This window comes from Vanellus vanellus, assembly GCF_965231255.1.
Source record: "Vanellus vanellus genome assembly, chromosome: 21".
Taxonomy (NCBI): Eukaryota; Metazoa; Chordata; class Aves; order Charadriiformes; family Charadriidae; genus Vanellus; species Vanellus vanellus.
The window spans coordinates 2,963,647-3,091,479 of NC_138926.1; the positions used below are offsets into that span (position 1 = coordinate 2,963,647).

The following is a 127,833-nucleotide window of genomic DNA, read 5'->3' on the forward strand; positions in this document are numbered from 1 at the left end:
TAAAGATTTTGTGAACTGCCTGTGGCCAAGGAAAGAAGTGCAGGAGGAATTCTGTATGATCTTTCAGTGCAATTGTAGCAATGGTTGGCTTGTTTCCTCCTTAATAGAACATGGAAAGTATTATACAGCAGAATTTGAGCATGGTAAATTGGAAAGCACATGTTCATAAGTCCAAGCCTGCTTTACTCTGGCAGTGTGTTCCTGTAGTGTAGTAGCTAGTGACAATACCTCACACCTCTGTTGTGTGTGTCACACTTGTTTTAATACCTCTGTCTCTATTGTTTGTTTTTTTTTATAGCCATGTTACTGGAGATCACCTTTTCTTCTGGAAGTAGAAACACAGTGAAGAGATGAATCTATTCAGCCAGACATTCCTCCAGTAGATCTGTCTCATCATGGAGCACCACGGCAGGGAGGAGATGGACTCAAAAGGGGAAAGTCCTCAGGTGTGGGCTGACTCTGCTGAGCAGGAACAGAATACTGCTCAGGTGACTAGTGCCTTCCAGAGCTCTCAGTTTGTGCTCAGACTGAATTAGGCTCGGTGTGGTGGCTTAGCAAGCGGGCGTTCTTGTTCGACCCTTTCTTAGAGCCTGGAAGCTCAGCTTTCATTTCAGGACGAATACAAACACGTCTGCGGTAATTTCGAATTAAAGCTTCAGAAAGGGAGCTGTGCAAACTGCAGCAGTGAATACACAGACATCTGAAATGAGCCAAACGAAACCAGCCAGTGGCTATAGAAGTTTCAGTGTCCAAATATATATATATATATATAACCGTGTGGGAAAGTAAAAGGGTATTCGGATTAATGAATATTAACAAAATCTGTGGTCTGTGGCAGCCCATTTTGATGACATCAGTCGAATCAGTTGGAGCTGTGGGTGGACCTTGGGGAAAGTAATATGAATAATTTTTTCCAGTCAGACATCTGGTAGTGGGGAAGGCAGAAATGTTAATTGTTAGTGACTAATACAATCAGATTCTGATGTATGCAGCTAGTCCCTCTGTCTCTGAGACAATACAGCTGAGAATTTTTAGAAGACTGTAAATTGATTTATTCTTTTGAATATGTTATTAAGAGGGTGCTGTGTGTCATTTGACTCACAAGCTGAGAAATTCTGACTCTCCTGGTAAATTCCAGCTTTGAAATTTGCAAAGAAAAGCACATTTCAATGGCCCGTGTCCCCTTATCTGTACAATGGGATAACCATACTGTTGTTTGCACATGGCAGTTATAAGGCTTAATTAGTATTTGCAGAGTGCTCTCCAAATGTGAAAAGCTGCATGCATCCTCACTGTAGTGCTTGCATGAGGATTTATTGTACCGAATCAGCACTCAGCATCTGCGGGGGAGTACCAGGTGTCTTCTAAAGCATAAGCTAAAAGGTGAAACAAAGTAAATGAAATATGTAACTGTGGCATCGTGTTATGTGAAAACATTTTATGTGACTATAAATATGGATACTAAATCTAAGTTTCCTGTTAACTGTCCTATTTTTCTCATACACTGAAAATGGTTTTCAGCATGTAAAGGGTGTCAGAAGACAAACATGTTCCTGTTGCCACTGGAATTAAGTATTCTAGCTTGTTTAATGTAGGCCACAGATCATCATTTATGATCATAATGTTCTGTCAAAATCAACTTGTTTGGATTTAAACTGCTGCCGTAGACATAACTTGTTCCAGTAGTCCTTGGAATTGTTGCTTAATGCATTCAGTTATACATTTCTCTGTTTAAATAGTTGAATTTTCTACTGATACTGCATGTCCATACCACAGAGAAGCAATCTAACATATGCTATTGCTGCCTCATGATAGGTGCAATACTATTACTTGAAGCAGTGTCAAAGTTAATAGGTTCTGTTAGCCATTCATCAAACAAAAAAATTACGTGCAACTACAGAACTAGCTGAATGATGTAATTATCATAAATCCTGAAAGGAACATGAGAATAAAGGGGAAACAAAATACCAATAAATTCCATAGATACACCAGGTCAAATCTGAACTTTCTTCCTCAAGAATTTTCAAAGCGTCATGCAAGAGCTAAGCGTGGGTAGGTGCCCTTTTTACCAGCTAGGTGTTGATTTAAAATGCAGAGTAGGACCAGAAACCAATGGTAGCTTACGTCCAGATTTCTATGTTGCTAGCGTAAGTCTAGGAGATTTTAAATGCATGTTGTACAGTGAGTTTTTTCAAAACAATTGACTAGGTAGTTGCAACGCAGGGTTATGTTTCAGTACAGGATCTTTTTTTATTTTTTCTCCAGGTGCACTTTGTCCCCGAGGGGGGAGCAGTGGCTCAGATTGTGTACAGTGATGAGCAGGACCGTCCCTCGCAGCAGGTGGTCTACACAGCGGATGGCACCTCCTATACCTCTGTGGACACCTCGGAGCACACGCTCGTTTACATCCATCCCGTGGAAGCTACACAGGCATGTGTGGTTCTGACCCCACCCCATTTTGGCACCTTGGAAACAAAACAATCTTGTTTGAGATGAAAGCCAGTTACCAGCCAAGTGATATGACTGCAAAATAGCAAGCAGTTGCTCTTAATGCTTTTATCTGCCCGTTGCTGAGCAGGGACTTCATGCTGTTAGTTTGTCTGATGTGCAAATGTGGTAATCAAAGGATGTCGAGGCTATGAATTATGGAATGCTGGTTATTTCACTGAAGGTGGATGAGATTATAATTAAATCAAAACACAGATAATCTCTTCAGAAATTCTGCCTCTGTTGTATTCTGTAAAAAGCTAAGAGCGATCTACGTATCTTCTGGAAGAGTCCTTGTTTTGCGTAGTACAGTTTTCATAATTGATAGTTACAATAGCAGTCGTGTCTCTTTGCAGAGGATCTCTGTGTATTCAGTCTAATTTTGTAGTCTCTCTTTGGAGAAGTTGTTGATTTTATAGACCGAGGTTCTTCATAATTATATCGAGTAGCTTTTATTCTCTGACAACATGTGTTTATATGGGGTTAATGTAGTATGCATCTGTACCTCTGTGTGGACAGATAAAAAAAGAGGAACAGGCACGTTTTGTCAAGAATGTTTTGTATTGTCTTTGCTGACAGGACAGATTAGCAATGCTACAAAGTGCATGTACTTGGCACCCGCAGCAACGTTGGCATAGCCTTGCGTGGCGTGGTCTCTCTCTTATGTGGTTCTTAGCTGTCACGTAAAAACAATTCCTATGTGGTACGATGCTCTCAGAGGATAAGATGCTTTAAGAGGATATCTCACAGGAAGTTACTGACCAAGTAACTCCAAAACTCTGAATACTATCATTTGTCAAAAGAGGTGTAGTATTAAGACAGTCTTATGTAACTGAGATGAAATTTTCAGAGCGCTAATGGAATTTGTATTATGCCATGATTTCTTTTGTTGGAGCCAGGCTGCTACAAGCTTGGGTATTTTGAGTTTTGGCAAAGCGAGCAGGGCTGACCTCAGTCAATACTTAGTTTTCATCTGAGTCGTGCTTTTCCTAGGGGGAAGCCCTCCCATCAGGGCTATTCTTGCAGGCTGCTGTAAGAATATTGGAGTTGGCATGTCTTCTATGCAATTAAAAAAGCAACATCCTGGCCATAGCAAATTCAGAAGTAGGGTATGCCTGATATTTGCACGCTTTCTTTTGAGGATCTTTCTTGTGAATTTGCAGAAAGATTAGGTTAATAGTAGTCTTCTCTCCTGCCCTCAAGTATTACTTAAATTCTACGGAACGTATGAAAGCTATCAAATCATCAACTGATGAAGTGATGTCTGTATTTAAAAAAAAAAAATATATTGTGAAGCACTTTAAGTCTATAGATGAAAAGTGCCAAATAAATGTTGTTAGCTTTTTATGGAGCACTACCTAATTTTAGTTGAATCTCTATGCATGTGGGTTCATGTGAGTAAGTTGAATTAGTCTGCTGTGGTGATAGGCACATTAGAAGACTGCAAAGGATCAAATGTGGATCACTTCTTGGTAGCAGGGGAATTTTTGTGTGAGTTGGGAGTAAACAACCCCAAGGCCGGTTTGATAAGCCTTTTTCACTTTGTCTAGACTCTGTTTACAGATCCGTCCCAAGTGGCTTACGTCCAACAGGATGCCACCACCCAGCAGGTAAGAAAGAGACATTATTTTCCTTGGGCCTCCAATTGTAAGGAAACTGTTACCGAAGGTAAAGGGACATTGTTGTGGTGCTAGAGCATAATAAGCTATCTATGAATTTGTCAGATGGCAGTCTTCAATTATTTACTATCATCCCAGGGATCACGGGCAAAAAAGCTTAGGATAACAAACCACTATTATCTTAGCTAGTTTGTGCATGAATGACAATAAAATGTTAAGGGAGTTTGGGGTTGTTTTTTTTTTTTTTAATTATTATTAAAGTTCAACAAAAATATTAATTTACTGCCCCAGATATAATGAGAAATCTTCTAACGGTGTCCCTTTAAGTCAGCAAGCTGATGTGGCTGACTTTATTTTAATATCTTTCTGGAAAGACTGGGTTCTTGTATAGATTCTGATCCAAACACCTTTAAATTCATACATGACTCTCAAGGGATAGATATTTTGGATCAAATTCTAGATTTAGCAGAAACTTCACAGGAAATTAATTGTAAAACCTGAAGAAGTTCAGTTACTGGCTCCCTTACCTAACCAGGGCTTCCCAGGTCCGCGCTTGCCAGTGTGAAGTAGGCTAGGAACAGAATAAAATTGGAGTCCATGTTTATAAAGTTTTGATTATTTTTCTGTTTTTATCCATCCTTATGGATGTGAATGTTTTGTTGTTACTAGTATCTTTAGGGACTGTGTTGTGGTAATCGGGTATAGGTGCTTTGAGATCTAGATCTCTAGTTCAAGTTCTCCGCTTGTCATAGAGACTTAAAATCATTACTGCTTGGTGAGTCTTTAATGGCGTGTGTGAATTGACATGTTAGATCTGAATCGTTAGTAACGCCATCATTAAAATGCATACTTATTGACAGTCTTGGGGCAGAGTAAAGGGTTGAATGTGCACTGAAAATAAATTTTCTTCTTGCTAAAGGGAGACCTTCTAAACTGTTGAGGCACAGGCAGGAGATGATATGACTGACACACTAAAGGTGTTACCTGTTTCCTTCCAGTTCTCTGGAGGTATTTGGAGGGTCATTCTGGAATTTTTTGCCACATCAGTTTCCTTCCAATGAGAATCCAAAAAAATCTCATTTGGTTGTCTTAAATTTCATTTACCAAATAAACATACGATATAATTAAAAGGAGAAATTACTTACATGTGCAGTGCAAATGACAATGTGACAGCAGAGGTGGTGTGCTGTTACTATCCTGTGTTGAGTATCAAGGGCACGAGCACTTGTCTGTGTGTCCTCAGCCCGTCCTCCCTTCCAACACTGCCTGTGACAGCAATCCCAGCAGAGAAGGTCATGTGCTTATGAATGGCAAGTCCCTCATTGTGGCAGCTTCTGCCTTTGCAGGTGTTTTTACATCAGCATTTCACATGGGACATCCCTGAACTGGCAACAAATGTTAAAATAATAATCATAGCTCCTCTTGCTTTTCAAAAGAAATTTTATTTTAAAAAGAAATTGAAAGTTGTTGTGTTGTTTTTTTTTTTTAAAGCCTATACTCCTTGTAGTGTCTGACATAGCAGTGAAAGTAAGGATATGTTTGAAGTGTGATTGGTAGTAGGAAATGCTAATATGAGGTACAAATAGACACAAGCTTGTGTGAACCTCTCACTGCTGGCAGACCTGGAGGTGTGCCATTGAATAATGATGCCTTTTCTGTTACCACTTGGCATCAGAAATGTCAATACCAGACAGCTTGGTTCAGCTGTCGTCTTGGCGGTTTCCTGCGCACTGTCACATGGTTCCCTGAAGTCTTTTTGCTGTAGTTTTTAAGCAGTTTCATAAATTACTCTCAATACCTCTTTAAACAAAACAACTAGACTTGAAGTTTTAAGACTATCTGCTTATGTTATGGATTTTCTTGTCTGCTCCTTCCCTCTTGTCACAACTCGCTGTTCTCAAATTTATCTGGTATTTATTAAGCACTTTGTAGAGGGGCAGGCGATTTAATTTTAGCATAAAAGCTGTTTAACAGTCAGAGGCACAAACTAGAAGCCGCATGATGTCACCTACAGAGAAGGATGAAAAAGCATGCGGGATAACAGTGCAAATTCTTTATAGATAAGTAGGAAACAAAAGACAGGAAAGGTGATTCCGAGGATCTTAATTTTGCTTTGTTTTATCGCTGAGTGGATGGGAGCGGTATGGTAATATGCATTAATTTTCTTGTTACTACACAAAAAATCAGTATGAAAACAGCCAAAAATGTATAGCATGGCCAAATAATGTAAAGGAAAAATAATTATTGGAATCCTCTCATTTGAATGTGTGATCTACCAATGAGGTCAATACACCATCTTGTTTATAATGAATCTTGGTTTACTTGAGAAAAAGCGAGATAGGCAAAAAGAGTTGCTTCTTTTTTCTTCTTTACCCTTTCCCTTAAAAAAAAAAAAAAAAAAGTAAGTTTGGAGATAGAAGAGAAGACGACCCCAAGTCGCTTGGTTTTACCAAGAGCTAAAGAGCTCCTCACATCTGCTTTTAGTGCAGTTTGAACCCAGGCTGGTTAGGACCTTAATTTAAAGCCAGGAGTGGGAGATAGGAAATTAAAAAGTTGCAAAATCTAGACTGAGTTTTGAAGCCTTTCCCTTTGTCCCCGGATCTGCAGGTTTTGTCCAAGTCCATCATCCCTACTAAAAAAAAAAAAAATCCAAACCCAAAACATTAAAATGCTGCAGGTTTTGGCCTAGTATAGGACTCTAGGGAGCTTTGCATGTAGGGCACTGCCCATATGTGACTGATGGAAATAACGCAGTGCTAAAATGAGTGCCTATAATTTTAGGTAACTGTGCTTTTGCCTGCTGCTGCTCAGAGCATGAATCCCACCAACCTGTCCGTGCTCGGCAACGTTGCCGAATCCCCCCAGCAAATGGCTCTGGAGCAGGGTCCACAAGCAGATAGAGTAAGTTGCCAGGCACCCTTTTCTTTTAAATGTACGAGTACACTGATTTCATTGCTCCATTGTCTCAGGTGATGAAACATGTCAGAGCAATATGGGAGATGTGAGAAAGCTGTAGCGCAGATTTGTACCGTCTTTCATAGTCTCACCATGGAATGTGTGGGGTGTTTTTAGCAGGGACCTTGTATTTAATATACAGAGAAACCTGTTCTACAGATAGTTCTGCTTGAGCAGCCACCTTAAAATACTCTTCTCAGCTTTGAAAACCAAAGTTAACAGAAGGTGCAATGCTGTCTGTCACATAGGACCAACATCCACTGGGTCTCTTTGCCAGTCTTTTAAGACAGCTTTACTGTGTGTAGTATTTCTTGTTCTCTACCTGACAAATCTGCGTGGGTGATGGAATATTCTGTGCAGTGCACTTCAATTATTTTTTGCTTTTTTTTTTTTATAGGGAAAGAAAGGGATGAACTTTAAAATTAGTGAAAGAACACAGTGCCCTCAACTGTCCTCCATGTCCCATAGTTTATATCCAGTCCCCATGCTATCTCATCCCTTATTGATCTCTGTTTGTGTGCTCTGGGGATTGTGTGTGTTTGTACGATAGGAGAGATCATGTGCCAAAGTGCAGGATTCTCTCACTTGTGCAAAAGAAGTTAAAATACAGCTTTAGGCTCTAGGTAGTTTCTGCAGAGCCTGGACTTTGTTTTAAACCTTCTGTGAGGGTCCAGAACTTCCCGATTTTAGTTTCTTCTCCTGAGAAGTCAGTCCTTGACAGGGTAGAGCTAGGTAGTGACACAGAGCTGTCGTGAGTGAGGCTGTCAGCAGCAGTGATGCAAAACATCCCTCAGCAATCGTTTATCATGTCACTTCACTTTCCTTGTCCTTGTTTCCATTACGAAAGGAAGCAGAAAGGGTAGAATAGCAAGAACCTTCACTGTTTGTCTTTGTAAGACTGTTTTGGGGTGTTGTGTTTTTTTTTTTTTTTTTAAGAATCAATTTCAATTGATTGATTATGAACTCTCTCCTCAGGCATCATTACCGGTGCATAACCAGGTGTTACCTCCTATGGAGGCAGTGGATGGTTCTGACCCTTTAGCACCTCTGCAGAATCAAATGGAAAGGATGGAAACAAAAGAGGAAGATGATGAAGATGAGGATGAGGATGAAGATGGGGAAGACACTGACATGGATGAATGGGATCCAGATCCACCTCGACCCTTTGATCCCAATGATTTGTGTAAGCATGTGAAGTAGTATGTAGCTTATTCGCTGCCCTCCCCTTTTTTTCTTTTCCCCTCCCTCAGCCCTCTAGTAAATAGATTTGAAAGCCATTCAGATTTTAGCAGTAATAAGTAAACCCCAAAAATAAGCCACAAAGATAATCAGAGGGCTGGAGCACCTCTGCTATGAGGACAGGCTGAGAGAGTTGGGGGTGTTTAGCCTGGAGAAAAGAATGCTCTGGGGAGACCTTATAGCAGCTTTCCAGTATCTGAAGGGGTCCTACCGGAAAGCTGGGGAGGGACTTTTTACAAGGGCATGTAGTGACAGGATGAGGGGTAGTGGCTTCAAACTGGAAGAGGGGAGAATTAGATGAGATATTAGAAAGAAATTTCTCACTCTGAGGGTGGTGAGCCCCTGGTGCAGGTTGCCCAGAGCAGCTGTGGCTGCCTCATCCCTGGAGGTGTTCAAGGCCAGGTTGGACGGGGCTTGGAGCAACCTGGGCTGGTGGGAGGTGTCCCTGCCTATGGCAGGGGGGTGGAACGAGATGGTCTTCAAGGTCCTTTCCAACCTAAACTATTCTATGATTCTATACTTGGAAATGTAGACTCATATTGGGCTGCTTTATTGAAAAGATAAGATTCTGTCTCAGGTGGAGTCTCTGAGTTGCTTTGTTCTTCATTTTGCAGGAGGCTGCCCTCTCTAATGTTTTAAAATGTAGACAGACTATTGGAATAAATGTTCCCACAGCTGAGCCAAAGATGTGTAGAGAGAGATAAGGCTGTCTCTTCTGAGCTGGTGCGTGAATGTCTGCCTGACAGTCATGTCCTCTCTGACTTTGTGTTGTAGGGTGTGAAGAGTGTAATAATGCACATCCGTCCGTGTGTCCAAAACATGGACCTTTGCATCCAATCCCAAACCGGCCTGTGCTGACCAGGGCGAGAGCCAGCCTCCCCTTGGTGCTCTATATAGACAGGTTTTTGGGAGGTGTGTTCTCCAAAAGGCGTATCCCCAAACGCACACAGTTTGGACCTGTGGAAGGACCCCTGGTTAGACAAACTGAACTCAAAGACTGCTATATCCATTTGAAGGTAAGGGTGTGCATGTGAGAGAAGAGGGACCAATTTGTGCTTAAGCTTTGATTATTTTTTTTCGTGTGTTGCTCTGCCTTGATCAGTTGCTTCACTGGAGGTGATTTTTTGTTACATCCATCTCTGAATGGAACTCAGAAATGCCCAGATTGCTTTGAATTGTGTCTCCCTGAATAACAGAGAAGACTTCAATAATCGTGGTGAATATTCTAGCTTTACGGTGTTATGATGTATAGGAGTCATAACGTGGAATGCTGTGAATCACACTCACATGGGCTGAAGCAACATCTGGACACAAAAATAGCAGACCCATCTCAGGATGTTTTGCAGCCGTTATTTTGTGCCATGCTGTAACTGAAGTTAAAAATACTTTTCCTCCCCTTCCCCTACTCTTCCCCCACAAGATGTAGGGGAGACGAGAGATTTTTCTCCCTCATGCTAAGTCATTGGTGGGAGGTGTAATGGGTTTACTGAGTTTTATCTGTTTATTTACTGGTTTCATTATAGGAATTGGTCCTTTATTTGCTGGAGATTAGGTCCACAGTCTTAGGAGCGCTGGTCTCTGATGGGCAGTGTCTGACAAGGAAGCTGTGACCACAGGCAGATTCAGTAACCCAACAGAAGTTCAGCTAAAGAAGCGCTGCTTCCAGCTTGAGTCAGTATCCTGAGTCAAGAAATGAAAGGAGAAGTGGGTTTGCCAGTTAGAAACATCTGACAACTGATGCCGTATAGCTTACTAAAGCTACAGCTTCTCATGCCTTATAGCCACATGTCAAGTGCTGTGCCTGACCCTTTTAATGAATGCTTCTTGCCCTTGAAAGTCATGGAAGGCTTCATTGTGTCTCCCTAGTTAAATCTCTACCTGTTTTTAAGTATTTTCTTAAGTGCTGCCTGTTATCTGGATTCTTGTTAGCAAAGAGAAAATTAGCTATGCCTTCATTGTTTTCCTGATGTTAAAGTTGTATGGTCACAGTAGTTTGTTTTTTTTAAAAACAAACAAACAAACTTAAATTGTTTTGAACCTGCTGCCAGGCAGTTAGTCACATGTAATTGGGTTTTGCTACAGGTGTCTCTTGATAAGGGTGACAGAAAAGACAGAGAATTGCAAGAGGACCTGTGGTTTGAACTTTCTAGTGAGGCTTTGTGTAACTGGATGATGTTTGTGCGTCCAGCTCAAAACCATTTGGAGCAGAACCTGGTAGCATATCAGTATGGTCACCATATTTATTACACAACCATTAAAAACGTGGAGCCCAAGCAGGAACTCAAGGTATGGCATTGCTCATGTTTTGTGACTCATTTTTCTACTATGAAGTCAAATCTTAGAGTTGCTACCTGATAAGTGCATTTCCACTTACTGCTGTTAAATAGTTTTAGGGCTTTTTTTTTTCTCTGACAAAGCACACGATGGCCTGAATCAGATGTCACTGAAGTCAGTAAGTAGTTAGCCACTGACTTAGGGATTTTAAATGAGCTTTGGCTCAGGTATAAAATGAGGAAGTTTAAAGTAAGAGTATGTAAATGATTTGTCTGTCACTGTCATGCTTTATACTGCATGTATTTTGCTGATGCAATCTAATTTTTATTGCAGCAGTCTTATTCTTTTTAGTTCTGGATGCCCTTTCCAGTTAGTCCTGTGTGCCCTTGACTTGTTTTCTGGTGCCTTAAGTGAATATGGTCTCTCACTTTACCTGGCTTTCCTGGAACTTTTGAAACTTTGCATGTGGAAAATGATAAAGGATATTGTGACTTCCCTGTGAGTTACTTTTTGTTCCCTCTAAAAATGTATTGATGACTTTGAGCTCAAAGCAGCGTGGCTGGCTGAGATGGCCTTCGTTTTCATCATCTTTTGGGGAACTGGGGGTAACTAAAAAAAACTTGGTATCAGAAAATTGTTTGTTCTTCACATCTTTTCTTGCATGTAAATTTCAACAATTTAACAAAAAACCCAGCTTTATACACACTTAGCTACACCAGGGCAAAAGCCTGCTTGCACACTTGCTGCTGATTTTTAAGAGTAAGATTCTTTTTGGTTTCTTTGGAATCAGTCTTTAATTTGTTTTAGCTGAATGACTAGAAACCTTGTTAATCCATTTTAGGTGTATCCAAACATCATTTTCTCCAAGTTTTTAAATCCATTTGAAACCAGACTTCAAATTGGTATGCACCTGCCTGTAGAAACACCGTTTTTCTTGGTTCATGTGTTAGTGTCTTTTGGTAAAATTGGTTTGATAATTGAAAGAGAATTACCTAGGCTCTGTAATGAGTTTTCCTCCCCAAGTGGATGTAGGGTATTCATGTAAATTTTGTCCAAAGATTGAACTAGGAGGATCAGTCAGTTGAAGTTAAACTTGCCCAGGTTTTTCATGCTGAAAATCTGTTCATGCCTTCTTTAAGAAATCTCTTTTAATATTGAACCTTTTTAATCAAACAGTAAGATGACAGTATCACAGTATGCTAGGGATTGGAAGGGACCTCAAAAGATCATCTAGTCCAATCCCCCTGTCGGAGCAGGAACACCTAGATGAGGTTGCACAGGAAGGCGTCCAGGCGAGTTTTGAATGTCTCCAGAGAAGGAGACTCCACAACCTCCCTGGGCAGATAAAATGAGAAATGATGCAGGAATCCTGTGCTAAATGCGAGTATCTGATTTTTGGCTCTAATAAACTTTGTCTTTCTGCCTCCTGTGGTTCTCTCTGCTGAAGGCTTCCTAAATCCCTTGTAGAACAAAAGTGGCTCCAGCGTGCTGCAGCCTGGCAGTTCTTTGTTTTGGGAAGGAAGACTGTATTACTCCAATCCTTCAGAAGTTCAGAAACATTTTGAATGAGTCTCTGTGGATGGTGCTGCCTCTTCTCTATGTAAAGAGAGCAGGAAAGAAATGGGAAATCCCCCGAGCTAAAAACTTTTCCATTCCTCTTGGTACAACAAGTAACAGTACTGTGCTGACATCTGTCCTTTACAATCATACAGTCGGGTCTAAAGAGATTAATCTTCTTTCCCTTAGAGCTACTGGTAGCCATGTGTGAGATTAACATTCATATTAGGAGGCTATGCCTTAAAATTAAATGGATATGCTTTATGAGCAAAGCTCTTTTATTCCTCAGTGGGGGCATATTGATCTCAACAGGCTTTATCATTGAGGATGAAAGGAGCAATAAGAGTTAGTGGTTGAGGCAAGTGAAGTAAATGTATTGCTTAAAAACCATTTTCAAATGAATTCCCCTTAGTTCTGGTTTGATCTAAGAAAGTGTTCTGTTACTTTGTATCCCTGCTGCAGGTATGGTACGCTGCCTCGTACGCAGAGTTTGTGAACCAGAAGATCCATGACATATCTGAGGAGGAAAGGAAGGGTAACTCAGGCTCTTCTGCTGTTCATTTTTGCAGTGTGGTGGTGGCTGGGTGTTGTACTACTTAGTTTCAAGTATATGGTCTGCACAGTTCTCCCAAATTTCTGCTAGGTCAAGAAAAGTTGAACCGGATCTAGATTGTATCATTGGGACTTCTTTCTGCTAACTCTTCTCATAACTTAACCTTCTGCCTCAGTTTCTGGGAAGCATTAGGTTGCTGCTGGAAAGTGGTGTTTCTGTACTTGTTGTCTAACCTTAAGTCCGTGTCATAAGCCGATGTGCTACTGCTTTAGATTGAGAAATTTCTCTTGACCTCCCCTAACTTATGCTAGAGACACAGTCTTGTAGGTGCTTTTCCATACAAGGGTAAATTTCAAAATCTCGGTGAGTTTTAAGCAGTGTTTATAGTGCATGTGAATTGTCCCCAGCGACCTTTTCGTCTTTCTGTGATGAGCTGTAGTCATGCCACAGTGCAGAGGGGATAAAAGCAAAGCTAAATGGAGTGGTGCTGGGTATGCTGCAGTCTGCCTAACCTTCAGGGGAGAAATATGGCCCACAGAGGACAGAAAGGCTTGGGGAGAAAAATGAGGCGTTTAATTGGTGGTGACTGAAATGCTGTTATTGACATTTCCAATTGAACATAGTTCTCAGAGAGCAAGAGAAGAACTGGCCATGTTACGAGTGCAATCGCCGCTTCATGAGCTCAGAGCAACTCCAGCAGCACCTCAATTCCCATGATGAGAAGCTGGACTTCTTCAGCAGGTACTGAAAGCTTTAGCTTTGTCTGTGTATCGCTAAGGTGCTTCCCCAAACTTGCAGAAGGAAGGGTCTTTGCCCTGCAGATCACACTGACCGGCTTGGGTACCCATGAGAGAACGGCTCAGCAGCTGAAGGTAAGAACATGGCACCAGGAAGGTGATTGGTGTAAGAGACTTTGCGAAAGAAGTAGCTTGAGGGAATTAAATGCCCCGTTGAAACTGGTGAGCTGCTTTTGGTTTTTGCCAATATTTTAGTACCACAGTATTTGAAATACTGATGCTTCTCAGATGTATGCAGATACAGAGCTTGGAGAACGAGACTTCTAGTGCTATGGCTCCTCAGTTGGGCTGGCAAGATAGTTTATCCTGACCTATTAAAAGCTGAACCTACAAACATCCATGAGAAAGCAGAAGAGATTGGCACCACCTTTTCCCCAAAACTTAGCAATTTGTTTGGCTGTGTTTTGGGGGTTTTTGTTTGTTTTTTTTTGATGCAGAAGATTGTTCTCTTCAGCTTACTGACATCCATGGTGCCTTTTTGGGACGGATGTTATGACTTCGGGTTTTAAATTGGTTTCCTTGTGCACTTGTTCCATCTAGCTGAAAATGCTTTCCAGCACACTGTACGCTGGGGTGTTGGAAGCAGGAGAGTTGCCGTGGCAGAGGACTTGCTAGAAGCCAGAAGTCCTCTCGGTCCTACTATTAGTGAAATTAATTTTAACGTGTTCTGGACTTTGGTTTCTCATAGAGAACGAAATAAATAAATACCAGCCAGTACCCTATTTTTTTTTCTTCAAGTTTTATTAGTTCCTGCAGGCCATTAGGACTGAGTTGCATGGGTGAATAGTGATGCTGAGAGTGATGCATAGAAATCAGTGGAGATTCTGAAACCATCTTTTGTCTCTAACCTGGAGCACTATGTATTCTGCAGAGCCAGAGGCCGAGGTCGTGGGCGAGGAAAGAGGAGGTTTGGACCAGGCAGACGCCCAGGGCGCCCTCCCAAATTCATGCGTATGGAAGTAACCAGTGAAAATGGGGAAAAGTGTGAAGAAGGGACGCAGGTATATTTTTGGAGATGGGGAGGAGGAAAAACAACTATCATATGGGATGTAAACTCCTGACTAAAAGAATTTGGGGCATCAGTGCAAATGGAGAGTGTGTTTTGGACCTGTACCCAAGTAATTCTTGGTTTTCAAGCTGTGATTCTCTGCCAGGGGAGCACACTACTTCTATAAAAACTGTAAAATCACTTGCATTTCTACAGCAACTTTCATCCCGTAGCACTTAGCAGTGAGATAGGTTATTGCGGCAGTTTAGCAGCATCACAAAAGTAATTTAGACAGTAAAACTGTAATGGGAATTTAGGTTCATATTTGTCCTTTCTGGAACGTGAGGTCAGAGCCTGCTCTTATAACTTGCTGGTAGAATTAAATCAGTTTGAGCTATGATTCTTTATGATGTTTTAATATTAACAAAAGGGCCTCCTGTAGCCATACTTATTGCAAAACGTTCTCTTGCTTGTGGCTGTTGGTTATATTCTGTAGGGGCCTAATGTGATGCATTTATATAATTAAAATGCTAAATTCTCTCTGATGCTGACCATGCTTAAGGTTACCACCAAGTCCTTTTATGAAAGGTGTCACAAGGGATCAGTGGCTGTTGCATGACTTCGTTGAAAGCTGATATCTGGAGTGGTAATTTTCCTCTGGCACTCACTGGGTCATGGTTCAGCGCTGATTCAGAGGGAGGAATGTATGTGTTGCCTATGAATGCCTGCCACTCGCTTTCTGAGTGTGCAGAATTGCCCTAAATGTTGCATTAAGTGCAGACAGTTGCAAGATCACCCTCTCTGCAAGCTGACGTGACACAAGCCAGCTCCATTTAGACAAGTAAGCGCAATGCTGTTCCCAAACTCTTAACTCCAGAGAGACTGAGCTTACTGGGCTCGGTCCCATGCTAATGTGTCTGAATAGCCTCTGGACTGGAAGTGGCTCACATCCTGCCAGCTTGGAGCACGGCCCAGAGCTAGCTCACATGTGCCTGTACAGTCGAGCAGGGCCATGGTTATGTCCCAAGCCTTTGGAGGTCTGCCTGTGTCGCTAATGGCTAGGCAGGAGTTCATCTGCCTGAGAACTTGAGACTCAGGATGCTGTGAGCACAGTTTAGTGTCAGCAAGCGTGGAAACTTGCCACCTAGACCAGGACTGGACGTTTGGCTGGTATATTGCTCTACTAAGTGTCTCTATCTGGTAAGCATTTGCGGTTTATAACAGCTGCACTCCTCCTGGCACCTCCCTCGTTTTCTACTCCCACACCTGCTTTAGTGCTTTGACAGTACCAGCCTTGAGCTGATATACTTTTGACGCACTGTTTCCTAGCTCATGTTTGAAGTTTCCTGAGTTGAATTAAGTGATGTCGAGTAAGGATCTATATATATATTTTTTTTTTGTTTGTCTCATAATACAAGAGGATTCTATCCCAGAGGAGTTACTGGAACTTGTATGGAAAGAATGTAGATTTTTGGCATGTGCTTCCTGCCCCCAAACCCCTCCTGTTTCTTTTATGCTAATGCAGAAAAGGAGGAAAACAGTTTTGTGTGATAAATATAAGTGATGTATGCGGCGGGGTAGATGAGAGTATGCAGAGCTTGGAAACTGAATAGCAAAACACACAGTGCGCAGTATAATGATCTCATTTGTCACTCTCCAGTTTAGCACTCCAGCTAGTTTGTTAGAAAGGAGAAGACGCTGCATAACAATAGATGATAATGTTTCGAAGTGACAACAATTTCAACACGACAGAAATTCTCTGCTTCCCCTGGTCTGTGCTAGTCACTTTGGCTGTAAAATTTCTCACAGGTCAGCCTACATCATCTTTGCTTAAAGCAGTAATAGGGTCACCAGTAGAGAAGAACTTGCTTGGCTATTAACAGCTGGGTCATTTAAATTGTCTGTGTCCAGTCAGACAATATGATGGCCAAGAGAGTCACCTACCTGCAGCGCTTCATCCCTGGTGCTCTGAATGTTGTTGCTGTAGGTGGAGGTGAGCTGCTGAGAGCATCAGTGGAACGCAGTAGGAAAGCGTTAGCGTAGACGCATTTTGTTTATAGCTTGTGATTAAATATGTAGAAATCTTCTTGTCTGCTGAGTATTATCAAAGGATTTTTCAGTGGGTGGGGGGAATAATCACTGGTTGTATGATTTGCGATTTCAGGACTTGCTGCATTTTTCCAGCAAGGGGCAGTTTGATGAGGCCGGACAAGCCACACTGAATGGGCTGGAGCAGCAGGAACAGACTCCAGTGCCATCAGAGACGCAGTCGGCACTGGAGCAGCAGTCAGAAAACCACCCGCTACAAATCCAACCGCAACATGATGAGAGCACGGTGCCTACGCAGAGCACCATGACAGCAGATGACATGAGGCGAGCAAAGCGTATCAGGGTAAGCAAAGAGGATGGCGGATCAAGTCTTCTCTCACCCTCTGCATTTGCTGTAATCCAGAGAATGGTGGACCTGCCTGCCAGGGCCAGCTGGTCTCTTTCTCCCACTGTCGTATCCATTTCCAAATCATGAATAAAGCATCTCATTCCTTGCAATTTTCTTTGCACTGAGAGGAAGACAAATCTCATGTAAAGAACTAGTATCTCATGAGATGCTAGTGAGAACTGGTCACCAATTGGAGCTGATTCAATTCCAGCACAGTAATTCTTTCATAGAAACACAGTCCCTCCAAGCTGGCAAGCAGGACTGCTTCAAACAGCCGGCTGAATCATGGTACTGTGGCACAGACTAATGACTTGTTCACAGCACCATCTGTGTCTCTCAGAACTCTTGTCTCGCAAATAGTTGCCAAAGAGGAGCCACGATCTCAGTTTAGATCCGCTTAATTGATGATGATGATGTTTAGTGATAAAGTCCTTTCCTGGGGTAGAAAAACCTGCCTGTCTTTGAGATTAAAACCTGTGCTAAGAACTTTCTGTACCGACAGCAAACACTTTGAGCCTGAGCTTTGTGTCAACTGGGTGAGCTGTTTTTTCTCTACTATGTGTGGGAGGGAAATGATTCAAGTAAATAATCCTTCAAGCCGTGTAACTGTGAGATGAGTGTATTTAGCTTGAAATCTCTTTCTTTTTCTTCCATGTGTAAAATTTTGATTACAGAAAGGAACAGCTGCAATTGGGGTAAGACTTCGTTTTTAGGGGATGAGAAAGGACTGGGAGAGTTGAGTAACTCTTCCATTTAGGAAGATGTTGAGCCAGATTCTGCTTTCAGTTTATCGCAATATGTATGCAAGAGCAGTGGTGGTGTTACCCCATAAATGCAGCAGCATATCTTGAAGGAAGAATTTGGCTTAATTTGCACTAAGACTGCAGAGTTTGTAACCATATAAAATGCTCTTATTCTTTGAATGACAAGTTTCTACCAGTAGTTTGATTTTCATGTTAAAAGCTTGGAGGATTTTTACTGAATATATTGAAGGGTGGATAAGAGTACAAAGACAGATGCTGAGGTTTTGACAGTAAAGAGCATGGGTATTTACTGCTTAAGATATTCCACAACTTCTGCAGTAGAAAATTGAGGCCTGGGTGTGATAGGAAGAGAAAGTGTTGCCCGTTTCCCCAAACTTTTGAACCCAAGATGTGAACTTTGGATTTTCTTAAACAGTAAATGAGGGAAGAAAGGGACAGAAATTCTGAAGTTTCTTCTTTGTCTTATGACTTAGTTTTTGTTCCCTGGAAATTCATCACAAATGGATGACGAGTAAGAGGAATGCAGTGGTGGTTTAGTCCTCAGTGACATGTTTGAATCTCCAGATCTCCTTAACGTCCCACACATCTGACAGCTTGTGTTCAGCAGATTCTGGAGATGTTTCAAGATAGAGGCACTGGCAGAATGGCAGGTGGATGGTTGCGTAGCACCTTTCTGTATTGCATCAGACCGTGAGCAATGAGAACTTGAGATAAGAGGAAACTCTAGCAAGCATTATTTTTTTTTTAAGCACTGGAAAATCACAGCAAGCTCTAGCACCCCACGAGCACTCGTTCAATTCAACTAGTCCCAGCACCTTCTTATAATAACATGCATTTAACATTAGAAGCAAGCAAACATTTGGTTTCAAGACGTGTACTACATCGTCCGCTTCCAAAGAACAGGTAGAAAGTCTTGACTCCTGCTTATGATTCGGCAACCTATGTAGCTCTAGTTCTTCCTTATTACTTATTTTATTTTCAAAACCAGTAATTCTTTGTGAATTGCTTCAACTCTTCTAACACTTAAGATGGCGATGCTCTGAAAGTGCTTTCATTCTAGCTGGAAGCACCGATCTCTGGTGCCCCAGGGTTCAAGTCCTGATAGGATCAGTTCATGTTTCAGCATCTGCTTTAGAGCCTGTGGAGTTTCCTTGGAGATCAGACCTTAAATACGGCAGTTATGTCTTTAGTATTGAAAAGAGGTACACCCGCTCTTCAAGATACTCTTATAACAAATTAGAGGAACGTTGTGGTCCACAGCCAAAATGAATATTTGTTTTTAATTCAGTTCTGGGCAGCATCCAGAGTGTCTGTGGGCTGATCCCAGAAACATCTGCATTTCCAAATTGTGCTTTTTTTTTTTTTTTTTTTTTTAACATACAGACCTGATCATAAAACATCCTTTGAGTAGGTGACTGCTTTGCTCTGAGGAAGCAACTGGCAGGGATAGGGATATGGTTTGGAAAGCACAGTCAGTTCCTTTGTGCTGAAAGAAATGCAATTGGTTGTATAAAGAAGAGTACAAACAGTAAGATGAGGTTAAAAAAAAATAGTCCCTACTTTTTAACTTTTTCACCCTTCTAATCCTTGCCCTGTTGCCATCCTGCCCTAATTACTCCTTTCTGCTAAAAGCACTTCATTCTCACTGTGGCTCTGCAGTACACGTTACATCATTATTAATCAACTCTGAGAAAACATGAAAGGTCACAAAACACCTTCAAGATTATCTGTGGGGTTTATCTTTGCCCATTAACTCCCTTTGGGCAGTTATTAACCACAGGGTAAACCTTGAAGATCTGCTTAGTGTTTCCTGAGGCAAAAACCTTAAAGGAGTTTTGCCTAAGTAAAGAGTAAATTCTAGCTGGAAGGGCTGGCCCTTGTAGTGACCCGCAGAAGCGTGACTGTTGCAGAAGTCCAGGCTTCTGTTTTAAAGTCCTTTGCATAACATAAGTATTTTTCTCTCCCTCAATGCTGCCTGCTAAGCTGGAGCTGCAGGTAGGTTTATTTTTTTGTTTTGTTGTTTTTTTGCTGTATCTAATCAAATGGTACGTAACAACATTGCCTTCCATGTTGTTTTGTCCAGCTTCTGTTTAATGCTTCCTGATTGACCCTGCATTGTAAATTGTCGCATTTGTTCTTTAAGAAACCAGTGTCCAGAACTAAGTGTTATTTGAATAACAATTTGCATCCTCCTAGGTTTTTTCATACTAATTAATTGCAATTTAAGGTGAATTGCAATTAATAGCAAACTAATTGGATGGAAAACTATAATATCCATCTTAAAGTTATGGAGGATTTGTTTGTGCGATTATTTGCACTGGATCAATACTATCTGGTAATGAGGCAACCCTTAGTTCTCTTCTGTTTTTATAGCTGGTAGTTTAACCAAAGAGCAGTAACAGGTTTCACCCATCTGTAGCCTTTGAGATAGCAACGGGGCTATGTTGATTTACATGGTGTAGAAGTCTTGCCTGCTATCTTACCAGTCAGATTGTTGGGGGTTATAGAATACAGTAACAGTGGAGTTAAGAACTTGAAGTGCATCTCTTCAACTATTTGGTTTATTAGCGTATCCCTGTAGTTAAGGCAAAAATCATATACTATTGACTCCAAGCAACACATTAATTTTTACACAGCACATGTCTATTTTTCCAACTCGCAGTGTGGCTTACAGCAGATCTGTGTATTTTGCACTGTCTGCACTCTCCACTTGTAAATGGAGATGATAGCTCCTGGGGGAGGGCTCCTTTGGGGCTCCTGTATGAAACTGTTAGCTCTTTTGTAGCAAAACAGTTGCTGGCATGTTCCTTTTTCTGGAATGAAAGTATAGGTTTCCCTCTGCAGTTCAGATGGTGAAAAGGATCATTCAGGTTCACTAATTTAATTTAATCTCTAGCACAGCATTTCACAGTATTCCCAAGCTGTTCCCTCACTCCAGAAAAAAGCCCCTAACTTTAGTTTCCCAGTGTCAACTGTTGGCAGACACTTAAGGGACACAGCAAATGTCAGCTCAGACATTGCCACAAGAAAATGAGAGAGGAAAACAGGGGAATCTGCTTGCAGAAGGCTTGAATGTATCTCATGGAGAAGTATGTAATATTGAACGTGTGTAAGCATAGGTGCCAGCAATGTTCTAGTGCTGTTTCTCTAACTATTGTGACATTGATTCTGTGTGTAACTTCTGAAAAGAGAGGACATCGATAAATGCCGATGTATAGATCTTATTTTGGAGAACAGTAAATATTCCTTAGGCTTCTTGCTGAGAAACAGTGATATTGCAGTGTACTTTCAGTACAGTGTGGGTGATAGTGTGCTTTTGGAATTTATGCATGTAGAGGTATGACTTACTTCCAGCTTTGCCACTAACCGACATAAAGGTTCTCATGCAATATTGAAATGCAGGTGCAGGGTACGCTTGCCTATTTCTACAGGCAACACATCCAGCAGCATCTGGTGTCAGGACTGGGATGGCTCTACAACATTTGTCTGAAGGGGAGGAAGGGAAGAGATAACAATCATGAAATGTTACGGCAAAGGTAGACTGAAGGAAAGTAGACACCAAAAGAAAGCAGGAACTGAGAAGAGAAATTGTGCACGGTAGGAGTAGAGGAAACACTAAAAAGAGCAGCCCAATGTATTAAATTTTAAAATTCATGTTCGCACAGCCCGCATTATGCTCAATTCACAATATTCTTAAAGGTTCTTGCAGTACCCAAAAAAGCAATTTCAAGTTTGACTGTGTATAATCGAACTATCCTTTGAGTAGACAACAGAATCTATCAGAGTTCCTCTTGATTTAGCACCAGTGTGTTTGTCTTCCATCTTTCTTGATTTTCAGGCTCTCACACATGATATATGCTAAATGGCAAAGACAGGCGAATTGCTCACAAGTTCTTACCTGTTGCTTGTAAACCTGCCATTCTGCCCCTGTTGTAATGTCTTGAAACTCCATTCTTCTTTTTGACAATAACAAAAACATTGACGGTAGGTTTCACCAGACGCTTTCCAGGCAATGCTAAACCACTGCTGTGCATCTCTTTGGTGATCTTTGGTGCAGAAGCTGATTTTTGTAAAGGGCTGTGGAATTTCATAAGCCCTGCTCCTGCGTGAAAGACAGGGCATTAGCTTGTCCTGCCTTTGTATGGTGGCTGAACTTGTGACCCAATCCCCCAAAATCAGCTGGAATTGCAACTTTTCTCAGGCCTAGGTCTGTAGTTCAGGGAGGACTTAGTTTTATTTTACAGAAAAATGCCATGCTAAAGACAAAAGTTAGCTGAATCAGCAGAATATGGGGACTGGAGAGGAAGCTCCTGCATTGTGTTCTTCTAACTCAGTGTGTAACTGCAGGTATATCCCTTAACTTCTGCCTGTCACAGCCTCCCCTTCTGTAAAATGGAGACAGTATAACACAAAAGAATTTTTTTGAAGTTTAGGTTCACTGCTCGTGTGGTATATTTAATCTTGAAAATATTTGGATGTGGAATCTACACATCGTAATAAAAGGTAATGGTCTCTTCAATGTTTCTTTCAGAATGCAGCTCTTCAGCACCTGTTCATACGGAAATCCTTTCGCCCGTTCAAATGCCTCCAGTGTGGGAAGGCCTTCCGCGAAAAGGACAAACTGGATCAGCACTTGCGGTTTCATGGACGGGAAGGGAACTGCCCTTTGACTTGTGACATCTGCAACAAGGGCTTCATCAACAGCGGTGCTCTCGAGAGCCACATGAAGTTCCACATGGACCAGAAAACATACTCCTGCATTTTCTGTCCTGAGTCCTTTGACCGCTTGGATCTGCTTAAAGATCATGTGGCCATCCATGTCAATGATGGCTATTTCACCTGCCCTACCTGCAAAAAACGCTTTCCAGATTTTATCCAGGTGAGATGCCGTACTGATTTGAAGCACTGCCTTCCGGTTCTCTTGCAAGCATTCTCTTTATGAATTTGTCAGTGCTGTTCTTATGTCACACCGCATGTCAGTACATTCTCACAAGATAAAGCGGTGCACGTTAGTCAGAAATTAAAAAGAAAGAGTGACCAAGCATTGCTAGATGTTGTCTTACGCTACTGAGGTGCTCTTTCCACTAAATTATCAAATGTGGTACTTCAATCTGGCATTAGAAGGCACTGTACTGTGGGAGGGATGGTCCCAAAAAATGCCTAAAACAGAGGTCCTGACTACTTTTAGTCAGTAGAGATCCGTGGCACAAAAAGGAATTGTCTTTTGCTGTATGCGGCTTGTACTTGAATACACCTTGTCCTTTGTCATTAAAACTGAATCAAAATAAAATTGAGGCTTTATATGACACAAATATCTTCTAATCCCTTGACTGTTTTGTCAGGGTAATTCATTTGAACACCTTGTGGAAATGCCAGAACAGATCAGGATGCTCTGCTTTGGCTGGGTACTTTGTTCCTCCTCTGCACAGCGCTTAGGAGAGGTTGCACTGGAGCAGTGAGGAACATAAGTGTTGTGCAGTGTGCAGAGCCATTGGATAAGGTCATGAATAGAATTTAAGGATGCTATTTCGATATTCAGTAAGAAAAAAATGAGACATACCATGTACATATTTGTCATCCTTCATATGGACAAAAGAGCTTGATATGTCTTGCTGAGCTGCCTGGCTTAAATTGAAATGGAGAAATCCAGTTTATATCAAGTAATAGGAACCAATAGACTATCCAATAGGCTAAAGAGGAAAGGATGGGGAAAAGCGATTTACTAATACAATTCCATCCCAGCAAAAAAACCTTTGTCTTCTGTAAATGATGAACAAGGAAAAATGCTAATGATTCAGAAATGTTGTACTGCAACCTGATTCCCTGTAACCTTTCCTGTGAAACTAAGCCAGTCAGAAGGTCCCTTTCCAACCATTTAGCTGTATTTTGGAAATTAAAGGGGATTTTTTCATTTGGTGTTATGTGAATAATTAAGTCTAGTCACCATAGACTGCTGCCTACTTAAATATTTTTATGTGGAACAGACAAAGATGCCAAGTTGTTCCATGTATGATCAGTTTCAGAAGGTGGTAAAGAATTAATTAGAGATCCATTTCTTGAGTAGTGCTTGGATTTCGAATGTCAAACCTCATTACTTACTTTATTGGGGGGGAAGAAATCCCACTAGATGCTTGGAGAGGTCAAAGATAATCCCAAGTATGCAAAAGTAATTGCCATTCAGGAATGGCATGCAAATGTTTTCGGTCTAAGTTTTTGTTTGTTTGTTTCTGCCAATTGTAATTGCAAAGTTGTTCTCTCTGATTGAAAGGAATTAGTCCTTGCATTTGGATTTCTTATAAATGAAGTAAAGATAGTGAACCTCAGATGAACATGTTAACTCCAGTAAAACTGATATATCAGTAAAACTGATGCTGCCCATTAAGTGCTCAACTGTGCGATAGCTGATACCTTCAAGAATCAGTCATGAGGAAATCGAATTGTCCATCCAGGTTGATCACAGAGATGTTACAGCTTTATAGAAACTATTGCCAAGGTATCAGCTGTTCTGATGATAAAGTACTCTTTAAGCCAAAGCAGATCAGAGAACTCTTAAAACATTTTTCCTCTTTGTTTCCTCCCACCCCCCCTTTTTGCCAAGAGTTTCTTAGACTGTTTTACCATACACTTTTCTCTTTTGAGTAACTTGTATTTTTCTATGACCTGCAACTCTAGGTCAAGAAACACGTGCGCAGTTTCCACTCGGAAAAGATTTACCAGTGTACAGAATGTGACAAGGCTTTCTGCCGTCCTGACAAGCTGCGACTCCATATGTTGCGACACTCAGACCGCAAAGACTTCCTGTGCTCCACATGTGGCAAGCAGTTCAAGGTAAGATGACTCCTGACTGGATCATTCCTGCTGCTGAATGGAACACCATTCCTTACCCTCCTTCAAAGAGATAAGCTCATGTTCTCCAAGGTGGAAGAAACTAGCATGTGTAAACAGGCTAGACTTGGCTGCAGGTTGCATGCACTGCTCTGTCATGTGTGAGCTACGATATTAATTTCTGGTGGACAAGGGGCAAGATCCATCCCAGCATGCTCTACTCTAAAAAGGTGTCTCATCTATCAGATCTTATTTCTAATAACTTAATAGCAAAGGAAGTTTCATCTGCTCGTTAAGAACTGGGTGGTTATACAGCTCAATTGCCAGGTGCTTAGGTTGTATTGCTTTTATCAGTTTAGTTAAGAAAACTTCTTGATGATATCAATGGATTAATAATATTCCCGGCCAAGGTGCCTGTGTCCATGGGATGCATCTTGTCAGCGCATGACATCTAGATGCCGTTCCAAATCCCTCCGGTACAGATGGAGCAGACTGTGAGTCAGGTAAACTGTGGTGGCAGCAGCCTGCTCCTTGTTGCTTAATTTCTTATGGGATACTGAGGGACTGGATACTTTTAGGTGAAGAAGCACATTCTAGACAGCGTGTGTCCAGAGAGGCTGGATTGCATCTGGGCAGTAGGTTCAGTTTCATTGTAGGACTTGAGGTCCTCCCCAGTCAAGAGCCTTATTTGATGCAAGTTTCCAGCTGTACAGATTTGAACACTAATATTTTAAATAAATCCAACAAAAAGCCAGAGTGGAGGGGTTTGTTCTCACTGAGACTGCTAAACTAGCATTAGTTTGGCCTCCTGCTTTTGTGGCTGAGCCACCTCAGCTTAGTTTGAAGGACAAACGTAAGCCCAAAGGGTTCCTGCTGTGCTGTCGAATACTGAGCACGCAACTCTGTCTCATGGCAGCACTGGAGGGGAAACGCCAAAGAGATCTCAGAACAATGTACACTGTGGCTTTGTCTTGTAAGAGGTAGTAAGGCAGTGAGTGGTGCTGATATTTTTCTCCCCAATTGCTGTTTTCCCCTAGAGAAAAGACAAGCTGCGAGAGCACATGCAGAGGATGCATAACCCGGAGAGGGAGGCCAAGAAAGCTGATCGAATCAGCCGCTCAAAAACATTCAAGCCTCGGATAGCTTCCACTGACTACGAAAGTTTCATGTTCAAGTGCCGACTCTGTATGATGGGTTTCCGCCGGAGGGGGATGTTGGTGAGTGTCTCTGTGCTCTAGCTTCTTTTAAACTTCTGTACTCAGTTTTTATGAATAGTTAAGGAATAAAGATGGAATTCCAATGTTTGGAACATAAGTATACAGTGAAACTGGGAGAATTCTGTAACTGAGTTGAGATTATGTATCTTTTTAAAAACTGTGTGTCTTGTCTCTTCAGCAAATATGTGCCTTTGCATATTTCATTGCCTGTATTGTATGTGTGGCTGTCACTACTACATCTCAACACTAATGCTGATTGTGTAATGTATTTAGCAGAACATGAGATTAATATGTCACCTAGTTCAGCCTCACTGCCTCAATTTTCCTGACTGTCTTTCCTACTTTTTTTTTTTGTTTCTCTCTTCTTGAGAGGCTTCTCCTGGCTGTGCCCTGTAGCTGCCACTGTGTAAAGGGTGTTATGCAGCAAGAGATCTTAGGAAATACTTTCTGAGGGTTGTTATCTCTGCTAGCAAAGGCCTCCCTGGGCAGGGGTCCTTTCCACTACCTCACTCTCAGCTGCAAGTGAGTTCTGGCAAGCTATTTTACCCCTTCCCATCTTATTTTGATTACAGAAACTGTAAATGACATCTAGGAAGACCGTGTTTGCCTTCAGCAGCTGAGTGTGAACACACAATAACTCTTGCAGCAGCAAGTGCTTCTGGTGCTGCAGGCTAGCTTCGTTACGGTTTTGGTTTGGCTGTTATCCATGTCTAGGAGAAGAATCAGTTGCTTGGCTTCCATCTGTGATATGCTCTCTTGTTCTCTTTGTTTCTTTCTCTTAAGGTGAATCATTTATCAAAGAGACATCCAGACATGAAAATAGAGGAGGTGCCAGAGCTCACGTTGCCCATCATCAAACCCAACAGAGATTACTTCTGTCAGTATTGTGATAAGGTATGTAAGGAAGTCACCCCTCGGAGGGTAGCTCAGTCCTAGACCTGCATGCAACCAATTTGTCTCTGCATAGAAACAACTGGCAGGGTTTGCAGGTTCTGTTGAGGTGCTTGCCAGCAACATTTCTGCAGCACTATCCAACAGAAATTAAGATGAAATACACTTAGGACAAGGCAGCTGGATGCTGATTGTAAACTGTCTGCTGTCTTTTAGAGTTGGTAAAACTTAAATACTGTGATCCAGCAAGCAGTCACCCACCATTAGTCCTGTATCACTTTTTGCAACCCAGGACTAAGTATCCTATTTATCTATAATTCCTGAACGCTAATTTAATTTGGTTTCTGTATCGCTTGTAAAAGTTAGTCTCTAACTCCTTTTATTTTAAGCTGCTTGCTTAGTCACATGCCTGTAATTCCCAGTGTTCAGTGGACCTGAAGCTACTTCTGCATTGATTTTGGGTTCCTGTTCTTACTCCCTGGCTCTTGCTTTTTATGCCTGTGGGCCTTTATTTACCAGGGAGTGTACTTTGCCTGATTGTTCCTGTCCTCAGTACATTCTTCCATGCTGCCTCCTTCCTTTAGTTTAAAGGGGAAAATACCGGATGGCTTTAAATAATATTACAGAATAGTCATTTGTTGACATGCCTAAATAGAGTTTAAAAATATGTTGATCGCTGAAGGCTATTAAAACCATTTGATGCTTTGTGTGAGAGTGGAGGCATCAACCTTCATGACAAATTAACATAGAACAAATTACAATTTCAGAGGTCAGTGGCTTCTCTGACATTTGAACTTCAAGCATCAGGCCAAAAAAGTTTTCCTCTTACCTTCCTGTCCTGCTGTGCTTTGTTGTGGCACACAACATGTTCTTAAGTGGCTTCTGCATGCTACACAAAAAGGGGTTGCTCTCCAAGGTTGGTAAACACTGGAAGGTGTATGTATACTCGTGCATTATGTTGTAATTGTTTGAGGATTTAGCTGAACATATTGACTAAAGCAACGTGCAGACCTTCCAGATAAAGATAACTGATAGGTGTTTTCTGTGGAGACCTCGGGATTACACCATTTCCATTGCAAATCTTTATGCTCCAGGTGTACAAGAGTGCCAGCAAACGCAAAGCGCACATCCTGAAGAACCACCCTGGTGCTGAGCTACCTCCAAGCATCCGGAAACTGCGCCCTGCGGGCCCAGGAGAGCCTGATCCCATGCTGAGCACCCACACCCAGCTGACAGGCACCATAGCCACCCCTCCGGTCTGCTGTCCTCACTGTTCCAAGCAGTACAGCAGTAAGGTACGGGGGTTGTCTCATAGCCTCAGAAGACAGCCTCTCCCTGGTGATGCTTTTTCGCCACCGTCTCTGTCATCTGTCAGTCCACAAGCAGAGCTCTTATTCTGAGTCAGAGTGCTGTTTTCGTGCTGTGTGCTGACAATACAGCCACAGCCTGCTCGTTTTACTGCAAAAAGGTTCCCTAAATAGAGGGCGTGAACCTGAAAGAAGAAATTGAAATGTTATCAGAGTGCGATTACAAACAGAAAAGCTTGGAAACTGCTCACTGACAGTGGCAGGGGAGTAGAAGGAGTAGGGAAACAAAATGCAGAAAAATTGACCTCTGGAAAAGGTCCCCAAAATAATTTGCTGTGTTGGGGTAAAAAGCTTACAGATTGTGATGTTTGAGACAGTATTTCAGTATCAGCTAGCTCTAGCTATCAGTATCAGATAGCTCTAGCAGCAACTTTGTGAGCCTTGTTTCCTTCTTGCTGACCAAAGCATCCCATAGTGTGAATCCTTACTGAGGGAGACTTAAAAGCTGCAGTCCACAGGGCTGTTTGATTTCAGTTGACCCAAAGCAGAGCTGCTGACCATCTTTGTAATGCTCTTTTGCATCTCTCTGTAGACGAAGATGGTACAACACATTCGCAAGAAGCACCCGGAGTTTGCTCAGCTACCTAACACAATACATGCCCCACTGGCGACAGCTGTCATCAGTTCCACTCCTGCCGTTCTAACCACTGACAGCACTACTGGAGAGACCGTTGTGGTAAGGATTCAAGACACATTAGATCAGGCCAATGGAGGGAAACAAACAGAACAGAAGCCCTCTGGTCTAGTAGTCTTAGTGTTTATTTGGCAGACGTAATTTTAAAGCGTGTGTTAAGACATTATTTGAGATCACTTCTGTTATTGAATCTATGTGTTTTAGTTTTGCTCTGCCAGGAATTACGTATTTCTGGAGCTCTAAGGATTGGTGGTCTTTCCCTACTCCATTCCCTTCTTTCCTTCAGACCCATATGCTACTGACTCCACATAATACTTTCACACATGCCTAATTAAGTCAGGAATACACATCTCCTGGCTTTTCACTGGGACTGTTCTCCTGAGGTGCTTTCAGTCCTTGGAATCAAGAGTACATGTTTAACAGTGACTGAGGACTGGATCAAACTCTGTTCAGAGAAGTCAAGATCTCTCTAATCCTGCAGATGGCAGAGAACTGAGTGATACGAACCTCCAGTGGCTGATCTCTCCACTGTTAATACACCAGTTGCTACAGAAGTGAAAGCTGAGACTAGAAAATCAGTCTTGTGTCCTTTAGTGATGCTGGGACGCTGTATAGTTTTAAAAAATCTTAATAACCACAGTTTAAAGCTTCCTATTTGAAGACTGAAACTGGATAAAAGACTGTTTTGCTTGAAAGTGGGCAGATTCAACCAGGATGCTGTTGGCTTCATAAACCTGACTAGTTAGGTGCTAAATGTCTTTACACGCTTCAGAAATACAGTTGTCAAGAAAAGAATCTGGCGGGTGAGGAGGAAAGGTGAAGTGCATCTGAGAAGCACTTTTTGACTTGGGAACTAAGTCAACTCTTTACAAATGTGGGATTTTTGATGTCTAATAAATTACTCTTAAGTCAGAAGATTAAAATATTTTTTTTTTATTGTATTTTAAGCTAGTCCTTAACTGTCCTGACTAGTGTTCAGACAGAAGAGAGCAATCCTAGTGGATGATCCCTGGTGACTGCTTATGACTCCACTCTCTGTACACATTAAGCTGATGTAAATAAATAATTAGGCCCAATGGAGTAAGTATAGATTCAGTGTGATGAGAGAACTACAACCCTGCAAAAGCATTCAATCCAGTAGACAAGATGTGATGATAGTCTATCTCTCTCTCTACCTGCTCAGACAACAGATTTACTGACGCAAGCAATGACGGAGATATCCCAGACCCTCACGACAGACTATCGAACTCCCCAGGGAGATTACCAGCGAATCCAGTACATCCCTGTGTCTCAGTCCACAACTGGCTTGCAGCAGCCTCAGCACATACAGCTGCAGGTTGTTCAAGTGGCCCAGGTGAGTAACCTGTCGGGGAACTCGCTGTGCTTTTGATCCCCTCCATATCGAGCCCGTGCTTTCTTGGGGCTTTAGTGCTGGGAAGTTTGTTAAGGAATAGTTACAAAAAATGGTGCAGATTATTTTTTACAGATAAATTGATAGTAAGGCTTAGGGTTCCTCTTCTAAATGTCGTGTACTGGGCACAAATAGTCCTGCCAGTCTTGGTCACTTTGCTGGAGACACATTAACACAGTTCTAATTTAGTTCTACCCATCCGGGCACCTTTGCTCAAGGCTGCTCTAGGAAGGTTTTCCAGCAACTGGAAAAGTGGGTCACTGGGTGACCCAGTTCTGCAGTTGAGAAGACTAATTTGTACTTCCTTGTTCACAGTGAGCCAGAGCCAAAACTTAGAAGTACAGAAGGTGCTTGCTTTTTCCCTTCATATCATCTATTAGAATATTCATTCTCTATGATGCTCAACAGCCTCCTAAAAATAAAAACAGTGTAACTAGAGTAACTGAGCTGAGGAAATGAACTTGCACAGCTATAAGCAATTGCTGTAGCCTTCAAATCTATTATCCACTGGGTGAAGCTGAAACTACTGTGTGTTTGTATTTGAATCTGAAATTCTGTGTTCTCTCTGGCCCCTCATTACAAATTAAGTTATGAATTTGGTTAATAAAGGCCTAAACAACAGCCCCAGTTAATATTGCCTGTGGCTGTTCTAATGATACAGAAGCATAAATACTGATTCCTGCAGCTAATATGATTTTATCAAGATCTGAGACTTGTAATTAAATTACTCTAATTATTAGCATTAGCAGGTGTTGCTCAAAAAAGCCTTAAATCAGTAAGACTCTGAGCACTTGTCTTGATACAGAGCTATGTCAAACTATGGTATTGGATATGCAGATCTTGAGTATGTATACAGTTTATAGACAGATGCTTACAAAGAGGGACGGTCCAGTGGTTGATACTTATACTGGTTTTGACCCTTTGATTTGAGTCCAGCCTCTGCCACAGACAGCTTGTATGACTTTTAGGCAAGTCCTTTCCATTGGTATCACTGAGATGTAACCATCTCAGTGCCATTACATCTGATAAGTGTGCTTCCAGGAGTGCAAAGAGGGTAACAACAGGCTTGAACAAGGAGTGCTTGCTCCATGGCCTCACTGAGGCTCATAGCTCATTTCTGTGACACAAGGTGTGGAACAGAGGTTTACTGGCTCAGACCTTGTGTCGCAGATGAGGTTGACTGGCTGCTGCTGCTGAGAAGAATCAAGTACACGTCTCTGCTTCGATTATTTTCTTTATTTTTATTTTTTTTTCTTCCAGGCTACCTCACCTCACCAGTCCCAGCACTCCACAGTGGATGTTGGGCAGCTTCATGACCCCCAGACATACACCCAGCATGCTATCCAAGTGCAGCACATCCAGGTCACAGAGCCATCACCAGCAACGCAGTCGTCATCACAGGTATTTCACTCTTCCCTTGCAGGAAACATTTTCCCTACCAGTCCGCTCAGCTGGCATATTACAGGTGCTGATGCAGCAGATAGACTTTTCTATGTCATTTAAAGGAGCATACATGAAATGACTCTCACGTGAACATCTCTGAGATCATCAAGTAGTTCCCAGATGATCCTAGGGTCTATGGGGGTGTTCTGTTGTGGTTTTGTTTGTGGTTTTTGTTATTCTTTTTTTTCCTAGCTGTATACAAGGTAGAGAGAAAGGACTGGGAACAGAAAAATTTGCATCTTAAATAAACCTAGCCAATTGACAGATGGAAATGGAAACTGGCATTCCTCAAATATTTGAAGTTCAGCTTTTCATGCTCTTGGGTAGTGTTTATCCTCTCATCTGAATTCTCTGCCACAGACTCGCTATGTAACCTTTGGCAAGCAATATCTCTATTTCAGTTTCCTGATCCCTGCTTACTAACCATAGAGTGAAGCAAGTTGGAGGAAAGGGAGGAGAGCTTTGCAGTTCTTGTGCTCGATACGCTATAGAACCTGCTGCCTGCCCCTGTTTTTTCCCATAATAAAAAGGATATGTTTGTAACAGAACAGAGGTATGCAATCCTTAGTACACTGAGAACACTTACACTTTTTTTTTCTTTCTAGGTTGGGGGTCAGCCTTTGAGTCCCTCCTCACAGCAGTCTCAGCAGGAACTCAGCCCCTCGCAGATGCAGACAACTACGTCGACACCAAACCAAGCCCTCCAGCAGCAGCAAGGCTCTTCAGTTCAGCACACGTATCTTCCCAGCACATGGAACTCATTTCGGAGCTATTGTAAGTGACAGCTGTAGCTCTCGCTAGTAGTCTGGCTAGTGTGCGGGACTAGTGTGTGCCCTGTTTCTCCAGCTACCAAATGGGATAGTATTTTTAAAGCTCATTAAGCTTTGTGATTAATATTCATACAGGTCTAAAGAAGATAAACGGTTTCAGGCAAATGACAATGGTTGTACTAGCTTTTCTGCTGTAGGTCTGTAATTATCCGATACGTGGTTTGGGCAGGCAGACTGGGCTCCTTTATTCCAAGGAGCTTGGATTCAGCAAGTATCCACGTGTTGGATAGCAGCTTGTTCAAATTTGGATGGAGGCTTGAAAGAATCATACCATACAGAAGATGAGGGTGACATGCAATGATTTCTCATGTCCATGCAGGTCTGGATGGTAATTCTGTGATTTCTTGGGCGAGAACAGGATGTGTTGTCTGGGCATGAATTGCCAAATCTGCAGCTGATGTTAGCTGGCATAATTCTGTTGAGGCCTGTAGAGTTTTACAAGGCTTTGTAGTACCTGAATTTCTATTTGGAAAAAAAAAAAAACAAACAAACAACCACCGTTTCAGGCTTGAAATCTTGCTGACATAAGACATTATCTTTGAAGGTGTCTTTGAGTTTGACTGAAGGTCTTGATTCTCTGATTTCCATTTTTCAGCATCGGAGATCCAGATGATGACCATTCCCCAAGGCCAGTATGTGATTACAGAGACTGCTGTAGGCACACCAGTCACCACTGTCAACACAGGGCAAGTGAAAGCAGTTACTCAGGTAAGGAAAACAATCATTGCCCCCCCTTTTTTTTTTTTCCCCCCATCAAGAGTAATGTATCGGGCTTAAAGCCTTCAGTTTGAAGGTTAAAGGTGTATTAAAGTGATGACTGGGGCACATAGAGAATAATGGTGTACCTAAAGAGGTGCAGACTGTATAGTCCAAAAGGGCACTGGCTTTCTGTAACAGTTGTGGCGAGTTCCCTGCTGGGCAGAATCTATACGCAAAACAGCTAAGAAAAGATACGATGTGTTGTGTCATAAGCTAAGGAGAAAAGTGCTACCGTTCCAACCTTCTAATGTTGTAAACTTGAGGTTACAGAAGGCAGGAAATAATCTCATGAGCTTCAAGGAAAAGATCTGGGATTTTTTTGAAGTAGCATCATATTCCTTTATGTGGTGATTACAAATAGTTTTCTGCATCTAGCCATTTACGTGGCCCATGCTCGCTGGCCCTTGTGATTAAGTGCACACTTTAAACATACATTTGTAGGACAAGGTATGACTTAGTGGTATCAATTAGTCTTAAAAATATTTATGACTAAGCTGTATCCATTAGACCAAATTTCAGAACAGTTTCTGGAAACATTTTGATAGCTTTCTGTTATCTGTAGAATTACAAAATAACAAGTATCTGCTATCTTACCTAGTAGGCAGTCCAGTATAAGGAGGAAGGCCATTGTACTGCATTGAAATCGGATGCTAGAAATGCAACTTCAGCTAGAACATATGGAAAATAGAAAAGCTTTCAGAATAGCTGTATTAAAAGTTGCTATTTTAATTTGTAGCAAAGGGTTGTGTAATTAGTTTAACCATTCATAAGTTAACCAAATGCAAATTAGTCCAATGTGCTTCAAAACGAAGGACAAGGGTTATGTTGCTCTCAAAAGCATTTAAATGAAATACAACTTAATTTCAAAGTTCCTTGTTCATTCCAAAATGTCTTCCAGCACAGCAACAGGACTATTATTATGGACTATTAGAACGGAGAAGTTACAGAATATGCAACAATTAATACTTTTTTTTTTTTTGCATTCCCCATGCAGACTCACTATGTGATATCTGAAGGTCAGCCTGATCTGGATGTCAAGCAAAACTCTTCGCTCTCCAGCGAGGTACAGGTCGGCGTTTCCCAGCCACCAGCCCACACGGACACTTTGGAATCGCAAACGAGCAGCCAGCAGCAAACCACCCAGTACATAATCACTACAACCACCAACGGGAACGGCGGCAGTGAAGTGCACATCACTAAACCAAGAACTTTCTCAGCAGAACATGAATGAAGAAGCCTCGCAGTGCCACTTGCTTCTTACTTGTCACCTCCCCTGAAAGCCCAGATATATAGAGCTCAATATGTTTTAAAGTATACGCTCACTTCAACTAAAATCTTGGAGCTCTTCTTAATGCTTTAAGAGGGTTTAAGTCCCCAGTGACTGTGAAGAAGTACCCTCAAAATCCTTCTGGGATGCCATTTTTATGCAGCTTTTAACAAAAAGGACAAGAGGAGAAGTGAAACATCTGCTTGCTCTGGACTTTATTTTGGCATGTCTGCTGACCCTTATTTTTCCTTTTTGGAAGTGTCTCCAGTAAACAACTTCTTATTTCAATTGTATGGGGAAAAAGCTTGCCTAACTGAAGGTTAACTGGCAGATTATGTTGTATGTATATTTTTAATAGGAGCTGTTAAACAGGAGGACATCGTGTTAATTGCCAAAATATGGCAGAACTGATTCCTGTCTCTTTGTTTCAGCAGCCAACGTGAAAGGGAATGTACCAGCTCCATGTGAGCAGACTGCCTGGAGAAAAAGAGCAGCAGCAGCAAAAGCAGTGGTTCCTTGCATACGTGTGTGGGGATGGATATAACAATGAAGCTGTGAAGATGTACCGAAGCAGTCCATTAAATTATTTTTTTTCCAACCCTTGAGAACTGTTTACATGCTGTCTGCCCTGCCCTACTTTTACCAGGCAGTGCCAGAAGGAATGAAAAATGCAGTCTTAAACCCATGTTGTGCAGAACAAACTGATGGAAATCATAGTAGCACATAAGGGTAGTACAGAGCCACTGTTATCTCTTTTTCCCCTCCAGCATTTGCAGGGAAAATTGCCTTTTTGCCTGTAAACAAGAAAGGCTCAGCTTAGCCTGCAAAGCAGCTTCTGCTGTGACCTAAAGATAGTTGTGCCAGGAGAAAATGAGGGTACAGGAGCACACCTCTGAAGAGGCAGGGTAGTTGCCTCCGTTGCCACCTCGAAGTGGATGTATTTTTCCCTTTGAAGACTGGATGGAGAGTTGGTTACTCCGATTTTCCAACTAACTTTGTTAATAATGCACTGTAATTCCTTTGGACAGATCCATAAAATGACCAGCCCTGGACTTGGGAAACAGACAAGAAACATGCTAGTGGACCACTATTTATGGGACACAGAAAGCCATGGGTGAGGGTTGCCTGCTTTGGTAGACCTGGTCTATGTACAGAATTCACATTACGTTTAGGGACCAGGAGAAAGGGAAAGAGAAGGTTTATCTTTTAAGATAGCGTAATTTTTGTTTTCTTACATAATTCTCCTTCACACGTGTTGTTGGTTACTTAATGCTTTCTGGTATTTGCAAGGATATGACTACAACTCCATTGACTCCTGATGGGATACACTGTGTATGTCTAAACCTCCTTTCACTGCCCCAAAACCCATCCCAGAATGCCTGTGCATAATAGGGTACCATCTATTTATAAAACAAAAGCAAAGAAGGATGTTTTGTCTTAACGGCACTCGAGACTGAAGAACTGAGATAGGCTTTTTTTTTTTTTATGAGTTTTCTGCTGCACTGAGCGTGAACGTGGGACTCTCGCATAAGTATTCATGCAGTTTTACATGAGGATTACCCGTGTGAGTTCAGCGTTACAGGTGTTCACAGGTTGTGGTATCTCTTAGATGTGAGAGAACTTCACACTCTTGGACTGGACAAGAGGAAGTCTGGTTCCTTGTGGGTAAAGCCTTGTGGCAGGTATTGCTTTGGTAATTAACATATCTGTTAATACGGTGTGGAAATAGTGACCATGCGTGATGAGATAAATTAGATTGAAAATACTGGCCAGCTCAGAACTGTTTTGATGTAGCTTTGAAGTGACTTGCCAATATATTGATTAATTTGTTCCTGGGATTTAGCTTCTTTTGCTGTGCCACTGTACTGGGCCATTAACGAGACTGGTAAAGTTAATGAGGATCGGAGCTCCCGTTTAGTCAAGTGCAATGATGAGTGTTTTTAAGTTCAGTGAATTTGGGAACCCATTGACTCAGCAGTGTGGCCAAGTGACTGCGGTTCCAACTAATTAATTTGGAGTTGTGTTGCTGAGCGCTTCTGAATTATGAGGCTGGACGTTGTGACGTTGTCTGTGTAGGAGAAGAGAAGGGAGATTTTGTCTTGGCTTTCCTCAGGCTGCTAGATGATTTAATAACGAGTCAAAAATAATGGTATGAGTAGTGGGAAATGGCATAGTCCAGATGAATACTGCCCTACAGGAGCAATTTTAAAGTCTTAAAATTTCTGTAGTCTTTGTAGATGAACATCAAACTTTTCCCGCTCAATGATATTGCAGATGTGGGGTTTAAAAAGCATTTTACTCTATTCACCTTTGTTGGAACAGACCACAGAATGAGGATGCTGGTACCAGTTATCTAAAGCTGAAAACTTCAAGGTGTTCCAGAAAACAATTTTAAAACAGCCTCTTTGAACTCAAATCTTCCTTGTCAAAGATTCTGCTCTGTCCCACAGCAACAGCAGTATCCTCGGTACCTGTGTTCAGTGACTCGGCGTGTCCCAGGGTACACGAATGTGGAAGCAGCAGCCCTGGAAATGGGAGAATCCGGAATTTGCCTTCCCAAGTAAGGAACTACAGTGATGGCACAGATGGCAGGAGCCTGGTTTTAGAAAGATGACCAAAAAAACCCCATCCCCAAACCAAGAGTTTGAGTGGATTTTTTCCCAATTTCTGCAGTGCAGAAGGTCTAAGATACATTATTATTTTTAAACCAGAGCAACCCAAAGATCTCCCTCTGAAGTAATGTCCCACAGGAGCTTTACCCCAGAGTCCTCTGTGTCCTGCAAGGGCCGTGTTTTGCTTGAAGATGGGCAAACGCTAATGTTGGTCCTTGTAGTGTTTTGGGTCCGATTCTGTATTTTCCAGGAGAAAAAACAAACAAACAAACAAACCTGAGCACCCTGAATTTGCACCTCTTGGACTGCTCTGCCCCTTCTTATTTAACTGTGTATGTTCGTTGTACATTCAGTGACTGTTATTGTGTTCATAGTCGTGTGCAACCTGGCAGGTGTAAAAAAAAAAAAAAAAACGAAATTAATAAATTTTTCTTTTTTTTTAAAAAAAAAACACAACACTGGTCCTGACCTCTCTGTTCACTGGGGGCTGGGGCGTCGGGAAACGGGGCTTCGCCGTTCGCGGGTTATGAACGTCGCTTGTCGCGAAGCGCTCTGTCACGACAGGAACAGACCCGGCCCTCCCCTTACACTTCCCGTCACCTCAAGGGCGGGGAATGGCGGCGGCCACCGCCTCCCTGGGGGCAGCCGCCTACTGCGCAGGCGCGGCGGGGGCCGAGGCGAGCGCGCGCAGGCGCCGCGAGCCGCCGCCGCCTTCCGCCTTCCGGTGCGGGCCGCGTGCGGGGGCTTCCCGCCCCCGCGGCCCAACGGTCGCCGCCGGGGCTGAGGGGACCGGCCCGGGGCCGAGGGGCCGCCCGAACTTCCGCAGAAGGCCTGGCCGGGGCGGGGGCTCGGGCTACCTTCGCCTCCGCCAGCGGGAAGACGCCGGTGTCACGCCCAGAGCCAGCGTAGCGGGTACGAAACGCGCTTTTTCTTTTCTTCTGTGTTTTCTTATTGCCTGACGTTGTCTTTAAAAGGTTTGTTTGGTTCGCTGTTGGCTTATTTCGCGTGGTTCATGCGTTTTCGTCTCAGCCTGCGGCTCTTGGCTGTTGTGCTTGAGGGGAGCAGGGCTCTTGGCCCAGGCACAGCTGCAGGTTCAACCTGAGAGAAATCCTACCTGAGACCCGCGATTCGGTTTGGCGCGTTAAAAACCACTCTCGGGATTTAGATGCGGGTTTTCGTGGTATTTATCTCTATTGACAACAGCTCCTGTAGGTGGGAAGCCAAGTGAGATGGGTCAGCTGTACTTTACAGTCTGCCTTAGGGGCATGGTACATGCTGTCTGGCAAAGCATTCCTCTGTGTGGTAATCAAAGAGTAAATTAACACTGTAATGTCTTACATATGCCGTGGCCCGATTCTGTAGCATGCATTTAAACAACCGCTTCATCAAATCATAGAATGGTTTGGGTTGGAAGGGACCTTTAAATGTCATCTAGTCCAACCCCCATGCAATGAGCAGGGATATCTTCCACTAGACCAGATTGCTTAGAGCCCCGTCAGCTTCTCAGGCATTCCTCGGCTGGGGACGTACCTGGGTTTGGGATTTTTGGTTGTTGAGGGCCTTGCTGCTGTCCTTCAGGACCGGGAGAAGGTGAAGAATGGACTCTCTGGATCACATGCTGACAGACCCCCTGGAGCTGGGACCCTGTGGGGAAGGAAATGGCACACATGGCATCATGGAGGACTGCATGCTGGGTACCACCAGGGTTAGTCTGCCTGAGGACTTGCTGGAGGATGTGAGTAGCGCTAAGATGCTTTACCTTCTCAGAACCATGATAAACAGTGTGTTTAGCTCCCTTTGTGGGGCTTACAGAGAAAACTGAAAAGAGGGGAAATGCTTCTGACTGTCCTGGGAAAGGTATTGAACAGGACTTTGATTAATCTCAGGAAAACGTCTTTTAAAACCATTCCGTTATGTTCTTTTTTTAGATAACGATCTCTCATATCTTAAAATTGCCTTTGGGAAACTTTTGTTTGTTCAAATTTTGAATTTATTTTCATGTTGCTAGTAGTGTCGTTAATTTCCTCACCTTTCCTCTTCCATGTTGCTAGTAGTGTCGTTAATTTCCTCACCTTTCCTCTTTCCACTATTGTTTTCTGCATTTGGTGTGTGACAGTCTCCTGTCATGTGTTAGTTAACTGCAGAAAGCCATAAGGGCTAGAAAGTTAAGGTCGTAGATGCATTTTCTTCACTATCACTTTTTGCTTTCTTTAGCCCGAGATTTTCTTTGAAGTTGTCAGCCTGTCTACGTGGCAGGAGGTGCTGACAGATGCGCAGCAAGACCACCTAAAAAAATTCCTGCCTCGCTTTCCTGAAAACAACCGAGAACATCAGAACAAACTCATCTCTGCGTTGTTCAGTGGTGAAAACTTCCGTTTTGGAAATCCACTGCATATCGCCCAGAAACTCTTCCGGGGTCAGTGAGCATAATAAGTTTTGGTGTAATTTTGGAGTTAAGTTCTCAATTACATCAACAGTTCATCAGATTTCATCAACAGTTGATGAAAAGTCACATGTTTTTTACCTCTCTCTTACAGATGGACACTTTAATCCTGAAGTTGTGAAATACCGGCAGCTCTGTTTTAAGTCCCAGTACAAACGCTACCTGAGCTCTCAGCAGCAGTACTTCTACCGACTGCTCAAGCAGATCCTCGCTTCCCGCAATGTGAGTGTCTTCGGGGTGTGGTCGCTGCTTTCTTGTGTTCTGTAAGGAATAGGTTGTCTTTACAGCAAAGGATCTTGTATTTATGCATTCACGATTCTTGGAGGTCTTTCCTTTAATGAATGCTGCGTTTCTATTTTTTGGTGTCCTTATAATATGAGAACGCTAGAAACATTGTTACGTTTGCAAATTTCGGGTTTTGAAACTCATAGCTCTCACTTGTGTATAGTGTCTTTTTTCGATGCCTACCTTGCCCCCTACTTCCTGCACTTGTCCCTTTACACCTTACTATCCAATTAACAAGTCATTCTGCCTTCATTTTCTTCCATTTCTATCATTGTGAAACAAGTAAGCTTGCTGAATATGTACCTGTAAGAATTTCCCAGCTTCACTGGGGACTGGTATAGAATAGATACAAAACTCTCATTCTGATCGCTGTAAATCCCTGATGAAGTCTTTGTTTATGGATACTGTCATCAGCTAATTGCTGCCAACTGAAATGTCTTCATTGTAGACACCTGCTCATTTATTTCTGGACGTTGAAACATATGGGTTGTATGGATAAAGACAAATGTCTGTCTTTATGAAACCCCTCACAGTGATATGGGAAAAAGAATATGGAGGTGTCCAGGAAGTTATTTCCTCCATAGCCTCTCAGATAAATGGTTAGGTTCCTCTCAACAGTCCACATAAAATGACAGTGAGGTATTGTATGTGGAGATGAATTTCTTATTAGATCCCTCCTTGCTTTCCTCCTGCTTTAAATGGTGGTCTAAAACGCTGGTTTTAAAATTACCTATGTGGCAGATACTGATACTTTGTAAGGGTTAATCTATAAAGAACCGAGGTGCTTACTCCACCAGCCCCAAACACTTGCTGAAAGTATGTGAGATGAGCTTATCTGTTCAGAGGTGTAGCTGAGATAGCTAATGTCACACGTGTCTCATCTTCCAGCACTTGCTGGATTTAGCTCGGAAAGGAGGCCCTGATATGACCCTCAGGAGAAAGCACTTATCACCAACGTATGACACAGAAGAACGAGACAGACGGACACATCGACGCTACTTGAAGATTCTGAGGGAAGTGAAAGAGGAGTGTGGCGATACCACCTTGTCTTCTGATGAAGAAGGTAATGCACTGGAGCGAACTAAAGACTCAAGGTGTGAATGGAGAAAGACAAATTTTTAATGTGAGGACAGTGTCTTTGATAGAGGAATGGAAGCTGGACTCTAGTTTTATTGGCTGTGCTCTAACCAACCTGGGGGAATAGAATTATGTAGATTGGTGCTTGGGTCTTCCAGAAATAAATTTATTTATTTTTATTTTAGATCTAAGCTCGTGGCCTCCAAGTTCTCCAGCACGTTGTCCAAGTCCCCCAGTTCCCCTGAGAGTGATCCCAACATTGTCAACCTTGGACATGAAAACAGCAGGTGAGAACCAAACTAGGGGTCGGTGTGGATTTAGGGATGAGAATTACTTTGAGACCCTGCAAGAAATTAGTTTGAAAATCTGTTGTTTGATGGGAGATCTTGTAATGCTTCATTTTTGCGGTCTCCAAAGCAGTTGGTCTTTTCCCAATTTATTTAATCTTTTTCTTTTTGGAAGGCTAGTATTTTAACACAAGGGTCTACGGTGTGTGTAAAGCTGCCGATTTCTTTGTTGTATTTTGCCTTTAATGTTTGAAGCATTAGCATAGTCCAGTTTGAAATACTTTGGTGTATGTGCTAGGGGAATCCCTCCTAAGGTTACTGTAATCAAGTCTGCAAACCCTTCGTGCAGCACAGCTGGTTTTCACTTCTTTTCGCTTCCATGCTTGCATCAGCAATGAAATCTGATGACCCAAGGAAGACAGTATTGAAAATAAATTGGTTGATTTAAAGGATTAAATTCAAATAAGGAAAATTTAGTTACTGAAATTTAGAGATTGTTGATAGAGGTAACGGATAGCAAATGACATTCTGAGAAGTCTGTAAAGTAATGATAATGGAAAAGTGTGCAAATAATCTCTGAATGTTTTTTCATTGCAGACAAGATAGAACTTGGGGAAAGGGATTTGAAGATGATGTTAAAGAAGCACCATGAGAAACGAAAACGTCAACCTGTAAGATGTCAAGGAGTCTTTGGGGGTGGGACTGGACTTTATCTGTTAGTCTTTTACCTGTTAGCTGTGAAATTCAAGGTATTTCTGGGTGACAAAATGATGGCGCTTTTTTGTGTGTGTGTGCAAGCACCCTTCAACCTTTTATCGTAGTATTTAATTGTCAGCGAATATATGCAACTCTGGTTTATGTAATTTCAGTGGTGTGTTTTGGAGAGACAAAATTTTGGATTTTGGGGTTAGAAGACTTCCCTTACTGCAGTAAATAACTATAAGCTGCTCCTGGATAAGTTTGGGGCATTTCAGTACTTGGTTACCCTTGTTGCTATCTTTACTCTTTGTCCTTCCCCAATTTTAATTTCTATCCCATTGCTCTGTGTAGGACCACCCTGATCTAGTGACGACAGACCTGACTCTTGAGGACATTATGACTCGAGTAAATGCTGGCAGGAAAGGTTCCTTAGCAGGTCAGTGGCTTGGATACGGTACTTGTGCATGGCATGGGTATGGGGTGTCCTGTGTGTGTGCAACGCGAAGGGTGAAGGTGGTCACGGTAGATTGTTGTATCCTTTTGCTCTTCACAGAGCTGGCTAACCACTCTGCGGTTGTGAGTTGTTCCATTTCAGTTCCTTGCAGACAACTCCAGTTTCTACTGAAGGTGCTTCCAACTAATTGATGATAGCTAATTTGTATCTCTGGTCTAAGCAGTTACCTTTGCCTTTCTAATTTCATATACCTCAGCTTTAAGAACTAGAGGTTTTCTATTAAAACAGAGTACTTTGAGGGGGGAAAATAAAGATTCATGGAAATAACTGAGAGGATGGAATGAACTGGTGGTGAATGAGTGCGCTCTACCTGCATTTCTGAACATATGTTTAAATATAAAGTTGATGTGTGATTCTTAATGTAATATGATAAGTTTCTCTTATTATTCTTCTTACCTTTTATCATATCTAAAGCTTTATTCGACCTTGCAACCCTCAAGAAAAAGGTGAAGGAAAAGGAAGATAAGAAGAAAAAGAAGCTGAAGATTATTAAATCCGAGATGGAAGATTTGGCTGACTCCCTTAGCAATGCAGATGGAATCCCACCAATGTCTCAGGATCCTTCCCCCATCCCTCTGTCATCTGTCAAAGAGGAGTAAGTGCTTCAAAGGGCCCTGAACGCTTTGCACAGATGGAGAGAGCAGCAAATATTGCATCTTAGATTTTTCTGGGACTTTTGCACGCTTTGGTTTTGTGCAGCTTGGGATGTGTGAAATGTGTGGTGTTCATCTTTGTATATGAAGGTGAATATTTCCTCTGGGAACTTAATCTGTTTGTGTTCTCTTTCATTTGAAGACCTCTTGAAGAGATGAAGCCATGCCTTGGAATAAATGAAATATCTTCCAGCTTCTTTTTCCTTCTTTTGGAGATCCTGTTCCTGGAAGGACCTGCTACTCTCTCTGTGGTAAGGAAACCACCCACTTATCTTGGAATCTTTGCAGAAAGCAAAATTAGGTGATAGAGGGGTTTATAGCTGTGTAATAGTGATTTTTCTCCAGAATTGCACTGCTGTAAATATTTAGATAATCTACATCTTCATGTAAAGAAATTAAACCCTTTGGGAGTGCATACGACATTCTGTTTTGAACGTGTTTCATAAATGTAGTCAGCTGAATCTGTAAGTCTTTCCATACCCATTGTTTAGATCATGGTTAGATATATTGTATACATTAAGGGCAGAGATGGTGGGGAAGCTTTTTCCCCTTTTTGGTGTCTGTTGTCTGAAATACCATGTTGTGGTTACTTGAAAAAGTCAAGTGATTTTTTTATATATGTAAAAATCTTTTTGTCGCCTGGGTGTGTTTAGCTGTTTTGTTTTCTATTAAAACAGTCATGGTTTAAAGCACGAGATCTTTAATAGAATGTTGCTTTTTCCTCTTCAGCTTGAAGATAAAATTCTAGATTGGCAATCTTCTCCTGCCAGTGCACTAAATAACTGGTTCTCCTTTGCTTCTAACTGGTCTGAACTGGTTTTACCTGCCTTGCAGTACTTGACAGGTGACAGCAGAGGTAAGAATGGCTGTGAAAAATACTAATGATGCTGGTACCTCAGTTCTACTCAGTGCTGGTTTATATTGTAGCTCAAATCAGCTTTTAATTCATCACTACAATAAATCATTGTATTGTTGACAGCGTTTCTATGGCTTACATTTCTTGATTGTGGTAGACTTGTTTTGCATGTGGATAGTAGATAAGACCCAGCTTGCTTCCTGAGTATGTGAAAATGTGTGTGAAATTGCCTCTAGACAGGCAGTTTCTCCTGTTCAGATCATGTGCTTCAGGCGGGATGTTTGAAGCAGGAAGAAATTATTCTCTTCCTGGTGTGAAGATGTTGTGGTTGTCTTCAGAGATAATAAAAAATAAACAAGATGATGCCCTGAGCAATCCTCTGGAAACATGAAGTTGGCCCAGCTTTGACCTGGGGCTTGGACCAGCTAAGCTTCAGACATTCCTTTCAAACTAAATTATTCCGTGGTTCTCATTTGCTTAGTGGGGATTTTTAAAGGGAGACACAGCGTAGATTTTAGTAGCATTTGCAGCACAGATACTTAATGTTCTCCCTAATGCTGGTGAATAATGTGAATCCTGAGTTTGCTTCCCATGAGCCCAGCAATAGTCACAGTACAGTAAGACTTCCTGGTGCCTCACGGCATGAACAGGATCTCATCTGACAGCTGTAGATGAAAAAGTCGTTATCCAGTTCTGTTCTTTTCTTGTGCTGGCACTGTTACTCTGAGATGCTTACCTTCCCTTTGGGCAAGTATAAATTTAGAGATGCACTTACATAATCACTTAAAATGCTTTATCTGTCATTACTAGTCTAACTCAACAGCTTGCATTACAACAGTAGGAATTTGGTGGTTGGACGATTGTATGATGTCTCTGACGTGCACATTTTTTGTTGTAGATGTTCCTTCCAGCTTCTCACCTTTTGTTGAATTCAAGGAAAAAACTCAGCAGTGGAAATTGCTTGGTGAGTATCTTGTGCTCTTCTGTGATTTTTACTATAGTAAAGGGTGGTTGTTTTCTCCAGGACTTTACTTTTTCTCTTGCTGCAGCCCAGAAAGAAAGACAACCAGAGCTGTTAATTCATTGGTTAGGCCTTTTTTTTTAGCTGAGCGAAGATGTGGTTTACATTTTAGGTTTTCACAAGGCATTAGTATCAGCAGTAGACAGAGAATAAGTGAGCAAAGGCACTGGGCTTTATTTCTTTATGTTGCTGACCTAACGATGTTTATGTCCCCCTTCAAATCTGTCTGAACACCTTCATATGTTCCCTTCTGTACATTCTGATTATTCAGAATAATTGTTAGTTATTACAATTGTAAATGAATTAAGCTTCTCTTTGGAGCAAAGTGATACTATTTTCATTTTTTAAAGTGTGATCAAAGAGCAAATTAATAATAAATGTGCCGAGGCTCATACTGAGTGAATAACAGATACCTTATGTTTCTGTTCATTCCTTTAGCTCCGAGGCAGAATTTTCCGTTCTTAACTATAGTGATTCTAGCGATCATATTTGCAGGCTTAAACTGGCAGAGGTTTGGAGTCAGGAGGCTATTCCTCTGCTCCCTTTCACAGTCTTTGGTGGAGGTTTTGTAGGCACATGTTTCTGCTCATGGACTCAGTGACTGGGATTACCTTGGAGAGTAGGAGCCACCTGCAAATATCAGGTGGCTGTGCCTCAAACAGTATCTTGCCTGCTGTGCCAGGAGTTGAATCACCATCATTTGTAGCAACATGGGAGAATAACTAGGTTTTACCACTTTGCTAAGTCTGGATGTGTTCAAGTATTGAAATTGGAGCATCTGTGAAGTATAGAAAATGCCTTGTGACTGGTGACACATAGAGGTGGGAAGGGAGTAGGGGATGATTGGGAAGTACAAGCAGCCAGCTTCGTAACAAATCAATGACTTCTCTTTCTTATTTTTCCTGATTACTTGGACTAGGTTCTTGCCAAGATCATGAGAAGGAATTGGCAGCGCTGTTTCAGCTCTGGTTGGAGACCAAAGACCAGACTTTTTTCAAAGTGAGTCAGAAAAAATCACCTTCTAGCAGCACAAAACCTGACTGAGTTATATCCAACATTGACATTTCTCTGTTTTTCGATAGGAAAATGAAGACAGCTCAGATGCCACACCACCAATTCCCAGAGTGTAAGTATGTGATACTGCTTTAAAGCTTCTGCAGTGCGTGCTAACACTATGAAGTTTGGTCCTTGTGCCTCTGGATCGGAATGGCTGGTTGCTTAAAACAAAAAGACTTTACATCATGGGGCAGGAGGGAACTTGATAGTCTGATTTTACACAAAGTCAATTAATTTTTCCCCAAGTTGTGTCCTAATAACTAGGTTGTTCACTGTCCTTGCTTACATTCAGGTAGTGTGTAGAGCCTATTTTAAGATCTCTACAGGCCTTATTTATATTATCATAAACGCTTTCAGAATTTGTTCAGAAGAGTTTGCAGAAAGGGTGAGGTGACAGGTCCTTTGGGGTGTTCTTGGGGATTGTTGTGGGCTCGTTGTTGCTCAGAACCAACGGTGACCTTTGTTTCAGAAGGACTGACTATGTAGTCCGACCTAGCACTGGAGAGGAGAAACGTGTGTTTCAGGAGCAGGTAAGAAGAGAATCATCTTAATTTTAAATGCGCGTGTTGAAACAGTTGGCCACTAAAACAAGAGAATTTGTATGGGGTGGCAGTTTTATATTCTGCGTGAACTTTGTTAAAGTAAAGAATTAGTGTGGGGTTTTTGCCTTGAAGTAGGTATCTTGACCTTACATAAAATGTGCTAACAATATAGCCTAGCTGCTTACTTCAAAAGCGCCTGTATTTCCAATGGGTATTGGGCAAAATTAATTGAAATTGGTAATGCCAATGGATGACTTCTCTCTATTTTTGGGCATGTATGAGAACAAGCAGAAGACAAGTGGCATCAAGTACACCCATACAGTTAGTTTTCTTGTCTGTAGTAGATGCAAGCGTGTATTATAGGGTAAACACAATTGGTATTATAGGGTAAACACGATTCTTCTCCCTGGGTACATGTGCTGTGTGTGTGGCCGGATATCCAGGTTAAATTTTGGAAATCTCTCTCTCTCTCCAGATGAGAGGAGGAAGAAAGGGCTTCTTGTTGCTGGGGGAAGGGGTATTTGCTGGGCAGAAAAGTGTATCTCTGGCACCTCTCTAGTCTGTGCAGCTGCTTAGCAATGACTCTAATGCATTGCACCTGCATGCTTTGGTTAGGTGGTGCTTTGTATTCTGCTTGAACTAGTTGTGCTTGTCTTGATCCAAAATAAGTTTATACAGCAGTATTTGAGCCTTTAATTAAAAAAAAAAAACAAACCACATTTCCCATGAGAATTATAGTAACTTCTATTATAATATAAACGTAACACAAGCTTTAAGACTTTGCTGTATATGTTTCCGTCTAAATTCAGTCCTCTTGTTTCCAAATACAGGAACGTTACCGTTACAGCCAGCCCCACAAAGCTTTCACTTTCCGTATGCATGGCTTTGAATCAGTTGTTGGTCCTGTGAAGGGGGTGTTTGACAAGGAAACCTCATTAAACAAAGCCCGAGAGCATTCTCTCCTACGCTCAGACAGACCAGCTTATGTCACCATCCTGTCCCTCGGTAAGGTGATGGCCAAAAACATTTTTTTAAACAAGAAAAAAGCTGTCCTGACCCCCCCAAACAATGACTTTAGGAATCTACCTTATAATGGGAAAAGGTGCGCAGGCTGGGATGACATAAGCGAAGAAGAAGTAAATGCTGTGAAATAAAGGTGATGAAATGCTGGGATGGCATCTTCTGAGCGAGAATGGGAAATAGAGAGGAGAGAGTCTGTGGGACTGGCTAAAGCTAAGGGTCAGATAACTGGAAAACAAAAGAGGGGTGGTTTCAGTACACTGTTGTGATGTTGGGGAATTGCGAAGTCATTCTGGAGTTCAGTGCCGTTCATCACTCCTAGCACAAAGCCAGCACAGTTTAAAGTGATCCTTTATAATCTCTGCTTGTTTCTCTGAGGGATCATGGGGGCTAGATTTTAGTCAGCAAGTGGGCACTGTCAGAGCAGGGGTAAGAGAGCCATACAGAAACATATCTTCTAAAATGCTTGAATACAGCTACCTAGTTATGGCTGGAAGTTTAAGCTCTGATTTTGTATTTCAGTTCGTGATGCTGCCGCTCGCCTTCCTAATGGAGAAGGAACTCGTGCTGAAATCTGTGAGCTGCTTAAAGATTCCCAGTTCCTAGCTCCTGATGTCACAAGCGCTCAAGTAAGTTGGATGTCATGTCTAGCCTCAGACAGATTCTCCTAAAAATGCACTGCAGGCTTGGGCAGTATTCAGTGGCTGAGGCCCAATAATTTTTTATGCTGCTTTGACTAGGAAATGAGAGCTATGTTCTACTCTGGTGAACTGCTGCAAATCTGCACCAAACTCTGGATGATGAAAAACCAGCTAGAAAAGCCACAGAATTAACACTGTGTCAAATAGCTGCTGACATTTTAGATTGAGAAACAGTTTTCAGAGCTCTCAGCTTTGGTGGCAGCTACATGTAATCCAAGGTGGCAAACAGCATCCCGTGCTACAACATCTGCTCTCAGTCAGGTCTTACTCAGAAGGATCGCTTGCAGCTTACTCAGGTTTTATGTCAAATAGGATTACTTTTCTGTTCATGACCTTTGGCTAGCCCAGCTAGGGACATCTTGTAATTCTGTGAATTCTGAACTTTCAGGTTAATACTGTTGTTAGTGGTGCTCTGGATCGATTACATTATGAGAAAGATCCCTGTGTGAAATATGATATTGGACGCAAGCTGTGGATCTACCTGCACCGGGACAGGAGTGAGGAAGAGTTTGGTAAGCCTGGCTTGGTGATATCTTAATAATTGAAAATGTTTATAAATCTCTTGAACTTCTTCAGTCCAGCTGGATAATGAACATTAATTTATCAGTGTAGCTTTTTTCTCTAGTCACTTTGCTAATGTTAGCCCATCAACACCTAAAATCAGTCTTGCAGAGCAGAGTGTCATTTTCTAGTATTTGTTAGAAAAAATAGCATCCTGTGTACAAGAACTGCAGGTGTATGTATATTCAGCACTTCTTACATGTCTTATTTTCAGTCTTTTTGGCTGATTTTACATGGTATTTTTTCTTTGTGCTATTAGATGTCAATAATGTGTGTTTGATTTCTCATCTGAAGATGAACTTAGAGTTCTGAATTGGCCTCTTCCTTAACTCGGTTTGCTCGTGTTCAGGAGCTCTGACCATTAATTTGTATTTGCAGAACGGATCCACCAGGCTCAAGCTGCTGCAGCAAAGGCCAAGAAAGCTCTTCAGCAGAAGCCAAAGCCTCCAGCTAAAATGGTAAATTTCTTTGCATGTGTTTGCACAGGTGCATTTGGGATTGGGAAGGAGATATGGGCTTAACTTTATCCATAAATTCTGTGTCCATAGTGGCTGATGAGAATTGCCATGTATTTGAGTTACCAGTTGGTTATGTTTATGAATGTTGGTGTTAGTCTAGCACCACTGCATAAAATGAAGAGGGAAAGAGGAAACGTTTCCTCCTCCCAGCTTCCACTGGTTATACTTGTTGATCTCGGCAGAAAGATTAATGGAATTCATTTGTGCTCCCTATCTTAGGAATGGTCTTTCAGATCTAGTTTTGAGGGTAACCTGTAGCAGAGTGTGTGGAACATGTCTGCTGCTCTCCCCCTTGCTGTGCTGAAGCTGTCAGGGTTTGGATGCCTTTTTTGTTGTTGTTGTTACTGATATCAAATATCTAAAGTAGTTGCTGTTGGCAAATTAACCAAGGTGGAAATCTGCATGTTACGAATGTTCGTTACTGCTGAGGTACACTTTTCTCTGAGAACAGGAACAGCCAAAGGCACCAGCCCGTTTGTAGCTGCAGTTGAGGAAGGCAGTCAGTCAGTCACCTGGGATTTCAGGATTAAGCACTGGGGCATCATTCATAACCATAAAGAACTCAGCTTAAAATGCTCATCCCACTCTCTAGACTGTAGCAATCAAAAACAGTTTTTGTAAAGACCTTCGTGCTTGACGTGATTTCTTTGCAGAAGTCTAGTAGCAAGGAGAGTTCCGTGAAAGCACTCCCCAGCAGCACATCGGAGCCCAGTCAGCTGAGCCTTAGTGACTCCAGCATGCCACCAACTCCCGTGACTCCTGTAACACCAACTGCACCAGCATTACCAGCAACGCCTATTTCACCCCCACCAGTGTCTGTGGTTAGCAAGAGTGTATCTAGTGCTGGATCGGAGCCAGCAAAACCCAGCCAAAGGTACTTCTTCTGTCTCATACATTGATTGAGAAAAAAACAGTAATGTTCACAAGCATTTCCTATGTCTTTGCTGATCTACTGGCTTTATCTTTTCCGTAGTGTTCTTCTGGTGTCATCCCCTACCATGCCACAGCTTGGGACATTGCTTTCCACAGCTCAGAGTTCACAGACACAGTCGGGGCCGCAGCCACCTCCCACCCGGGTGGTAAGTCATACCACCTCCTCTGGACTGCCACAGGTCCGGGTGGTCACTGCCCAGTCCAGCCTCCCAGCTGTGTCTCAGCAAGCCCCAGTGGTAACCCAGCAGCAGCAACCTACGTCAGTGCCTCAAATCCGCGTTCCAGCTACAGCCACGCAAACCAAAGTGCTTCCCCAGGTGAGTTCGGCTGCGTGAAAATAGTGCAGTAGCTCTGACTTCTAATCGGATTTATACTGTGTCGGTATGGTGCACAGGGTTACTTGCTCACTTGGAACATGCAGTAACGGCAGAGCAAGAGCATGGAAACAGTTGTGCATAAATAATACTCTTCAGTGGTCCTTTTTTCCTCCCTATTGCCTATTTATGTGGCACCATTAAATTGTGCATTACAGTAAAAAGTCCATAGAACTTGCAAGCTATAAGGCGTGAGACAAAAAGAGTAAAGTATTAGTCTGTCAGTATTGCGTTAATCTGCTCATAGGCTGCCTCTTTGTCTTTCTGTAGGCTGTGATGACTCTGCCGGTAAAAGCTCAAACCAGTCCAGTGCAGGTGCAAAGACCAGGAAGCTCCGTGACAGGACAGACGGGCATCACTGTGACAGGACTCTCTGCAGCACCCAGTCCCGCTGTAAAGCCAGTAACCAGCTCTCCAGGCAGTTCTGCTACAAGCACCTCCTCTACCACTGTCATCCAGAATGTAGCTGGCCAGAATATCATCAAGCAGGTGAGAGTGAGAGAGAGAGAGACAAAGAACTGGGCTCCATGACCCCGTCGTTTCTTGTTTGTTGTGACAGATGTGATATGCAGATGTGAAAAGATAGTGAAAACTGTAGTGAGCTGTAAAAGATGTGTCGGTGCAGGTTCTTTCATTAACCATCTTCAGATGTTGACCTTATTTTCATTCATCTTGTTTGAAAAAGAAAGCAGCTCTGCAGTATTCCATATTTTATATGGTTTTGGGAATGCCGTCTGATGCGCAACCAAAACTATTCAGTGGTGTACTGAGTGCTAGCGTCATGCCGCTTCAGTTCTGATAGGAGCTCGCATCATCCTGTTGGGAAGTTTTACTATGACTGTGCCTTGGACTGCATCCTGGTTTGATAGAGCCGTTTCTCTGATCTCTTCCAGGTGGCTATTACGGGGCAACTTGGCATGAAGACCCAGCCTGGAAGTGGCATCCCACTCACAGCGACCAATTTTCGGATCCAAGGAAAGGATTTGTTGCGCCTACCCCCGTCCTCTATTACCACAGATGCGAAGGGACAGACTGTGCTGCGTATCACCCCGGACATGATGGCCACCCTGGCCAAATCGCAAGTCACTACTGTCAAACTGACTCAGGACCTCTTCACAGCAGCTGCGGGAAGCAGTGCTAGTGGGAAAGGCATCTCTGCAACTTTGCACGTGACATCCAATCCTGTCCAGACTGCTGATTCTCCAGCCAAGACTAGCACAGCCACTTCTGCCTCTTCCAGCCCAGCTGGAAGCACAGTGGTCAAAGTGACGCCTGACTTAAAGACTGCAGAGCCAACAAGCTCTGCTTTCCGACTGATGCCTGCTCTGGGCATGACTGTGGCAGATCAGAAGAGCAAAGCCATAACTACGGTGGCATCCACCGAGGCCAAGCCGGCTGCTACTATAAGAATTGTGCAGGGGCTGGGGGTGATGCCGCCCAAAGCTGGGCAGACTATTACTGTAGCTACTCATGCTAAGCAAGTGCCCTCTTCCTCAGCAGTGAGCGTGCCCGGCACAGTCCATACCTCAGCTGTCTCTTTACCGACCATGAGCGCCACAGTGTCGAAAGCAGTTGCTGTGGCCTCGGGAGCTGCTGGGACTCCCATAACTATAGGCACAGGAGCCACTGCTGTGCGGCAGGTACCCGTCAGCACCACAGTAGTATCTACCTCCCAGGCAGTAAGTAATGCTAAACTTTTTCGGGAGGTGGGTGAGAAAGGGGAATGCTGAAATGTACTGATGTCTGAAAACTTCTCTTTACATCCACAGAGGCTCAAATTAAGTACTGTAGAATGTGGGTCTGCAATTAATTTGATGATGTTGGAATTGTAGCTAAATGCTGAATGACCAGAAAGCAGTCAGATATGTCTTCCCTTACTTCCTGTTGCGAGTAAATGAAATAAACTTTGCTTATCTAAAGTCCGACCTCATGCACCTCAGCGTCTTGCCCCGCACCTCTGAAATAATTTCCCTTGGAATGGTGTCAGAAATAGAAGTGTTTGTTACTTGTATTAACTTTTTTACCAAATTCCCCGTTTAATACAAACATCCAAATTAATATGTAAAATGTCCAAAGCTGAAGGCACGATAAACTGTATCGTGAAAGCTGAATAAGCGTATTGGCGTTATCAGGGTTTCCTAAGGATAAAAATAACGGATGGATGCAATGAGCCTTCCCAGAGAAATACTGTGGTGCAAAGATGATGCGGGTTTTCAGGGCTGAGGCAGCTGTGAAGCGAATGAGATGGAGGTGAATTTTAACGAGCCTGAAATGGAGCACAGATTTCATCAGCAAAGCTGCTGTTGGTTTCTACTCCCAGGACTCCTAAAAAGCAAGCTGAGTGGTAATTGCATGTTGTCAAGCAGTTTCTGTGCTGAACTCTCTACGCTCCTCATGTGTTCTTCAACTTCTCTAGGGTAAACTACCAGCACGAATAACAGTGCCTCTGTCAGTGATCAGCCAGCCAGTGAAAGGCAAGAGTGTGGTGACTGCCCCCATCATCAAGGGCAACCTTGGGGCCAAGTGAGTATTTTGCATCAGAAATAGGCTGAGGAGGGTGTGTGTTCAATAGGTTCCTGGGGACCTAGCAAGCAGAGGGTGGAATAGACTTATAGTCCCTTAATAGGCCCATTAGCTGCAAGAAACTGAATGAATATGGTGTCCCACAATGAGAATAAAATCTTTGTTTAGGTGCCCTGAGGTGTAGGTTCTAGCAAATACATTGAAGAAAAAATGTTATTTGCCTTGAAACCAGCTATTAGATTAGTTCTGTTTGAGCAAGAATTAACCTGCTGACATACCAAAAAATATGTGTAATCTGAGGCAATCTCTCCATTAAAGAAACTAGGGAAGTGTTAACTGCCTCAGTGAAAATTTCTCTGGCATTCAGATATTGAAGTCTTTTTTGTTTATTCTTCCGTGAATTCTGGTAGTGTCTCCTGTGGTTAATATTTCAAGGCAGAACACTGTGTGCTCGGCTATTTTCTGTGTTCCTTGAGAAGTGTTCGGGTCTGATCAGACTAACCTAGTGATGTGCACGGTCCAGAATTAGAGGGTTTCATTTGTGTGATGAAGTAATTCTCTATCATCGTGATAAACGTTGACATAAACTTGTCACTTGTGTATTTGCCAGTTTTGTAGGGGAAAAAAACCCCGCTACTTAAAATCATTAGTAAATTAGACAAGTAATTTAGTGAGTCTGAAAGACCTAGCCTGCTGTGCTGTTTATTAATCTTTCAACAATTCTCTTTCCTTAGCATCAGTGGGTTAGGCAGAAATATCATCCTGACTACGATGCCGGCAGGGACAAAACTGATCGCTGGGAACAAGCCAGTGAGTTTTCTGACTGCACAGCAACTACAGCAGCTGCAGCAGCAAGGCCAGGCCACGCAGGTAATGGCTCCTAGAATGATAACGTTATTTGCTTTTTTATGACTTAACATCTCTTGAGGACTTCACGCTTGATACGTGGGGTTCCATAAAACATACAGGGACACAGCTTGGCTGTAATGTCTGCATTAAGCACATGCAGTGCATTGTCTCCTTTGCCTTCCCTTCACCCAGATACAGTTTTTAAATGTTTTTGAAGCACTGATAGTATAATGAATATAAAACCAAAAATCCTGTCAGGAAATGTTCCCAACTGTTTGAAGGATTGTTTCTATTCGCTTGGCTCTTCTTGTAGTGCTTTGTACTTTGGCTCTGTGGGTCACCATTTCTTGAACAAATCGCATCGCTTCTTTGCATATCCATCTCTCTGTCTGGAAACTTAAACCATGTTCTGTAATTCCAAATAATTAATCTTTATTGAGAGCTGCTAGTAACAGGTCTGTACAATTGAAGTATTCAATGGATCCAAGTCCTTCTGAAAACTTGTAAAGCAGCTGACGTGTAGGTTTTTTATTCAAACTAGTTTTTAGGTCTTCCTCTCTAATCTTGAGATCTCTTGCCACCATCCCATGTGAACAGTGGATGGAGTGATCTTCTGACAGATTCTGTTCTTGATGTGTTTTGGTGCTTGGTCTTGTTCATATAACTGAATTTTTGTTGGCAGCAGAAACAGATAATTTACCAGCCTTTCAGAGTGAGATGCAAGTGCAATGCGTCAGCAGGTTGTTCTTAACATTAGTTGAGTTTTTGTCTTTCCGTTTCAAACAGGTTCGAATTCAAACTGTACCAGCCTCCCATCTCCAGCAGGGAACAGTGTCTGGCTCTACTAAAGCAGTTTCCACTGTGGTTGTGACAACAGCTCCATCTCCAAAGCAGACCCAAGATCAGCTATGAACACTGGTTTGAAAATGGATTGCTTTCCAAGAACTTCCCTGAGTCTGTGGTCATCCTCCATCCAAGCACCCAAGACTACCTGAGCACAGTCATGACTAGGGATTGGACTGGATTCTGTCATGTTGCTTGTCTGGAGCCAGCATTGTGATGTCTAGGTAGAAATTCCATGGCAAAAGATGCTGTACCTACAAAACACGATGTTTCAGTCCAGCTGTGTAAATCCCAATTCTGTGGCATCGATCATTTAAGAAATGTCTTCCTTTTCTTTCTTCTCTTCCCATCTGAAGGGCTTTTTGCGAATATCATTTCTGTGCATTTTGGGTTGTAGACAAAACAGTTGATCTTGGGTCTTCCTTAACCAGGGAAACTTGCTTGAAAGGGGTAATTCAGACTTTTCAAAGTCCTGAAGAAGATGCCTCCTTTTTCTGGAGTCTAGCTGTCACTACTTTTATATAGATGACTTAGGATGGTGGCTTGGACACCAGAGTTTGTTTGTAACATAGCCTGGAAGTAGATCCCTAACACATTCAGTGTGCTATTTATAGACTTTTTAAATAGCTCTCCCCTATCTCTGAGCTCAAACTTCTTTTGAACAGATACCGCTTCCGTGTCAAATTTCTGTCAAAAGCAGGATGAGAGTCAAGACGGTTTTTGCTGTAAAAAAGCTAATAACCATGGGGAAGAGTGAGAAGTGGAGGAGATACGGAAAGCCACTGTGTGAACAAGTCTGTCAGCAAACAGGAATACACGGGAAAGGAAAAAGGAAGCGTTCACCAGAAGGATCCTCCTTTAGTTTTCGTCAACAAACCAACCTTTTTATCCGTCAAAAAAGACGTTAGCTTGTTTTAAAAGTTTGGAGTATGTTTTCAGGTATACCCAAACTGTAGTCTCTTGGACTCAGAGGAAATATTTTAACCCATGATCCTGGCCTTTAGTTTTGTTTTTACCTTTGTAATTTTATCTCTCTATGTAAATTTGTTTGAATTTTGCACATACTGGAGATGAATCGTGGTTGTTCTGACATGGCCTTGAAGCTTTCTCGGAATGAGCTGAGAAGACATGTTGGACCAGGAGAAGAATAAAAGGGCAGAAAGCCTTGCAAATCTCTCTGCCATCTCCTTTCAGTTTTGTACAGCTTCTTGTTTTGTGTACAATGGTTTTCTAGCTTGCCAAGGGCTAATAGATTATCCATCTTCTTTGTAAGATGGTTCTTTTTAACCTGGTTTCTCTTGTAGTCTTTTTTTTTTTTTTTTCTTTGAAAATATGTGGATTGCTCCGAGTTATACATTACTGAATAGAATCTATTTAAAGAACTAAATGGTACAGTTCAGCGCTCTCCTGAGCTGAACTGCGGGGCTGGAGCTGTGCATGTTGCTGTTCAGAGCTGCTGCACCTGAGCACAGCAGGCAGTTCTGCTGTACCATAGCTAACCTACTTCAGGGCTGGGCTGGAGGAAATTGGGTGCTTCAGTAAAAAAAGAAGTGGCAAGCTGCAAGTGTTGAATAAGCAAGGCGCGTCAGTACACCATTTTAAAGCGAGCACTTGAATTATGGTTTATATGCCTCAGGAACAGAATTTGGAGTGATAAAGGTTTTCTGAGCACCTGTCCTACTTTGTCAATTTTTGTACCTGTTTTGTACATTTAACTGTCGAGGAAGGAGACAGCGGAAAGGCTGTGGTTTGGAGGGAGGTGAGGGCATCCTTAAGTCCTTTTAGTTGTGAAATTAAAATTAGAAATTAAAGAGATGACAAGCAACTTCCTGGTATTGCTTATGTGAAAGAGCCTCTCGATTCAAAACATAATCAAAATAATCCTGCTATGTTAGTTCTATTCGTAATTAATAAAGTTCTTCAGTGTCAAAACCTGCAATCAAGTGCTGAACGATGGTTACAGTGCGAAGCCCCTTAAATTACTATGAATCCTCTTGCAAGTAACTACGTGAATTTGTCACTGGATGCAGGAGACTGTGGCAGTGTTTCGTTTAACAAAACAAGAAACCTGCATCTAATCCCATGAGTTTAGTGTGTCTCACATTGTTGCTGCTGCTGAGTTTTTAGTCTTGCTGTTCAGGTCAATGCCATCTCCTTTCTTCCGTATGTGTCTTTGCTAAACTGGTTGTTAAAGTTTGAGCAACCTTTGTGTTTGTTGCTGCTTGGCTTCGGCCCGTTCTCTTTGCTTTTGAATTCTGGGATCTTTGGGGAAAGAGTATCACTAGCTATGTGGGCTTCTGATTTCGGAGGGCCACATGCTGGATTACATAGTGTATGTTTACTCCCAATTTTCAAGAACAAAGTACAGCCTGTTCTATGGTTCAGCTGCCATCTGATGAGTTGCTTCCACTCTGGTTGAAAAATAACCCTTAAGCTACTGCAAGTAAAGAGCCCTTGTTTTTAATATGTAACCTTTAATTTCTACACAGTAGGCTGAAGGGCAGAGAGGGGCTTGAGTTAGTTTTTTGGTGTATGCTGGGACTGGATGAGGGTATATTTAAGCTAGACTGTGTTCCGGGTGGTGTTTGCTCCTGTGACCTCTTGCTCTGGCGACTGAAAGCTGTTCTGGGTGAGTACTGCGGTAAGGGCTGCACAGGGGAGGACGCGTGCAGAGGAAGAAGACCTAGAGAAAGTATTATGCTGACATTACCCATTTTCCATCTGTTTGTCCTCCCTGAAACCGAAGGGGCTTTCAGTCTGAGGCATCTTTGCCATTACCTTTTTTAATTAAAAAATGGAAGTACAGCCTGTTTTCATCACAGTGAGATGCTCACTAGAGTTATAAAAGAGCCTTGATTATTTCTTAAAAACTGTGGGATAGATGTTTATTTCCAGCAAGAGAATATCGTGTAATCGTTGCTTACAAGAACTGAGCGTGCTACACAAACTGCTGCAGGTTGTTTAAAGCTTTTCTAACCTTTATTGTAACAACTGCTCTGTTTTTTTTAAATCATGGGGGAAATTTCTATTTATATACCTCAGTGGGATGCTCTCATAACCCAATGAACTCACCTTGGGCTTACTCCAGGTGTTTTATTTTATTAAAAAAGAAAACCACTTTTCAAAAACAATAGTTAATTGGACATCAACCTGTGTATTTTTAACAGTTGAGCTTTGTTTTCCAAATGCCTTGCAGTCACTGGCATAGTTTTTAGGTAAATACAGAAACCTCGCTACTTGTTTTTCACGTGGCAAACCTGAACCACAGAAACTGGAACGTCGCAATAGACTCGACTCTTGTACCCAGTCCTGCCTGACATGAGTTTGGTACGTGGGTGCCTGACCTCGGGGCTCTCTGGCCGGGTACTGTTCACAGAGCACTATAGGCAGCCTGAAATTTAAGATTTTTGCCCTGCAACCTTAAACACGGGTGACTTGTTGCAGACTGGGGAGAGCTGTGGAGAAAGGAGAATGCACCACTGTGTCCTAGGTGGAAACTGGCTCAAAGACAAACGTGGTTTAGTAATGCTGTTGCCCCATCGCAACCAACTTATCTCAGTCTGAGATTTACTTGAATCATAGTTCTGTGGGTAGGACGGATGTGTTGTACATCAAAGGGGATCCTCAGGGCTACACTGGATCGCTCAACGGTAGCCTAATATATTGTTTGCTCATTTGATAAAAGCTTCAGGGTAGCATCGTTACAGCTAATGAATATTTTTGAATACAAACTTAGCAACATCATTTAATGGGAGTTTTGTGAATGCGTATCGATCGTGACATGGGATCGTTCTGGCAAACCATGGATACCATTTCACCCACCCTGCCTCTCACTTCCCAGCCCTGCTATGGACCAGTAAGTGATGGGATAGCTGAGGAGAACAAGGAGTAAAATAACCGTATAGTTTGCAAAAGGGGAATTATGGCACCCAGAGATGGTAGGCTGGACTCAGTTTTCTTAACTTGTGCATTGAACTTCTAGATGGAGAAATCTGAATTACTCACCCTCAGCAGCATCTGCAGTCACTGATACCTCCGGAGGGCAATTCATCTGACCTCCCTCAGGTGGTTCTTGTAGGATGAATCACTCTCTGGATATAACCATTTCTTTCTGGGAACTATTAAAAAGAATTCTAGATGAGTAGCTCAAATTTGGGCATTTAATGATTTAATTTAGGGATGACGCATCTTACGTAAAGTGATCCATTCAGTGTGGATTAATCCATTAGCGCATGGATTAATCTTGTATATGGCGCCCCGTGTAAATCAGAGGTAAATATTTTAAGAATCAGTTTGCTTCCTTCTGTCTAGAAGTAATCACCAAACCAATTTGGTAAGCCTTACATCCATATCTTCTAACGTTACCTTTTCTCACTGTCCTCCAGCTTGCATTGGAGCAAAATAACTCACCTGCCAGAACCAAGATCCTTGAAGCAGAAACGTGCTGGTCCTTAAGAGCTCCGGGATCGGACAGTTTCGCAACAACACTTAAAGACTGAGCAGAAGGTGCCAACCAAACACAGGAGGGAGCATCAATAAGTGGATGTGCTGACCCAGAGCAAGGCCGTCATGGTCCAGAAAATAGAAGAGCAAACCTGTTGAAAGTCACGCTGCTTTACCTGATGTGCTGCCTGAAGAGTTAACGAGGACCTGGAATTGAGAACCTGCAAAGATGCCGTCACTGTTTGAAACTCGGTAAGTGACTTTAACGTGTTGATGTGTCATTCTGAATGAATTTTTGGCAACGGGAGAAAATTTTTCAGATTGTGCTTGGGGGAAACAATGGCTACTGTGTATTTACGAGACATAAGTAGAAAAATATGCTTCCATACATTGAAAAATATGCTTGATTGCTCAAAAAAAGTATTTGCGCTGAGGACTTTTTCAACTGCTTAAGTAAGTTGCTTGTATGGTGCAAATTGTTCGTGTGTTCTCAGTTATACAGTGAAATTATGGGTATGGGCCATCACAAGCCCTTGAATCACTGCAACTTTATGAATTGCCGATCTCCCTTTGCGCTGCTTTGCTCATGTAAGGAAATAAATTCTGTTTCATAGCTGGGGTGGCCTGAGTAGCTTAAATGATAAGCAATAACTTGGTAAGCCGTTGTATCGAGGTTTGCTTTTAATGGCATTCGGGTACTGCAAGTGCTCTTCCAACTGCAATTGGCCCCTGTAATGGCTGGGAAGGGCTCCTAAACTGGTGCTGGTGTGAAGCAGAGAGGGAGTTTTATTGTCGAAGTGTTGTATGTGTTCTCTGTAGGAAGCTGGTAGCTTACCAAAAATCATAAATTTAACTGGGTTGTTGTTCCAAACATGCGCTAGGACAGCTGAGCAGGCGGGCTGGTGTTAATGTGTAAAGCTGAGGTTTTCTCCAAAAGCCCGAAGTGCTTCATTGTCACAAAAATAGCATCCTATTCCTTTGAAGGGCAACATGAAAACTTAGTCTGTGTTTTTAGATAGCTGTGACCAAGAGAGAGCGAGCTCCCAGTCGGAGGGGTGAGTCCTTTGTCTTTAGAAAGCTGAGTTGGTGTCTGGTTGATAGGATTTATTCTATTTTTATATTTCAACTTGTGTTGTGGAGGTGTGTCGAAGTGATGTGGACATGCTGAAGGGGTACTGTATGTGTTCGGAGTTAGCAAACCCCGGAGCTCCTTCCTGTAGCAAGAAAGCTTTCATTGACTATGTCCCTATGCCTGGATTTTAACAATTTCAGCAAGAAGGATCAGAGTTGTCATTAGGGCTGGATTTAATCCCCGCTTATGTTCTTCCTGCTTTTTTATGATGTAAGCCAAGCATCGCAGAGAGCAACAACTAATTGACTGGGAACCAGCTGTTCCCACTTCACTGATTCTCCAAGAGAAGTGCTCTCTTCTCTCGGTAGTTGAGATGTGTTGCAAGGTGAGGAAAGTTTCCCAGCATCTCCCTGACATCTGATGGAAGGAATCCGAGGGCTCTCCTTCAGCCCATGCACAACCTTTTCCCCACAAGTACTTGTGAGCCGGCAACAAAAGTCTGAGCTTCAGAGAATTGGTAGAAGAGCCATGGGAAAGTCAGTCAGAGCTTACCAATTTTTTGTGCAGTGAGGGAGATTTGGGTTGGATGTTACGGAAACTCACAGAAAGTAAGGACACCTTAATGCTAGAAGAGATCGTCTTGAGAGGAGGAGTTTCCAGACAAACATTATACGTAGTGATTCTGCTTTTGGGGTGGAGAAGGGACTACAGCAAGTCTGCCAGCCTGATCTAGCCAGCAGGGTGTTTCATCCAGCCTGCCACCTCATCCTGGAGAGGGCTAGCATCATCTAGGAGAGCACGTATTGCTTCTCACCTTTGACAGACTGAACTCCGCGGGAGAGTTCGCAGCCAGTTTTCCCGCTTTAGGGTGGGCATGTCAACAGCACGTGCAGTCTCACCGTACCCCACTAGAGGGATAGCTGGAAGAACATCAGGCAGTTAGTTGTCTGAAAGACAATAGGAGCTGGACCACAAATCAGCACAAAACCCCATGCCACATCCCTTTGACCTCTGCACCGACAAAGTGAGGGAAATAAGAGGAATAGGTGAAAAGTCAAAGCTGCGTCTTTTTTGGTTTGGTTGTAAGCAGCTGAGGTAACGCCAACACAAAGTCTGAAATTCTATTTTCTGTGGAAAATAAGGTGGCAAGGCAGGTGAGCATAGGTCAGCTCTATTTGTTTGTAATAAACCGAAGAGAAATGGGTAATTCCAACACATTGCCTGTATCTCTTTCCCCAGCTAAGTCACAGCCTCAGCTTACGCATTCGCAGCTTGTTGGGCAGGCAGGACCTTAACTGACTTTGAATCTTGGGTGTGCCTGCGTGCGCGGCCAGGTTTCAAAATACGCCGTGCCAGAAACCAGGCAGTCAAGCCTGTCCAGTCCGTTGCATTTACAGTTTGGCTGGCAAACACTGCGCTTGCTGATTCAGAGCTTACGAAGAGGTTCTTTGCTTTCACGAGCCACGGAAGAGCTCAAGAAAAAGACCCAGCAAATATTACAGTCCCGGGAGCAAGCTTACATCCTATGGTGTGTTTCCTAGCGCTTTGGATTCCCTTTGGGAGCCCTGTGACTGTCAGGTGGCTGGCACCATTAGCAACACAAGCACAAGAAACGATCCCCCTAAGTTTTGAAAGCGTGTCTCAGAGCTGTCTGGGAAGTGTTGGAGGGCTGAGAGTGGACTTTCTGACTGACAGCTAGTTGCACAGTGTCACATTCTTTACTCTCTGCTCATGCCCGTACCTTCCACAGGATGGAGCTGGTCCCTAGTGCCCTTTGTTCTGGCCAGCTTTCATGATCTCAGGAGGGCAAAGCTACTTGTGACCGCCGGCAAAGTCATGTTTTGGAAGCAGAGAACTCTCACTGCAGAGCTCTTGAGAGAAGCATTTGAGATCAAAGGATAAGTTCCCATCCAAATTACACAGTGATCCTTGAACAGCTCTCGGAAAACTAGCACCACCGCTCAGCTCTGCCTCAAAGCAGCATGTGGCCAGTTGAGGGCAACTCACTGCACTTTTACAGGTCCCATTCTCCAAAGTAATTATTCTCCTTGCCATACAGATGGAGCAGCTGAATCATACCAGGACAACTTGCCTCCGGCCTGAACGCAGGAAGAGCCCTCCCTGTGTAGATGGTCAGTTGAGCGGTACCCAGTGTTCACCTTTGCTCTCCGGGGGCTGCTGGTTCAGCTGGAAACCACAGGGCTTCTGGATGACGTTTCCCTCTCCTCCCACTGAATCAGCCTTTTATTTACTCTTTGGAATGCAAAGTAACAGGACACCCTGTGAGTTTTATCTCTCTCCTAATCTTTTGTGTCCCTGCAGAAGTTGTCAGACCGGATTGAATGTTTTAGCTGCGAATGGAGTTGGGGTGGTTTCGGGGTTGTCTGGCAGGAATCTGGGTGGGAGGGCACTGTCAGTGAAATTTGAATTTAGGAGTCACACTGTGAACAGAATCCTTGGGACACACTGCAGGGAGAAAAAGCCTTTGTCGCTGGCTGTTTGAATCTGACCCTTCACTGGTGTGGCTGTGTGCATGGATGGTGCTCCTTGGTGGAGCTACAATTACTGGGAACTGCCTCCACCAGAAGACAGAAGTTTCCCCTGCAGGCAGCCTGCGCTTGTTCCAGATGTAAGCAGCTACGTTTTCTTTCACTTGGATGGCGTTCCCAGGGCTGGGAGCTGATGTGGAAATACCCTGCCTGTTCAGACAGTGTTTGCTGCTCCTGCAGTTTATCCCTGTCTCCTCTGGGACTCTCCTGGGGGTCGAGCTCACGGCGGTTTAGCTCTTACAACTTGCATACAGTTCTGACAAAGACGGACTGGGTTCCCAGATTTCGGCGGTGCCAAAAGCAAGTGCTCTCCTTCTTCCTAAAGGCGTGTTAAACCTCGACTTGCTCTCATAATGCTTTTGTGACCACACTGAGAAGAAGAGTGACAAGGTGAGGAGGAGGAGGTGACAGCTTTTGTTGAATGAACTGATATCAGTAGGAAGAAACAGAGGCTTTGTTGCTGACTGCAGCGGTTGCACGTGGGTAAGTGGCTTGATCTTTATGCTTCAGTCACATCTTTCTTCCTAGGGACTTGGCTGGGCTCAGCATCCTTCAGTCAGTCTAGAGAGACACATGGAAGTGTCTTAACGCAGAAGCACGTGGCAGACTGCTTATTGGGAATTGCTGCTTTGATGTTTTGCGACTGTATAGTGCCCAGAAAGAGGGGCCCCTCATCTACTGTGGTGACTTAGTAACACAGCCACAAAATAAATCACTGCTTCAGCAGCAGAGAAACAGGAATCCTGTCATTTAGGGCTCTAAACCAGCTGCCTCCCAGCTATATAATATATTATATTGAGCATGTGTATTGCTTTCTTTTTTAACCCCATGGTGATTGCATCCCCTCGTTCAAAGAGCCAGTTGGACTCATGAATGAGTTGTCAGTGGCTTGAATGACAGGAAGCAGTGGGCATTCGCAGCTCTGTGTGAAACCAAGAGTTGTGCATCTTTGCAAGAGACACCTTAGGCCTCAAAGAGTGAGTCTGCCTCTTGCCCCCATTAGCTGCATCCCAGAGCATGAGTGTTTGCCTGGAGGAGATTAGTCGATAATGCTGAAGAGGAGAAATTTGCAGAAACAAAAGAGCAGTGGTTCAGCTGGGACTAGCTGCTTTATACCTGAAATATGCTGTTTCACGGGGGTATTAAGTCAGGCTGGAGCACCTGCAGTCAGCCGGGTAGGGAGTGGCTGTAAAAGTACAGTGCTGGGCAGGGTTGGGCATCAGCGGGAGAGCTGAGAGCAGCTCCTGACATCAGCCAGCCGGCTAGTTTCAGCAGGCTGACTAACAAAGCCACCTTTTGAAGGGGAATGCCTTAAATCCAGAGATACTTCCTCCTGTGGGGCGCTCAGCGAGAAGGTGGGATGCTGGTCGCTGCTGGGGGAGCAGGGAAGGCGGTGGCACAAGTGTTTCTGTAAGAGCACAGAAGTTGTGTTGTGTTTTTCACCCAAAGAGAAAACAGCAGGATCAGAGATGTGACACCATCTCTTTTTATCCCCAGAGAAACACCTGCAAAAGGGAGGGAAAACTTGCACTCTGCAGGAGGTGGTTTAGAGCAGGGGGAAACAAAAGTATCCCAGCAAGTGTCTCCCTGCGGCGTGTGAGTCAGTGGGCAGTCCTGTTACAGCAAAACCAGCTTTCTGGGAAATTTAAATGTTCGGGTGTGGGAAGAAATCAGTTTCAGGGCTGGATGCGATGGGGGAAAGGAGCACAGATCAGCAGTAGGATGGCAAGTTCAGCTTTCAAGTAGATTGACTGCCATGTCACGTGTTGGTATAGACTATCGCATGTAAGACAGAGAAGTGAAGAACCTTTCCAAGAAAGATGATGTTGGTCCAGCTATCTTTAATCTCGACTTAGTCTTGAATGTGAGAAACCTAAATATTGGAGGGGGGGGAGAATCATCTTTCTGAGAATCATAGAATCATAGAATCATAGAATGGTTTAGGTTAGAAGTGACCTTGAAGATCATCGAGAAAAAGAGAAAATGATAAAGTAAGACTCTGTCAGGAATGCAGATTTCAGTGTTCAAAGCCCTCTTTCAAATTTGCCTTAGAGCATTCTCAAAATCCAGGGCTTTGCCACTGGGCCCTCCTTTTCTTCTCCGGGGGCACCATTTAATATTAGACTGTAGAGTCCCCGGGAGCTGTTGGTCGTAGGTGAGCAACACCCTGAGTGCCAAATTTGGATTTCTGCTGGACTGCTGTGTTACTCAGCATTTTGCATCTGGTTTCTTCTGTTTGGTAAGAGATGGCTCATTGCTACAGTGCTGTAGCCCAGCTGAGAGCAGGTTTCAGGCTGGGATAAAAGGAATATTTTGCTTTGGCAGCCTGTTGGCGTACCAGATGTTTTTGGGAACAGCAAGCTTGTCCCTGGGGCAAATGTGCCTGTGCATGCCGGAGAGTGCCCTCTTTGTGGCGGGGTTTCGTAGCATGATAGTTGTTGTCACCTGAGGAGGGACAAGACCTTGGGTACATAAAGCTTTGCCCTAGAAACTGTTGTGTACATGAGTGCTAGCAAACCCTCCTGCTGGCTGCGGGGCGGCTTGTGTCGGTAAAAGACAGATCTTTCTGGTTTCATTTACTAAAGTGAAGCACATGGCAAAAGGGTCTCTTCGGATGATGCAGAGCTTGCGCGGGGCTTTTCAGGCACGCCGTTTTCCTTAATTTCCCCGCGGACGCCTGCGAAGTGGGAGAGGCGGGAGCTGCAGCCGGACACGGGAGCGTCGGGGGACCCGCGGGGTGTTTCCGCCTTCCCGCACCTGCCAGCAGCACGGAGAGGAGGAGCTGGGCGCCGTGCCGAGCCGTGCCGTGCCGAGGCCGGGAGCCACCGCGCCATGGCGGCCTGAGCCGGCGCGGCAGCCGCCCTGGCCATGGAGCGGGGCCCCACGGCTGCCGGTGCCAGCATGAGGTACAGCGCCCAACCACAGGTGAGAGCAGCACCCGGTGCCAGGAGAAACGGCGGGGCTTTCCCAAAAGCGCTCAGTCTTTTGCCAAGCTGCCTCGTCCGCCACTCGCTCCGGTTCCTTTGGGCCTCGCGGGTCAGGGTTGACCGGGGCGGCTCCCGATCCGTCGGGAAGTGGGGGAGATTCCTGCTCCCCCTCCGCCATCAGGTAAGGTCAGGAGAACCCGTTTGGGGGACGCCGCTGAGCCCAGCAGAGCAGGAAGAGAAAAACCGGCTTTGGGAAAGTGGAAATCCCCACAGCGGTCTGTGCCGGTGTTAGACCGCCTCGATGTCAGTGCTACCATCGCTCTGAGGGTTTTGATTTCGGCTTAAGCTGGGCACTGAGGATGTGAGTAAAGATAAAGTACGCGGAGGCGAGCTGTTTGCAGCGCGTGGGTCCGGGTTGTTTAGCAACAGATCTAACTAAACCTGTTCAAGCCGTCAGAAGGTCTGACTTTAGCTGAGGGCTTTGGGGCTTTGTTAATTAACCGGTGCGTTATCAGTGTGCTTTGAAACTTAAGTGAGCTTAAGCCACAGGTCTTTGCTTTTCATGTAGGTCTTCCTGGCTGAGGGTCGGGCAGGGACTGGTGATTTTGGGTTGCACCTCCAGATCCTGTTCTGTGCCACAGAGCTGTTTCAAAACCGGGCTTTTTGGTTAAAGCACAACAGCAGCACGGTCCAGCTCACCTGCTGGGCTGTCTGGTGTCGGTTTCTGAGGCATGGCTCTAGCGGTTGTTATCTGGCAGCAGCAAAGGAGCCAGCAGTTCTAGCATCGATCAGAAAGCTGGCCTACAGCAAGGAAAAGTTTCCCTCGTCCTGCGGGTGTCAGGGCCGCGGTGGCTGCCAGGAATGGGGAGGAGATGCTCTCGCTGATACCGCTCAGCTCAAGCTCCTCGTTCCCTGGCCGGGTCGGGGTGACACTGTTGTGTGTGGTGTGATCTTTCCTGCCTGGTGCATTCTCTTGGCAAAAGGTAGGTTTGCATGCTGGTGTGTCTTTACGGCAGGGCTGAGTGCTCGAGCGAGTCCATTCACGCCGGGGCGGCGGCGTACCAGGTCCTTTCCCCTGGTTGTGGATCAGTTTTCCCCCTGCGCCAGAGGAGGAGCTGATCTGATCCAGAAGGACCTCCCCGAAGAGGGTACCTTCCTTCCTGGCAGTGAACAGCCGAGGAATTTGTCCCTTGTGGACCGTCGGTGGACTTGGCTCCCTGTAAATACAACGGCAGAGCAAATGTGAGTTGTTTTGCGATGACTGCGTCTCCTCCTGTGGCGGAGAAGGAGCTGTGACAGTTCTTGGGCACGGTGAGGAGAAGCTACTCCTCTTCCTTGGAAAGAGCCTTTCTCTTGGGTAGTGGCTGGCGGGTGAGCTGCTGCTCAGGCTAGTTTTGCTGCTGTTGGTGCCAAAGGCAAACAGGGATAAGGAAGGCACGACGAGAAAAAGACTGAGGCTGATCAAGAACGCGCCAGACCTTTGCTCAGCAAACAAAAGATCACTTTGTAAAACCATTGAGGGTGCAGTGAGAGCGTTTTTGAGGGCCTGGCTTTGGGGGAAGGTATCAGACCAAAGGTTCTCGCCTTGCCCAGGGTCGAATACGCCGTCTCCATCCAAAGGCCACCGGAGCCAGCCTTGCAAATAACGCACTGCAATATCCGAGCGATAGCCTGGGGCGGAGGAAGGAGCAGCTCATAGGGATGGGTTTGCCAGACAAAGGCTTTGCCTGGTCAGAGATGCTGGTGTTTGCCCTGCTGTTGGCTCCAAACATTCAAATGTCACGGGCCAGATCCACCTCGGAACTGTAAGAGTCGGTCAAGAGCGTGGGCGAAATGTTGTGATGAGCATGGAGTGTTTCATTGAGGTCTGGAGCACAGCTGGTTTTGTTAGGCTGCTGGAGGGTGTTTTTGTTGCTCAGACAGTACTTTGTGTACCAGGAAAGATGTAAGAGTGTTTTAAAATAAGCTATTTGCATCTGTGACCTGTTTCTCTTCTGGTCTTGGGACATAAGCGTGTTGTAGGGAGGAATTTTATGGCTCCTAGCTACATGTATGAGGCCTGTAAGATAGCTTTATTCCCCACTTCTCCCCAAGAATTGCCAAGTCTTTGCTCCAGCAGACACGCTGTTAGAAGCGCGGTCGCTTTTTTCGAGCTGTGTTGCATGACACAGCTGCACTGATAAGCCTGGCGCGGGGCAGCCAGCCAAGCCAGGGCTGTCCTGTGCAAACATTAACTTTGGTTTCTTCTGTAATAAACCTAAAGGAATTTGGTTTCTCATATGACTCAGTATGGTCACAAGATGATTGAATGATGTAGAGGACTGAGCTCAAAACTGGTGTGTGAAACAGGGGTGTGTGACTTGTATCTTTCACTATTTCACTTGCCCTCGGTGCCTGGAAGGCAGACTGTCTGGAGGACTCGGTGTCCTTTATTTCCTGCTCCATATTCCCTCGTTAGTTCTGATGTCATCATTTTATAATGTCATTGCCCTTAATAAGGAACTGAAGACAAAAAATAATAGGCTGGAAAAGTTTCCTCAGTGCTTTACTGCCCATGTTGGGGCAGCACAGCACGAATTTGCCTTAGGGAAACTTAGCTCTTACGTGTGCTGTTTCCATGTATTTCTTATCGAGAATAAGAAGAGAAGTGAGATTATTCTGATCAGGTGTCTTCCGGGAGGAGTACCGGGATTTGCTGCAAGAGTCGGTGCAGGAGTTGATCTCAGGAGTCGTGTGGCTGTACTTGAGCTACTTGGGTGAAGCCAGTTGCACGCTGCGCACACTGTGTGTCAGCAGCTTTTAGATCTTTGGGGTTTTTTTTCTTAGCTTTTGGTATGATCTGGGAAACCTCAGGTTTTGAAAATATAACTTGCCATACTGCACAAGTCCACCCCGTTGATCTCCAAGGCTGTGATGTCCCAAAGCTCGGAGCCTGGCTGGCTGCCAGCATCCTGAGCCCATTGATGAGTCGATGGGTTTCATTCCTCCCATTTCTCCCGTGATATTTATTTCAGGTTTTATTGAACGTCACCTGAGGCAGGTGTGGCTGGAAAAGGGGAGGTGGGAATAGCCTCTTGGATACACAGACTGGGACCTGCAGGGTGTAATTACCTGGCAAGAGTCTAGCCGCTTCGTCCGATGACTCTTCTTCATCTGAGACCTTTCCAGGCCACCTCCAAGTTTGTATTTTATAGGTTTCTCTTCTTGGCCATGTACATTAATGTCAGGCAGCGGATCTTTTGCAGTGATACTGCTTCGGTTGCACCCCTGCCCTCCCGGTCTGTGATCTGCAACAGCTTTGGCCCTGAGCAGTGCTGTGGCAGACCGGCTGGGGCTGGAGTGTGATAGAGGTCGAGGGGAGCAGCTGAATCTCATGGCTGCCTTGTGCTGGACAAACAAATGAACCAGCGGTGAAACTAAGGGACAGGTGAAACTAATGGCCCGGAGCCCTGTCCCCCTGTGGGTCAGGGTGCAGTGACCCAGACGCAAACACTGAGTGAGAGATGGAGCACCTATTTTGGAGGAGAGGGGAGCAGCGAGGGCCTTTGGTGCCCAGGACACATCACAATGTCTTGCTGGAACTGCCTCTATGGGAGATGCTCATCCCAGACGGACCCTGCTTTGTACACATCCCAGGAATCTTCTTGCTGGAGAGCCGTACTCTGTGGCACAACGCAGCCCTTCTGCGATCCCCCTTTGCCGGAGGATATCTCTGCTTTCTGGTAAGCATCTCCACTCCAGAGTTGGCTGTGGCAGTTCCCACCATCCCCGTGTGCCTGCCGAATTTCCTGCTGACAGAATTAGTCACTTCTGCAGCTGGTTTGTCCAGTCTGGCAGAGTACGGTTGCTGTCTAAAAATATATCATGCGGCTGGCTTACGGAGGAGTGGGAAGGTTTGCTTACGCACAGGACTTCTCTCGGAGCTCTGCACAGAGGAGTTGCATGCAGGAGACCTCCAACTTCTATATAAATCTAACTGTGCACTCCTTTTCCCGGTTTCCTCGCGGAGTCTGTATTCCGGGGGAAACAGAGGCATGGAAGAAATGGGGCAACGTCTTTCAGACCCTTTCACTTGGTTGGCATGTGGCTTTCCTGCCAGGGCTGACGCTGTGACCAGAAACCTCCGATCCGGCCGTGGGGAGCCCCGTGGTGACGGTGAGGGCTGAGCGAGGAGGAGCAAGAGGAAGTAACTGAACCTGTGACTAAGGCGGAGAGAATATCAAGGAAGGTTTTTTTGTCAGTAATGTTTACTGGAGTAGTTTCCTCGAGAAGGGCGAGAGAGTCAGACCTTGAGTCGCTTTGGGCTAGAGACCATTTGTCGGGGAATCATGGACAAGGTAAGAGCAGGACGTGCTTTCAGATCCTCTCCAGTTTTCATCTGCTGTTGGGATGAACTGCTCAATACATGGGAGTGAAATGTGCAGCAGCCGTTAGCTAAAGGAAATTAAAATTGTTGTAATCTTTTGACTTTTGATTTGACTATGACCTTTCGAGCCTGTTTGATTCCATCTGGTTTCTGCCTAGCTTAGAGGATGGTGACCAGCACCACAGAGGAGGTGTTTCTCCCCAACGGGCAGGAGCGGTGGCAGCAAAGGGGATGTGCAGCAGAGTGAGTGAGCGGAGCAGAGGCTGAGCCGCACTCTTTGAGCACAGACAAGTCTGGTACTAAGGTCAAATTAATGCTTTTCGTGCTGAGTGTGGGCAGGCAAGATTCAGCCTCTTACTCAGAGGTCGGGACACGGGACCTCGTCTGAAATCTTCCCGGCACGACCTGATTCAGCATTCCCGTAGTGCTTGGGGGATGCTTCAGATCCTTTGCCTTGTGTTGAAAAGAGAGTTTACAGGAATCACTGTTCCTTACCCAGGCTGCGACACGCGAAAGCCCTTCAAAGCAGCTTCAGGCAAGTGTCAGAGTCGGCTGGGGAACACAACGGTGTACGTAAGGTATGAGGATGGGAGAGGACGAGATCTGGAATGCAAAACAGAGGGCAGGGAGGGAAACCTCTTTGGATCCAGTCTCATATCTGCCTTTAATCACCAGATAACTTCTGGCGAGTAACAGCGTCAGTGGCTGCTTGTGCACCTTGTACAGGAGTAATAACAAAAATAACCTCCTGAGGCGTCCCCAGACTCCATTAATTTATCTTGGTGCTGTGGGCGTTACTGCCGTCTGTAAACGTAAAGGGTGTGCTGTAAACTCTCGCAGGTTTAAGATGGTTCATCCTTTTTTTCCAAGAAGAGCAGAGAAATTGTGTAATGAAAGATCAGACAGTGAGTTTTCCTGTCTTGGAGGCAGAGGGGATCTGTGTGTTTCTTCTGATTTAATCACACCGATTAGTTGCTCCCGTCTAAGAGTTTTCTCGCTGCAAAGACGCAACCTTTAGCTCGAAGAGGATGTTAAAATGCATCCGCCATGGAGCTGACGGTTGCGCAGTTTGTCCTTGGACAGCAGTGTCTCCTGCTTGCAGCTGAGCCCCATTTTTTTCTGGCAGTTTGGTGAAACTGAATGTTGGGGATTTTGCAGAGGGCTGAAGGTGCCCTCAGCTGAAGGGTACGCTATTTGAAAATGGGTTTCTTTAGGAGAGGAAATCTGATTTTGTTGTGTTGCTTTGCTGCTGCTACAATCCTGTAAAGTTACGCCTCTCATGCCAGAAGTGCGTGATCCCTCTTTTGGGGAAGAAGTGCCATCTGGTTGAATTCAGCCTGCCAGGGGAGTGTGGTATTAAGGCCAAGATTTAACAGCTTTGTGCCCGAAAATTGTTACTCAGAACACACAGAGATGCTGTCTTCCCCCTGCGAGCTGGGGGCCGGCGGTTCTTCCTCACCAACCCCAAGAAGTCTGGAAAAGCTGCTGCAGTGTGGACAGATGTATCATTTAAACCCCTGAGGTTGTTTTCTTGCTGCAGGCTCCTGTAGATGTTAGAAGAGAATTAAATACTATTCTTTCTGGTAACAGCGGGACCAAATTGGAAGTCCTGGGAAGGCTTGGCGCCGCAAGCAGCCCCGTGGTGGGAGAAGGGAGATGTTTGTGAGATTTGTGGCCTGTTTCTTCTTTTTACCTGGTTTCAGGGTATTTCTTGCATGATTTGCAAACTGATGGGAGCCAGATGGCTGTTTCAAAGACGGTGCATCAAACTGCAGGCAATCTTGACTTTGATTGAAGAGTTTCTTGATTTAGGATGTCTGTCTGTATTTAAGGTTTATTTTGTGTTCTGTTTTGAAGTTGCCTTGGGTATTGAAACTTCTGTTTTGCAGTTCCCTTGGGTTATGTTTTCAAGTTTTTCCTGTATGGTCACGGAAGCCAAGTGGGAATCAGAGCATCCCCCGTGGGATTGTCCTCTGTGTCCCTGCTAGGTCTTTTGTTTCTTGTGGCAGTGGCTGGATGTTGGCGATAGAAAGAGCCTGGCACCTCTGAGGTGGTGTGCTTCATGTTGGATTCTTTCTGCCCAGCCTTGAGTAGTAAATCTCACAAATGAATGAAGGCTTCATTCCCTATGCTGTAGCAGAGAGCTGTCGAACGATGAATTCAGGTTATTCTGAGAGCAGATGGTGTGAGAACTGGTAGGTTGCTCTGGTCTTAGTGGCCTTCTAGTAAGCGTTTGCAGAGGAGTCCTTTACAAAAATGTAGGGTAAGGTGCCTGCCACGTCCCTTTCTTTTGTAAAAGGCCTCAGGCGAATACCACAGGGAGGGAGAGGCTTTGGTGAGGTGTGGAGGGTTGGAGGAGAGGACAGAGATTGGGTGAAGAAAAGGGCAAAAGGAGCGGGGGAATGATGCAAGTGGGAACGGGGCTTTCCTGCAAAGTGAGGCTTGGGGAAGGTGAGATGGTGAAGCCATGGCACAGAAGGACAGCGCAGTGAGGATGGTTCATCGCCTGGATCTGCACGCAAGCGCAGGGGGCTCAGAGGTCCCGCTGTCGACAGGGTCCCCTTTGCTGGTTGTTTTTCCTAGCTTTTAGGGGCTGGGGACATTTGCATCAAATTAGCCCGAGCTGTTAGTGCGTGTTTGTGCCAGCCCTGGGCTGAGAGATGACGGGCAGCATCTGACCCGGCTTCATGTTTGCGGGGACGAAATGCATTTGAATGCAGCGAATTTGTGCTAGTCGGCACTTTGCGTTGTGGTGTCCTTGCTGTCATCCGGAGCCCCGTGCCGCTGCCCAGGAAGCTGCCAGATGCCCGGTAAGGCTCAGGAGAGGGGGAAAATGGGAAGATGGTGACTGGAAAAGTGAGGCATCCTCATGGTTTGGGCAGTTCGCAGCAGGCAGAGAGCCCTCCCTACCTGCAGGAGGCACAAGAAGAAAGCAGAAGATGCCGTCTGCTCTCCTGGCATGTGTTAGCCAGCTCTGGGGAGGAGAGGAAGTGCTGGGGTGGCGAGTGCAGATCTGGGCGCCCAAAATCTGCCTGTACCGAGGATGCTCTGGGCTGCGTGGCGTCCTCTGAAAACATCTGGGTCTGCAGCTGGTCTGTTCCCGGGCCGGAGGTGGAGGTACGTGAGCAGGGCAAGGATGGAGGGCAGATAAGACAAAGGTGCGAGAGAGTGAAACCCCGGGGCACCGAGGATTTTGCACTGCGGCGGAGACCTACTTCTTCATCACCCAGCCCGGCATGGGGCAGTGATATCAGCGAGAGCTGTGCCCTGCGAGTGTCTTTTCTCATTCCTGGGTAGCTGCATTCAGGACCTGCTCTTCGTTAGCCAACACGTCTTGTCCTGAGGATCTGGCTGGTTGTGGGCTGTGGGGATGTCTTCTGTGTTCGTCTTAGTTTTTTGGTTTATTTCTTCTAATCGGTGTTTGCACTGAATGGGAAATCCCAAGCGGAATTACAGGAGTGCTGTGTTGGCCCAGGAGACGTAGAGAGAGTTGTGCGAATGTGAAGAGAGGAAGTAGCTGTTTTCTTCTTTTACAGGAATGCTATTTATAGCGTGCTGTGCCCCACGAGCTGTGGGTGACACACCTGCCACATAGCAAGCGTTTTGCAGGAGTGGATTTTTGTCTGTAGTTTCATCTGCCGGCAGGCAGAGATCTTGGATGTTGTGAGCTTGTGACCTGCCACAGTCACAGGGGGTTGTGCGGACTCACCCCAAAGTTTACTTGAGTGGATCACCTGTCTGTTAGGTCCAAAAAGGAATTAGGTGTGTGCGGAAAAGCAAAGCGAAAGCCTTCAGGGTTTGTCCTGTGGAGCTGCCGACGCCGAGGAATGCCTTGCGCTCTCGGTGATGGGGAGCTGCCGCAGACGGGTAGCTCTGCTCTAGACTTCTTCATGGTGGAACCTCTCCAAACCAGGCTTTGGGAACGGCTTTGCACCATCCTACCCTCTCTCCCCTCCTAGGACATGAACAACCTGGAGGAAGGGGTGGAGTTCCTCCCTGCCATGAACTCCAAGAAGATGGAGAAACGCGGCCCAAAGCGGCGGGTGGTTGTCGCTGTCGTGATCGTTGTTTTCCTGCTCGTCTCCCTCGTCACCGGTCTCCTGGTCTGGCACTTCAAATGTGAGCATGACATCTGATGGGTGGTGGCGTGTAGGGTGATACCCTGGGAGTGTATCCACCTGGAAAAACTTCGTTATCCTGTGTTGGTCATGTGTGCCCTCTCTAGCTCAGGGAAGGCTCCATGCAGTGGGGGGACACCATTTCCACCCCCTACCCTGATTGGTGTCACTGGGGACCTGCTGTGCCACGGACCCAGCCCTCACTACCCTTTCTGACACTGAACTGTCGCCTTCCAGACAGGAACGCGCCCGTCCAGAAGATTTTCAATGGCCACTTGAGGGTGCTGAACTGGGACTTCCTTGACACTTACGAGAACTCCAGCTCGCCAGACTTCATCATGCTGGCCAAGAAGGTGAAGAGCACGGTAAGAGGTTTCTTGCTTCCCTCCTCCTGTGAGCAGGACTTTGTCCTCTTCCCCTGTGGCCACAGTGGTCTTGCATGTAAGACTGCTTGGAGCTTTCTTGCTCCTCTCGGCTCTGCCCACTCACCGTGACGCACTGGGTTGGGCACAGGGAGCCTGCCTTTAAACTGGGTCTTGGCATCACAGCTCCAGCTCGGTGCCACCGTGTCTCCCTGTCTCTGCCACCCAGCGTATGCCATAGGAGGCTGCCTGGGCAAATCCCAAGGCCAGCGGATGAGTCAGGGCTGGGAGCTGAGGCAGGAGCGTGTCTGGCCCTCGTGCTGAAGCCATGGCTGGTCTTGCCTTTCCCCTTGGACTCGGGTCTTCATTGTGCTTCCCTCGGGATAAAGCCAGGCAAGCTGTGTCAGAGCAGGCTGTGGTGTGCCGGTCTGAGCACTTCTGGGACTATCAACTCTCCCTTTTCCCCCGGGGAAAGTCCCTCTTCTGAGACTCTCAACTTTCCCTCTGCAGATTCCTGCAGCCAGAGGATGTGCCCTGATTTTCCATTGCAGGCTTGAAGCCCTGTCTCTCTTCAGCCTTTCCCTCCTCCTCTCTTCTAGACGTGCTGAACACCCTTCTTTAAACCTTTCAGGTAGAGGAGATCTACAGGAATCATGCAGATATTGGTCCTTACCACAAAGAGACAGTGATAACTGCGTTCAGGTGAGTGTTGAGTGCTGTCTAAGCCCTGTCTGGGGGTGGAGGAGGGCGATGCAGGGATGTCCACAGCCTCATTCCTGGGCTGCTGTGGACAGAGACACCTCATTAGCCACCCTGCGTGACACAGTAACGGGTGAGCGGTGAAAAGCGACCTGAAAACACGTATTGTTTTCTGCCAGTCCTCATAACTGTGTGCTGAGGGAGGTGTCTTGGGAAAATCCAGGTATGGTACAGTGGAGCGCTATGAACCCCAGTGGGTGGTGTCTGGCAGCTTTGAAAGGGAGTCCCCGGGCTGGCAGGAGCCTTTGCTGGGCGCAGTTTGCTTAACTTGTCATTAAGACTCTCCCTTTCCCATGGCTGTCCTCCAAAAACGGCTCGTTAAGTAGCTTGGACTCTTCTTCTGCTGATACTTGAGCCCTCCCCCATCTGTCCTTCTCTCACCCCATAATGGCCCTTCCCCTGCAGCGAAGGCAGTGTCATTGCCTACTACTGGTCCGAGTTCGTTGTCCCCAAGTACCGGGAGGAGAGTCTGGATAGGGCGATGGCGGACAAGCAGAGCCTGGTCCAGAGGTGGAACCCCCGCCTGCGAAACCCCATGCTGAAGGTGGAGTCGGTCGTCGCTTTCCGTGAGTGCTGGCTCCGCCGTCCCTGGGCCTCTGCGTGGGACTGCGGGGCGGACATTTCACTGGGGGGGGTAAGCTGCCGGCCGCAGCCCTCCTTTGGGTTCTTCGGCCCCAGGGATTGCTTTAAGGTTGAGCGTAAGGACCCGGCTTTCACAGCGCTGCTTTGATGGGTCATGCAGACTCGGGGAGGCTGTGCAGACCCCCTCCCCTTTGCTCCAACACTGTGCCATCCTCTGGAGAGGGACGGGGACAAATCCTCCCTCCTGCAGAGGAAAAGCTTGGTCACTCGGCTCCCCAGAGGAGCTCCCAGGCAGGAGCAGCCTCCCCGTGGCCAGCCGGCAGGGAGAGACCCCACACGCAAGGCCAAATCAATGCGGATCCCAGGGACTACTTCAGCTTTGCTCCCAGGGACTTTCCACAGCCCAAAGGTTGACACCACCTCTGTTTTCTCCTGCAGCTGCCGACCCCAGCATAGCTTACTCCACTCGGGACAGTAAGTACCATTCTTCTTCAGTCTCATAACAGCCTCTGTGCATCCCCAGCCCTTTTTGGGGTGGCGATTTCCCTTGCAAGGTGGGAAAGGGCCTGGAGAGAGGTGCTCTGTGTGCAAAGCAGACCTCCGTGTCCTGCTTGGAGCCGGTTTGGGGTTGGCCAGACTGCGGCACAGGCCTTGCCATTATCTAGCAGTAGCGGGTGGCCCTGGCTGTCCTTCCCCAGTGCCTCACTTTGTAGATGGAGTTTGGTGAGCAAGGGTGCTCCCTGCAAGAGGCTCTGCCCAGGGCCAACCTGCAGGCAGGCGAGGAATTACAAGTGCCGCACTCTGCATCTCTAGGGGGAAAAGCAGGGCAGAACCTCCTCGTTTGCTTTGTTAACTCTTCCCCACTCTCTTGGGCAGAGAGCTGCATGTTTGCCCTCCACGCCAAGGAAGGGGAGATCACCAGTTTCACCACGCCGGGCTTCCCCAACAGCCCGTACCCCAACAACGCGCTCTGCTACTGGACCCTGAGGGCGGACGCCAACTCCATCATCAGCCTGACCTTCAGGACGCTGGAGCTGGAGCAGTGCACAGACCACAGCGACTACATCAAGGTGTACAACTCTCTGAGCCCCGTGGAGCCCCACGCTTTGGTCAGGTGAGTGTCCCCAGTAGGTCTCTGTATGGCACCGAGTCCTGCCGCGTGGTGGCAGGGTGACACTGAGAAGTCCTGCTGGTAACTGAGCTCCTGTCGCTGCTCAGAGGTGATCTGTGCTGCTTGAGGCTCTCTGTGCAGTTATGTTTAACAGATCTTGACCTTTACTTCCTAGGCTCTGTGGGAATTATGCCCCTTCCTACAACCTGACCTTCCTGTCCTCCCAGAACGTCATGCTCGTCACATTGGTTACCAACAAGGAGGGGAGATTCCCCGGCTTTAAGGCCGAGTTCTTCCAGCTCCCCAAGATGAAAGGTGAGTAGAGGCCTTGACCCAGTTCCCCCCACCCACGGGCAACTGAAGAGGGAGGTGCAGCTGTGGCTGTGGTCAGTTTGCCAGGGGTGTTTCCAGGGCCGGGAGACCTGGAAGCAGGTCACATCGCGCCTCTTGGAGCTTGCCTTGCCCACTGTGCTCTTGGCTGCTGTAATGATGTCTCTTGAGGAGGGCAAAATAAGAATTATGTTGGATTAGACATGTGGATTGATGTACGCAGGAAGCACCTAATTGATCTCCTGGGTTCTCTCCAAGCCTTGGAGCAGAGCTGCTCGCTCCAGAGATCGACTTAACCTTGTTAGAGACTGTTGCATCTGCCTCCCTTTCTGCCTCGGGCGATAGCCAGCTAAGGCTCAAGGAAACCATGTCTCTTTGCCTCTCTAACCTGTTCTCATCTTCTTGCTTATCTTCTAGTCTGCGGTGGGACTCTGAAAGGAGAGAGCGGCACCTTCACGACTCCCTATTACCCAGCACACTACCCCCCAGCCATGGACTGTGTCTGGAACATCGAGGTAAGACAGGGTCCTCTCTTTGCCTTAATTAGTTTGCCAAATGAACTTGGTTGTGCAGGACACTGTGCAGGCGAGCTCAATGCTGCAATGCTGCCTAGAGGCTTAGAGCCTGACATGAGTGGAGGGAGGCTTTAGGCATCAAAGGCAGAAGAGGCTGCGAGAGGCTCGAACCCCACACGACACCATAGCTCCCAATAACTGCAGCTTTCCACAAAAAGCACCAAAGCACGCGGGCTTTGGGAAAGGCCAGTCACTGGCTGGCAAGACTGGTGGTGGGGGAAACCTCCTGCCCTGGGAGAGCAGGCGCTGTCGACAGAGGTCTGGCTTCAGCCCCTCTCTGTGTCCCTGTTGGATCTGGGGCCCTGGGCTCAGCAAGCCGAGCAATGCCTAAACTCAGGGTGAGCAACAGTGGCTTTTCAGGAAGGTTCTTCTTTTTCTGCTTGATTTCTTTCCTTTTCCAGTTATCTTCTGTCCTCCCCGCAAACCCTTTACCCACGAAACTTATTCTGATTTTCTCTGCTCTAGAAAACAACGTGCCGTTGACTCTGCTTCCTTTCGCAGGTTCCCCCTAAAAAGAACGTGAAGGTGCGTTTCAACATGTTCTTTGTGCTGGAGCCCGGGGTCCCGGTCAGCTCCTGCACCAAAGACTACGTGCAGATCAACAGCACGAGGTAGGTGTCGGGTGCAGTCACTCTCTGACCCACGGCATTGCCCCTTGGAGTGGGGGGGCTGAGTTTAGTTATATTGCAACTTGTGCTTTCCTTAAACTTGCTGTGAGAAGAAGTGTACCGGTGCTTTTTGGGATACGATGAGGCAGGAGGGTGCTGGGGTCTGAGCTGCTCTCGTAGCTCGATGCCCCGTGGTGGGAGGGAAGCAGCACGTTTGGTTCTGGGGCTTGGACCCCGGGTTTGTTGCCTGCTGCAGCTGCGTCCCCCCCAAAATGCTGCGGAACATCGCGTCACGTGCCTCGCGTGCAGAAAGGCAGAAACATCTGGCGCGGTTTTGCTTGAATGAGCAAATCTCCATTGTTGGGGTAATTGCGTTGCGTTCTGCGATGCGTTTACTGTTACATTTACTGTTTGTTATTACTCAACCTAGCGGAGGCTGGGCCACAAAGACAACCTGGTACTGCGCCGGGGGAGCGAGCGGTGTCGTTTCACAACATTTTGGGCAAAGGAGCTGACCCTTCCTTGAAGAGAGAGGGTTTCAAAGTCAGCACCCGTGTCTGTGGTTCCTGCAGGGATGCTTGTGTTAGTGATTCCTACCGACCCACGGTGGGATGGGATCCTGCAGCCTTGAAGGCTGCGCAAATCCAGAGCAGGAGTGGCTCTGAGCTCAGAGGTGCCTCTCCGCCAGGCAGGGACTTGGATGAACTCGCTCCCGATCGTTTCCAAGGCCACAACTTGGTGTTTGCAACTTCCCCAAACCTTCTGCCAATGGCAGGAAAATTCAGCTCCTGTGTCCCCCCAGCAGTTTGAGCTCCCTGTTCCCCCGACCCCTTCGTTCTCTGGGTGTGCGAGGCGACCCTCGGTGCTGATGGGGAGTTTGGGGACGGGAGACGGTTTGCCCAGCGCTGACCCTACAGCACTCCGTTCATCTTTGCTCTCTCTCCCTGCAGGTACTGTGGAGAGCGTTCCCAGTTTGTGGTGGCCAGTACTACCAACAAAATAGAGGTCCGGTTCCACTCAGACCAGTCCCACACGGACTCTGGCTTCTCTGCCGAGTACCTGTCCTACGACTCCAGCGATCGTGAGTTGAAACCTGGAGGCTGTGGGGAGGAACTGAGGGTCCAAGGTCTGGAGGCTCTCCCTCCTCTGTGCTTACGCTGCCCTGTAAAGTGGGAAGCGCGCTTCTCTAGGGGACAGAAGCGTGTCTTATTTTCCTGCAAACCTCCTTGCATTCCCTCTCTGTTGAGAGGAAAAGGTGTTTTTAAATGCTGGGTGCTGTAAGCGGGCTCAGGGAGTGTTGTGTGCCTCGGGGAAGGGACGTAGAGGGGATGGCTGGAAGGCTCATGCGTTGTTTTATCGCCTTCTCCCCTCTCAGCCTGCCCTGGCAAGTTTACCTGCGACACGGGCCGCTGCATTGACAGAAGCATGCGCTGCGATGGGTGGCTGGACTGCGTGGACGGCAGCGACGAGAGATCCTGCAGTAAGTCTTCTGTCTTTTTGTTTCATTTTTTCTTGTCACGGGAAGGGCTGCGCTGCCCTGAGGTGGCTGCGGGTATTTGCTCTGGGCTTGTTCTGGGTAGCGTAGCCTTAGTGCTGACGCTTTGCAGATCAGCTGCCGGTCTCTCCCTCGCGAGCACCAGCGCTGCGTCGCTCCTCCGGGCTGGAGCGAGAGGCACTCGGTGCAGGAATCAATTTGGGATCCTTTCATAGCGCATAGGAGCCATGGGTTCCTGCTAATCCAGCCCTCTCCCCGGTGGGACCTCCCTCCCTTTCTAGTCCCTCCCAGCTGGGACTGTGTTTTTCCTTGAAGCTGTTGTGGGTTTGGATGAGCCGGGTGGTGTAAAGGGATGGTTTTTGTTACCGAACCGGGCAGGTATTGCAGAGCCCTTGTGATACACAGGAGTTGTTTCTTTGTGCAGTAAGTTTTCCTCCTGGATTAGCAGAACTATCCCATAGGTAATGTTATTGCCCAGGGTCTGCAGGTAGTTAGAGAGGACGGGATCCCCTGGTTTGGGGTCTCGTTTCTGGGTAAGGGGCTGTTTTCTGAGGAAGGGCGTGCTGCTGGCCTGGCTGCCCACGTCCCGATGCGGCTATCTCGGGTGCTTTCCCACTGCTTGTCGCTTTGGTTGAGTTGTTGTCCCTGTCTGTCCTGCTGCTGTTTTGTCCGCTTCAGCCCGAGACATTGCAGCACTCCAAATAGTTTTGTTGTCCAGCGCGGTGGAAACACAGCGCTGTAGCCTAATTGCGGTATGTGTTAACGTATGTGTGCGTGGCCCTGTGCTGTCATGCCGTTTTCTGGTGCGCTTCTTCCCGTGTGCTCGAATGCCGTGGCGATGGTGACTCCACAGGTGCCTTTTGCAGGTCTCGCCCCTCATTTCTCGCTCTCCCTTTTCAGCCTGCACCGACCAGCAGTTCAAGTGCCAGAACGGCTGGTGCAAGCCCAAGTTCTGGGTCTGTGACAACGTGAATGACTGCGGCGACAACAGCGACGAGCTGCAGTGCAGTAAGTAACTCGCCCCGCGGGCAGAAAGGGCCGAGGGCTTGAGCAAGGTGAAGGGAATGATGGAAGAAGGCAAGAAACCCAAAATACCATCCACCCGCAGAGGAGGAAAACAAGCATGAGCAAAAGTGTAGGAAATGTGGGCTTTGGGGAAAGAAAGGGCTGCATAAATCAGTGGTGGCGTGCAGTTTAGAGAAGAAAAGACCGGGGACGCAGGACATAGGCGTTGTGTGGTGTAGCTGCAGAGGCTTTACTTGTCTCGGGGGGGTGGGGGGGCGGAGATGGACACGGCCGCGTGCTGGAGGTGCTGTGGGCTTTGCGCCCTGCCGGCTCTCAGGAGCTGCTCTCCCCCAGGTTGTGCAGCCGACAGCTTCAAGTGCACCAGCGGGAAGTGCATCCCCAACACACAGAAGTGTGACGGCAAGGACGACTGCGGGGACGGGAGCGATGAGGGCAGCTGCAGCAGTGGTGAGGATGTGCTGCGGAGGGCGTCTCCCCTCAAACGCAGCCTCTTGCGGATTTCTTCGTGGCCAGGAATCCTGGCGTGCCTTTTTTTCACGGGGTGGCCCTGGGGATGGGCTGAAGAGGTGAAGGGCTCCTGGACGGTGCGACCTTCCCAGAAGTGGGGCTCACCCTTCTCCCTTTGTCCTGCCCGCAGCGGTGCACACAACAGTCCCCTGCAAGGAATACACGTACAAGTGCCGCAGCGGGCGCTGCATCAGCAAGCAGAACCCGGAGTGCGACGGGGAGCAGGACTGCGAAGACAATTCTGACGAGGACAACTGCAGTGAGTACCCTGGGGAAGCGGGGGAACACGGGTTCCTGGGCTGTGCCCCTTAGAGAAGCACTTAAGTGTGGCAGAGAGAGCCCCTGGGTTTTTCTGAGCGATAGGTTGAGCTGAAAATAGCCAACCTGTGTTTCTCAGCAGCGTGTGAAATGTGGGATGTCTGTGGTGTTCAGGAGGGCTTACACAGGTAATAGAGGGGTTTGTCTGCATATTTATGGACTTGGCCAGTAAATATTTTAGCAAATTTAGCATTGTTGCTCCCGTGCTGATGGTGTCAGCCATCCCTGGCGTGGGTAACGGGGCGCTTGTGCTGCAGGAGCTGTCCCAGAGGAATGAAGGGGACGCACTGAACGGGAGCAGGAGTAACCAAGTGCCCCTTCTCCTTCCCCATCCCAGACTGCGGGATCCGCTCCTACACGAGGAAGTCGCGGATCGTCGGCGGGCAGAACTCGGACGTGGGAGAGTGGCCGTGGCAGGTCAGCCTCCACGTCAAGGGCCAGGGCCACATCTGCGGGGCCTCGCTGATTTCGGAGAGCTGGCTGGTGTCGGCCGCGCATTGCTTCCCGCAGGGCATCTGGTAGGTGGGAGCCGGATCAGGGCCCCACGCACTGTGGCGCTGCCCTTTTCAGGCGTTTGAATAGGAAAAAAGCAATTTTTACAGGCATTTCTCAAGGAAACTGTTGAAGATAGCGAGCTACGATGTCTGTGAGATGGGGATTCACCCTGCCCTGTGTTTCGTGACTCGTGCAGGTACTCGGACACCAGCCTGTGGACAGCCTACCTGGGCCTGACCGACCAAGGCAACCGCAACGGCGCCAACGTGCAAACACGGAAAATCAAGCGCATCATCTCCCACCCCTACTTTAACGACTATACTTACGACTACGACATTGCTGTCGTGGAGCTGCAGAGCCCCGTCACCTTCTCCTCCGTCGTCCAGCCCATCTGCCTGCCCGATGCCAGCCACAACTTCCCCGTGGGCAAGGACCTGTGGGTGACCGGATGGGGAGCCACCGTGGAAGGAGGTAAATTTATGAATTTGGGGCCGCGTTGATGTATTTTGACTTTTGGGAAAAGGGGGGCTGGCTGGATGCGATTGAAATGGATTAGCTTGCCTCAAGACTGGAATCAAACGAGATTCCCTTGGCAGCGCGCAAAGTTAATGTCTCGGTCCTGCCGGACAAAAAGGGGTTGTTGCGATGGGGATTTACCGGGCAATTAGTCGGTTGTTCAGAGCCTGAACGATGCGCGCAGTGGGGGGAAACACTGCACATTTTTACTTAGGCTGCTCATCTCTCCTCGCAGGCAGCGGCGCCTCCATCTTGCAGAAAGCAGAAATCCGGCTCATCAACCAGACGGTGTGCAACCAGCTGCTGACGGACCAGCTGACGCCGCGCATGATGTGCGTGGGGATCCTGACGGGTGGTGTGGACGCCTGCCAGGTAGGCCAGCGCCACAGCGGCACTCCGGTTTATTGCTGTGAGGAGGAGCCTTAGTTAGGCAGACAGGCTGCTTGCTCAGCCCTTTTTTTTTTATTCTGGCACTTCGCACCCACATTTCCATATTTAATATACAACGAATCTATCGTGGATCCTCTTTGATTTGGACAACGGACAAACCGGAATGGGCCTGAGCAACGAATTCTGTCGATGCACGACTTAGTCTCAAAAACTGCAGCCCACAAACGCATGACTTAGTTTCAAAAACCATCGCAGCAGGTAGGAGAACAGTGCAACCACACTCCACTTTGTTACCGAGAGCCTCAGTTAGGAAGATAGGCTGCTTGTTGTGCTCTTTATTCTGGCACTGTGACTCTTAGTGCCATACTTAAATATTTGTTTTGCTGTATGTACAGGTTTTTCTTGATTCAGGAAATTGTACAGACAGCTGACTTAGAATTGGGTTTTGAGACTTAATTGGTAGGAGTAATTAATTACTCAATGTGATTTATTGCTTGTCACTTTGCATTAGGACAGTGTACTGGAGTAGTGCTTATGCTACTGTTTGTGTCTGTGCAGGGAGACTCCGGGGGGCCCCTGGTCAGCGTGGAGCCCAGCAATCGGATGTTCCTGGCCGGTGTGGTGAGTTGGGGCGACGGCTGCGCACAGAGGAACAAGCCCGGAGTCTACAGCCGGCTGACCAGCCTGCGCGACTGGATCAAACAGCAGACAGGGCTTTAGGGACACGCTCATCCCTGTGTGGAGACAGACCCCTCTTGAACACCACTGGCGAGAGATATGGTACTGTCATGTCCTCCCAGCAGCGCACAGCCTCTACTGTGAACTTCAACCCTCCCTCTACCTCGCCGCAAGCGCCTGGGACTCGGTGTGTGTACAAACAGTCCGAGCTGATGGTTTAGTTTTGCCTTTAGCATTCCCACATCTCCACTTTTGATTTCAACTTTTGGAGTGTAAGAAGTTTCCCTTTGTGGGTAAGCCAGCACTGCTCCCATGAACAACTTGCAGGAGCAGTCATTCAAGATAGATAGAACATTAAACTTGAAAAATAATAAAAAAAAAAATTAAATAAAAAAAAAAAAAAAAAGAAAAAAGACAAACACTTAGTGTTTTAGAGGCAAACTTTATTGGGACAGGTTCAAAAACAAGCTTTCAGAATATATTCTATCTCCTTCGTTTGTTTTCAAACTGCCGTCCGCACCCCTTTTTCTGGTCTTCAGGCATGGGGGGAGGGGAAGAAGTTCTTACCATGGTTTTGGGGGGGATCCTCTTTAGGATCCCTCCCTCACTGGTGTCCCACGCTGTGGTCTCCATCCTCTGGCTGACGGGGCTGTTGGGCGTGCCGAGTCCGGGGCTGTGGGGCTGCAAGAAAGAGTGTGTCACTTACCCCAAGAGAAATAGCACACAGGGCTGCTTGCGCAGGTGGTCACCCACCTTAGAGACCCGGGCCCCCTGGCATAGCCACAGCGTGCCTTAACACCACACTGCAGTGCAGCTGACGCACCTTCTTTGGAGCTCCAGCTGCTCGGAGTTGGGCTGCACCCAGTGACTTCCCCTTCCTTGCTGTGACAAGGTTGCCAAATGCCTTCCTGGAGCACGTCCCCTAAAATGACAACAGCAGTTAGCTGTGCCAAACCCCAGTCTTAGACCCTTCTTAGTTTTGTAAATAAAAATACAACTACGTGACTTGTGAATGTGCCGATTTGATTTCTTTTCCCTGTGTACCTGCTCCTTGCCCTAGGGGAGCACACTCCCATTGAGTTTAGTTAGTCCCTTCCTTGCCTGTAAATAAATTGTTTTGTAAAACTCTACATGAAGTGGAGATGCTCTAATAAACTGCGATATTTTCTAATACTCAGCCTGTGTGGTTCTTCTCAAGCTTCTGTGCAAGCGGTCCTGAGCCAGAAACCATGTAGCACAGATCCCCAGTGCAGATAAAACACTTTAATCCTGTACCCTCCCATGCGCAGCAGCTCCACTGTGCTGTTCCGGGCATCCTTAAGAAAACAGCCAGGCTGGAGCCTTTCTGGTGTCCACGGGGATCTTGAGCATCACACTTAAGTAGTTCTTGAGGCCACTTCCCACCCTGAAACCTGTAGGAGTCATCCCCACAATCCAGCACTCACCCCAGTGTTGGCATCAGCCTGGCAGGAGCTGGAGCCGAACTCCGCTGCCTTCTGAGCACTGCTTCCCTCCAAGGGCAGGCAAATGCGCCCTAAGGAAAAAAAAAAAAAGCAGAAAAACACACCAAAATCACTACCAGCATCCCAACAAAGTCCAGCCCAGGCTGGTTTTATGCAGCACATGTCTACTCTGTTCCTGCCAGCTTCTTTCTGCTGCGGACAGGAGGATTTTAATTGCTTTGCAATCTCACCTTTGAGCTGCGCAGGCAGCGCTGGCTGGTGCATGGTCTGGGCTGCACCAGAAGCCGGGGTGCACGGGCTCGCAGGAGAGTTGATGCCTCAGATCTCTCTACAAAGAAACAAAGTTAAGGAACATTTTTATATCTCTGCTTACACAATCCTTCAGCAACATAAAAAAAAACCAAAAACAAACCCAAACACAACACAGACTTTGCTGCATGCAGGCAACTAGCTGACCCCTGATCTATGGTACATGGGTAGATCCAGAATGGGTGCCAGGGGCACCCCCACGGCTGCAGCGCTCCAGTCCAAGTTCTCAGCACCACACTGGGGAGAGAAACGCTTGTTCCGGTACGGTCTCCCTGAAACCATTCGCAAGATGGTTCGGTAAAGGGCACCTCTGCCTCAAAGGCACTGGTAGGAGCTGGCTGGCTGCAGCAAATCTGTGCTCCAACCCGAGAGCTGGGCACTTCTAGGAGGGGGGAAACCCCTCAGGCTGAGGCACATCACAGATCGCACACGCGGGCAGCTGACCGCAGGCCCCAAACTGCTCCTTGCTGTGTCCCTCCCCTGATGCCAGCCAGACTCCGCACTCTGTTTTCCCCATGAGAAGCAAGAAAGTTCCCACAGGCACAATTTGCAGCTCTGAAGCTGTCAGCTGCTTCTGTGTCCAAATCACCCTCCGCTGCTCGGGGGTCTTCCCTCCCCCAGTTCCTGAAGCTTTTCCTACCTCCCTCTGGCCCCTCACTCCCGTTTCATCGCTGGGGCGGGCTCTAGGCGTGGGCGCAGACGAGTCCTGCGCTGGCTGTTTCCTGCATGCAGAAGAGCTGTCTGCTTCCCACAGCGCAGGCCTGGCTTGATGGCATCACTAAAACAGAAGTGGGAAAAAGAGGAAAAAGTCAGCCAAACCCCAAAACTACCGCTCCCCACCTCTTAGAACTGCTCCTGACCAGAGGGGCTCAGCTATTGGCATCAGTAAGAGACCAGAAACCTATGCTTGGGTGTACTGCAGGCCAGTGTCTGAGCCGAGTATCTCACACAGGGAGGATACACAGCAGTTTGCAGCGCTGAGCTAGGAGAGCATGAATGGTTTAATTCTGCAGGGTCCCAGTTTGCAGTTAGCTCCCCCAGGCACATGCCCCACAAATGATTTCCCTAAACTTGCGGGCTTACGGATGATACTCAGGAGATGCCTGGGATAACAGAGTGCCTGACTGAGACACCACCCCAGGCACGCACATCCCTCGCACAGCCCTGTCCCGACCTCCTGGACTCAGCCAAAACTCACATTCTCAGCCTGGATCCGCGGCACTGCCCGCTGCCATGACCGCCGCCCCATCTCCTGGTGGATTTGGGAACATTTTTTCCCAAAACGGGGAACAACAATTGTTCCTCCACAGACAACTCCAGGACCTGTGCACCCTTTCCCAGCACGGCACTGCTGGCTAAATGTCACAGCCAGCCAAATCCAACCCACCTCCTGGGGAAAGAAGGTCCTCCGAGTCAACCACACAGGAGATCTGCGCCATTGTCTTACTTGCAAAGGTCCCAACATCACCCTCACCCCTGAATTTTCTAGCCCCCGATGTGCCTGCTCCCTGCCGTGCCATGGGGCACTTTGTCACATCCCTTACAGAACAGTCCTGCCTGGACTGGACGCAGGAGAAAAGGAGGAGTCAATCAGGTCACCCACAGGCATCAAAGGCCAGCAATTTGCTCCCCAGCACCTGCACACAGAGGAATTGCAGTGGGATGTTTCCTCACCTGTTCAGCACAAGACGCAGGATTTACTCCCTCTCCCTTGCGCCCACACGTGCAGCTCCGGGATCCTGCTTCAGCCAGGAGGACATCGGGGCCGAGCAAGAGTTGCGCAGGAAACCCTTTTCCTAACAGGAGCGTGAACCCTGCGCAAGCAAAACCAAATCAAAGTGTGTTCAGGTGGGTTTTACCACCACCCACCAGGGCGAGGTGCAACACAGCGCCTCTTCTGCTCCCTAAAGGCCCTGACGACAGGCTGGCACTGAGCACACGAGGGGCGTTGAGGAAGCCAGCTCAGTCCCAGGCAGCATAAACCCACAGCGGCAGGGTGGTCTCCGAGGCTGGCTCAGCCTCACAGCCTTTCCTTGAGGCGCACAGATCAGCAGCGCTTCCCCATCACTTGATATCAGCTCTATGCTAAGTATCATCTGCCCTGAATTACTGGGAGGGGGGTGGAGGAGGGCAGAGTTTCTTAAAAGCCTTTTTGGCTCAGGCATCAAAATCATCCTTGCTTTTGCCAGCATATTTCCTTTACGCCCCAAACCGACGTAACCGCGATCCAATTACCTGGGAAGACTGCACTCATTTCTGCTTCGAGGGACCTCTCAGCAAACCTGCGATGAAGGGCTCCTTCCTCTCGCCGCTGCGGTTCACAAAGCCGGGGATGGCCGCAAGCCTTCTGTAGCATCGCCTGATGCACGAGGGAGGCGAGCAGAGACAAAACCGCCACGTTCTCTCTTGGCATCGCTTTGGACATGTGTTTACTGTGCCTGTAACTCAAGGGGAGTCTTGTTTGGATTGCGGTCTTGAGTGCTCCAGTTTGGCAAAGAGAACGTTGAAGAAGCGCCGAAAACATTAACAAATGGCTCAGCTATGACTCCAGTGTCACCTTCCCCTTATCAGAGAAAGGCCAGTGCCCTTAAATCCACCTCCAGGGTTTGATAACCTAGTCTGGAGTATTTCTCTTGTGCAGAAAGGAGTGAGTGTAATTCTCCCTGTAAGAGGGAGGAAACTGGCGTTACAATGACCAACCTATCCCAAAGCTTTGCAGGGACTCACTGCTTCAAAGCAGTGTGATAACTGCTTTGGATCCCCCCTTGCCCAGCTTTCACGCTCACCATCTCCCGAGGGCTGGTAGGTACCAACACAGAGCTGCGACTCCCTCCTTGCTACAGCAAGCTATTAGGATTGCCTAAAACCCACTGGCTCGTACAGGAGCCAGGGGAGAAGCAATAAAGCAGCAGAGCGCTCCAGTTTGCTCTGGTAATCTGGAGATGATGGTGTTGAAGTGGGGCTGTCTCCCCAAGCCATCCTCGCCGTCTTGAGCCCTGCAAGGAAGGCGGCACGTGCCTATGTCCAAGTGCAAAGGTGCAATCTAGTTACCTGCCCTTCACGGCTCCTCGTGCTCTTGGAAAAGGGCAAAAAGAATGGGCGTGGATAAAAATATTCTTACAACAACAGCACAAATAAAAGCAGCGAGGGCTCTGACCGATTCTCTTCTGCTCAGCTTGAGACCAGCAGCTGGCCCTCAGCATAACCCCTCTCCCTCTGCCCACATTTCTCCCTCCATACTCGGGCTCCGTGGCAAGACAGACCCCATCTCTCCCCCCAGACAAACCCCGCTGTCCCCCAGCCTTGCCCGAGAACACAGAAATCTCTCCCCTCACACGCGTTCCTCCCTGCTGCTACTGCGGGCTTACTACAGCCTCTTAGAGCGAGAAGAGGAGGAGGAGTGCCAAGAGCAGGATTTCAGCAAGAGACGAAACATTAAGTTAAAGACTAGCCCTGCCTTGGGGAAGCAGGGAGACATGCAAGGGGCAGGGGGGCTCTTGGAGGCCTGGATCCATGCAGAACAGACAGGTCCTTTTGCTCTCACGCAGCCGTGTTCTTCCTCTCTGGTGCTCCCCTCAAAGTCAGACTCTTCCCTTCGGCACCCAGGTGATCACCAGCTTAGTCTAAGGGCCCACCACACCTTGTCACAACCCAAGACTAAGACAGAAGATACCTCCTCGTTGGAGGAGGGCCACCTCCAGAGAAGGTCAGGGGAACCAAAAAACCCAACCAAGATTCACACAATAGCAGGTGAGAGACAAACACCCACGAACCAGCCCACCAGAGGTCTACTTCACCCCGAGGCGATCAACACAGCAGGACTCCTCGGAAGCCTCAGTTCCTGCTCCTACAGAAAGCAGCCAGCCCTTTATAAGGATTAAAAAACCCACAAAGGTAATAAATGAAAACACGAGAATTAAAGGAAAAAAAAAAAAAAAAAAAAAAAAAAAGAGCCCGGTCCCTGAGCTCCGACCCCACTAGATGTCTCTCTTGCCCAAGGCACAAAGGCTCCTGAAGCACCACCAAGAAGGTCCAAGGAAGTGGCGAAGGGGCAGCTCTGCAGGCTACAAGCCCCCCTCTCCCAAAGGCCAGCGGGGACAGAGCCAAGAGAAGAAAGAAGGAATGAGTGGGCAGAGAAGGGAGACAAGTGTAGGCAGCACTGGATGGAGAACCAAGCTACGCAGCTCACAACAGCTGGCCTTGCCAGCGAGGTGCCCAGACAAGGTACTTTGGCTGGGGGGACAGGGGGGAAGGGCTCACCACCTTCACAGCCAAGAATCTCTTCCTCGTATCTCATCTAAATCTCCCTTCTTCCAGTTTGAAGCCATTCCCCTTTGTCCCACGGCTCCCCTCCTTGATCCAGAGTTCCTCCCCAGCTCTCCTGGAGCCCCTTTAGGCACTGGAAGGGGCTCTGAGGTCTCCCCAGAGCCTTCTCTTTTCCAGGCTGAACCCCCCCAACTCTCCCAGCCTGTCCTCCCAGCAGAGGGGCTCCAGCCCTCCCAGCATCTCCGGGGCCTCCTCCAGCCCTGCTCCAACAGCTCCGCGTTCTTTTGATGTTGGGGACCCCAGAGCTCGACACAGTGCTGCAGGGGGAGGGTCTCACCAGAGCAGAGTTCATCAGTTCGCTGATGGCCAACAGCCCACTTCAATTTTATGCTCCCCCCATCCATCACAGTCCCCAAGCTAGTCCCCTTCTGCCTCAGCACTCAGAGGTAGCAGAAGAAAGAGTCATCATCTTGTTTCACATTAAAAAAATAAAAAAAATTGTCAGACGCCAAATGCTACATTTCATTTTGGTGTGGTGCATTTCTGATACCGCAGGATTTAGGCAACACAAACCCAGCCTTAGTTTGTACTCAAAGCTAGCAGGGGTGAAACGCTGCTGCGCTGGGGATGGGAACTGTTAACAGTCACACCGAGGAGCGGCAAGACACGGGGTTTGTATAATCCGGCGGCAGCTTGGAGGTGGAGCAGAGTCAGACTTGTCCCCAGGCACACAAAATATAAGAGGGTCTGACATTTGTGTCTCGTTGCACCGGTCGTCTTAGAAACTGTGAGAAAAGTAAAGAGATCGGGGAACCCAGCGCAATCATCGGGGGCAACCTCTCACCCCAGAAAGCCAACACAAACACCAGGGTCAGGGAACAGGGAGCCGAGAGGATTTCACGCTGCCGGGAGCTATCAGGATACCTACGGGGGGCCAGGGGGGAAAGGAAAAGCTGCATCCCCTGGAAGTGAACCCGGGCCAGGCTGCCTGGAGGTCAGCACCCCAAGTAGCCAGTCCCAAACGGGAACAGATGACTTACAGGAGGCAAACCACCAGGAAAAGCATGCCAGGTCTTCGGGAGGAATTACAGCTGATGAATCAAAAGGAAAACATCCCACAGGATTGCTTGGAAAGCCTTCTCGCACAGCCTGGCTGGGGCAGCCCAGCTGCTCCCGTGGACGCGCACAGCAAGAAGACCAGGCTAAGGGTTTGCCTCTGCGCCCTGAGCGACACGGACCATCCTGCTCCACAGCCCTGCTCTCTAGGATGCCGCATGCTATTCCAGGCAATTTCACACCCACAGCAGTTTTGGGTGCTTAGAAAGCCTTTTGGGGGTCAAAGAGGAGTTGACCCAGGGCACATGAAGCACTTTCTCCTACTCTTTTTCACCTAAAAGCTTTCAGTTTTCTCCAGGCAAGGCATTAAGGCTCAGTCTTGCTCAGGGAGACATCAGCAGAGACACCCTGCGGGGCAGCAGGCTGACACACCGCAAAGAGCACACTGTACAGAAATGCTCTCTTTGTGCCCCCCCCCCCCCCCACCACCACTGGGATCCGGCCACAATCGATGGGCACAGCAGCTGCACCCCACTCTGCTCCATGCCGCAATTCTCTTGATGGCACATGGCATGGCGCCTGCTGACCTCCCAGCCCTGGATCTCATGCCAGGTCTCCTTCTGCTTGGCCGATCCTCACTCCCTCCTGTCCTTCCGCTTGGCTGGCCCCAGGCATCCATGCACGCCCTGAGCGCTCCCTTAGTGGCTCTTGGCTGGCCCTTCTACCAGCAGGTCTCCTTTGGTCTCACAAAGACCAGCCCTGCTACCTATCTCTCACCATCACAGGCTCATCTCCTCATTTGCATCCATTACACCATGCATTTGCTCACTCTTGCAACTGTGCACGGCAAGGTTTAGGGGACACCTCGCTCTCTTCTCACCCAGCACGTGCGCGGCAAACCCAGTGGGGATGGAGAGCCTGCACGTTGCCCAAGTAGAGCTGAAAGGAGGGGAAAAAACCTCCACAGGCATTTTAGGGCTTGTCTTATCTAGGAAGACAACAGTCTTTCAAATACACACGTGTGCCTGCCCACCAGAAGAGCATCAGTTCACACTACGGCATGCTGTGATGCTAGCCTGTCCCCACTACTTACGAGCTCTGAAGAAAGCAATTAGATAAAAAAAAAAAAAAAAAAAAGCAGCTGTGCAGCATCCAACAAACCTCACAAACTAGTAGGCTCGGGTTCTTGCCTCCTTCCTCCAAACCATTTTAGGGCTTGCAAGCAAGAAAGCAGCAAGTTATCTTTGGCCTCCAAATCACCACTTGTATTATTGCTTTGCAATCACACCTGTGCCAGCAGGGAGACTCACTTCACATGCCACTGGCTGTCTGCTGATTTGTTTCCCACACGTATACCCCAGCTTGCTGATGGGGAGATGAGCAGGGAAAAAGAAGAAAAAAGTTAAATCCAGCACAGCAGCCAAGCTCATAAGTGGATTGTCTCCATAACATCCTTCAACAACAATAATCTCAATCCACTAGGCAGACTTTCTACCTCAGTGTTACTCAAATTCTTATCTTATCACGGCTGAAGGCTTACTGTAAGCGCTGAATGCCTCGGCCCTGCTTGGTTTCTCTGCCCAGTGACCCCAGTCTAGTTTGTGCTGCTAAACTGGAGCTCCGCAGCCTGGAAGGGCAGGTTTCCCCCCCCCTCTCCCTCCCCAGGCCCAGATCCCGGATGCACTGGGAAAACCAGCTCCCATCTCATGAGCATTGCGGCATCACCCCAACAACAAGAGGGAAACACCTTTTCTCCCCTCCACCCCTTGGGAAACATCAAGCGACACTATTTACAGACATGGCAGCTGCCGCAGGGTTCCTGGAAAGCGCCTGACTGAACACACACCGGCACCCCGGCTGTCTGGCGCAGTTGGCAGACGTCTCGGGAGAAACCCGGGGCCAAGAGAGAGAAGCGGGGACCGAGACGTGCTGGCTGGGGGGTCTACCCAGGTTTGGGAGCAGAGATTTTGACAGACAAGCAGTAGGAAAGCTCTAGTGGGGTGGGTTCCCCGTGGCTGCCTCTGGACACGGAGCAGACAGGCAACCCACCTGCGCAACGAACCAGAGCTTGCGCCTAATCCAGCACTTTCCCTCCCAGGGCTCACAGTGGGGGACAAGAACGACAGCAGCTTTTATAATTCAGGAACACACTGTCACCCACAGGGAACACGAGATACTTGCGATAAGCCAGCCCTTACCGGCACCTCATTTAAGTCCAGCTGTCAGGCAGTTCAGCTACTCCGAGATAGTGGTTTTGGCTTTCCCCATAGAGTTAGGAGTCTCTCGCTACACACCAATGACACCAAGATCAAGAAGGTATATTAAATGCCCATTTTTAAGCAGATAAAACTGGACAGAGTCCTCTGGTGTCATGTCCATATACAATCTAGCAGGGTGGTGCTTCCACATAAAAGGACACAGGGTTTTTGCCCTACCTTGCTCACCCCAGAGTACAGTCTCCTCAGCAAGAGCAAAACCCCAGTCCCCAATTTCTGTATTGCCAATAGATGAACCTGAAAAGGAAACATAAGAGCAGCCTCTCAGTAAGCTGCAGGAGACTGAACACAAACTTCAAGCCTTGCAGTTCCAGACCAAGCTTTAGCAGTGGTCAGCTCCTTTCTATTCAGCACTGAGTGACTATTAGGGCTAGTCAGAAGACAAGATATCCACTCTACCCAAGTTACAGCCTCTCTTAGAACAGTCCAGATGACTTCTTTATGAGATGCTGGAGGCAGGTAATTGCCCATCTGAACGGCCAAGTTAAATATCCACGACAGAGAGGGTGGCTGCTCCTCCAGAGGAACACAACCAGCAGCTTCTGCTCAAGAGAAGCCACCACGAGACACGACAGTCTGAGCTGCAGCTCAGTTGTTTCCTTACCAGGAGCAAACAACTGCAGGACTGGCAAATCCACCTTCATCTGGAATGAATCCTTTTGGTGGCATACGCCAGCGCTGCAAGGCCCTGCCTCAGCAGAGATCTCCAGTGATCTTCACGGCAGCTCAGCCTCTTCGTGCAAGCACAGCTGGCTACAGACACAGGAAGGGGCTTGGCGAGCACGCAGAGAGGATAACTAGTGGGACAGAAAGACATTTTGTGACATGAGTGGAGAGATAGCATCTTTCAGCGGGGAATGCTATAGCCAAGGCAGCATTGCTCCTTAGAACAACAGCGTCCTGGTCTAGAGTTCATTGGCACAGGTAGCAATCTTTCACATCTGCTGCACTTACAGTAAGAAGGATGACAGCTTCTTTACGAACACACAGAGCTTCCAAAGAAGAACAGCATGGAGGGTTGCCTTGGAGACTGCAGTAAGCAATGTGCTGCCAGATGACTGGGTCTCATACCACAGCAGGCGCTTGCCAGGAGGGTGATCTCAGCAGTGTGTGCTGCATTATCAAACATTCCTGGAGGAAAGACTGAATCTGTGCAAGGATGGGGTGAATCAGGCTGCGTGGAAGGTGGTTCTTTATGTTACCATTAGTCATGTTCTTTGGCTTTGCCCCCCCCAGCATGGCCAGCTCTGGTCAGAGCAGAGAAGCCTCTCTTCCCCATGACGGCAGCAGTCCCTCCCTTTGCACCCAGAGGTTGGCAGGACCGGTGCGTGGCACAAGGCTGCGAGGGGAACGCAGACCCACTAACCACCCAGTAGTTCCCCGGCAGAACTGCAAATACAGCATCGCTCCCTATGCCTGGTCAAACCAGGGCAGAAAAAAAAAATGACAGTTGAAGAACCTACTGCTCATTTTGGATAAACCATGAAATGCCTGCCCAAGCGACCCTTGACAAAAAACAAAGCTTCTCATCGCACAAGTTATTACGCTACCACAGACCTCTTAACCGCTACCAACTTTTCGCCCTGCCCTAAGTATTTCTGGAATTACCTTAGTGGTGGACCATTGGACTTGCTTCTAGTTTTGTCCCTTGCATGGCCACGCTTTAAACATTTATCTCCCCCTTCTTGTGCGGGCTCCCATTTGACAGCATATCCAAGGTCTGATCCCACTCATCTTTCACGGAAAATGGCTTTATCCCGTCACGATCAATCTATTTAGCAGACGATATTTTAAGAATTACTTCAGCATTATAGTCAAGCTACTGGTTACACAGCACTGGCAGCACAGACAGGATGAGAAAGTGATCCATGGGAAAATCCTCAGCTTGTTGAGAGAGAAGAAAAGAAAAAAAATTAAAGCTTCTTACTAAGTTCTAGGCACAAGCCGTCGGTTTGTCATTTAGTTCAGCATTACAGGGGTGATCTTTCCAGCTTCCACCAGTTGCAGTTATGCTTCTACTCTGCAGAAAAAAGAGCCTTCTACAAATCTGTAACTCCTATAAAGGACCACAGGTCTCGGTACTCACGCTACCAATGCTTGTCAGTCTTCAAGACAAGTATCACCATAGTTGTACCATAACACTCTCCTTTCAAAAGCCTTTTTGTTCAGGACATATATCAAAGTGACCCAGAAAGAGTTAACCAGTACTCAAGTTATTTGACAAGCATTAACCCACCGTAGCTTTGTGCTGGCCACTCTTCCAGCGCAGGGCTGGAATCAAGGAAGGGAACACATCAGGTGGAGGATTAGGAAAACATCTCTCATGGTGACAAATCTGCCAGGCTCCCAAGGGAAACGACGAAAACCCTGCTGCTTGAGTCACTGAAAACTGGACCCAGTACAGGAAAAAATAGTGTAGGGAACAAGCCTTCTCCCATAGGGGGAAAATGGAGAAGTTGGATGACCTCAGATCTTTCCCATCTCCAGTTTTTGTGGTTCCAGGAATTTGCAGAGGCGAGAGCTTACACAGTGCAGAACAGGTAAGTCAGATGAACGGTTGCTACCAAACCTGACAGAGCAAATCAACCTGATCAACGAGGCTCATACAACAGCATTTGGGCCCTGAACTGCTAGGACCACACTCAGCTTCTAACAGGAGAGAGAAAGAAAAAAAAAAAAAAAAAAAAACACACACACAAAAACTTCAGCATCCACAGGGAAACCCACAGCCTGTGCAATAGCCAGGACAACAAAAGACAGTGAGTTTACAACTGCCACCTTGGTAGCTTTTAGCCTTGACTGGTCAGATCTCCAAGCTCAAACATTAGAGTCGGAAGTTATCTGATGAGAAATTTACACTTCACATAGTGAAATAGTGATGTTTATGTGTTTTCAGACAAATTCTTCCTGTTACTTAATGAGTCGGAGGCCTCAGACAAACTAGTAGTTGAGGAAACAACCCCAGTAACACTGCACAGGATACTGCTGGTTTTGGTGTTGTTTAAGAGCTACATGCTTCAAAACCAGACTTACCTATTACTAGCTGGAGTGAAGAAGAAAAGCTAGGAAAAGCTCATTCCTTGATTAATATCAGCCTCTCGTGCTTTCTTTTGGAGACAACTGCTGCTAATGCCTGGAAGATACTGGACTAGACAGATCGTTAGTTTTCTAGCAAATCCCAGCAAGCACAAGATAACTCGAACACGCAGTTCGTCCATCAGAGACCTGTACTGGCTGCTGCATTCCCCAATACGCTAGCAGATAAACCCACAACGAGAAATCAACCCTCTGAGCCTGCCTGGATCTCTGGAAGGCAGCAATCGCCCATGCAAGGGCTCTTGGCCTTGACAGAGACTTGGCAGAGCAGCTAGGAGGTCTATTACTATTGTCGTTCTAGCAGAGAGCCAGCCTGCCTGTTAAAACAAGGTATTTGCAGGGTGATGAATTCCAATTTCAAGATAATTTATAGCCTTAGTAAATAAACAGGCTTACGGCTGTTTAAACACTGTTTAAACAGTCATATACAATAGCCCTGGGCAAGCACACTGAAGAACAGAAGAGTTGTCTGAGCTGGGAAGGGATAGCAGAGGAAAGCAAGTGAAACTCAAAGCACTTCCCATCACAGATGATGTTCTTCCCCCTCTCCAAAACACCACCTCACCCCACTCCCCCAAGCATAGTTCTCATTCACTCTTCTACCCACACCTCTGCGCCAGAAATCCAAGCCATCTTTAACACGACAGGCTATCACATCACCTTTCACCACTGCCTTTTACACCGCTCGATCCAACTTGCTGCACATGAGTTCACACCAGTTTCACCCCACCTGTTCAGGCAAATGTATACGGTAAAAGTTTTAGTTACAATTTTTGCTGTTGTTAAGCTTTTGTACTTTTCTGTTTGTTCGGGGTTTTTTGGGGTTCTTTTTAAGTGAGCTTGATAGGACTGGAAAGCCTTGGTTTAGACACCTAATCAAGACACCTTTGAAACCAGGGTCATGGGCATCCACTTTGCTTTTGTTCTGTTACCAGCAGTGTTTTAGAGGGGCTGCACATCCCACAGCACAACTACGGCTGTGGTCATCAAGGCTGAGGCAGAGAAGGAGCAGAGATGTCCTTTGCTTCATTTCAGATGCGTTCCCGCAGGCGAGCTGCAGTAGCCTGTTATTCCAAGAACAAGAGAAATTATTAGGGGCTAAAGGCACCAACTTGGGAGAAAGCAGCTAAAAAGCGCAAGAAAGGAAACAGCCAGTGTACAGATACCGAAACACACTAATCCTCTGGACAGTGGAATTATTCTGCACAATGCAAGGGGACTGGATATTCCCTTACAGTCATGGGATGAGAGGAAAAGGAAAGTTTCAGCTGCCTACCCAGGACTGCTCCCAGGAGGAAGGTTCAGATGAATCTCTTCTTCCAGGGAAGGGACAGGGTGTTCTCCCCGCGACCAGCTTATCACCCCACTGCGGCACGCGGAGGAATATAGGAACAGCCCTGCTACGGCCAAGAGCGTGGAGGAGATGAACTCATTCCCTCCCCCATGCGCTTGTTCCTATAGATGAAGCCACTCGGAACATTTATCTCGTGTTTTGATCATGCCTATGGGCCTGCTTGGCTTGCCGCCCTGAAGAGATTACAAGCAAGGAAAGGTAAATTGTTAGCCAAGAGAGGCAAGGTCTCCGTCCCCACACAGCAGCTAGGATGAGTTCAGCAAGACTGCCACCCCAAGCAAAGCCGTTACGGACTCGGAGCAGTACGCCCTGCTGTTTGCTGCCGGCACCTCTGCCGGGGACGTGGCCAGAGCAGCAAGGGGAGCTCAGCAAGCTGAAAAGCTGCTCCAACCACACCTTACACCACGACTGAAGCATGAGTTAGAGACAACAGGAGCCAGGGATGAGGGAGAAGACAGTCTTGTGCGTACAGGATCTGAACAGCCTCTCTTGGACAAGAGAGCTTCTATGCCAGTCTGCTGCTGCCTTGTCAAATAGCCTCAAGCAATCCTCTCAGCCCCTCCATATCCTTCTCCAAGACAGGACAATACTTCAGAACTACCTTTGTAATGAGAAAACACACAAGAGATTGCTATCACAGCAAATGACCTCATATAGAAGGCTTCACCCCAGCAAATATGTTCCACAGAGATGACGTTCGCTCACCTGAGGAAACAGCGCAGGGCTGGCAATAGCTCCCAGGAGCCGTAAGTGTCAGTCCCTCAGTTTACTGCATTTCACCCAAAGCAAACACAGCTCTCACTGTGAAGGCTGCCAGGGCTGCCCATCCCTCCCGTGCCCAGCAGAAAGGGTTCGTGGATACAGGGAAAGAAAGCTGAACACGCATCCTGGTCCGGGCCCAGAGGGTTGGCATCAGAGTTCACGTGTTTGGATTTGGAGCTGAATTGCCACAAAACTCAGAAGAGCTCAAGATACGGCCTGTGTCATGTCTATACACGTGCTATGACTACGTCCGAGCCAACTGGAAGTCCTATGGCTGCATTAACTCAGTGCCAAATCAGCACTAAAGGATCCCACCTCTTAACCGAGTTCACCGCTGCTACAGGGTGCCAGTTCAGACCTGGTTCACATCCAACTGTCTCTGAATACAGGCAAAAGGAACACGCAACTGCCTGCAAAATACCATATAGAGGCACCCAGAAAGAAACAGGCCAGGTTCAGAGTGAAGTCAGGCTCTTCAGGGTCACCGTCTCAGTCTCCCGAAGGTTAATTCTCCAATATGCTGGAGCGCCCCGCCCAGGGCACAATGAGCCGCAGTAGCAAGTTACCTAAAGTCATAGGACACACAAGAAAGATAAAGTCAGGCTGGCTAAGGCTTCATCTCGCATCTGACCCAGAACACCATCAGAATAGCTAGGGTGCCTAACACCAAGCCAGGCACTAGTTGGTGCCACACGAAACACCCGGAGACACCTCTAACCCATTTACTGTCTCTTTCTCAGAAACTTAGAGAGGTTTAGGCTATTTCCCCAAACCTTTCCACCAGCCCCAGTTTCTGCTTACAGGCGTAGGTGTTACTGAGAATCGCTACTGCTGGGAAGAATCGTTCAGCAAACACACTTTGAACAGGATCCATATAGAAGAGGTTTTTATTTCCTGAATGGAAACGAAACCCCTTTATATAGGCTGGATTGGAGATTCAATGGCCAAACTGTTCCCTTCAGACCTTGTTTTCTTTGGACCTTGAGTATACCCCACATGAGACATCTGGCACAGGGCTTACAGGATACAGTTTGCTTTGGCACTGGCCGGCTTTTGGAGCTTGCAGTGTTTAAAGAGGATTTTATGAATTGAACAGTCTCACTCTCTTCTGTAATGCTTCAAATTAAGGTTTCCACATATGCCTTTAATAGAGATTCACTAAGACACTTATTGCATGTTAAATAAACATCACTCAGTGAAATAGAACACCCTCATTGAGGATTAACAAACATACAATTCAGTCAGGCTGCTGCAGCTGTTAAACCTCAAATACAACTTCAATGTCATAATCAGTCATTTTATTAAGATAATAATTGCCCTATTAATGGCAATTAAATGACTAATGCCTTTATGCTCCTGTGACGCTGTTCACCGATAATCCCTAAAGCAGACGCAGCAGCCAGTCCCCCCTCCATCTCCAGAGGGGCGCAGGTTAGTAAACAGCACAGCCAGGAGTTGCTCACTGTCCACTACTCCAAATAAGCTTCCAGACAGAAGGTAGAGAAGCACAATCTGGCTTTTTGGAGAATGAAGGGGGCGTGCGCAAAAAAATTACCGTCTTCCTGAAAAGTTACCCAAAGGATGAGAGACTCAAGCTTATTTTTAACCAGGTAAGCGGTGTAGAGCGATAACTGCTGGTCAACATCACTACAGAGCTAGCAACGTAGAAAGGGGTCGCTGCCCTAACCACAAGGCACACATCATGCCAAGAACACCTCACCGGGACCTTGTTTGGAGGGCTGGGGAAGCCCAGGCAACATGCAAGCCCAGCACTCTGCTCAGAGGTGCTCGAGCCAGGAGGTAGAAGGGGAACGGAGGATGCCGATGTGCAGCCCGCACCTCCCAGCATGACCTCGCAAGCTGAGCTCTTTCCCCAGGAGCATCTCGAGCTATATACAGGCTCCCAGCTCTGCGCAGAGTACAGCGGACACAGCTGTTCAGCCCCCACAGTCTAGGCACTCATGCAGTAGTCGGGACCAGACTCCGCTGCCCGGCTGTTCAGGATGACCTTCCATCGTGAGATGGACCAGATGTTCCAGCATGGGCTATGAAGGGGCTTAGCAGCAGCCTCGGTGCCTGAAGCCAGAGCTATGTTGTAACTCTTGGCTTGCTACGCAGGAGAGATTCCCCTGCCCCTCATTTCCAGATTTTTGGTAGTGATTATTACTTTAAAAGTTTAAAATAAGGAAAGCAAAAGTGGATTCCTTGCATCCTTGTCATTTTAATTGGAAGAATATCTTCCATAAATGGTAAGCGTAATTGACCTCATCTCAAAAGAGGCAGGGAGGAGCAAGTTATCACTTGCCATGTGATAGTAACCTTTAGTGTAGCTCAGGGATTCAGCCTATTAGCACAGGCAGGCTCCCATTTGTTAGACTATAAAATAACACATTGCCAAGCCCTATAATGGACTGCAGATTTAGATATTGATTAATTGTTAAAACATCTCTGAAATGTTCTAAGTTAAAAGGGAAATGACCTCATGTTTCCTTTGAGACTCTTCACCTTCCTCCCGCTCCAAGAATTTCCACAGCATGGCTTGCTGCACTCCCTGCCATCCCCTTGCTGCAGGGGACTCCAGCATGACTCGCATGAGCCCCTCTTCAGAGCTCAGCTCACCATCTAAAGCAATGCCAACCAAACCCAGCTACAAAAAACCAACCCAAACAGACTCCTCATTAACCTGTTCACTTCTCAATCAAGCTTCCTCTATTGGCATTGAAGGAAAAAAAGGAAAGAAAAGAGGAGCAAAAAAGTCAGACTCAAGCCAAAAGCTTTTCAAAGACTGACCTCCATGATTCAGGTCGCTTCATAACTAGACACGTTGTGGTTTGAACATAGAAAACAAGACAGAGAGAAGATAGAGCTTTGCCGATCCCCTAAAGCGTTTCCATGGGAGGCACTGCCTGTACCAAGCCCCTGAGCCTATAGCTGATTTTATGTCATTCACTTCTTTCCTGTTCTTCAGAAAGAAGGACGAGCAAGAGGATAGGAGCACCAAGGGCTCTTGAGATACTCAAGCACACATAAATGTCGCACCAGCCCGCCAAAGTAGGCATGTTTGAAATTCAAGGCGCTTGGATCAGAGCGTGATCTCAACAGGAGAGAAACACTGAACCCTGCTTCAAGCCCGAGGCTCCAGAGAAGACATTTGGCAAGACCAGGAAGGGGAGGCTGGTAACCATGACAACCACTCATTTCTTAGTATCAGACAACAAGAATGACTCCTGAAGACACAAGTCTCGTGACCACTGCTTCCATTCCCCTGTCCCAGGAGGGCTCTCCGTTAGTCATGCCACACACAGAACTACACCTGGGAATGTAACACAGGCTCCCCCTTAATTAAGGGACAGCTTCCCCCCCAGTAACCATACCTTCTCTCAGCACACTCATAGGAATCTGCTGTATTTCTTACGTCTGGGTAAGAATCTTCCCCATTTCAAAACTAATACAGACTGATGCCAGGCAGTCACCTCTGAGCATTTGGCTTCCAAAGGCTAAAAAAAAAAAAAAAAGAAAAAGCCATATGAAAATTAACAACATGGGTGCTAAGAAATAGCCAAAGTTTAAGGAAATACACCATTTTGTGGCAGAGCTTCATCCACCTAGAATAGCAGAAACGATTCTGAAACGTGCAACTTAGTTCTCATTGTTATTCACCGTACACATCAGGTAAGCAGCTTTCATCTCCACTGGGCAACCACATCACTGGTTTTTATGATCTGTGCACAGCGCATAAAATTAGGAACAAAATTAAAACTATTCAGATCTCAGCATTAACACCACCACAGTGCAGGCAAAAAGCACTGAACTTAAGCAACACCCTCGCCCTCCGAGCCCACCTCCCAGGCATCTTAAACAGCTCCCACAAGTAAATTCTTCCCCCTACCTTTCACTGCCTTCATGTCAGCTGGATCTTCCCAGCACTTAGGGCACGTTTTGATCACGTTGTCCTCCCAGCACGTTCATGCAGATACAAGACAGAGAGCGACTCCAATAAAAGCTTCATTTTTCTTTAAATACAGTCATTTGTTGTTGTTGTTGTTATCTCTGCTCCTGTTTTGGGGAGAGGAAAGGGCTTCTACATCCCTGGCCACCTGAGGAAGGGCTCCAGCAGCGCGTCAAGCTAGGAATGGAAACTAAGAGTGGGGGAGAAACCCTACATTACTTTCGTGAGTTCCTTAGATCTTGGCCCCAGCTCAGGCTTTTTCTAGACAACCTTCACTTTCTCAAAGCGAGGGTTTTTTCAAAAGCAAAACCATATGTACCCTTGCCTCCTCTCCCAGCAGCATTCCCTAGCTCTCCACCCCTCAGAGTGCTATTAGATCAACATACAGTCACTGCACAACTTTATCCCTCCCCAATCCAAATACCATTATTCTGCACTACTCACTTTCCACATTGATTCTCCTCCACATCGCCAGCCACAGGATCCTGAAAGCAGCACAGCATGGTCTCCTGGATCTGATGCAGAGGAGTTTCAGCCAGGGTCTCCACCATTCACCTCCTGCAAAACCATAGTCCTGTTTTGAGCTGAGCTCCTCTCCTTCTCACTTCCAGTTCCCCAGAAAGTGCTACAGAAGGCCACCAAGCAAAAGGCAAGGCTAGCCAGCTCTCCTCCCCCAAGAAGCGGTATTTAAGCCCAGTCAGGTGCCCAGGTTTAGCCTAATTGGCAGATTTGAGTCAAGCTGCACCTGGCCCTAAACTGAGCCTGGCCTGAAGTGAACACACTTTGTCCCCATTACAGACATACACAGCCCAGTGTCCACCCAGTCATAGAATGGTTTGGGTTGGAAGGGACCTTGAAGATCATCTCATTCCAACCCTCTGCCCTGGGCAGGGACACCTCCCACCAGCCCAGGTTGCTCCAAGCCCCGTCCAACCTGGCCTTGAACACCTCCAGGGATGGGGCAGCCACAGCTGCTCGGGGCAACCTGCGCCAGGGGCTCACCACCCTCACAGCCAAGAATTTCTTCCTCATATCTCATCTAAATCTCCCTTCTTCCAGTTTGAAGCCATTACCCCTCGTCCCATGGCTCCCCTCCCTGATCCAGAGTCCCTCCCCAGCTCTCCTGGAGCCCCTTTAGGCACTGGAAGGGGCTCTAAGGTCTCCCCGGAGCCTTCTCTTCTCCAGGCTGAACCCCCCCACCTCTCCCAGCCTGTCCTCCCAGCAGAGGGGCTCCAGCCCTCCCGGCATCTCCGGGGCCTCCTTTGGCCCCGCTCCAACATGTCCATGTCCTTCTGGAGGGAGTCAGCTGCCCAAACAGCTTCCTCCGTGTCAAATAATACTGCCCTGTGGGCTGGCATCCAGACGACCAGTTAGCCAGCCAAACTGGGAGTCATGCTACCTGTGTTTGGCTCCTGGCTCTGCGCAAGTCGCACCATTTCCCTGTGCTAAAGCTCCGGTGCCAGGATCAGATGTCTGCTCTGTGGGGACCTTTGGGTGGCTATGGGCCAGGACACACAACCTTCCTGTGCTAACTCAGAAGCCGATGCAGGGCAGCTTCTCAGCCGTGGGCTCTGTCCCAGAGGGCAGCAGTCGCCTGTTCAGATGGGAAGACTGGCCAACAAGAAAACAGCCCGAGAGATTACATTTTCCCAGCTAAGCGGTCATCGCCCTTGAGCACCTGCTTTTCTGGCTTGTGTTCATTGCAAGGCACTCCGTGCAATCCACATATCCCAAAGAGAAACTCTGTGCCATAAAGAGAGCCAGGACTGTTTCAGATGTCAGTGTCTACAGCTGCTGTGTTGATTTTGAGGGAACAAATGTGCCTAGTGAAGCAGAGAGGTTAACATAACCCTGTCACTGCTCAACGCTACAAAAAGCATTAAGGTTCAAGGAGTGAGTACAGAGATCTGCGGTGAGCACACAAAAACCTTATTTGGAAATGTACCGATTTAAACACACGAAAGAATAAGAATGGAAACAAAATGCACAGAATTTGAAAACTGAGATCAAATGAGCTCTGCAGAATGAGCTTTTAATTAAACCATATTAAAGGCCCCCTTTTCAGGAAAAAAAAAAAAAGAGAGAGGGGCTTAAAGCTGTCCTCTTTGTTAAGGAGTTGTTCTCATGGGGAGACGAAAGTTGTTGGGGCTTGAGTTTTGAGTTGGGAAGACGGGTATCACCCTGACTTTGGCAAGAGCAGCAGAAAGGAGAGGAAGAAGGCACTTGTGGCCTGGGACATCGTCTGGCTGATCCCGTTCAACCCCTTTCTTTCAGGACTAAGCGCAGACCACTCGAACAGCAATGATCAGGGGAGAGCTCAGGGCAGCATTTTTGGAAAGAAGATCCAAAAGCAGACAACTGGTCTGCTTCAACCCAGGCACCGGCTTTCTATCTGGAGAGCAGATGCACACATGTAGGCTGCGAAATGAGGAGGGAGGAGGGAGAAGATATGGCAGGGACAGGAAAGGGGAAAGGCAATTACAGTCTACAACTCTGTGTTGTATTTCGAGCCCGTGGCTGCAAGTTTCTCTTCCTTTACTTCCAAAATACGTCTTACCCAGCTCTGCCAGTGGCTTTGCAGCAGGGAAGAAGGTGTTACATGAACACAGGGTCTTAATATTGCCTGGAAGCCCTTCAGTTCTTGAAAAAAAAAATATGCAGAAAATAAAATTTTAAAGGATCTCACAAACAAACAAAAAAATCATGAAAAAACTCTGCTGGACTAAACAAGGAAACGAATTCCCCTAATTACCACAAGATGCTCCCCAAGTCTGACAGTATCTCTTGGAGCAGATGTGTTCAAATAATATTTCCTCAGCCTCCAGCCTGCGTGGGCAGATTCCAGCACCAGCCACTAATGTTAAGAAGTACCTAATGAGCATCGACATTAAGAAACTGCCTTGGCTTTTGGTGTCTGCGTTTCTCCCATCCTCCAAGCCAAGTTGCAAACATTTTGTTGGTATTATTCACATCAGAATGTGCTTGATTTAAAAAAAAACCCAAACCACTAAAATCTGGATTCATGAAAGCAATTGCTAGAAAGGAAGGACTGGAGTCCTTGAAGTTCTTCTTTAGGCAGAATAAGTGCAATGGGGCAGGTCTGAGGTTTTTCTAGCAGTGACAGCAAACTCTGCTTGCCTTGCTCAGCTGTTACTTAGGGATGAAGAATTATACACACTCACACATATATCCCAAGCAGGTTTTCTCTCACTAATTTCCCACGTGATTAGCTTTATTCAAAATTCTGCATAGGAGGTTCTTGGAGCGTTATCTTCGCCGATCAACAGGCAAGTGTGCAGCTGCAGAAATGCAGCAGATAAAATTATGCCGAGTTTTTCTCCACTGTGCTTCCCTTGCTGCCTGGGAAGGGACTGTCCAAAGATCTCAGAGATTTTGTAGCAGACCCAAGAACAAATGTTCCGAATTCTGCCATCCGTTGCCTCCCCTCTACCACTGGTGTTATATAGCTGTGCTACAAATGTTTAAGTGGAGATCCTTATAACAGCTTGTGAAGAACGACTTCACAAGAGTTTTTTTTCCACTTCCTTCTCCCCTCGCCCCCTTCCCTTGTTCAGAGCAAGCTCTCTCTCCTTCTCTTCTCAGTAATCCACATTTATGCTCAGAAAGCAACCGTTTTAATTAGACAAGGATTGCTTTAAACAGAAAAAAAAATGTACTGGAATGAGGGGACTCTGGGAAAATTTGCCTTCGCCTGTGGTAGCCACCTGACCTCTTATCAGAGCGATGCTGCGCATGTCCCTCGCGGGGCTCCATGAGGACAGGGATGGGATAGCTTCTTGCAAGAGCTGGAAATTAAGAAATGCTACTTGAAACCTTGCCAGTTCATCCTTCAAAGGGTGAGGGACAGGTCCCTACAGCACTACGCTGACAGCAGGTATCTTCCCTGCTTGTTCCGAGCTCTGTTTCCGAATCCAAGACCTTGTCCTCCTCAGGGCCCCCCTCTCTACCCCCACTCTCCATCCTCATTTCTGAACGAGCTCCAAGGTTGATTTCCTGCGTGTTTGAATAGGACCAGCTTGACACAGCCTGCCTTGGGATGAAATCACCAACTTGGCTTGCCTTCTGTCTGAAAAACAAATCCTTCTGCAGGGCTTTCATCTAGAAAAAGGACAAGGATTCTGAAACGCAGGCAGGCCTCTGCCAAGTTCCTGTGAACTGCTGCCTGAGTAAAGCTTGTGTTTGCTGTGTATTTAGCTTCGCTTTAATAAAGGCTACCTAGCTGAGATTTTGCACTAAAAATAATCAATGAACCTCCCCCTGTTTGCTCCCCTAGTCGCTCAAAATAAGGAAGTAAAAATGCAGGTAAGTGAGACATGGAGGAGCGCTTGCAGGGACTAGCTGTTTTCAAAGAGGAATGGGAAACCATGCACGGGGAAATCTCGCACGCTGCGTGAGCAAAGACCAGGGCGAGCTCGGAGGAAGGGAAACTTAGACACCAGCCTCAAAGTGAGAGACCTTCTTCTGTGACCCAATCTTTCAGGGTATTTAGGTCGTGATGGGAATAACGTCTTCTGGGATACCTGGGCTTCAGCTTTCCTGTAACTCTGCAGGAAATGGTGACGATGATGCTAACGTATGGGGAGCTGAGAGCTCGGCACGCATGGTATGCAAGCAGTATCATGCAAGGACATAGTGGTATGACACGCTCCACACGCCTGCTGCACGCTGTGGTTCCTGCACTGGTTTTGGGACAAGGCTCAAATTTGACAAGCAATTGATGGGCTGCTCTAGCTAGGGATGGCAGGTAGTATTTGCATCCTAAATGAGGGAGAAGCCAAAATTATAATGTACCTATTGTCCTTGGTTTGCCTCTAAACCTTGAAATTAGCCCTAGGCATGCCTCTGCCCTTCCCCAACTCCTCTAATTTTCTTTCCCGGAACAGAAAATACAGGTTCTGTGCTCAGACGGGAAGGAATGGAGATGGGCAGTACGCTTCCCTCTCCCCATCAGAGCGCTGGAGCAGAGAAATGCAATAGGAGCTGTGAGCTCAGTGACGAGAGGTTGTTACATGAAGATTCCTGTATTCCAGCAGTTTCTCAACCGAGCTCTTTAGCCCAATCCTCCTCAGCTTAGGTGAAGCTGAACTAGAAAACAAGGTACTACAACCGTACTAGGTCATGAAGGTGTTTGCTGGGCACATGCAAGCAGCTACAGGCAAGGCTGGGTTACGTATCTACTCTGCAGGAGCTTGCACTGATTCTTGCTAACACTTCTCCTCGTTGGAGAGCTGGGGTCTAAAAGCCACCATATGGTTATCATTGGTACCGGAGAAGCATGTGGCCAGGACATGTGTAACTCACATTTTCCTCTGGACCACACTCAGCTTGCACTTGTTTATTGTGGGGGAGGGACTGGAAAAATCATTGACTCACCATCAGGAACAAAACATTTAAAATCTTGACTTGAAAACGACTCTTTTTTGACAAAGCTTTTCTGCTGTTGCAGAGGAAAGGGAACAAGTATTGAGTGGGAAAGTTTGGGGGCTGCACAGTGTTTTCCCTTGGTGGACAGAAGTGGGAGGGATATACTGAAGGGACAGCTCTTTCTGGTGCTGCTCTAGACAATGTCAGGTTTCTACTCCAGCCTCGCTCTAGTCTGTACCTGGTTGAACCCATCCAGAAAAATAAGGAGCCACACTATTTCTGTTCCTCAAGTCACGTCTGGTTTAGGTTTTCTTGGACTTAGAAATGGCTCCGTCAGAAATGAAACTCAGATGGGAACCGTGTATCTCAAACTACCCACCCGTCAGCTAGGATATAAGGATGTGGACAGACCAAAATGGCACTCTGCAAATAGCCCACACAGTGCTAAAATGCAATGTGCCGGGAGTGGAGGGGATTAAAGGTTTAACGTGGAATTCAGTGCATTTCAGGCACAATACACAGCTCTTCTGGACATTTACAGGCAACTTTGTGCATGCCATTTTGCAGCATATTGCTGCAAGTGCATTAATAGGCATTTTGCGTATTAATGGGTCAAAGCTTGCAATGCCTGGGTTTGATCTACAATGGGAGAAGAAAATAAGCCTGTGGAAAAATCAAAGACATAAAATGGCTGTGGGCAAAAAGTTCTCAAATTTGGGCAACGCTACCCTCTGCCCTGTTCCACAGCTGAATTCAACAGCTGCACTTGCGTCTGGTTCAGTGAGGCTGGCTGCAATGCAGTCATCTACTCACAAAGCTCCTGCAGATCTAAGGAGGCTCTACTGGGTCTAAAACGTGAGCCAAGCTCAAGCCTGGATTCTGTTGCATCCAGCTCCATTTGCCACGATGGATTCTGCCAAGCTCGCCTGAGCACGAGAAAGGCTTCCAGTTCTAATTCTCAGGTCTGCTCTCTTGCCTCTTTCTGTTCTTCCTCTCTCGTTCTGCTGCCGGAAAACACACGAACAATGGAGATTAGCCAGAGCTCAAAGGCCTTTCAGATTTTTTCCAAAAAGCACGAAACCTCTGCCTCTATTCCTGGCTGGTGTCACACAAAGCCAATTCTCCCCCCACCCCACACGCTCTCCCGGACGTCTGAGAACAGTGAGTGCCTCACATAACTGAAGGGGGTTCCTGTCCTCAAATCTAACAAACAATGAGATGACTGAACATCTGGAAGGAACAGATGCTTCTCATATCCCCGGACGGCGCGTTTCAATGTGTACTTTATGCCACCCAGGGCTATCTACCCACGAAGAAAGGGAATATGGGCTCCCTGGCAGAGTGGAGCTCCTCAGCCATGAGTCAGAGAGCTGTTGGTTCACCAACATGTAGATGCGCAGTTGGTGTCTCACTGCAAAGAACAGATTGAACAGCACTGTTCACCTGCTGATCTCAAAACACACAGCAAAAACAGGGAGGTATCGGCAGCACATGTGGGTAGGATAGATCCGGGAATAATTGGGGTAAGTTGCTGTCTGAAGATCGTGCAGACAGGCACATGCAAAATCAGCGGGCCTGGCCCACCGCCCCATGGACCTGCTCTTTAGAAAATCTTCTCTCTCAACCCACGGCAGGGTGCATGGAGAACTGACTTGCTGGTTCAGCCTGCGGAGTCTCCAATCAGAAAGACTGATACACATTTGCAGGTAAATAACAGGGACTAAACCCACAACCATCCACTGCAAAAGAGCCATCTCTAGGTTTGCAGCTGAAACCGCTACTGGAGCAGGAGCCTCTCGTCTCCCGTTGCAGACCAAAAGCAGACAGGAACAAACTACACCTGTCCTTTAGCCACGACATCTGAGAGCCCTGCCCAGGTATCACCCAAGGAAGCAGGAACCACTTGCTTCATTTTCCAGAGAGCGAGCGGCAGCACAGACCCGCGGAGGCCGCCAAGCCAAGGTTTCACGGGAAGGACACTTTGAAGATGGATTCTGCGCCATTCTCACAGCCCAGCCCACTGCGGTCTCACCTTTGGAGATGGACGAGTGAGATCATACCTGTTGGGTGAGAAAGGGGAGAGCTGTGCTGAGAAGTCCCACCTACCGGCACCAGGAAAGGGAGACGAGGACGATGCAAGTGCCACAGCTCTAGTCTGTACTCAGCTAAGCTGAGCCCCAGAACTCCAAACTCATGGAAGTTCGTAGTTCAAATCCACAAGGTATTCATCTAGTTCAGTCGCTTCCAACACAGTCACTAAGCTGCCAAGCAGCAGCGTTGGGAGTTACATAGAAATAATCCCAGCCTGAGCTTCTTGTGGCATCACAAATTGCCTGTGTCGTCAGTCAGCAGAAACCTGAGATGAAATTCTTTCCTTTGCAGTTAATTATTTCCAAGCCTTTGCAGCCTTAGCAGCACTGGTGAAAGGTGCTGAGCTGAGAGCCCTGGAGAAATAGGCTTCCCATTTGTCCACAGAGGCGGGCAGAAGTGAGCCCGTAGTGAGAACTTCAACCTGCTCTGCCAATGTGCTGCAAACCTCGTGCTCGAGTTGGACCACTCTTCTTTCTTGCCAGTCCTCGCTAAGCAGCTCTGCTTGCAAGACCCTGAAAAATCACAGCCTCAGACTTACGTAGCTTACTCGCAGGGCCAAACTCAATGTGAATTTTAGCCCGCATATCTGGCAGCCCTCTAAGGGTGAAGCAGCTTCCTCCAGACCCATTGCTGACGTTTATCATGGCCAGGTGCAAATCTTCTTGCACTGGCCTAGCGCCATGAGACCAGCATGTTTTTAAGAATTTCACCCTCCTACCAGACAGTGTTTTTCAATATTTTGCATTAAATCTTCTGCTGTATTTGATTAGCCTGCAGCAGCTGTTTTCCACTCTCACAACAAATCATAAATCTATAAGCTTATGTGTGAGAGACTGTCTGTGCCTAAGAATGCGTGTGTCTGAGAAACCACGTGGCTGTACAGCTGCGCATGAGCCTATACCTGAATATAGGCTTGAGTGAGAAAGAGCAAATCGATAAACCTTCGTACATAATCCAGTTTGAATCTATGTTGGAGGCCATATCATTATACAGGGTGCTTCTTTGTATATGCATGTGTAAGAATTCCCACTTGGATACGCAGACAAATTGGCATAATTCATTAAACGAGTGTTCCATACTGAGAACATGAGAATCAATGTTAATAAACGCTTGATTGCACCAGTGTGAGCTCATCTATGTGCATATGTCTCTACGAAGGAAGGTGAGTTTTAGCACAAGCGTGTACAACACACGAGCATGGGAATATCAGAAGACAGGTGAGAAAGCGTTACGGAACCCTGATGCTCCCATGCACAAAAACACGAGTCCATGTGCAATCAGGTTTGTGATTGTGTGTACTCAGTCAAAAACTGCTTGTTGTGAAGCCAAGATCTCCTGTCCCATGGCCAATTCAGATAAGGAGAGCAAATGGCTGAAAGAGAAGGGAGGGGAAACTGCTACATACATTAAAAAAAAAAGAAAAAGGCGTTATTCAAAGACTATAAAAGGCAAAAGTTTGGATGAAGGAGAAGAGAGAGGCTTGCCAAGTCGTTATAAAAAAAAAAAAAAAAAAGAAGGAGCAAGCTGCTGCCAGGTCTTGGCACGTGTGCTTTTACTTGTATAAATCAGTCACTCTAGACCTATGGTAGTTCTTGCTGACAAGCTGTCAAGCTCCTTGGCTGGGGGAATAGGGCATGTGCTTTACATGCACTTACAGAATAGTAAACTGTTATTAAAAGTGGGAAAAAAACCCAGTCTGATTTACTTGTGGTTTTGCCTGCTTGGCTGTATTATCACAGCACAAATTCACTCGTGCGCGGAGTAGTCTGCTCGCATGGAAAACTACAGGCTAACCTCCCTGTGGAAGCACTTGACCTCTTAAGGGGATAGGCAGAAACAAAACATCTCCAAGAACAGAGAACGTGAAATGAAGAAATCAGCTAAAGCCAGAGAAATGCTGTGCGGATTTCAAACAGCTCAAAGCACCGAGGGACGTGGTTCACCCGGGTTTTGAACCGGACAGACACCTGTGAACGTCTCAGCCTGGTTCAGGAGATGGGGAAAGCACCTCTAGGCAGGCTTAGATCAGGGTTGGGATCGGGCCCATTGCTACGTAAAACCCAGACACATTAGCTGGGCCCAGAGCAGAGAAACTAACTGCTAAGCTCCGTTAGCAGCCAAGAGTCCCGAGCTGCCCGGGGGTGCGGCAAAGGGAGGAGAAGGCTGCCGTTTCAATGCCGAGGGATGCGGGGAGACGTGCGCTTTGTCTGAAGGCTGCCGGGACCACTGGCAGGAATGGCCTTTAGACAGCAAAAGATAGGAAGGATGGATGCTCAGCTTAGGGGAGGAAAGGGGAATTAAAACCAGCCAAAAAAGGATTTAGGGAGATGTTATACGAAGAAAATAAATAGATAATTGTCTGAGGAAAACCTGACCAGACTAGTTCTCTCTGTATTGACTTTGCAGTTAAGCACAGCCTCATCGCTGCCTTCCCACGTTACGGGGCATTCATCCTGTTTTATCACTCAACGAGCTGCACAAACGCACGCACATATATAAATACAGGCACGCACCAGTCTGGACGATCTGCCTGTGTTGCCGCACCAAAACACCACATTGGCACTCATCCCGACTCCCATCCAGAACCTGTCAGCCTTCCCAAGACAGATGCCTGTTTTTCTAGTCTATCCCACAGAACACACTAACTCATTTTGGACAGTAATACTGCACTCCCGGTGTCAGTCCACGCACCAGGTTTTTAGGAAACACGCTCGTCAGGCTATTCCAACCTACAAGAATAAAACGTGAAACCCAATGAAGATATGAAACTTTATGGTGCTGTTTGTAGCAACACTTCCAAAGCTAGCTTTGGCTGGAATGCAGAGAGTCGGATCATGCTGATCCAAGATCCACAAAATACACAGAGTATCCTTATTGGAAGAGATTTGAGTTTTCTGTATATCTTTTACTGTATTCCTCAGTTTATGGGGTGTAACCCCATACCTCTGCTGTAACCTGTTCTGATCAGTCCCTGGGGTTGGTTTGCCCTCAACAGTACATTTAGGCCACTCTCTGAGTTTTACTGCTTATTTGTTGTAGGCATGTTTGGAGGAAAATGGTTACAAGACGAAAATAGAACTATTAAAAAAAATAACCGTCTGCTAACAAAAGAAAACCCAACAACTGCTGTAGCCTAAATCTCAACCCAGATCGAGATCTTATTTGAGCGTGCAAGCAGACAAAATTCCAGTAATAATCCTACCACTAATTCTCAGGGAGTACAAATTCTTCAGGACACAGACTGTGGATACAATGGAAAAAAAAATCGTGAAAATGAGATGTTTGTGTGGATTTGCAAAAAGCAAGGCTGTATCCAAATCAAGCACTCAGGGTTTCCAAATCACAGCTCCTGGCCCCAGCTGACGGACTCGCTGCCTTGCTAGTAAGACTTCAACACATGACCAGGAAAGTGCGGAGGATGCTTTGAAATGGCTTGTGCTGTTGAGGTCTCAGGGTGGATCACGGAGAGAAGGTCAGACTTGTGCAAGACTCGTTTGTTAAAGTAGGTCACTGATCCAACCCATCCATTTAGGGTTATATGCCTTACTGATGACTTCAGCATCTAACTGTCTTGACAACACCAGCGAGAAGCGCTGCTGCCAAAACATTAATGGATCTAGGGCAGAACTCAGCCCCGAGCAGGAAGCCAGTGTAACACCCAGGCACCTTAACCACCTTCAAAACAATGCTTCAGTTCATATAAGCAAACCGAATCGTTAGCAAGCACGTTCGCAACAACAGTTGCATCCCTGGGTGGTCTCTGCAGTTACACAGCGGTCTGTATCCAATGTGTTCGACAACTGTTGTACCTGTTACTGAGGATCTCTGCCCGTCTCTTTTACAGATGGGGACAGTAAGGCACTTGCCCAAAGGATGGGTTATGCGACACAGAAGTGGATGCCATCTCAAAAAACACAGGCTCGTACTTTGTGAACCATAACAGCATACACCAAGGCCCGACTGAACCAAAAAATCAAGTACAAACACCTCAGTTGTTAAGTACATCGTTATCTCAGGTAGTTTACTTTGGTCTTCTTTAAAAGGTGCGGCTGCGAACAAGTCATGAGGCGTGGGGGATTAAAGAAAGGGGGAGTAAGAGGTTAATTGGATTCTATTTGGAGAGGGATTTAGGTTGGCTGAGTTTTTTCAGTCAGCAGCGCACTGTGGAACATGTCACTTGTAATTGAGCTAATGAAACACCTCCGGAGAAAAAAAACCCACAAGCTTAAATTCAGACTTGGCTTAAAGACTTGAAGTTCACTCACCACAAGGTTAGGCAGAGGCGTAACTGCTTTGCTTAAGGACAGTGGCCTGGAAAGGTAAAGGCGGAACTGGTTTTACTTTGCAAAATCTGTTTTTCCTCACTCAAGGCTGCTGGACCTAGGGGTAATTAAGCAGATTGTTTTGTTACGGACACTCTTCCAGGACAGGAATCTAAACTCTGCCAATATGCTAATGCAATTTACTAAGTCCAGCCTCTCTCCTACTCTAATGATATTACATTTGTTTTCTATAAATAGAATAGGGAGCGCAAGCATTTCGTCCATGGTTGTGGCAATGGAACTACACATGGCTTAGTTGCAAGAGGGCTGCGAATACCTGCCCTTCTCCATGCACTTTTACGATGGGCTGCCATCTTCCAGCGTGGTTCCTTTTCACAAGGGGAGTTAAGGGTTTGTTTTCCAGTCTTCAAAGCCATGACAAAACCCCCTTTGCCCCAAAGCCAAACTACCAAACATGACCCGAATGCAAGTAAGGGAGTGCTGGCTTCCCGAGTCTGCCAAAAGGCTAAGCCAGAGTCCTGCAGGGAACTGCGTCCTCTTTGTGAAAAATGTTAACGATCTGAAATTACCTTGTCTTCCAAGTCAGGAAGAAAACCTTTAATAGCAAGGTATATCACGGAAAAAAAAAAAAAAATCAGAGACATTTTCAGGAGGCAATTTCAAAAACATAGAGGTATTTTGTCAACAACAACAAAAAAGTCTGTCTTCAAAATGAACCACCAACTCAGAATGGAAGTTACTAAGTTACTTTCTAAATTAAAAAGTTGCAGTGAAAATTAGTTTCCAATTTTGCAGGTTTTATATTCTGGCTTTGGGGATAATTATAATAATCCAGTAATTATCTTTCCAAGACACTTTTAGAAAACCAAAACTCCACTTCTTCCTTCCCCCTGTCTCCCTTCAGGAATTTAAGAATAAAGTTAGCTATAATGAGAAAAGACAACAGACTTGACACCCCTGATAAAAAAAGAACCACAGTAATGAATTTTATGCAGTTGCATAAAAAAATATTACAGGCATGAGGACCTCAGTGTCTGAGTGCACAGAATCATAGAGTCGTCTCGGTTGGAAGGGACCTTTAAGACCATCACGTCCAATCATCAACCTAACACTGCCAAAACCACCACTAAACCATGTCCCTCAGCACCACATCTACCTGTCTGTTAAATACCTCCAGGGATGGTGACTCTACCACTTCCCTGGCAGCTTGTTCCAACGCTTAATAAAACTTTTGGTGAAGACATTTTTCCATCCTAAACCTCTGGTGAAGAAATATCCATCCTAAAACTCCCCTGGCACAACTTGACGCCGTTTCCTCTTGTCCTACTGCTTGTTACCTGGGAGAAGAGACCTTTCAGGCAGTTGTAGAGAGCGATAAGGTCTCCTCTCAGCCTTCTCTTCTCCAGGCTAAACCACCCCAGTCCCCTCAGCCACTCCTCCGAAGACTTGTGCTCCAGACCCCTCACCGGCTCTGTTGCCCTTCTCTGGAAACACTGCAGCACCGCAAAGTCTTTCTTGCAGTGAGGGGCCCAAAACTGAACACAGTACTCGAGGTGGGGCCTCACCAGTGCCGAGTACAGGGGGACAATCACTGTCCCAGTCCTGCTGGCCATACTATTCCTGACACAGGCCAGGATGCTGTTGGCCGCCTTGGCTAGCTGGGCACATTGCTGGCTCATATTCAGCCGGCTGCCGACCAACACCCCCAGGTCCTTCTCCACCGGGCACCTTTCCAGCCACTCTTCCCCAAGCCTGTAGTGCTGCATGGGGTTGGTGTGGCCCAAGTGCAGGAACCTCACACCATTGGCCTCGGCCCATCAATCCGGCCTGTCCACCCTCTGTAGAGCCTTCCTACCCTCAAGCAGATCGAAACTCCCGCCTAGCTTGGTGCCATCTGCAAATGTACTGAGGGTGCACTCGATCCCCTCATCCAAGTCATTGATAAAGATATTAAAGAGACCCATCCCCGATACCGAGCCCTGGGGAACACCACTTGTGATCGGACACCAACTGGATTTAATTCCATTTACCACCACCCTTTGGGCCCAGTCTTCCAGACAGTTTTTTACCCAGCTAAGAGTACACCCATCCAAGCCATGAGCAGCCAGTGCCTGAGTGCACTAGAACACTTCCGTGCCAATCTCACAACACAAGAAACCCTGAAACGATGTGGCTGCACCCTGTATAAGAGAAAGCCATAACAGCACACAGCATCGCATAAAACACTAAGTCACTCCTCGCGTGAGGAGATGAGTGTAGACTTACGCCTATAGCCCCTGCATAGACTGCAATGGCAAGGAGATCCCGGAGGCTGTTTTTTTATACCCTGGTAACAGTGACGTTAGTTCAGCAGGAATTGCCTCTTCCTCTCTGATTCCTCCTGCTGTGGTTTGACTCTTCCCTCTTCCTGCTGAGGTTTGATTCCTCCTTCTCTGACTTTAGGAAAGAAGACAGATAAGTAGCTGCCTGGTCTACTAGCAGATACCTAGAAAACAGAATGTTTCTGGTTAATTAAGGGATCAAAATAGCCCAGGTGCTGAAGGAGAGGAAAACGTGCCCTGGCATGTCAAGCAAGTTGCATTCTGTGCTGTTAAGATTCTTTGTCTCTCCCAACATCCATCTCAGAGTCTCTGTGTTGGACAGCAAACAAAAGAAATGCTTTTTCAGAAGACGGGTCCTGCAAACACACTTTGAGATGGGAATTCAAGCTGCAGGCTTTCTGGCATCATCACTAGCAATAAAGACAAAAACAGATCATGCCCAGTTACAGCGCTGCAGCTGATTCAGTGAATTTGCACAAATGGCAACTGATGGGGAAAAGGCACCGTTGCCACCAGAGTTCAGCTGCCAGTTCAGCTGCCAGTTCTGGAAAGAAAGGAATCCAGTTCCCTCCCCCAAAGCTCCATTGCTCCTATAGTGATGATAGAGAGAAGTGCAAAACCAGTAGCAAAAATACTACTTAAGACATAAGAGAGAGGGAGGGAAAAGGATCATCTCCATGGAACAGCTTTATTGTACTGAGGGCTCTATAGCCACCCTTTTGATGAGAGCCATACTTTAAAGGCAATCTGTCCTGGATTATAAACCATATAATATTTGAGGAGCCAAGAGCTTGCTATTTCACATTAAGTGCTATTAATTGTTCTGGTTATCATGTTGTGCAGTTTGACCTAACCTACTGATTTCCCCCCACTCCTGCTGTAAAACATCCATCACTTTTTAAAGGGTTACATAAAGCTACAGGGAAAGGTTCTGGTTTGTGTTAGCTTGATTGCTACAGACTTTAATAAAGCACCCATCACAGCCGCGTAGCCGCACTATAGATCAAGCTCCTATAATTCTTTTCATGTCTCCAGAGAGGAAGGCTAAGCAAAACATAAAATTTAACCTCCCGGTGCTTTATTTCTGGCTTGGAGAGATGTCAGAGGCCATGCGAGCTTTCACTTTTTCCCTGCTCCCTTAAAATCCACAGCAGCAGACGGAAGGAAGCAAGCGGGAAAGGCAAGCAAGGACAACGAGATGGCTGCACAGACCGTAGTCTTCGTGGCACCCAAGAGCACGCCAAGGGTAAGAGCAACACTGAGTTACTGGCCCAGGAAAGACAAGTGTAAACAAGTGGCCTTTGGAAACTCAACAGCTAAGGCAGGTAGCTTTGAGATCAGCTTTTTTTCCTCAACAAAGCTACCGGGGATGAAGCCACTTGCCCAATGTCTACTTGCGGCAAACCTGGCAGGGGATCCAGCACAAAGGCTCATCACAGCTGAGCGTGCATGTACAAATAGGGAGCGTGCTTTATTATTCATGTTTTCTCGCCACTTTGCTCACTGAACCTGTTGCATACCGGGTAGTGAATTCCCTGGATGACTCCCACTAGCACACATGTCAGTGGGATGTGTAGCAAACCCATCTTGGGCAGGAGCCTCCAAAATCTGCTTCCTTCTTACCACTGAGGGTGGAAAAAGGTGAGGAGGAACAAAGAAACATCAGGTTTCATTCCTGTCCCCCATCCCTTCCTGGATGCATTATTCCCTGTATCAACAGGAGAAATCCTGGAGAAAAATAAAAGCCACAGTGTTTCTTTGATGAGATCCACCCTGGCATTGTTTTATACACCTACCTCACAAGGGCAGATTAATGCCAGGAGGTTAGCTCATGTCCGCACAAAACCATTAAAGGTACTGAACAGTAATTGCATCCTGCCCCTATCAGACAGATCGCAGAAAAAAGTTGGGCACAACTCCTGTGCAACACAGGCAGGACTCGGGCTTTGCCAGTACAGCAAAAGAATATCCTCGAGTTTTCTTAACGGGAATTCAAGCGCGTCCAAATGGTATTCATGCTAAGGAAGCATTCCTCCCTGAGGTACCAGACGCTGCCTGTGCAATGCACGGCAGCCGCGGTGCCTTCAGCTTCTCTCAAAACCACCTGATCACCTGCCAGATGGCGAGTGGAGGAAATAATGTACACGCTACACACGTGTAAGTGGGCCTTCTCCTCAGACGGCGTGAACCAGTGACACTGGAATCACAATACCCAATGATAAAATGTGCTAAACAGTTTATAAAAAGAGAGTTTTCAAGTAGAAGGAACTTAAGCGAAATTAAAATATTGAATTACCTCACTGTCAGACTAAAAAAAAAAAGGAGCTGTAAGCCTTAGAAGATAAACAAAATCCTGCCTCTAACACAAACAGAATTTTTAAGAGCAATTCACTTTGTCTGTTCTTCAAGGAGATTTTTCACCCTGGGCTTGCGCTCACTTTTGCAAAAGAGGCTGACCTGAGCATTTTTTTATTTATTTAAAACATAACAAGTCAACCCAAAGCCATTTCTTTGTGTTTGGCTCTTTCTTTCTCTGTATTAATTTCAATTCAATCAACCAGGCGGTTGCATAACTGTTGTTTATAATTGCTGTCACGTCAACCCTGAAACTTATCACTGCAACACTGAAGTTATATAAAAGGTTTTGTTAGGATTTTTGTTATTTTTCTCGTTTAAATTGTGGGAAGATGAAGTCCTACCCTGGAGAGATGTTTTGGTTTTCTGAGCTCTGTTGCCTATTAGCCCTGTGCTTTAGCGTCTTTTCTCCCCAGTTTTGTTTTACACATTGCAAGGGTCTGTTTATACATAGAAACCCTCCAAAACCAGTTCTGTGCACCCCATTAGTACACAGGCTATAAAATACACTGTGCTGAGTCAATGGCAAAGTAAAGTTCACAAAATGGGTAAGCTCTTAAGGAGCCATTTAAACACATTTCTGGAAAGGCAGACTATTTAAATGCTTAAGCGGACTGGGATTGTAATTCACCTTGCTCTTCTGAAGCCAGTGGGCTGTTACCCTTCAGTGATACAGCATCCAGCCCTGAGGGATCGTTTCTCCTTGTGTGCGTGTCAAAATGTCTTCTCCATTCACACACACAACAATGATCCTGGAATCGAGAGTCACCTCCTCCACCAGCCCACAAATACATCATGGTTTCCTTGCTCCTCTCCCAACGCTTCTGGTTATTCCCCTTGGACTCAGAGGTGTGCTCATCTGGCAGACCTCTCCCCTGCCTGCAAAGAATTCATATGATCCATTTTACCATTAATTTTCTGCCTTTCTAAAGGCACGAATGCCAGGGGCATACTCACAGCTACCCTGGGCCCCAGGTAGTTTGAAAGCTACACTGCACTGCAGACATAAATGCTTTATCCCAGCAAATAATTAAGGACCGTAGAAAAATACACTGAAGTACCATCAACGCTTACCCCCCTCCAAAAAAAAAGCCTCTCAAGACCACAAAATATATCTGCTTCCTTACAATTAGTATCTTGCCCCTAAGTCCTGCCTCCCTGTGGAGGAGAAGCTTGTTTAGAGACGAGCACAGCATCGCAGGAAACCATGCCTCTCCTTTCCACTCCAGACTCAAGAGAAGTTTGTAAGAGTCAGCAGAAGAGGGAAGCAGGGTTCTTGCTGGAGGTTTAAGCTAGCAACCTGTTTCACCTGATGAGAATGAACCAAGAAAAAGACAGTAATACCAGCGGTTTCTGTAGGGAAGCAGCAAGGAAAGAGTTGGTCAATCCATGTTTTTGTATGGTCGTTGTTCAAAATTCCTTCTGAATGAGCACATAGAGATTGTGTGTGTGCGCGCGCGTGCGTGTACAGGGGAACAAGCAGTACTTTGTGAGAAAAAACTGTTATCTTCTAAACGATGAGAGTATTACAAAACGCGGGGCCTAAGCATCTAGTTTTATGCAGGCATATGGAAGATTGGGAATGCAGCTTAGCCCGATGCAGCAAATGTATTCTTAAAGATACTCCCACATAAATCCAATCAGTTGTATTCGAAATAGGGGGTGTATCTAAGTGTCAGTGATTGTGGCACAGCCACACAAATCAACATAGCGTTGAGCAAAGCACCTTAACTTCAAAATTTGGATAGAAGTTTGAATTTCAGCAATCAGAGGTAAAGGTTCAAGTGAGATACACAAAGAGATGCCCCATGAGTTGCTCTCCGATCTTCACTGGGAGACCTTGTGACTGAAACGAAGGCACCTCACGATCAAAGGCAGTTAACTCAAACCTTCAGAGTGGTTTTCAAACACAGGGTTTTCACTCTGGGTGTCTGTGGCCCATATCTAAAGGATTTGTGAAAAGGAACTAAGACAATCAGGGCTACTATCAGTAAGTGTAAATCTGCTACTCGGGAGTGCGTGTCTCCTCTGAAAGAAGCGTTAACAGATCCCCAAAATCAGAATGACTGAAAACCACACGCCTGAGCTGTACCCGAAGCTCTAACATGTACGCACTTACCCCTGCTCTGCTTGCTCACGGTCTCACAGCAATCTCTGCTCTAAGAATGGTGATGACAGAGTTACGCTCAGTGCTCTGGAGACGCAGCATGCACCAGCAGCTTGTGAAAAGCCCTTTATACGTAATCCAAGCCAGGTTTCTCTTAGCAGCTTCATTTTCACCAGGATATCACATACGTAGGAATGGTGCAGTAAGCCCTGGGAGAACTCTGTTCCCTGCACTACTACGTTCTTAGTAGCTATGAGTTCAATTTCATCTCAGCCGCTCTCCTCTGTGCAAAAGAAATAGTACTTCATTACTGGCAGGCATAAAATGCTTAAACGCTATAAGGAAGCCACAGAAAAATGTCAATAGTGTACTCTTGCTTTGTTAAGGACAGCTAAAAGATGGTTCACGCTAAACTTAAACATCTGGTTGTGCTTTGGAAAAACGCGCTCGAGTCACAAGTCTGGCCCTCGACATCCATCAAGGGTATGCGTTTTAGCAGTCTCGCCTTAGCTTTATGATAGCGTATGTTCATATAGAGTCATACAGGCTTTAGACTTGTAACGGTCTGCTGAGCATCACTGCATACTCCTAACTGGATCTGGCTGTCTTCAAAGAAGCAAAAACTCTTGCTTTTGCATAAGACCAACAGCGTCAAAGCCTTTACATCTCAAACTTAATTCTCTCCAAAGCCTTCACCAGATATGTTCCCTCTTCCAATTATGCTTTTGATAAAATACTTCTGTCCCTACGCAAGGTCCTCAGGAAAATGAGAACTCGGAATTTAGAAACTCTCGAAGCCCGCCATCCAAGGTTCATTGTGGCTGCTTACTCTGCACCATGGAATGCTTTTCCATTTTCGTTTGCACTCCCGTCTCGGATGCTGAACACAATTTGACAGCTAGTGTATAAATCGTGCCGGCCTGCTTGTTATTCATACAGGCTATGGGGCAGAGTTAAAATAGTTTCAGCCAAGCAGTGACAAAACTCCCATTTTCCTACCTGTGCCCTAGCTATGTGTTGATCCAGCCAGCATTCCAGCTCCGTCAGACAGGTGGGTCTGTAGGAGGCAAGTTAATTTAATTGCAAGGGTTGCCAGAAACAGCAGAGGTGTGCTTTAAGTCCCATGACTCTAAGCTGTTTCGTGACTATTTTGAAGCTCACAGCTGCGATCACGATGACTGTCTACTGTCCTTTTTAAACATCTTCTGCTTTGACTAATTTGATTAGGCTCATTCTTGGCTGGCTTTCCATCAATAAAACCCCGTTCAAAAGACGGCCTCACCGCTTTTGCAGAATACAGCCTAAAAGAGAACATTAACAAGAGGAATTGTAATATACAGTGGAAAATTAAACAGAAATGTGTACTTTATTCTTTATACTCTTTACTCATGTAACTTCTCCAACCATTTATTAATGCTTATTTTGTTTTAAACTACCTTCCTCCCAATGACAGCTTCAGCAACAGTGAGTTCTCCTCATACTCAACTATTTTGAGACTAACTATCAGCAAAAGTTGTAAGAGAATATAGCTCTAGCTGCAAGGTCAAAGCTAGTCTTTTGTACTAGAAGGCAAACTCTGGTATAGTTAAATAACGACACAAAGCAAAGATATACTCCATAAAACATTAATATTTTAATGAAAAATCTTAGCTTCATGTTTCTATCCAAAGACACTCAAAACTAGTTTTTCTCCCCCCTTAATTTTGACCTATAATGGGACCAGTTTGGAGATATTTTTTTTTTTGTATTTTAGAACATTTTTTTTTAAAGATTAAACAACCAGGCTAGCAAAAAGGTACCCAATACATACTTTTCTTATATCAAACAAGCTAGTATTTCAATACAATGTAACTATACAGAATATATACATTACACATATGATCACAAAGCAAACACTACAGGCTCAGAACAGATTTGAAAAAACATGATATTCACATTGATTACAATAACTCTAAAAATGATTGTAACGTTGAAACGGCACTTAGTTTACAAAAAAAGTCACAAAAATATATATAGCCACCAAGAACTATGGTTCCTGAAAAATACTAATAGCCAGATAGTATTATATAAAATGTGAAGTGTATTTAAACATCGTATACATTAAAAAACAAAACCAAAACCAAAAAACAATTCTGTTAAGTCAATAAACATGCCAAGTAATCTAGCTGTGGCCAGCATCAACAAGAGAAGCTGTACTGTGGATGAGATGACGACTGGATATACGGCTGGTGACCGGAGACTGGCACAGTTAAGGGGGTTTCACTGTTACTAAAATGCACAAAGAAGCCCAACAATAATTTAATTCACATTTTTTCCTCCAGCTTACTCTTTTCCCTCTTCGGGGTTTCACCATAGGGCAGCACCTAGAGTGAAGGCACTGCAGGAACAGGGCAAAGAAGCTGTCCAAGACCTTTGTGTAGCCAGGGCTATAAGTCAGAATATCAAAAGCATGCATCAGCTAAACGAATGGTTAAACAAAATCACTCCTCTGGGGACTTCAGCAACCCTCAGGAAGACCGTAGGTACAGTTGCCACACAGGCTGGCAGCACCAGAAACTGATTCAGCTTTCTTTTTTCGTGCAACCAGATTTGTAGTTGAGGCCTGTGGGACACTGAATTACTGTGATAGCACACCTTGAGTTAACAAAAAACCCAGAGCAGTAAGTACTGTTGCATTAAAAAAATTCACATTTGCTTTTTTATGGTACATTTCCTCAAACACTTTGAACCGATTCTATTTACTAGGGACCTCTGATGTGGCTGAGGCACCGTCCGGCCTTGAACCCTCTTATCTGTCATCAAAATGCTATGGAATTTATTATGTCCATAATTGGAGATGAGAACCCTCCAAAACTGGGTTTCACCTTGTAAGCAAAACTGGAAAGTAATCGATCTGAATGAAAATTAGCTATTTTCCATATTCTGATGGTGTGGAAGTTGCAATGGACCTAGGAGCAACAGGTGCTCCTACATCTGCATTTTCTCCATCCCTGCAGGGTGCACAAAGCTCCCGTTCTATTTGCATATAAAATGCTTCATGGTTCGTCTCAGAGAGAGACCGGCAATAGTCTCAGTGCTCTTACATCCTGGGGCTGGAGGGGAAAGCCAGCAACCAAGAAGCGACTGAAGCCCTCATATAAAAACTTTAAACCATAGCTTAAAAACAATAAAATTTTATCCCGTAAGGGACATATAGGGATCTTAGTCTTATAAAATATATTTTACTGCCTTGGCAGCTATTACTTTTTTAAAAAGTTTAAATTCACACCTTTTAGACTCAAGATACATGTGAACCCAGAACCATTTTCAATAACCTAGTCTACTAATCTCTCACTATGAGAGACTCGACCATAGTATCTGCGAGCCTGACAACTGAACTCAAGCTGTAGCAAGACAGACAAAGCATCAGGAACACACATCTTTTGTAATGCGGTGTAAGAACAGTGACAAGCAGTTCTGACGGGGAGCTTAATTTGCTGAATGCGTAGGCATCCCCATGGATTTCCAGGGGAGTTGTGCTATCTGTTTGCCTCGAGAAACAAAACAAACCCTTACAACTTGGCCAAATCTCCTGCACAGCTAAAACGTCACTTCTTTTCCTCCCACTCTTTGCGGGGAAATAGAAAGCTTCTGAATTTTTTCCCCTCTCCCAAAACACCATGTTAAGTCAGAAAAAAATCTATCCCTTCCTTTCCCATTGTTCCCATCAGACACAATATGCAAGGAGTAAAGACCCTGCACAGGCTCCGAGAATCCAGGTCCCTGGCATACGGCAGAACCTTGCTAGTTCTGGGGAAGTGAAGGCACTCTGCTTGCAAAATAAATGAGTGAGGAAAGGATTTTCCACTGAGTGCAAAGATTGGTGCCACATGGGAGAAGGATACACAAAAGCAAAACATAAATCTCTCTGTGAATGAATTCGGAGACTACTCATCGACAAAGAAACTGCTGCAATGGGTCATACGTGTAGCTATTTGGAAAAAATTCTAAGCAACTCATATGGGCCACAAAGATGATGAAGGGACTAGAGCACCTGCCATACAGGCTGAGAGCAATCGGACTGTTTTGTCTGGAGAAGGCTCAGGGGGATCTTACCAATGTGTAAAACTACCAGTTAAAAGGGGACAAAGAAGATGGAGCCAGACCTTTCTCAGTGGGCAGAAACTGGAATACAAGAAATCCCATCTAAACATACTAAAACCTCTTTTATGGTGAGGGTGGTCAAACATGGGAACAGGTTTCCCAGAGAAATTTGGGAGGCTCCATCTTTGCACATATTCAAAATCTGCCTGGATTGAGCAACCTGTTGGTGCTGACTCCGCTTTGAGCATGGGGGTTGAACTAGGTTGCCTCCAGAGGTCACTTCCAATCTCAACTGTTTGGTCATTCTGCGATCCTTGTCAAGCAGACATATAAATGCATACCAAATAATGGGGAGGGGTTGGTAAAAAAAAAGGAAAAAAGAAAATGCACTCCAGAGTTCAAAACCCTCTGATAATGTATTGAAATTTATGCTTTACGTTTAACCCCAAGTGTAGTTTAAGGCAAGTTTCTTCTAGCTTAGTTAGGTAGCTGTCTCGCACAATTTGGAATCTAAGCATAATAGCAACAGAGATTGTTTTAATATATCCTATGTGTTTATATCTCTCCTGTGAAGAACACCAGCATTTCAAAGAACTGAACACTTCCAATAAATTAGGGAGGAGAAACAAAACAGTATTTGTATTTAATCTGTGCTCACTTCTATGGAGAAAAGAGTTATTAACAAGAAACAATTACAAACAGGAAAATTAACGAGTAAACCCAACCCTAAAGCAAACAAACAACAAAATCCTCTAAGAACTCTATTGTTCCTGCAGTTGAATCAGATTGAAAAGCGAGAACTAAATTAAGATGTTACACAGAGATTACAGGGTTGAAAAGATAATGTGTATCACAGTGCAACGAATAATGAAACCCATGACTTGCTTTGTACCAAGTGTTAACAGTTCAAGATACTCATTTCTTTTCAAGGAAGCACAGATCAGAGCTACAAAGTCTTTTAAACTTTTTTCCCCCTTCTCTTTGGTATTCAGAAAGCAGTCTGCCTTCTGACACAAAATTTTAAGTCTTAAAAATCCAATATCCAGATATATCTATTCTGTATTTGCACGTCTCTTCACTGATAAACTGTTTAGCAAAATATCTAATGGGTGAAAATTATCAGATTCTAACAGAAGGTTACGTCCCACCATAGCTGGCCACCTTTGTTATTACATCTGTACAGTCTGGAAATGTGTTTCTGTGTGAAGTACTTTTTACTACATGAATCACAAAGGATTCCCATATACCTGGAAAAAATGAGTAACACTTATTACAAAAAAAGGAAAACATTGTATTTGAGCTCAGTGTCACAGCCCTATAATTCAGGATAAAACTCAGCAAAAGGCATTGTCTTGTCTCATTGGCTTCTCAGTTATAGAAACCAGAAGTGGAAGAGAACAGGTCTTTAAATTCAGCCCATCAACAGGCACTGGACTAATTCACAGTACGGCATGCCAAAATAAAGAATCTCTCCTTCAAGCCCTTTTAAGAAGACTTACAAAGGTAGACATACAAGACTGAATTGTAGCAGAGAACTTCTTTGCAGCATGTTTCTAAAACGCCCTTTGGATCTGGTGGAGAAACTTCATTCCAGTAACTTGGAAAGGGCTTAAATCCCAACTGGCTTCGCTCTATTTAACTAAAATGTGTGTTTTTTACCTAAAACACAGCGGAGAAAAATCATTAAAGTCACTGAAACCCTTTAAGCTCTTTCCAAAGGGCAATTAATTTTTTTTTCCTTACAAAAGTTGGGTATTAGTAGAAACAACTCAGGCCTAGAGAGTATCAGAGCTGCCTAAGCTAACTGAATACAAATTGATCTTGCAATATAATACGACTTTTGTGTCTTCTGTTTCTCCAGGAGCAACCTCTCTCTATTGGTTTCATTTCCTCCTCGTGTTTGCGTAAAACAAATCCGGACAGAAAACAACAAATAAAAAAAAAAAAAGGATTCAAAACTTAAGGGAGCATACCATGCCTTTGGAATACTAAGATCAAGTAATACCTACTCGCTCAGCATGTCATCTGTAAGCAGTAGGCATTTGGCATCAAACACTGAGTTAACTTCAGAAGCAATAAGAAAAATCACAAACCTCCTAATGTATTTCCTAATTTAGGTTTCAAAGCGGTACTATAGCCCAAACAGCCTCGACAAAACAAGACTCACTGCTCTGAAAATCCCACACCCTAAATTTGCAGCTTTTTCTAAATATGGAAAAATGAAATTGCAAATCTTTCAATTTATTGCTTACTTGAGCTGTGTATGTAGCTGGAGTAATGGCCTTTAATAAACCGAGTTGGCAAGGATTTAAAACGTTTTGAAACGGGAACAATTCATCATCGCTATATAGGCTTTTTGTAAACAACCCCCTGTTGGGTTAAAAAGTTGGCCTCTAAAGAGAATAAATTGCTTGTTTTGTCCAAAACAGACTAATAAAAATCTCAGAAACTATACATGCGTATGTATAAACAAAAAAATGTGCAATAATGCACAAAAGAGCTCATTTTTTCCCATCTGTAAACTCCCTCTAGCTCGCTTTTGGATATTAGTAAAAATACAGTATATATGATAGGGGGAAGTGACCAGAACTGCAAACGATCTGGCCAGGATTCGAGAATTTCAATTTGGGAAAACCTTCATTTTCATACGTGGTTTCCCTTCTACAGAAAGATACAGTCATGAGATATTTGTCAGGCTTGCATGGATATATACTCTTCTATCATCCCCAATTCATTATGCACCATTAGACTTTTCCTGAACGTAGTATT

At 46.0% G+C, this 127,833-nt stretch overlaps 3 protein-coding genes across 8 annotated transcripts; all 3 read left to right on the forward strand.

Annotated features, from left to right (window-relative positions):
- Positions 1-307: 307 nt before the first annotated feature.
- On the forward strand, positions 308-37,351 carry PRDM10 (PR/SET domain 10). Of its 5 annotated transcripts, none has more exons than XR_014269911.1 (22): positions 308-488; positions 2,266-2,430; positions 4,038-4,097; positions 8,037-8,244; positions 9,075-9,316; positions 10,383-10,586; positions 12,594-12,666; positions 13,308-13,425; positions 14,353-14,482; positions 16,634-16,861; positions 22,202-22,549; positions 24,343-24,498; positions 25,533-25,712; positions 26,496-26,606; positions 27,698-27,898; positions 28,503-28,646; positions 29,788-29,958; positions 31,276-31,416; positions 32,064-32,232; positions 32,884-32,996; positions 34,042-34,653; positions 34,746-37,351. XR_014269911.1 is itself a non-coding variant. In XM_082493760.1 (22 exons), the coding sequence occupies exons 1-22, from the start codon at positions 396-398 to the stop codon at positions 34,276-34,278; spliced, it is 3,612 nt and encodes a 1,203-aa protein (XP_082349886.1). In that variant the 5' UTR covers positions 308-395; the 3' UTR covers positions 34,279-37,351. The 5 variants fall into 5 exon arrangements, 3 of the variants coding, with proteins under 3 accessions (XP_082349886.1, XP_082349884.1, XP_082349885.1); XR_014269912.1 differs by having other exon boundaries at positions 34,749-37,351; XM_082493760.1 differs by adding an exon at positions 6,888-7,007 and having other exon boundaries at positions 34,042-37,351.
- A 1,150-nt stretch (positions 37,352-38,501) lies between these two features.
- NFRKB (nuclear factor related to kappaB binding protein) lies at positions 38,502-56,620 on the forward strand. Of its 2 annotated transcripts, none has more exons than XM_082493785.1 (25): positions 38,502-38,661; positions 39,141-39,342; positions 39,464-39,591; positions 40,543-40,717; positions 40,917-41,018; positions 41,616-41,689; positions 42,069-42,153; positions 42,646-42,826; positions 43,027-43,135; positions 43,614-43,740; positions 44,639-44,704; positions 45,681-45,760; positions 45,844-45,887; positions 46,287-46,347; positions 47,190-47,364; positions 47,902-48,008; positions 48,469-48,592; positions 49,020-49,099; positions 49,813-50,033; positions 50,133-50,409; positions 50,737-50,955; positions 51,360-52,145; positions 52,883-52,989; positions 53,724-53,859; positions 54,625-56,620. In XM_082493785.1, the coding sequence occupies exons 1-25, from the start codon at positions 38,524-38,526 to the stop codon at positions 54,748-54,750; spliced, it is 3,930 nt and encodes a 1,309-aa protein (XP_082349911.1). In that variant the 5' UTR covers positions 38,502-38,523; the 3' UTR covers positions 54,751-56,620. The 2 variants fall into 2 exon arrangements, with proteins under 2 accessions (XP_082349911.1, XP_082349910.1); XM_082493784.1 differs by having other exon boundaries at positions 38,515-38,661; positions 46,290-46,347.
- An 8,993-nt stretch (positions 56,621-65,613) lies between these two features.
- Positions 65,614-84,987, forward strand: ST14 (ST14 transmembrane serine protease matriptase; the record flags this gene model as incomplete). The annotated part of the gene is made up of 19 exons (XM_082493836.1): positions 65,614-65,670; positions 73,998-74,157; positions 74,394-74,521; positions 75,150-75,220; positions 75,683-75,843; positions 76,298-76,333; positions 76,736-76,973; positions 77,146-77,285; positions 77,718-77,815; positions 78,377-78,486; positions 79,434-79,564; positions 79,859-79,963; positions 80,879-80,986; positions 81,338-81,451; positions 81,642-81,770; positions 82,167-82,347; positions 82,521-82,795; positions 83,076-83,212; positions 83,789-84,987. 19 exons carry the CDS (start codon positions 65,614-65,616, stop codon positions 83,948-83,950), a joined length of 2,541 nt encoding a protein of 846 aa, XP_082349962.1. The 3' UTR covers positions 83,951-84,987.
- Between the last annotated feature and the right edge of the window lie 42,846 nt (positions 84,988-127,833).

Excerpts from the sequence above, each read along its gene's own strand:
- PRDM10 (XM_082493760.1), top strand. The coding sequence starts at position 396 with ATGGAGCACCACGGCAGGGAGGAGATGGACTCAAAAGGGGAAAGTCCT. Across the intron at positions 4,098-6,887 it reads AGGATGCCACCACCCAGCAG|GTAACTGTGCTTTTGCCTGC; the intron begins GTAAGAAAGAGA and ends CTATAATTTTAG. Across the intron at positions 14,483-16,633 it reads AGTGTGAAGAAGGGACGCAG|GACTTGCTGCATTTTTCCAG; the intron begins GTATATTTTTGG and ends TTGCGATTTCAG.
- NFRKB (XM_082493785.1), top strand. The coding sequence starts at position 38,524 with ATGGACTCTCTGGATCACATGCTGACAGACCCCCTGGAGCTGGGACCC. Across the intron at positions 45,888-46,286 it reads ACACCACCAATTCCCAGAGT|AAGGACTGACTATGTAGTCC; the intron begins GTAAGTATGTGA and ends CCTTTGTTTCAG. Across the intron at positions 52,990-53,723 it reads AAGGGCAACCTTGGGGCCAA|CATCAGTGGGTTAGGCAGAA; the intron begins GTGAGTATTTTG and ends CTCTTTCCTTAG.